The 144,179-nt window shown below is 40.9% G+C and overlaps 9 protein-coding genes across 10 annotated transcripts; 4 read left to right on the top strand and 5 right to left on the bottom strand.

Annotated features, from left to right (window-relative positions):
* The first annotated feature begins 5,088 nt into the window (after positions 1-5,088).
* LOC145433869 (xanthine dehydrogenase/oxidase-like) lies at positions 5,089-29,221 on the top strand. Its single transcript, XM_080311123.1, has 29 exons — positions 5,089-6,754; positions 7,128-7,185; positions 7,256-7,352; positions 7,865-8,142; positions 8,216-8,287; positions 9,806-9,873; positions 10,204-10,438; positions 11,408-11,559; positions 11,618-11,824; positions 13,377-13,561; positions 14,404-14,578; positions 15,007-15,093; positions 15,165-15,279; positions 15,346-15,518; positions 15,587-15,709; positions 15,774-15,877; positions 15,949-16,069; positions 16,131-16,258; positions 17,023-17,110; positions 17,609-17,736; positions 17,796-17,946; positions 18,161-18,315; positions 22,896-23,064; positions 24,280-24,408; positions 25,545-25,672; positions 26,575-26,776; positions 26,834-27,022; positions 27,662-27,829; positions 28,637-29,221. Exons 1-29 carry the CDS (start codon positions 6,710-6,712, stop codon positions 28,691-28,693), a joined length of 3,987 nt encoding a protein of 1,328 aa, XP_080167249.1. The 5' UTR covers positions 5,089-6,709; the 3' UTR covers positions 28,694-29,221.
* Positions 29,222-41,381: 12,160 nt separating this feature from the next.
* LOC145433870 (xanthine dehydrogenase/oxidase-like) lies at positions 41,382-63,665 on the top strand. Of its 2 annotated transcripts, none has more exons than XM_080311124.1 (29): positions 41,382-44,316; positions 46,753-46,810; positions 46,888-46,984; positions 48,721-48,998; positions 49,087-49,152; positions 49,220-49,287; positions 49,365-49,599; positions 52,602-52,753; positions 54,313-54,519; positions 54,823-55,007; positions 55,796-55,970; positions 56,245-56,331; positions 56,402-56,516; positions 56,582-56,751; positions 56,809-56,931; positions 57,323-57,426; positions 57,484-57,604; positions 57,673-57,800; positions 59,092-59,179; positions 59,250-59,377; positions 59,437-59,587; positions 59,883-60,037; positions 60,163-60,331; positions 60,662-60,790; positions 60,866-60,993; positions 61,473-61,665; positions 61,892-62,080; positions 62,846-63,013; positions 63,383-63,665. In XM_080311124.1, the coding sequence occupies exons 1-29, from the start codon at positions 44,272-44,274 to the stop codon at positions 63,437-63,439; spliced, it is 3,969 nt and encodes a 1,322-aa protein (XP_080167250.1). In that variant the 5' UTR covers positions 41,382-44,271; the 3' UTR covers positions 63,440-63,665. The 2 variants fall into 2 exon arrangements, with proteins under 2 accessions (XP_080167250.1, XP_080167251.1); XM_080311125.1 differs by lacking the exon at positions 41,382-44,316 and adding an exon at positions 45,938-46,162.
* A 60-nt stretch (positions 63,666-63,725) lies between these two features.
* LOC145434119 (uncharacterized) lies at positions 63,726-83,884 on the bottom strand. Its single transcript, XM_080311418.1, has 16 exons — positions 83,545-83,884; positions 82,271-82,394; positions 80,614-80,768; positions 80,402-80,549; positions 78,050-78,249; positions 77,897-77,993; positions 77,388-77,645; positions 71,611-71,687; positions 71,321-71,444; positions 69,865-69,975; positions 69,255-69,394; positions 67,477-67,624; positions 67,205-67,404; positions 67,047-67,143; positions 65,509-65,766; positions 63,726-63,924 (listed from the first exon to the last, which is right to left on the bottom strand). Exons 1-16 carry the CDS (start codon positions 83,597-83,599, stop codon positions 63,798-63,800), a joined length of 2,319 nt encoding a protein of 772 aa, XP_080167544.1. The 5' UTR covers positions 83,600-83,884; the 3' UTR covers positions 63,726-63,797.
* A 1,368-nt stretch (positions 83,885-85,252) lies between these two features.
* LOC145433866 (uridylate-specific endoribonuclease A-like) lies at positions 85,253-100,255 on the bottom strand. Its single transcript, XM_080311120.1, has 9 exons — positions 100,108-100,255; positions 96,820-96,943; positions 94,632-94,742; positions 89,356-89,783; positions 88,831-88,978; positions 88,555-88,754; positions 88,394-88,490; positions 87,325-87,582; positions 85,253-85,476 (listed from the first exon to the last, which is right to left on the bottom strand). Exons 1-9 carry the CDS (start codon positions 100,160-100,162, stop codon positions 85,350-85,352), a joined length of 1,548 nt encoding a protein of 515 aa, XP_080167246.1. The 5' UTR covers positions 100,163-100,255; the 3' UTR covers positions 85,253-85,349.
* A 496-nt stretch (positions 100,256-100,751) lies between these two features.
* LOC145433867 (splicing factor 45-like) lies at positions 100,752-107,522 on the bottom strand. Its single transcript, XM_080311121.1, has 7 exons — positions 107,289-107,522; positions 106,102-106,345; positions 105,508-105,681; positions 103,490-103,617; positions 103,292-103,423; positions 101,444-101,541; positions 100,752-101,388 (listed from the first exon to the last, which is right to left on the bottom strand). Exons 1-7 carry the CDS (start codon positions 107,520-107,522, stop codon positions 101,193-101,195), a joined length of 1,206 nt encoding a protein of 401 aa, XP_080167247.1. The 3' UTR covers positions 100,752-101,192.
* Positions 107,523-107,562: 40 nt separating this feature from the next.
* Positions 107,563-108,770, bottom strand: LOC145433868 (cytochrome b-c1 complex subunit Rieske, mitochondrial-like). The gene has a single exon (XM_080311122.1). It carries the CDS (start codon positions 108,652-108,654, stop codon positions 107,851-107,853), a length of 804 nt encoding a protein of 267 aa, XP_080167248.1. The 5' UTR covers positions 108,655-108,770; the 3' UTR covers positions 107,563-107,850.
* A 4,515-nt stretch (positions 108,771-113,285) lies between these two features.
* LOC145433865 (ATP-dependent DNA helicase DDX11-like) lies at positions 113,286-128,464 on the top strand. The gene is made up of 20 exons (XM_080311119.1): positions 113,286-113,528; positions 114,165-114,265; positions 114,882-115,085; positions 115,781-115,853; positions 115,940-116,067; positions 119,364-119,451; positions 119,512-119,649; positions 120,084-120,246; positions 120,355-120,514; positions 120,573-120,741; positions 120,812-120,924; positions 121,219-121,357; positions 121,748-121,983; positions 124,044-124,262; positions 124,945-125,094; positions 125,831-125,930; positions 126,154-126,308; positions 126,856-126,950; positions 127,510-127,645; positions 128,263-128,464. The coding sequence occupies exons 1-20, from the start codon at positions 113,408-113,410 to the stop codon at positions 128,284-128,286; spliced, it is 2,712 nt and encodes a 903-aa protein (XP_080167245.1). The 5' UTR covers positions 113,286-113,407; the 3' UTR covers positions 128,287-128,464.
* LOC145433864 (cilia- and flagella-associated protein 410-like) lies at positions 128,360-133,324 on the bottom strand. Its single transcript, XM_080311118.1, has 8 exons — positions 133,125-133,324; positions 133,028-133,046; positions 132,849-132,895; positions 132,661-132,786; positions 132,500-132,606; positions 130,139-130,352; positions 129,280-129,496; positions 128,360-128,713 (listed from the first exon to the last, which is right to left on the bottom strand). Exons 1-8 carry the CDS (start codon positions 133,202-133,204, stop codon positions 128,630-128,632), a joined length of 894 nt encoding a protein of 297 aa, XP_080167244.1. The 5' UTR covers positions 133,205-133,324; the 3' UTR covers positions 128,360-128,629.
* A 5,728-nt stretch (positions 133,325-139,052) lies between these two features.
* Positions 139,053-143,290, top strand: LOC145433862 (MKI67 FHA domain-interacting nucleolar phosphoprotein-like). Its single transcript, XM_080311117.1, has 8 exons — positions 139,053-139,285; positions 139,506-139,640; positions 139,700-139,808; positions 140,946-141,073; positions 141,131-141,220; positions 141,281-141,365; positions 141,432-141,676; positions 143,052-143,290. Exons 1-8 carry the CDS (start codon positions 139,193-139,195, stop codon positions 143,229-143,231), a joined length of 1,065 nt encoding a protein of 354 aa, XP_080167243.1. The 5' UTR covers positions 139,053-139,192; the 3' UTR covers positions 143,232-143,290.
* Positions 143,291-144,179: the final 889 nt, after the last annotated feature.

Here is a 144,179-nt window from a genome sequence, read left to right as displayed (position 1 = left end):
AAAACCTTGAAGAAAAAAAAAATAACCAAAACGTTCCACATTGTATCAAATGAGACCCACCGAGGAAAATATAATGAGCCCTGTGTCTAAATGCGGATTTGGAATCGTGCTCATCTCACAAAAGTAGATATTATTTTAGTTTCGTCCAATACGTGTAAGTGATTCCAATATATCTGGAGCAACGGCAACCTTTACCGCTTTACCGCGACCTTTGGAGCTTAGCAGTCAAATCTAGTGCCAGACCAACCTCAATGTGACATCAAACTTGTATGGTACACTGCTACAGTGGGCAGGAACATTTTTCATCATTAGGACATATCATCGTAACAACATTGATTGGCCTGTCACTTATAGGATATGGTAGCGAACGCAGTTTGCTTGGAAATGACCAAAGCAACCACAGAATAATTGCGCAACTGAAAACAAAAGGTTCAAATAGTACGTAAAGCGATATGTCTAGTGCGGTAGCAATCAATAATTTAAGAATCACTGTCGTAACCGAGGCCGTTGCCAGGTACAGATAACCGGTTGGTGGGATTCCTTGCTCGAAACGCTAAGTAAGACATATTAAAAATGCTTGGCACGCCAGTTGGTAATAATTTCACATTGTTGACATTTTGGCACGCTGAGTATTGCTACGTTGGTACTGAGTAGAGTGTAAAACGGGTTTCTGTATTTGCTACCAATATTACCCCATTAACAAGTTACACAGCAGTAGCCAACACCCCAATCGCACGGATTTCGTTTTCACGATACAGTAAACATATGAAGTCAAGATTGACAACGTACTCCTGCCAGATTTTTTACATCAGACAACGATATCAATCTCATTGATTGGCTGAACAAGCATCATTCCCTGACTACATGTAGTGTATTTCGCTCTTGATGTTGTGTGATTGCGAGTCAAGCTCACATCAGAGATAGAAGTCACTAAATATTCACAAACGGAAAGTTGGATACTTCGAGCAAACTTTTGTAACGAAGCAAGTAAAATTTTGGAGATTGTCAAGGTGCATGCTCATTTAGTGTTGATTTTTTTACGCTGCCAGCGTCATGCATAGCGTGGCCAGCAGTTGAAATGCAATAAATTTCAACCAAAGATGTTATAATAAAGCGAAAATTGTAACATATGAAAAAGGTTCACAGTGCAGAACCTACCAAGATTCGTTTGTGAACGAGAACCTCTAAATTTCTGAGGTTCACACACAGAACGCGATCGTGAACTTCGCGTTCACAACATCCCTAATGACTAGTAAGTCAACTGAGAAAGTGGTAGAGATATTTGCATGCTTCCTTTGTTACATCGTCTATAGGCCAGGTGGGTGTCTGATCTCCAAGTCGTATCGACACCTTCCTATATATTTCATTGTATCGCATTCTTGTGGTGTATTGAAATGATGAAACTTTTAGCAATACATTGAATTGAAAAAATTGAATTGCTCGCATTGAATTTAGTACTGCACCCAGGTATCAACTTTAACATGAATGTATTCCAAAACAAAGCAACCCACGTTATGTAACGTTCATGTGAGGATGCGTCTCACAACGCGATAAACAGTATCATCCTTTATGATCCGAGGAGGAAATGTTATGAAGATTTAATTTTGTAGCTCTCAAATACAAATATAGTTATTTAATCATTCTGAGCAAAAAGCTTCAAAGCATCTTTAATGTACAAAGGGCTCTCACTCTTAAGTGGTACAGTGCCTCTTTCTTAGATTTCTACACGCTGTTCGCTGTCGGATAAAATACCTAGTTGTGGACAATAACCCTAGCTAGTGTGACGGGAGTGTTTTAACGGGGAATTGGCGGAGTAAAAGTACGCGCAATCAATTTTGAATGAATTATAATAAGCCACTGCATACATGGAAATATGTTGCAAACATAGTCGGCATATATTTCGCGCGTAGTGCGACGAAAAATTTCGACATTTGACAGATTTTGTCGAATATTAATATGCTATGAGAACTCAGGTATGTATAGAACTATTGCTCTACTATATAATCATATGTCCCTACTTCACCCTCTATTGCGACGCCATTTTTCTTCAGCGCCCCCATATCGCCCCCTAAGAGTTTCCGCCCCCTTGGGGGGGGGGGCGCTTGAGACCAGATTAAGAAACACTGTGCTAGTGCCATGTCACTCACCAATCTCTTATGTCGTTCTGTAGCTGTTACGTGTTTGACGACACGAGACTATTTGTCCAAATTACTCAAACAATGGCCCTGTTTTAAACATCTGTGTTGTAAATTTTTTTATTTTAAACACAATGTTATTTAGGGTACGCCAGCGATGCAATATGAATATATGTGGCGTGAATCGTGATGCAGCTGAGTACAGTGTATACACGATGTGGATATATCTAATACAGCGTATAAGAAATATATGAGGTCTATGGCATCTGCTCGAACCGCACTAAAAAGATAGCTTCCTAGCGAGAAGCTGCAACCGGTAGGTGAGTGTATGGAACTAGAGCTCCGCTCATGAAATTAGATAAGTATAGTCGACACAATTGTAGACAATTGTGGAGCGTGATTGTGAATACGATATGGTCTCACGTTAAAGTTGTAAAATTGAAAAATATTTTGGAAGCAGCCATTTTCCGCAAAAAGCCGCTAAATTAGTGTCTAGCCCGTGTCCCTGCTATACGACTTTTGAATCTCATGCAATACCAGCAATTGAAGCAACTTCTATGATAAATATATGGGACTGTTGACGTTGTACAGTACACGACGCCAAGAAACTTCGTTGAAGCTGTCATATCACGTACTAATGCATCTGAACGTTGTTGGAAATCGAAAGCCTATATGATCCACACTCAGTAATACTATGACAGGCAACACACGTAGCCTACATCATGTTATTTATAAATTTCATGATGATTTCCGCAGTGATTAAATAGCGCTTTTTGCCTATATTGAAGTTAAACGAATTATAAACAGGTTCATATGGTAGCAAGGGGAATAATGTTGCTGCAAAGAATGCCGTACTATAAGAATTTGAGGGTGCAACTTCGCTGTTGATTGGTGCAAAGCACTGCAAGTAGACGACATTGTCAATGGTACTTCCTCTTCCAATATTGATAGTCATTCACATTGTCCATTGTTACCAAATCGACAGCAGCTGAAAGGCTTAATTGCATCATTCATGTCAAACTGTTTTGAAAGTCTGCACAATTCATTAACGCAAGTGCTTGCGGTGGATTAGGCTCCTCGATTCGTAGGAAGCATAAAACATATCCGAAAGAGACCGTCCCGATCAAAACTATTGCCATTTCGATGAGCCAATTTGCCCATGTTGCATAATAGTGCACACGGCTTGGTGGTAAGGATGAGCTTCGAAATTTTAAGATGAGTATTGGATATTGAAATGCATTGGCATTCAATTTTCCCATATAGTTGAGACGACGAGCTGGGTTAAGTATGTAATTGTTTCGTTCGCGTTAATAAGCAGACTACCTAACATCCCAGCAGCTCATCTAGCTGTCTTGTTATATATCAAATGGACAAAGTTACAACTACCTTTGTTTCGTGATTCCGCTTTTTATCTATATATTATAATAATTTCTTTAGTGATTTGTTTCATTTCATTCAAATGCATCTATGTGCAATTGTGCATGCCATAAGGCTATATATCAGGGGTCAGGAACCTTTTTCCTGCGAAGAACCATATAGGCCCTATATTTTCCATTTTAACTCCCGGACTGAGCATCAATTAACTGCTACGTCACAATTGAAAATTCGTAATATCATTGTAGCACTAATTCGAACTCACTACATGGGATTCGTCGCGTGCGCTATATTTTATCTGTAAAAACTCGTACTATGATCATGCTGGCTGCCTTATTTGAGCATGCGAAACTTGGGTTACATTTGCAAGGTACATCTTTTTAATTGTATTTCAGAACTATTACAATGACAGCAGACTGGTACAAACTACCTATTTAGTTAGTTGACGGTCAACTAAATAACGGTTTTTTGAATAGTTTTAGTTCCAATTCTAGTTGCGGATTTTGAAAATTGAGGAGTTTTAGTTCTAGTTCTAGTTGCGGATTTTGAAAAGTGAGTAGTTCTAGTTCTAGTTCAGTGGTTCACCAAGTGGGCGCCAGCGCCCCCTGGGAGAGTTCGCGAGCGTGAAGGGGGCGCTGGCCATGAAACGGGCGATTGGTGGGCGTTGGCTATAAGATTGGGCGGTAGGGGGGGGGGGGGGGCGCTGAGAGCAAATGGGGCGGTGTAGGTTTAGAAGGCAACTGCTGTGTAGTGTTGAGACGACTGATAAATAAATCAGCTAAATTCACAGTAAAAATGCAGAATCGATTCTAGTTGAGCTTTAGGAAAATCCAGTATAATTTGTTCTAGTCCAGGGCCGGCCAACCCGTGGCCCGCGGGCCACATGTGGCCCGCGAGAAGGTTTTGAGTGGCCCGCGAGATAATTTCCGAAATTTCTAATATCATCAAAAATGGATTGCACAGATTGCGAACTTTGATTGCGAAAATTTTGATTAGTCTGGCCGCAACACTTGAGATGTGATGACTAAAATATCAGTTCCGACGCATTGACAGATCCATCAGCCATTCACATATTGGTATATCTTCGTACACTACAATAAAGCAGAATAATTTGCGATTGATTTATCAAAGGTAAAAATTTTCTACAAGTTTAGCGCAAAATGTTGTCACTCGATTTCTTGTTTTTAATATTGCTGCCCTTTTGTGAAAATGTAAGAGCACCTAATGTATCAGATTGAGTCTAGCTATATTCGCGATTACGAGACAAAGTGTCGTTCAACATATGCGACCTTGCGTTTGCGCTCGCAGTAAGACCGTCGACTATGAAACCTATAGGCACGAAATGATTTACGCATGTTGGTCGCAGCTTTCGATATCGATATGTCCATGCGCCGAATAGCCAAGTCCTCGCAAACATAGCCCAGCGATATACAGCAGGCCCGCAATATAGTCAGATGACAATATTATTGACCTATGAACTTCAAAAAATTTTCGCGCTTCGCGCGGATAGTGGCCCGCGCAAAAGTTCGTCAATCGAATGTGGCCCTTTGGTCGAAAAGGTTGGCCAGCCCTGTTCTAGTCTGAGTGACAAGCATATGATTTTTCGAGGCCCAAGACAAATAACATATAGAATTCCAACAGATGTAGACAAGAGTAAGGCACGAATCTAATATTTACACGCTCCTTACAGTTATTGCGTCTTTTGGTGTTGCATGGTATTACCGATGGCTGTGTAGTCTGGTTGATAATTGTTTAAATGCGAATACCCATGGTCACATGCGTATAAGTGGAGCCAAACATGATCACTTCAGCAGTACATACCCACTGTAAGGTGTGAAAGTGAGGCAGTGCTTCACCTGTCGCCACGATGAGTGAATTGAATGAAATTGTGTAACCTTCAATGATTATTCGTATTTCTATCGATGTTTATGAATGACTATAGATTCTAAGCATTTTTACTCTCAAAATCACGCAATCGCATGTCGTTTGTTCGAAAAAAACGCGAAAGGAGAGCCAAGGCGTAGGTAAGCTACAGCCGGGCCAAGCCTCTACTATTGTAGCGCAATTCACTGTAAATAGTTTACAATTTCTAACAAATGATATCATTCGAATGTGATTGTCGCACTTACTCCGGAAATCTGCATATTGATCGACTTCTCAATTTTCAAAGTATTCTGCGGTAACATATCGTTGCGTTTTACGCCTACATTTTAACGGCGGTACTACAAAAGCTACTTACCAATCAAGAACGTGGATAGATATAGCGTTTTATGTAATTTGAATTCGTAATTGTGACATTCACTTCCCTGGCAGTTCTTTTCTCGCCGTAGATCAGGAACGCAATGTGTATTTGAAAACTGCATTGTCATACAGGCATCACCTTGTCTGCTATTCTCTTTGATCAATCAACGTATCGTACGATCCAAGATTTCGAGGCGGGTGCATCGAATTCGCGAATGATATTGGTAGCCGGCGCGTCAGCAACTTGAATTTGAGGATTTTGCAAAGGGCGTGGTGCGACCCGTAACCTGTATACGCCACTGTATTGACCTCGCACAGACAGGTTTATACTGGCACGAGAATGAAAATTTACCACCAAGTTATTGATAAATTAAGTAAACAAATGACGATTTGGCGAAGAGCAATATCTTTTACCCAAAAGAGCCATAGGTTCCCGACCCCTGCTATGTATATGTATAAATATGACTATGCTGGAGTATACACGGACCCTAGGTGGAGACCCTCATGCCCTTTGTAATGCATGTTCTAATATACCTAAACATAAACATAAAATGTGTAATTTGCGTAGGATTCTGGAATCGATGTACTGTATATGTACCAGGGATTTCATCGGCTTTTTCATATTCGAATTGGATTGTTTTGAATGTGATAGGGGTCCTGGTTCCTGCAATATCCACTAGTGATAACAGGGTTATTTTCCCGCAGGGCCATTTATATATATAACTTCCGGATTCTTATATAGAATTCCACGGGAAAGATCAATTATTACTTTATGTTAGATATTGAAGCGCTTGTTCTATATTACCACTAGCCATTCTATATACAAGTCTGTGCAGGCGACTTATATATTCACCATGGACATGGTATAATATTATTTTCATTATAGGTCACTCCGGGAAAGTAACTTTACTGTAGGGCTATTGCGGTTCCAGTTGGCGATTAGGCAACCTGCTGCAAAGATGAAAGATCGTGTGGCTCTTACATTTTTCATCAATGGACGAAAGGTTAGTAAGGACAAATTGTCGAAGATTTTGCTATGAAGGAACAGTCCATTTAACAAAAACAGACCCATAACTATCGCTCCAAGTTATTACTCGCTTCCCAAATTCAAGAATTCGTCTGAAAGTCTGAGTTCTTCGCTGAAGCCTTTGCCCGCATATTTGACGCGTATGCATTCTCACATTTGACGCGTCGCGCACACTCTCGCATACACTTGCGCTCGCAAACGCCCACCTGGTGCTAATCCCGGTAATTGGATACGTGTCTACTGTAGTCTTCCCTGTGTTGCGCCACAATACATGCGGCATCGCTTCTGAATCTCGAGTACGTTCCACATACGAAGTATTTACCGTCAATCTATGTGTATTCTGGCAACAGGTGGTTGAAGAAAGCCCAGACCCAGAAACTACTCTTCTGACTTATATTCGAAAGAAACGTAAGTTGCTGATTGAGAGCCTGTGTTCTATCGAGATTTGACATTGTTGCGTTCACGTTGTCATGTTTAGTAAGACTAACTGGAAGCAAACTCGGCTGTGGCGAAGGAGGATGCGGAGCATGTACGGTCATGGTTTCGAAATGGGACAAAAACGCAAAGTCTGTGAGGTTGGGTTTGTGGTCGAACGTCATCTATAGATACAAAAGCGTGTTACTGCGAGCAATCCCATGAATCAATTTGATTTCATACTCGGCTAGTTTGCACTGCATTGCTGCAATATTACTCGGAAATCTGCAACAAGTCTCGCGTATTTAATCCCATAAAATTCAGCGTAACGACCTCGCGAATTTCAAATTTGCATAATGTGCAGAATAGCGCGCAATGAACATAGATATGTGGAAATCTGCGTCAGTTCTAGAAATACCTGTAAACGAATATACCTGTATGACTTTTGAACTGGCATCAAATCGTGCAGTTGTAGAATGCGACAGAAAATAAAGCAATGGTGAATTTATGAAAACAAAGATTATGATGCTTTGTTGGTGGCCGAAATTATATATTGAATAAAACCAGCATTTATATTGCCTTCGCCTATGACAGTAAATAAAATCTCCCTGTTCATTGACGCTATTTACTGGCTTACACCATGACTTTATCTCAAACATTTACACTTCAAAAGGCACTTTGCTGTAAATGCATGCCTCGCGTCCGTCGTGTCGGTCCACAAGTGCGCTGTCACAACAGTAGAAGGAATCGGAAGCACAAAGACAAAGTTGCACCAAGTTCAAGAACGCCTCGCCGCTCACCACGGGTCGCAGTGCGGTTTTTGCACTCCAGGATTCGTGATGTCAATGTACACCCTTTTGCGCAATAACATGGCCCCAACATTCAAAGAAATGGAGACTTGCTTGCAAGGGAATTTGTGCCGGTGCACTGGATATAGGTCGATAATATCAGGTTTGTAGGCTCTGCGCATGTCTGCTGGGTATTGTCAAATTGCAATCGATCGTTACTTTTTGACTTACTGCAGCCTTCCAGACATTCACGTGTGATAGGGGGGAGCAGTGTTGCAAGAACCAGCAGTCCAAGGAAATCAGTAACGGTGAGTTGTTGTGAGTTGTTCGAATCGTAGATTTACTTGTCGCCTTTGTAGCCTTGTGCCTAGGGTTGCATTCAAAACTAATTGCATTAATGTTTTAGAGGTGTTTTGAACAATGTTTTAAACCAGTGTTTCTCAAAATGTTATCCAAAGTCACTGTGCTGGGTTCTATAATAATCAATGAGTCCGAAAACTGGTTACGACAATATGGCTTGATCACGAAAATGTGCATCATAACCTTGTATTGCACAAATTGGTTTGATCCCACTAGATCGCTTTTCCGCCCTGGGACACCTGAAGACATGAATGTTTGGCCAACATACGGCTGGGTCGTTGCCCAAAAGATCGTGGGCGATGAAACCTTGGCACATACCGACCGTCGCTGGTTGGCCAGGCCAGGTTCTCGAAATGGTCGGCACCAAATAGCCCCGTCCTCCAAATATGCGTGCAAATGTGCACATCGATCCGCAGAGGAAAATAATTCATCAACCTGATTTGAAATCCCCTGCTTCACACATGTTCCATAAAACTTCGTTGCGTTCACCAGTTGTCCGCAGCTTCTCTTATGTTTCATACATGCCCTTAAAACGTAGCATGCTAGCAGACAAAATGCTTTCATTTCGATGTGTGAGGCTCGGGTCGCGAGATGCCAATGATACTCATACTTGGGTCGCGGTCAAAGGTTCATAATAACCACTGCTATGAAGTTACACCGTCAAGTCTAAAGCGAGGAAAAACAACGATGAAAAAATCTTCATACCGATCCAAATTGTCTTTAAATTAGTTCTGTTCCCAGCAGGAGTATGACGAGGTGTAAATATCTTCGGCGGTTTTAAATTAGAAATGCTTTGTCGTGTTATCAGCTTCTCAAGAAATATCTCGAAGACATCTAATTCAAATGCAGCGTAATCGAACCGTTATGTCTTTGAGAACGTCTTACGTCTTGAAGATGATTTTTGTTGTATATTAGAGAATGCGAGCGATGCCAAAACTGCCAAAAATAAAATCCGACAAATATCAAAAATATGCTACTTTTAGTAGTGTAGGCGTATGCCAAAAATAATCCTGCTTCTCGATAACTAAAACCAGCGAAGCGTACCTATTTTCGATACCAGTTCATGGAATTACCCTCACCGCATGCTGATGCACCTTCGTTCTCATAAAATCGTCCACACGACAAATTTTGAATAGAGCCTACACTATTATTGATTTTGTAAATCCGGTCAAGTTGTAAGATAACGTGTTTATGGATAGCAGTGAAGGGTCTGTACGGAAGTCAAACAATTGCTGTTCAACGCAGCTCAGTCTGCCGAGCATAGATAGCTCTTGGTAAATCTTTCAAGTGTAAATATTTCTTAAATACAAGCATATATTATCATTTTATGTTTTTTGGTATATATAGGAGGTCACTGATAAAATAAAAACAACGAAAAATTACATGCTTTAAATAGAGGCACTGTTTTAAACATCCGTGTTTTAAATGCATTTCAAACACTTCCTTACTGGTATCACACTTCGCAGGGAACTGCTCGCCGACATTGAACCCGTACGATACTACTCAGGAGCCAATTTTTCCGCCGACGCTGCGGGTAGGTTTATCGGAACGGACTGCCAGTGGAATCGAGCATTCCAGCACAGATTTCGTTACAACTATAATTAAGCACGCAATTGTAGAAGATGATTAATATGAAGTAGAATTTTGGAATAGTCCATGTCTTCATTTTCAAGAGTGAAGCGCCTTACCAACTAAATAGTCGCTCGTTTATATTATTTTCAGTAAATGGTCAGAAAAAAAATCGAAAATGTAATTTCGAACAAATCGAGAGTCATTCTCTGGCTATTTTGGAAATGGACACTATTCTGGACAAAACGTCGTTTACAATGTGTAAATTTAAATTTTGAAAGAGTGATATTCGCAGGTTGATCACGATGGAATTCCCGACTCTGTAACATTCGCGGGAAAAAATGTCACGTGGTATCAGCCCGCAGATCTTCGCGAGTTACTATTTCTGAAGACAAGCAAGCCAGATGCAAAAATCGTTGTTGGTAACACGGAGATTGGGATTGAGATGAATGTGATTGGAAGATCTTACGCACACCTAATCCATCCTGTCAACGTTCGAGAGCTATTTGAGATAACGGAAACAGCTATCGGTATACATTGAATGAAGCTCTTTAGCAAATTCGCACGAATTCGATAAATAATGATAAATCTGATGCAACTGAATTATTGAGTAATGAAATATCACGAGTCCACTCTGCCGTTGTTAGAATAACGACCCTGAAAGGATCGACTATATCTAAGTGGTAGGAATGAATCGCATGTTAGCCACTTTGGTGTTATTATGGTTACTATACACGGCAGTGGTGACCAGCACTTATCTTACCATACGCATCAAAATTGATAACAATTATGTCATGAAAACTCAGTGTGCATACATGTCCTAGCCGCGCGAAGCGCGAAAATTTCAACTCGAATGAATCTGCCATGAAATATTCTACTTTATTGTCGTATAAGATGATCTACGAAAATGTGGTTGGCCCCTGGCTACGTAAATGCGTCGGGGCGTATATCGTAGTCACCAACATCCCAAATTTCGCGGTCAGGCTAATCAAATTTTTGGTTGGCCTTGCAAGTTCATAATAATTACCTGGGTAATTTAATTTTTGATAATATACCTGATTTCGAGAATGACCGCACGGGCCACTCAAAACGTTCTCGCTCGCTAAAACTCTGCTATAACAATCGATCATTTATACCAGAACCAAAAGAATAGGGTATATCTCATATAGGAAATGGCTTCTCAACTGTAGGTCTCAATACCACCAAAAAAATTTATCGGTTTCAAATGAGGCTAATGGTATGAGGAGTGCTCTAAAACATGTATAATGTTCATGAGATATTGTCATATGTCGACATGGTTACATTAAACTGTACACCTGCACGATATTTGGCCAGTTGAAACTAACCCTCATGACTATGCATTCCGCGGTCAACTTCAGTGTGACGCTACTGCATTGAGAAGAGTCTCAGTGCCTGTTACAAATGTGCTGTGACACCCCGCTCAGGATTTAGCGTTCTATTGGAAATCTTTAAACAGCAGGGATAATTTATTTATGCAGGCATTATGATCGGCGCATCATGCAGTTTATCCAAACTAGAGAATTGCCTTCTGAAACTTTGTGCGAAGAAGTCACAAGAGTCGGTACAGACTTTTGAGGCCATTTTGAAGATGCTCAAGGTGTTTGCTGGAGCTCAAATCCGAAATGTCGCAGTAAATGATATGTACTATGTATGACTTTGGCTACTGCTTAGAAACACCATTCTTTCAGTGTCTTGGTGGAAATATAATGACTGGAAGTCCAATTTCCGATTTGAATCCGATACTAATGGCTTGTGGAGCGAAGCTGACCTTTGAATCCCTAAACGGCGGGCGTCGAGAAATTGTGATGGACGATACGTTCTTCAGCGGATATAGAAGGACGATCGCCAAACCGGAAGAAGTGTTGATCAGTATCTCCCTTCCCTTTCTATCGCAGGTCAGTTGATGGCTCTGATCTGCATACGAAGTATTGTTGTCAGAGTTGTCTGACCACAAAACAAATTATTGGCGATGGTGAAAGATCTCGGCACGGCGATGGAGTGACGCCATTTTTTCAATGAATTGTTGATACGAACAAAATTTCATAATTCGTAACAATCTGCACAAGAATATATCACCCTATACGGCAGTGATCGGGAACCTTTTTTGTCCGAAGAGCCATAATGGCCCTATATTTTCCACCTCAACTCCCAAAGAGTCATACATGCCAATCAACTGTTACGTCACAATTGAAAATTCGTGACGTCATGGTAGCACTTATTCGAACTCACTACATGGGATTCCTCGTGTGCGACATATTTTCTGAGTAAAATCTGGTATTTATTGTTCGGAAATAAAGGTCAAAACGAGAGATATAGAAAAGACGGGCCAAGTCTCACCCTTGATAACGCAATTCATATGTAGATTAGAATTTATTTCAACTGATATTAATCGAATGTGACTGTCACACTGATTACGAAAATCTATATATTTATCGACTTCTTAAAGTATTCGGCGGTAACATAACGTTGAGAAACACGCCTACATTTTATCGCCGGTACTACACAGAGCTATACTTACCGATCAAGAACGTGGATAGCTATGACGTTGTGTGTAATTCGAGTTTGTAATTGTCACATTCACAACAGTTCATTTTGCGACTTAGATCAGGAAGACAATGCGTATTTGAAAACTGCGTTTTGAAATGGGCGCTGCCGTGTCTGCTATGCTCCTTGATTAATCAACGTATCGCACAATTCAAGAGTTCGAGTCGGGTACATAGAATTCGCGAGTGATATTGGTCGCCGGCGTGACAGTAACTTAAATTTGATGATTTTGAAAAGAGAGGGTCCTAAAGAGAGCCCCTAAACTTGAAGACAACATTGTCTTTACCTCTCAAAGACATGTTTGTACTGCCACGAGAATAATTATTTTGGCCGAGATTAACATTTACCAACTACTCTTTGCAATATTGATCAATTCAACACAAAAATATATATTTGGCAAAGAGCCATATCTTATACCCAAAAGAGCCATATATGGCTCGCGAGCCATAGGTTCCCGACCACTGCTATACGGAGTTATAGGTGATAAATCGTGTATCGTTACAATGTAGTCCCGGGGCCTACGATACTTAGTATCGTAGGCCCCGGTAGTCCTATTAATAATTAATGAAACAGTCTCAATCTATTTGATGAGTGTTTCCGGTAACATTTCGAAATATGAAGCCTATAAAACAGATCATATATCGATATCCTCAATTGCACTTGACGACTATCGCAGTTGCAGTATTTATGCAACTAGCATCACCCACTTCAACTCTTTCAACTGTATGAGATATTTTAAAAAGTATTGGATTGATTGTAAAAGAAAATTGCCCTGTCCCGTCTCCTCTCCAAAAGTATTGACTTTGACAATCAAGTCTTCAAATTGATTGCCAATAGTTTACCTCAAATTTGAGCAGATTAGAAGATATAGTTGGCCTGATGATCTGATCTCCCTGTCACCAGGATGACATCATGGAGGCGTACAAACAATCTAAGCGGAAAGAAGACGACATTGCCATCGTCAATTCCGCCATGCTGGTCACGTTCAATCCGGGAACCAGCGTTGTGAAGAAAATGTCAATGGCGTTCGGGGGAATGGCCGCTGTAACGAAAATGGCAAAGAAGACGATGGACAAAGCAGTGGGCAGGTATACCGTCACTGAATTTGCATAGTTAGTGAGTATGATCATCGCATATATAGCAGGCTTACTCGAATAGATATTTCGTGTCATCAACAATATGGATGTGTGAAACATGCTGGCTGTAACCAAGTCAAGAGGTTTAGCGTCATAAGTCGTTCGATAAATTCAACTTCTGACTGGGTCAAGTCGAGTCATTTTGGTTTTGTCATCAAGTAACTGTGCGAGTCGAAGTCATAATATGAGAGGTCAATTTCGAGCCCGAGTCCAAGTGATTTTCGATAGCACTTTGAAATATGAAGCTGCTTAGAAACAGGTGTCCGTATATGACCCGTTTTCCGCTCATGTACCCATGCCATCAATTGTACTGGAAGACGATATCCTCTAGTGCGAAGTGAACAGTAAACTCCGTAGTCGGACTCCATAGTAGTCATTTACGTTCTGATTCGATAGTTATCAGGGATATCATGTGATATTCGATGAGCTACGGGTTAATTATTATCAAATCAGTGAATCATCATTCAACAACGTTGCACCCAGCGACTTGATTTAAATCGATAAAACTGTGGACCATACTGTGTCGCGGCTGCGGCTTGCACAATGGCACTATAGTGGCACAGTGTTCAACTGGTCGTGGCGTGGGTTAGTATCCCGGAACTGGAATTGCCGTGCAATACATGGTGACTGCCGATATCAACAACAAGTCACTTTCCATATTCAAGGATATAACTGGAGTCAAATCGAGTCATTACAACCACGGTAACAGTACAAAAGTATACAGATCCGTCATATAGCAATTTCTTGCATCGGGGCCATTTGGCATAAACCCAGGCAATATAATTTTTCTTCAGAATGTGGGATAAGACATTGCTCAACAACGTGTGTCAATGGCTAAACGACGAGATGGAATTAGCACTTTCTGCTCCGGGAGGCATGGTGGAGTATAGAAGAACCTTGGTGACTAGCTTCTTCTTCAAATTCTATCACCATACTTTTGCTCGCCTGGTGGAGCGCAATGTGGTTGGGGTAAGTATAACTGGAGGTTATACCAATCAGTTAATAACTGTAGTAAACAGTAGCAACATATTTGTGGCGTTTTACTGATTCATTACCTCAAATATTCTGTCTATCGATAATCAGAAACTCGGTTCTGTAAAATCGCATATGCTCAAATTGTCTTCTGTTCAAAGTATCTCAGAACCGCGATATTTTTGACACCTCACAGGTGCATAGAGACTAAATAGAGGATTGCAAAATGGTTTTTTTTTTCATCAAATTTTGTCAATTTCTGTGTACTGCACAGACCCAATCATAGTCATTGTCAGTACAGTGGGTCATGATCATGAATCAATTAAACTTAGCTTTGCTTCCTTCAAAGCTGTGCCCCTGAAAATTTATCCGACAGCTGTTAATGTCAATGAAATATATGTAACTAACATCACAATACTGTACAGGAAAACAACGTTATCCTCAGTAAAGCCATCTGTCAACATCTTTCAGTCGAAGATCAGCCATTTACGAGTGAACGGACGTGGCAAGAGGTTTAGATCAGCGTTCATTTGCTGTACGTTGCTTTTCAACAGTGATGGTTCGACGAAATCCTTTATTACAGCCTCAGCCGGACCACGCAGGAACCGATACAGTCGGTCACAGCGTACCGCATACATCGGGACTGAAGCAAGTAACTGGCGAAGCAGAGTATCTAGATGACATTACACCAATTGAAGGTAGGCTATTTGCCGAAATCGCCTGTGCTTGCTGAATACATATTATCAAGATCGCCACCGTTGTAGGCGAGCTGAACATGGTGTTGGTATATAGTACGAGAGCGCATGCCAAAATTATATCCGTGGACGCGAAAGCTGCTTTACAGTTACCGGGAGTGGTTGATTTCATAAGTGTCAACGACGTGATGGGGGAAAACGTGATGGATGGTGAAGACGAGAACACTTTTGCCGATGGCATTGTAAATAGACTTCTTTCTCAGCATCTAAACATACATATACTGGTTGCTGGCAAATTATGTGCTCATAGGTCACGTGCTATGGTCATGTGATCGGGGGAATCGTTGCGGATACGCAAGAAAATGCATTCAAGGCGACTGGGCTGGTGTCAATTGAATATGAAGATTTGGAACCGGCAATTATTACCATCGAGGTTGCTCATCTTTGAATTACTTTGGATCATTAGTTCTAAACATATACTTATATTTATATTGCAGGACGCAATCGAACATGATTCCTACTATGCTATTATGAAACTTGCCAAGGGTGACATCGGCGACGGATTCAAGCATTGTGATCACGTGACAGACGGAGAAGTAAGGTATTCGGAATTTGGCCCTATACCAGAATTGCGAAATGTTTAATACTTTCTCTGTGACGAATTATACACAGGGTTGGCGGGCAGGATCATTTTTATTTGGAGACCCATTGCTGCATTGCCATACCGAGAGATGGCGAGAGCGAAATGGAGGTGTGGAGCTCAACGCAAGACGTCACGGCATTGCAGAAAACGGTAACAAACGGGTTGCTGGTATAGCTCCATGCCGTAAATGATTCCTACTTCTTTCCATTAGATTTCCACCTGTCTTGGTGTGCCGAGAAACCGGGTATTGGTGAAAGTGAAGCGAATTGGAGGCGGATTCGGCGGAAAGGAGTCGAGGGCGTCGAAAGTAGCGTGTCCGGCTGCGATTGCCGCTAAAAAGTAACATGTTATGGCAATTTTAACGAGAAATTGAGAGGATATTAGCTAATTTCACATTCGTGTGCACAGTCGTAAACAGATGTTTCACCTTCGCATATAAATAATGAGCGCAAATTTCATGTTTCTTATGCTAAGGGATATCCTCATTGATGACCTCATCGTTAACGACGGTGCTTGTGCCACTTCTAATGGTGTAATCGTATCCGCTCTACTACGGAGGCTTGTTACGTAGTCAGTTAGCTATAGTTAATACAAACAAATTGGTCACAAATTGGTCAATTGTGGGAAGGTTAGCGTTATAGTAAAATCCACTGCCATCGACGCCAGAATCCCCGGTTCGATTCTTGGCAGTAACGCAGCACGCAATGAAGTGTCGTAGATTTATGTTGACTCCTGTTACATCTGTTACGCTGCTGTATAGGACATAAAGTTGGAAATGATGGCATATTGAGAGGCATTACTGGTGCATTACCTCGCATTGTGGATTGTGTGTTGCATTGTACAGTGTGTGTAGTGGCGCATCAACATGACAGCACCTCCAATTTTTTTCTCGCTACGTCACTTTCTACGTCCCGGATGTTGTGATGCAGGGAGAATAGATATGGCCTGGGTATATGTCACATGGTTCTATGACATGCAAATGCGGTAGGGAAACACGAAACGCAAATATACTCTGGGTAAATCATACATACAAATAAAGGAGGATACGTAAATATATAGAGGGATAGATCAGCTTGTTGCTGTAGTGTTTTATACCATTGCAGGCTTGGCAGACCTGTGCGCTGTGTGCTGACGCGACAGCATGACATGCTGAGTACTGGAGGAAGGCATCCATTTTTAGGGCGTTACAAGGTTGGTGGATTCGTATTTCTTAATGTATGCATGGTATTTGTTTGTGGGTGTGTGTTGTATGCATGTGTTGTGTGTATACAATATACATGTGTTGTGTGTATACAATATACAGATCCGTGGTTCTTAACCAGGCTTCAAACGAAGACGCGCCTAAAGTCACACTGATTTGCAGTGAATATCCATTCTAATCTTCGTTGGTGTATGAAAATCATGTTCTAATGGTGGTGTCCCTGGAACACTGTTGTTGGTGCACACTGCACAGTTCATTCTGTGCTCCAGTATTCGATAGTAATGTATTAGATGTGTAATTTGGTAGGTTTTTGTGATTCTGAAGGCTTGCAGATTATAGCATAAGTGTTCGCCATGTTCGTAAAGGTCAAGAACCACTGATCTATATCTATGTAAAAGTGTGCTCTGTTCTTCAGTTTTACATGGCACTCCACAAATACACAACTTCAATGGCGAATATGACTTATGATTCCGACTATATACACGCAGATAGGTTACAACAACGATGGACGTATCAAGGCTTTGGAAATTCGGTACTACAACAATGCAGGAAACACGTTAGATCTCTCAGAATCAGTAATGGAAAAGGCCGTATTGCAGTCCGACAACAGCTACGAGTAAGAAATACAAAAGTACATTTAGCTACATCTCATCAACGTGGCCTTCTGCGGTTCAGAATCCCAAACATGGAAATTACCGGACACGTCTGTCGAACGCACATAGTCTCGAACACCGCATTCCGTGGATTTGGATCTCCACAATCCAACGTTATTGTTGAAGATTGGATTACACGCGTTGCTTATCACTTGGACATGTCACCTGAAAAGGTATCTTGTTGCACCCTACAGGTTATTTCCACGAACCACTAGACTTACAATTTACAATCCATCAGGTTGAATTTCTTCACAGTCAATCATTTTACAACCAATTATATACTATATACCCGATGACGTTGCATTTCCACACCGTCGGAAAGCTCGCTTTTAACGCTTTTTCTTCGCTGTGCCGCAATCCAGTCCAGTGGCTATCTTCAATTTCCAGATCCGTTACCAAAACATGCTTAAAAACGGTGACACAGTCATCTATGGCGCTGCTATGTTCGGCATAACTCTGAGAGACTGCTGGGAAGAATGCGTCAGACGGAGCGACTTCGAACGACACAGACGGGAGGTCAATGAATTCAATGCAATCAACAGGTGCGTTACAGAATCTGCACAGAATACCATGTACCAGTGTTGGGATGACTCGAGTCATGACTTGACTCGAGTCAGACTCGAGTCACCTTTTTCGTATGACTTGACTTGACTCGGGTCACTTTGCTAACATGACTTGACTTGACTTGACTCGGCGTATCAGAAACGTGGATTGACTCGTGACTCGGAGCAAAATTCACGAGTCAATTTCAAGTCATCAAGTAAAAATCACCTTATCTTGCATATGTTCGGATTGTTCGCCAAACACTTGTGTAACACATGAGAGCGATCGATCATTCAATGATCGTGCGTTTTACTGAGCCTCCAATATTTTCTATGACCACAAACGAAGTGATCGAAGCTACAGCTTACGTTGTCGTAAACTAGTAGTGAAGTAATTTAATAGCAAAATATATATTTCTGTTCTCTGTTCTTACCTTAACTGAACCTATTGTTTTACTGAAATTGAAATCGAATATAGTTTATATACTACTCAACCATTGGCGCATATCATATCAATATGTATACATGGGTACTGTATTGCATTTTATCAATTCGTTTCTCGATTCTCTATCTTGGCTGGTAACTATAAAATGAGGCTATGCAATTACATACGTAGTTTAACAGTTCTACGTATAAGTGAGTGCTATAGCCCCTTATTGCATGTATATTTAACTCTATATTCGTTCATCGGTTCAGAATCAATGACCAATCAATCTGTTATTCAGACACATAGCGAAATGCAATGACGTAATCATGCTTCATACTTCAAAAAAGCAACTTGACTTGAATTTTGACTTGACTCGTGACTTGACTTGACTCGAGTCACCTTCGAAAATCGATTGACTTGACTTGACTCGAGTCAAAATGTGCAATGACTCGGAATGACTCGTGACTCGAAGGTAGTGACTTGATCCCAACATTGCCATGTACCTAGATCGCCTATAATTACGAGCATTTAGCGATGTAGAAACAGATAGCCTCATTCCAAATGTGAGCGTTTTTACACAATTTGGCCTATGCTTCAAAGCAGTGTTGGCACTCAAGGTCAGTGAAAAATGAAACACTAGATTTACCAACTAAAAACACTGGATCGACAAAAAATACACTAGTTTTGAAATTTAGGTCAAATCTATTGCATAAATCATAAAAATATGACGGGGTGCATTGATTAACACCAATGAATTTACAAGAAGACTTGAATGATAAATTCATCAGGTTTTCTAAAATCTTTTTCACATACAATATTGATAACTTTTTATTTCCTGACAGTAAAGTTACAATTTTTTCGGCTCTAAACAGATTCTCACGAATATAAATAATATCCACGACATTCGATCCAATCAGAGTGAGCGATATAAAAATTGGTGAGCCGTCATCACAAACCACATATCAATGAGTCGTTTTCTAGTTTTCCACAGTCAAAGGATCGAAGAAAGCCGACATTTTAGTCAAATAAAATTATCGAAGCCAAATCACTGTAGGCTGTCCCATGCAAAATTATTTCAGCGTTATGATGTCATGCCCGTTTTTAATTCAAATATTGCAACTTAAAGTAATTTATATTCTTGGCAACACCAGGGATATAAAACTGAGTGTATATCGCAGGGCTACTCATAATATTTATTCATTCACGAATGGGCCCGGGCAAATCGAGCAAGGTATCATATTCGCTTCTATCATCGGTTCGCTTTTGGGAGTTAGAAACCGGTCTCAGGCTTGGATAAAAACAATGGTCAGGTTGCCGGTTAATCCGCTTTGTCTCAGTCGTTGTCAAGTTGTCATACAAACTTTACCTGTACTAGGACATGACGATTAGATAAACAAACTGCCAGTCATGGCTTGGTAAAATCTTCAACATGAACTCGCGAACATGATATAGTCCGGACGTATCCGCATCGCCATTGTATATTTATAAAAGGTGTCAAAAATCCTGTATTTAATCTCAAGATCTTCACACCGTCAGTAGTAGAAATGAGCTCCATAGCAAAGCAATTTACCTTCTGGGTTTGTTCTTGTGCTAAATGAGCAAGTGTTGGACAGATACCATATGTTATGCAAAGCTCATCAGAATGACGTCTTCATTTAATCTATTTTTTCATGAAAAAATACTAGATTTGCAAAATTTTGATAAAAAATACAGCTGAACACTAGGTCAAGTCAAAATACATTAAATTTAGTGTAAAAACACTAGGAGTGGCACCACTGCTTCAAATCACCCGGAAATACCAAGTTATTTCAGCTGTGTAACCTCACAATTGTTGGTGCCACCCCGACAGCTCGTGAAACATTACTGAAATACCATCACAGGTTGCACTACACACGGAAGCTTTGATGCTATCAGCTCGCTGTGATACTGATGCTGTTTAAAAGATAAGATTAAGCTTATGTTAGTTATTGCACACAATTTACAGTAATCACTTGTGCCGGATGAACGTTACTGCGACTTTCGTTTGCTGCTCGAGTGTTGTTCCGAGATAAAAATACATTGACTCATGCCACGAGATTCCCAACCCGGGGCCATGGGCCTTTTTCAGGGGGGTATGAAAAATATATCATCATCTCAAGGCTACTGCACTATAACAAAATAAATAAATAAGATATTGTCGGCACAAAAACAAACCCAACCATAACATTAACGGAATATGCAATAATCTAATGAATGTACCTATCAGTGTTGAGATCAAGTCACTACCTTCGAGACACGGGTCGTCTCGAGTCATTGCAAATTTTGACTCGAGTCAAGTTAAGTCAATCTATTTTCCAAGGTGACTCGAGTCAAGTCAAGTCACATCGAACTTTCGAAGTATGAGTGATGACCCGAAGTCATTACATTTTGCTAGCTGCGTGAATGAATCAAATAACGAATATAAAGTTAAATATACACGAAAAAAAGACCTTCCATCGCTCACGAACATGCTGAAATGCGTGAGTAACTGTATAGCTACGTGTTACAGACTATTATTACACTGGACAACAACAAAAAAATTCATCATGGTAGGTGAGAACGATTTTAGGGTAAATCGAGGGCACTGAGATCGAAAATGGCATTGGTTTTTGCAGATTGGCTCTATTTTTGAAGATATGACCGAATTTGGACATTTTTATTTTATTTTTATTATTTTATTCAACCTAGTTTACATTTTATCCTAACAGCCGATATTAAATGTTATAGTAGTAGTAGTTTTAGTAGTGGTGTGAACCTCTGAAAGGTTCAGGATCGTGTGAACGTGAAACTTTTTTGAAAGGTTCTGTGGGAACGCGAACGTCAACCTCATGACGTCACGTGACGTCATATTGCTAATTCCCACCCTACATTTCAGTGAAGTGATAGCCAACATTATTGTACACGATAACGAGCGACGACTCGGGCCACATAATGCCACAATACTGCAGTACATATTGACGATTTAAACGTCGCCAAATGCATCAACTGGGGTAACCAAATCATAGAATAATCCCATAGAATCAATATCTTCCGTCGCTTTGCCAACAATTTCGACGAGGACTTGCAAGGGAATATAAACTTACGCCTTAACGGTCTAGGCCAGACCGGACAATGTATTCGGCGTCGGCGTCTGAGTACTGCTACGTTGATATTGAGCAGAGTGTGAAACGGGTTTCTATGCTTGCTACCGATATTACCCCATTTACAAATGATACAGCAGTAGCCAACACCCCAATCACACGGATTCGGGTTTTATGATACAATAAGCATATGAAGTCAAGATTGACCCCATACGCCTGCTAGATTTTTTTTTACATTAAACAACGATATCAATTTCATTGATTAGTTGAATAAGCATCATTCGATGACTACATGTTGTGTATTTCGCTCTTGATGTTGTGTGATTGCGGGTCAAGCTCACAGCAGAGAGTCACTAGATGTTCACAGACGGAAAGCTGGATATTTCGAGCAAACTTTTGCAACAAAGCAAGTAAAGTTTTTGAGAAAGTCAAGGTGCATGCTCGTTTATTGTGGATTTTGTTATGCTGTCAACGCCATGCATAGAGTGGCCCACAGTTGAAATGCAATAAATTTCAGCCAAAGATGTTATAATGAAGTGAAAATTGTAATATATGAAAAAGGTTTACAGTGCAGAACCTACCGAGGTTCGTTTGTGAACGTGAACCTCTAAATTTCTGAGGTTCACACACAGAACGCGAACGTGAACCTCACTTTCGCACCCTCTCTACTATCTACCTATCGCCATGCAACACTAAATTTCCGGTCAGACTCCGTCCCTCAAACTTTATAGTTGTAAGCACAAGAAGTACGGACGGAGGTGATGTCAGCGAAGATGCAAAATGTTCTCGTTGATATTTAGTGGGGAGAGAGAAATATTTATTGATTTGTCCGACAGAAAAGAAAATAACATTGGCGAATGAAATGATAACAAGAAACTTAACGGTGCAGGTCAGGCTGTGATCGATATGAAACAATCAATGAAGTAAAATGAAAATGAAAGCCGGAATAGTACTCCTGTGCTATCTGTTTGATTGTTTGGCAATGACTAGATACAGTGCAGTACTCAGATGGAAGACGTTGCAAAATATTTTAACATCGAAACCATTGACGACAGGTGGAAGAAGCGTGGAATATCCTGCGTTGCTTCGAAATTCACTGTCGGTTTTGGTTTGCCGCAACTAGAACAAAGTGGAGCACTAGTACTGGTCTACACAGATGGATCCGTCTTACTGTCTCATGGTGGCATGGAAATGGGTCAAGGACTGTACACAAAAACGATACAGGTATACATTTATGAATTAATATCGCGAAAACCGATTCGTGTGAACAAATGTATTCATAGACACATATGTGGTCTTGTGCATTCTGTCCAGACATGCCACTGCTGAGGTTTTCCACCCAGATCTGTTTTTTTTAGCATCACCTGGGATTTTGGGTTTTTGTCCTTGAAATTTGTGTTTATTTCAACATCATGTTCGTCGGGTCAGTTTTACCATCGAACATTTCTTATTAGAATAGTACGATCACAATGTCGTAAAATGCACGCACTTGTATTCGCCATTGTCGATGGATTTCGCTTTTATTGTAACAGCCGAGTATTGAGAGACTGTTTCATTACTAAAATGAGGGGCCTCAGCGTGATGCGGTGGAGTTTCATTGAATCGAAACCTTCAGGTTGCAGAAAGTCATGTTCATAGGGCGACTCATTGGAAACGTTGTCTTACAATTTGTCTAACAATTTGTAAATTTGTAAGACTTGGATGCTAGTATCACTCACACACTCACGAATTCGTTGTGTATTGTAAACAGTATGTAACTGTATAGTATGCACATTGCACATTGCACATGGGTAGACCCGGTGATGATCTGACTAATATATCATATTGTTAATATATTTAGTTCCAACATGGATACTCGGAGAGACAGTTGGACACCCCCAGCAATTTCGTCAGAGGCTTTGGTTATCAGCGCATTCGAATATACCCTGAATTTCATGATTTGGCAGTTATTTTTTCGACGAAACATGGGTCTGTGTAATTATCCCAGATCAAAGTGATTGTCTCTTGATTGATCCATTGAAAGCTATTACTTTCAATCTGGCCAGGTCAATGAAAATGCACGAAAATCAGCCCCAGAAATAGGGAATGGATGGCACTGTTACGAACGTTCGCAGTGTGATGATATATTTGATACACCAACAGGTATCGACGCCCCGCACCAATTGCTTCATAGCAATGAGTCGAGAGGAAAACAACATATTGCAGTGTTAACCGAGCAAAATGCATAGTATGAACTGTTAGAGATTCAATATCAAAGGCTTCTACGACATTATTACTGTAATTGATGACTGTCGGGTTCCAGTTTTACAGCTATCTTATCGATATTTGAGTGAAATATAGGTTACGGGTTTTTCTTGGTTTATTTGACCTCCACATCTGGGTTTTTCCGAGATATCCCAGTGGCATCCCTGATTCTGTCAAGTTGTCATCCTGTTGCAGATAGCGAGTAAGGTTCTGGGCATTCCAACAGACTCGATACACATCATGGAGACGTCAACCGCAACAGTTCCAAACACCAGTGCGACTGCTGCAAGTCTTGGTACGGATTTGAACGGAATGGCTGTCAAGGTAATTTGATAACATGACATTTTAGCGATTCGCGCAATTTACCTCTATGCGTATAATACGTCGTATGTGTAGTACGTTATCGAATTGTTAGTCTCGCGTCACCAATTCCATCGGAGATGATTGACGTGGAACTTATTAGAAAGATCCGGGGTCTCATCGCCTTATTTAAATGTGGCCTGCCTGTCGAAATGATGGCTGATGTACCGAACGTCTTTATACTCAGGCTTCTTTTGTTTAGCAAATATTCCGACCTAAACAACTTGGGATTAATTAACTCGAAACTCCTTTTTATCAAGACTCCCTATCGCATATGAAATAACTCGAGTAAATGATACATACGACGCATTATAAGTACCCCTGCCCCTTCCCCGTTTTTTCCAACTCAACACTGAAATTTGTGTTAGATACCTGTATGTAAGGTTACACTTGAAACAAAATGAATTTAAAACAAAAATGTTTAACCATGGACCTTGTTTAAAACATGTTTTTTATCGTTTTTTATGTTTTTTTTTATTCACGAGGTCACAATTAAAGATTGATATTGAAAATTGAAAAAGTAGGGTAAATATGGCTCCTTCGACGAAAAAGGCTTCCGACCCCTGTCATAATCGGATCAAAAATATCTTTAAGCAGGACTACATCGTTATGCAGAATTTTTACGGTCGGTGATCATATCATCAGAACACCCATACCCTATAATAATCCATATCTACGTGCTACAACTATTGAACCGACGACTATTTCGAGGGTTCCAATATCGAATGTTAACATGGAATGGCAACGACCGATTTTGCAGCTCCGTTCCGCTACGCTGAGGCTTAATTCAGAATTGTTTTGCGGCAGCGACGGTAGGATTTCTGGCAACCCAAAAGTTATGTTCCAGAGCGCAGAATTTATTGCATCTGCTCTTGATTGATAGTTCGAACCATTTGATATCATATACGCCGACTATATCTGCTGTAAATCGTCCGTAGGATCATACTACATGTTTTTTCGAAAGAATTTACACAATAACGGCATAATTATACAGCGTTAGAAAAAAACAATTTTTTTAGATGCATTTTTTACAACAATATTTGTTTAAAATGCAACCCTATACCTGTAACGTTGCGATGAAGGGAGCTTGTACTTTTCAGAATGCGTGCGAAATAATCGTGGAACGCTTGAAACCACTGAGAATAGCGAATCCAAATATCACCTGGCGCTGCCTCGTGGAGAAAGCGTACGAAAATCGTATCAATTTATCAGCGTTCGGGCATTACAAGTAAGTCACTCGGTTACCTCATCCAAAGAGGTGAGCGCCAGTCGCCAATGCCTCTTCAAATGTTTGACTTGTATAGTGTTATGTCATCAGTATTCATTAGGTCAAGAACTCACGATGAATATTGATGATCTCATGAGGCCTTTTGCCAGTATCAAAAAAATCATCCCCCTGCAATTTTCATCCTTCTATATACGCATATGAATATATTGATGACAATAAATCTCAATATGCCGCTTCGACTTCGTGTTTATGAATGAATCCACAATCTCTTGGAGCCGAAGCCATCAAGCATATAGATGGTGTTGAGACAGTGGTTCTTAACCATTAATAACCGGGGGAATACCTAACACCTGGGGAACCCAGGTCATATAAACAAAAAACTACCACCTTTCGCATCTAACTTCACATCGATTACATTGCTATAGATCACCGGTGCACAAAATAAAATGTGCATCAACAGAATTTTAAAAGGATAGAGCCATTAATATATGATTTTCAGACTAAGCGACACCATTATAGTCGATATTTATCGCAAATCAGTGCTTCTGCTGTGTTCTTTCATATACTAGTTCAGAAATGCGAGGCCTACAAAGTGGCAAAGTGATACCAATTTCTTAATTGCTACTGAGCCAATAAATATTGGAGATATAGAATTGACATTTCGGAAGGACGGGGTTTCGATTTCGAACTCTAACCTCCCCTGCGTACGTCACTGCACATGACGTACCGCCACAGCAGTCATAACTCGAATACTGATGGGGCATAACTCTCTGCAACCAATGATGGCCATGACGTGGGAGTCATCAAAAATCATGTGTATGAGTTGAGTGTGTGTGTGACCTCCAGAGAACTCCTGAGATGAGATGTGATGCTTACTACTTCAACTATTGTTTTATGAATAGGTCACCAGAGACAGCACATTTAGGAACGACATGGGATCGTAAAACCGGTAAAAACTACGGTGAATGGAGCATGTACCAGACGTGTGCGTCTGCGGCGGCTATCGTGGAAATAGATGTCCTCACCGGACACCATGCAATTCTCAGAGCAGATATCGTAATCGACGTTGGTAGAAGTATCAACCCAGCATTGGATATTGGTCAGGTACTTAGGTCGACGCCATGCGAAATGAGAACGAAACAAATTGACCGAAATTTCAAGGTTGAAGGTGCTTTCACCCAAGGCGTTGGTTTGATGACGATGGAAGAGCCATTACATTCGGGATCGGGTCGGTTGTTGACAGTGGGGCCTGGTTCCTACAAAATCCCGGCACTCAGTGACACTCCCCGCCAGTTCAATATACATTTCTTTCGAGACTCACCAAACGAAGTCGGAGTGTACTCAGCTCGGGTAGGTTCAATAACTATGTAGTGCAGTGGTTCTCAGACATTTTAGACACGCCCCCCTTTATGATACTGAAATATTTCGCGCGCCCCTTATCGTCATATCACAAAAGGCAACCAGAATGCTAGCAATTCCAACGGATAGTTTGATGGCATGGAAGGTTATGACTGTTGATGAGAGAATTCTCAAATATGAAATTCGGACTATACACCGAGCAATAGCTATGAATTAGAGGTAAATCGCGCAGGGAGGGAATTTTTTTTCAGTTGACCGCAGCTTCACGCCCCCTATGCTCTCACTCCCCCGAAGGTGGGCGCCCACCAGTTTGAGAACCACTGACGTAGTGGGCTCGACTGAAATTGAATACTTTCATGCATATTTACTGTAGCGTTGTGTGTATATGTATGTGTGTAGAGGAGGTGGTGCGTGGAGAGGTCATTTCATTTGGGGTCGGACTTTCAAACCCACGTTGCGTCACATGTTGTGCAAAACTTGATATGTCTCGGTTTGTGATTTCCCAGAAACGGATAGTCCATTATCCGGGGGCAGTAGGGGATGAGAAAACTGAAATAATTGCTGATGTGGCCTCTGTTACTGGGTTTTCGATGAGGGACATCATCAACCTGACAACTTTGTTTGCTGCAGGCCGTTGGAGAGCCGCCTTTACTACTCGGAACTTCCGTATTTTGTGCCATTAAAGATGGTATAAAATCGGCAAGGGAGGAATCGGGAATCAGCGGACCTTACCGATTGGACAGCCCAGCGACGTGTGAGAGAATTCGAAACGCCTGCCAAGATAATTTCACAAAATTGGTAAGAAAGTCACAGACGGCGTAAGCATAAGCATTGCGCACGAGCGAGTAACTCCATATGGGGATATGATCCCTTTCTTATATTATTGTCTGTTTCACCAACTGATCGTTCCCCGTTGGTCGAAGAAGCAGGGACATTTGGAATAAGCTCGCGTGATTATCTCATTTAGTCATTTACCACCACCTTTGAGAAATGGGTTATTTCATTACAATAATGGTCGCTTGTGTTTTTTATATTCATGGTACATTCATGGACATTCATATTACGCCAGGCCGGTATTCTTTACTAATACTCCTGATCTGACTACTTGTAGCACGTCCCACTTTCGATCTATAGGCTTCGGTAAGACACCGCTTTCGCGAATCAGATTGCGAGGAGGTACCTGATAAGTCTACGACACTTCGGTAGGAATTTTGGGTCGACCGTGGTCGGACTAGAACTTGAAACCCATTGGTGTCGAAGTTGTGGAACTTCACGTTGTCTCACCGCCACCCTAATGGCCGTATTCTACACGGGAAAATTGAATATTGAATTGAATATTGCCTGCTGCGTGCCAGGAAAGGATCGAGGTCTTCATCGGTGCTCGATAAAGTACCTCGCGACTTCCTGGCCTTGCAGCCAGTAGATTATATTGCAGGTGTTACACTCCAGAAGCCTTGATTTGTTTGAAATTTCCGGTGTAAATATTTCATAAAAATGAACTTAGCGTAATGGACCACAATAGCGGATAAACCGATGACATCGTTATCATCGTGTTTACCATGATTATTTCGTAGCGCATTGTAACTAGGCTCTTATTCTTTCAAGGCTGGGATAACAAATGAGCAGACACAAGGGAGAGGATCGTGGTCAGTGCGGACTTGAATACGTGACTCTGGAGCTTGAAATAGTCAGAAGGTCGATCGATTGTGTGCAGTGTAAACGTATGCTTCATTGTGGAATGATCAGATCTCTTCCAAATATTATTGCCGTTTCACTGGCAGTGTTAGCGTCTTGTAATTTATTGTGTAGTGTCTACCTGTACCGCATTGGGAGCTATGATGATTAGCGTCAAAATGAATCGTCTGATTTACATTGGCCTTTGTAGATCTAATCTATAGACAGTTTTGACTGACTGATGTAACTATGTACTATACTCATCTGAAGAATATGTTGGCCCCAAATGCCAATACCATTGTGTTATGTAGGCCTACATTATGCAGTACGTCAGTCATACATGATGTAGAACGGAATGTCACATACAGTTCCAGGGGTAACTTCTGTAGGGTCATCCCTGATGACGCCACAAAAAAGATAACTAATGTGTATAGCAATACTCCACCAGAATAATCGCATTGTTAGACATCACGTTTATTTGTTGTTGAAAAATAAAATTTATCATTGCTCATCTTATGCTTGAAATATACTGGAATTTGTTAATTGTGCAGAGAGATCGGAATGTATTTATAACTGTTGGACTAGTTACTTGCTCATCGAGCAGCGTGGTATGCAACCTGGGGGTCGTTCGCATTTTTTCCGGGCTTCGAGAAGGTGCTGTCCAGCCTCCGTATGTTTGTCGAAGGAGCTGACCGTTCTATTTTCAGTAATCGGCTTCATAAATAAGGTCTTGACGAGGGTGTTTGCCAAATTTAGAGGTGGGTCGCGGAACATATTGAAATCGGAGATTGCGGCACGACTGCAAATAAAAGGTTGGGAACCATTGACATAGAAAAATGAATGGTAGCAATGCAAGATTCTCTCAGTTCTTGTTACAACAGAGATGCGGCGAATGATAGCAAGTTGAAATCTATGGGTAAAACATTTTTCGTTTGCGAATGCGAACCTCTGAGTTATTTAGGTTGGCATACGAATAGCGAAAGTGAATCGAACGTTCACATCATCACTTCACTACCCAGTTGACTGTTCACCGTCCACCAAAACCCTGTCAAAATTACCGTAACTGGTTGACCAAAACTTTCGATATTGAAATGCTCGGTCGTCGAAATGGTCGGCAGTCGACACCGAATAGTCCCGTCCTCACAATCTGAGTGGGCAGTGGTACAAATGCGACGCGCAGAGGGAAATAATTTATCCGAATTTGAAATCGCGTGTGTCAGACATGTTACGTAGAGCTATGTTGCGTACAATTGTTGTCTGCCCGTTCTCTATATGTCATACATGCTCGTAAAATCGTAGCATACTATACTTATTTCTCAATTCATCCGAGATAGTGATGGTAGTGATGACTCACGAGGTCGAGCAAAAGTGGCAGCGAAATCATACGCCGTAGCAGGACGAAGTAGCCATACAAGACCCGGGAATGAAGTTGCGGGGAGTATAGATTAGGGTTACCGTATTTTGGAAATCTGGAAAGAGGACACTTTTTCAGAATTTTCAGACTGCAAAACCGGAGGATAATCGTGAAAAATGGCAAATTTTTCCTACTTCGTGGTCGGTTGACTAAAAAAAAGGTCAACTTTCTCGCTCAACGACCAAAGTACAGTTTTTTCCTTCACATTATCAGGTGGTTGCCTAAAAAAATGACAATCTCCGGCTCAGCTCCCGAAATACCCACCAGGGCGTTTCTTCGGTGCTGATTTACGGCATCTCTATCGAGTTTGGCCGTAAATTTGCCCAAAATTCTCAAAAAAGAGGAGAAGAGGGCGTCCTCCGAGGACACTTTCAAAAAAGTCGAAAGAGAGGACAAATACTCTTAGAATAGGACGCATGGTAATCCTATAGTATATAATATAGATGCAAATACTCAACCGCAATGTCGTGGGCTAAATCCCCCTACCGTCCCTGTCGCGCACCACATATTCGTGAACTTACATGATCGGTGGCGCTCGCTCCCCGAACGATCAGAGTGCCAGCAGCTCCAGTGACCCGCGTAAGGTTGCCTCGTTGCAGGTAGTACTATTCGCAAATAGCTGAAGTAGGAAACTCGAACACAACCGTCCAAATGTGATAAATTATTGGCTTCGTAAGACAATTGGGCCTACAAGGCTACGACCGTCTATTATTTTGTCTGAGGACGGGTCTTTATAGCTTGAACTCACATTTATACCGTATCAAATGCTCGGAGACTCCCAATTGTCGAACAAACGACACCCCCGAAACAAGATCGCATTTTATATTACGTTGTTCTCGATTTGATTTCACCGTCGGTTTCTAGTTGAATCGTGCACATATAAGACATCGTATTTTGACTAGAAAATGTTCTCACGTCTCCCCAATTGGTAACCCCGCTTGTGGAATTTTATCGTGTGAGAAAACCTGTGTATGTTAATCATTACGCACGTGGTGCAAAAGACCTAATCGATCATAAGCGCCACTATCCAAATAAGAATAATAATACTCGCGAGTCCTGCCTGCAAGCATTTTTCACCCCGGGAAAATACGCTATATTTTGGATAGGACTGTTGGATGGTTCTTATAAAGACTTTGCTATCCAAGCACCAGAAGTTCTTGTACATAACTTAACACTTATTTGGCCGAAAAGAGTTTTAGTGCAGTATAGTTAAAATCAAAACGAGGGAAAACAGTTGTCTTTTTAATGGGACACTTGATGGCTTAAACCGGTAGCCTACTAGTTGCACATATGAAAAGATATTGTTAGGTGTCTCAATGTTCTCTTTGTAAAACAATATTCGGTTGGTTTGTGCGGATGAATTTTCTGCAAAAAAAAAGTATGGATGGTGCTTAGAAAGATCGAAAAGCGCTGATTTAGTCGTTTGGAACGTATATTTTTCTCCATGGTGCCGTAATGGTGAATTCATCATCTACTTTAGGCGTTCGTCACAATGGTGCAAGTGTTGTGCGAAAATATTTAAAAGTCGCCTACAACTCGTTTCGGACAAGTTTTATGCGAACGCTGCGGAGACTTTTAACAAGCTTCGTTAAATTCTGACTCCCGACAGCATAACAGAGGCTACAGGAAACCGCAAAATCGCATTAATTTGAAAGGATACCGAACTGTCTTAATCAAGTTAGTAGTTTTCAACTGGACTTCGCTAGTTCCACCTTGCAGAACTTCAGTAGAATCACGTATAAATATCTAATATCAAAATGGCAGCGTTAAATGAAGTTTACCATAACTTCTCTTCTACTGGTTGGAATTGAGCCAAATGTGGTGTGTATCGTCTCTACTGACAGCCTAACAATTTTACGGGATTGGCAGAAAGAATTTGAAATGATGAATTTAAAACTTTCTACAGTAAGAATCTCGCTTCTAATGGTTGGAATAGGGCAAAATTTGGTGTGCAGCGTTGTTTCAGCCAACATAATAATTTTACCACGTAGCCAGTGAAATTTGAAAAAACAAAGTTTTTGAACAGCCCTATTGGGCTTATTGCCGTCGACGTATATACAATGGCTCAAACACTACCAAGACCGAGACGCAAAGAAAACGGCCTAGGTCTTCACGATAAAATCAAGCTTTACGTGAAGATGGTCTTTCAGCTACAGCTACGTCTCTCGCTAGCCCCAATATCGATTCTTTAGTCGCGGAAAATCGTTGCCATGTATCGTACACAGCTCAGAGGGCAGAATAAAATTAAATCGATGATCTTGATTTTTTGTTGCATTTGTATTCCTTTGATAAAACATTACTTCTTTTGTGGTAACTATGCCTATCGCCTATGTTAGATAACACACCGTGGTACTGACATGAAGTTTTAAAACGTGGTTGCTAAGCAGCATGGCCTATTTTATATCGATTTTGAATTCATGCGGACCGCGGCCGCTACGACATTTGAAAAGTGGCCCACGACCCGTTTTGAGTTGGCGACCCCTGTTTTAATCAAAATGTTTTAAAACACCGTTTGTTTCAAATGCAACCCTAGTAGTATATCGATATACCGGCATATCGCGAATGTGCTTCCGGTAAATAGCAAGTTAGACTCGCGAGATCGGGAAGTATAGCCAGATCTACACACTACACTCTACACACTAGTGCGGAGCATGGACCGGAGCCGGATTGGATATCCGGCCGGATTTTTAAATTTTGGCCGGACCGGATCGGAGCCGGATCAGTATTTTTTCAGTTACGGCCGGAGCCGGATTGGAGCCGGATCACTACTTTTTTGATAAGGCCAGAATCTTTATGGATAAGCATGACTTTTATAACTAAATAACTACCAACCAACCACACACAAGTAACCGCCAAGCCAGTGCGAAAATAAATAAGGTATATTTATAAATTCACGCAACCCCCGTACCGTGTAGGGCCGGATTTCTGGCCGGACTTTTACATTTTTGGCCTGAGCCGGATTGGAGCCGGATCAGTACTTTTTCCTGATACGTCCGGAGCCGGATCGGAGCCGGACCAGATAACTGAACAACCGGATCGGAGCCGGACCAGAAAATTTGTCGATCCGCTCCGCACTACTACACACACACTAGAAATTGCCAGCGATCAGCGCAATATTGATCAGAATTGAAATATTTACAGCAACCATGACGCTATATGGCGATGGCAGCGTGATTGTGTTGACCTTTTTCCATTCTTTAGTCAGCAGTTAGTCAGCGGTATTCATCGTGATGGTGGATTACCGAATCTTCAGCGTTTGAGAGGAAGATTGTGCCCTGCTACTGTGTGAGCGCATCTGGACTGGCGGTGAACTGAGAACATGCAGCACAGTCGCGCACACATGCAGGTTTGATCAATGACAAATCCGAATCAAGACCTGACTAGGATTTCGACTATACGCGACTGTGCAATTTGAGATAGTATCACGAGGATTGTCAAGGTGGCAATCATACAGTTGCGAAAACCTACAGTATTATATTGGTGCTGCGATTGCGGCAACAATTAAGTCTACATAACCCCGGTACTAAAACGGCCGAGAAATCTATTTAGCCCGAGAGCAATTATGCACCAAGGTCGTAACGATGTACAGATAACAGACGTCTGACATAGGTTGGCGAACGGCCAGATAATCCACACTTCATTATTTCAAGTGCACCTAGTGTCCATCAGAACTGCTGAAGAATTGGTGACCGAAGTCTATAAACATAATCAAATTAGTATACCAGTGGTTCTCAATCTTTTTGACCAATTTTGGAATTAGATATTTAAATGTGGTTTTATTGAAGTTTCTGCAAGGCGGAACTAGCGAAGTCCTGTTGAAAACCACTAACTTGATTGTGATTGTTCGGTATCCTTGACCGCGGTATGAGCCGTGATCGATATGTGACCGTCGCGTTCTTTCCCGCGCTTGGCGCTTGCGCAATCCGTGATCACGTGATCTGATCACGCCGTGACTGCGTGATCTGATCACGCCGTGACTGCGTGATCTACGCATGCCCTGACCTCCTTACAAGATTGACAAATCAGTTGATAATAACATTCTTAGTGTAATAATTCATATTAATACTTGTTAATACACTTAATTACAAAATTTCCCGAGGGCGGAATTCACCGAGGGCCGAGTTCACTGAGGGCCGAGTTCACCGAGGGCCGAGTTTGTAAGGCCGGGTTCACCGAGGTCCGAGTTCACCGGCAACCATAAAAATAAATGATAAAAAATTTGAGAATTTTCTGTTCACCCCATGAAGGTGTTAGGCTGTCTATGGAAATGATGCTCATTTTCTTTTTTTTTTTAAAGGGTAACCTGGAGGAACCGCAGTAAGACCTCCACCCTGCTACGCTTGTTACAGACTATGTTTTACACATAGTGCAAAGTCCCAAGCGCCGTTATAGGGCCCTTTTGTGTCCAAAGTACACAAAAGCACCCATCTCGGTGTCTTTACTGCGTGGCAAGATAATAGTGGTAACCTGTAAACAGGCTTCCGTGTTGCAAAGCTCATCACGACACCATTCTACCATTTTACTTCCCTTTTATTTTGCGTCTGGTTAAGGGGTTCAAACGGCTGTCACAAGCAGGCTTTGGCTGGGGGCGTCTGCGGAGGCTTGTCCCGCCGCCACCATACTTGTGACTGGGATTTGGTTCAATTCCAACCAGTGGAAGCTTATTTATTGCCGTCGAAAAATTTGGATTTGAATAAAATAGTATTTACGGCAATGATGAGCGGATAGTGCTTTTCGAGACTGCGAATCCCTCCGACAACTTTAGTGTCTGAGGAAAACTCCCTCCGACTCCGAAGAGCTCAATCACAGACTCCGAGATACTCCGAAGAATCTCGTCAAGTATCCGAAACATTGGCAAGCATGGTACATGGTACACATGGTACACATGGCCTCATAGTATTGTTTACTCTCCAGTCCCCAATTGCAGTGCAGATGGCTGATTTTTACGCACTTGGCCATCATTTTTGCGTGTTACCCGTCATATTACAACTTTATAAGGTGTCAACTGTCTGTGTTTTGGTTCGCAATCATAATCAATAATGTATTCTGGTCAGAGCTATCCAAAGATATCAGAGACAAAAGTTACAATACTCCGAAAAAATATCTGTAGTAAACTCCGACTCCGCTCCGACTGTCACAAAATCGGCAAAACTCCGCTCCGAATCCACTCCGACTCCGCTCCGATGCTCATCACTGATTTACGGTGAGCACAACTATAATAAATAAACAAAGAATCAGTCACCGTAAATACTATTTTACTCAAATCCCAATTTTTCGACGGCAATAACTCCGCTTCTACTGGTTGGAATTGAACCAAATTTGGTGAGCATCGTTTCTATAGACAGCCTAACACTTTCATGGGGTGAACAGAAAATGTTCGTAAATTGTTTATTATGTATTTTTATATAATAAATAGAAACTTTCTTCTCTTGTAGCAAAGCGGTTACTGGCTGGAATTGAACTAAATTTTGTGCGTAGGCTTAAATTAGGTAACCTAACAATTTTGTCAAGTAGCCAGTACGATTTGAGAAAAAAAGTCATTTTTGAAGAGCCCTATTGCCGGTGTGTTCGTTAGTCACTAACGGCATGTGACGCAATCGTGATCATACAGGACATGTACAACATATGACAAGTACGACATTTGATATGATGATTGTAATATTTTATTGCTGTTGTGCGGGTTTCGGGTTGATATTTACGAATTTCGGCTCGAAATAACCAGCTTGCTGTCGTGTTTCCCGTGACCCTCAGTCGATGCTTTTCGTGACAATGACTATGGCCGGAGCATGGGTGTCCCAACTTCTTTATATGCGAGCCAAATAACGCAAATACAATAAGGCTGGACCACACACTATCCAGTGGTTCTCAATCTTTTTGACCCGCGGGCAAGCACTTTTTTCACTCAACACACATTCAAAGAGAGCCTTGTTCTTGAACTTGCTTGACAAGTTTATCGAATTCCGGAATTATGGTTGTCAAGGCCTACATCTGATGTCATCTTACGGTTGAAGTCTATTGCAATACATCTTTTGGTTATCGTCAGAGTTTAAAAGCCAGATTCTCACAGGTATGTGGTTGGAAATGGCAAAAGAGCTGTTGCAGCTTGCTCGAAAAGATCTGATAAACTATGCTTCATCGACTGCACATTTGCCCAAAATTGTCAAAGAAGTTTTTAAACTTGTCTTTCCACATTTGTCGGCTTTTCAATTCAAGCAACGTCTAAATAACGTCTACAAGTCGCAATAAATACCATAATACTCAGCGTATATCGCGCCGAAAACGTGCGCATACATGTGCATGAAGAGCTATCATAGGGGTTTATATCTGGCATCATCGGTAGGGGGTGAATAGGGTGAATACTAAGCGCAAAATTCCCCGTCCATGCGTACCAAATTCAAGTCAATCCGACCAAAATTGTAGTTTATGACCAGGATAGAATTGCTTATGGCAATTTTAACAATAGGCTGCCTCGGACATAAATGTAGAGTATTTTGAAAAATTCCAGTTGGCGATAATAGGGGTTCATACCTGACATGTTTGATATCAAACCAGGAAGATGCTACAGATGTGAAAAGCAGAGGCGGTCAAAGTAGTCAAGAAAGCTACTCAAGTAGAAGTAGAAGTAGTGACGAAAAAATCTACTCAAGTGCGAGTAGAAGTACTTCTTACATGAGCAACCTAGAACTACTTGAAGTAGAAGTAGAATTGACTGGCTTTAAATCTACTCAAGTAAGTAAGTAGTTGTGAAAACGATCGTAATTCGTTCGCATGGACTGTCAAAAGCTGCAAATTGAGCTATGCGGAAAGTGCAGAGAGCTTGCTTCATATTGATGCATCCCAGGAGGTGTCAATTTTTGACAGAATAAGCAATCGTCCACATCATGGGATGTAAATGTTAGTATTGATATGGAAATGCGATACTCATGCTTTGTTTACTCGAACACTCAACCTAGAGAATATCATGGTATGGCACCCTCCCCCATATTATAAGGCCCCCAGTTCAGTCGAAAAGCATTACGGAGAAGTTGTGTTGGATGCTGGTTTGCGCGATTAGTAAACGTTTGTAGCGTCCCTGATATGGCATGCAAAAACCTATCAGGAACTTCGTCGTGTTCGTGGGCTCGGGATCTCGCCTTTCCGTGATCGCACGCACCAGTAACACAAATCCTCATTGCTTCATACGCATATATTCACATAAAGACATTACACCGCAAAACATACACTGGCACAAAATCCCACCAACTACGTTACACACATAAATCACTGCACAAACCCCAGTAGCCTTATCAACCCTAGACACTTCCTACTGTACTACTCTACTTGAACTACTACTTCAACTTCAGACCCCGGCATACTCGCTCACAACCAGCACCTCCAGCCACACTCCCAGCCAGACCAAAGTTCTTGCACTTCCCCAAGACTCCCACGTGGAACTCCTACCGAACCTTCTAGAAAACAGGTCAATGACAACATAATGTGATTACCAGAGCGTTACACGTTAATTAAAAATATGGCAGACCGTAAAAATGTCATACACTGTATAGCTTTATTTTCGGGAAATATAAGGCATTACTACACTTGCTTTTATACTTCAACATGTATGTTCTCGAGACAAAAGAACTGAAACTATAATTAGAACTCAACGTATCATACTCGTAATTGAAAGAAAAATACAAATACTACTTCTAAAAAGCGGAAAATATATTTCCTGCCTTTTATCCAGAAAGTTTCAATGATGTTCTGCTAAAACAGGTTTAACGTTCCAAAGTCCACTTTTCCAGATTAGGACACGTCATAGGCTGCTAGGTATCAGAGATGAGCGGATTTGAAATTTCTATGTCCTAATCCAATCCAAATCCGAACCTTCAAATCCAAATCCTAATCCATGACTCTTTCATATTCAAGTCCATGTCCAATCCTAATCCGATTCTAACTGGAAATTCAGAAAAAATACTAGTTTATGCAATGGAGGGATTCGAAAATTTTCTTTCACAACCAACGATTCACTTGATTCAAGATAACCTAGTAACCATAAGTACATTAATAACTGATCTGAATAAATTTTGTCGCCATTCGCCACACGACATTTCAATCTCCCAGAAAATATGTAAATCCAATCCAAATCCTAATCTGTTCTGAAAAAAATGTCTAATCCAAATCCAATCCAAATCAGACAAAATTTCACAAATCCTGTTTTTTTCAAAACCTAATCCTAATCCATGCTCATCTCTGCTAGGTATAATAGGTAATTGCTAGATGGCGAAACGGTAGTTTCTAACGTTATGGGGGCCATGCTTACTGTGATGAAATATTTGGTATAGGTGACAATGCGGTGTCAACGAACCACGCAACCCGTTATCTAAATTATATTCAGCGATACTTTCGTTAAAACATATTTTCCACTCCATATCTACTGTACGCGAAGCACAACGGAAACTCAGTGTATTACATGACTTTTATGAAAATTAAATGTTCTTAACGAGACTCTTTGGGGTACAGAACTTCAGTATACATTTTAATAATATATTCATTGTAAAATATAATAAAACCCGAAGCTTTTTAAGCTGACACTTTTCAAGGGCAATCGTCAGCAAATGGAGAATTTCAAAAACATGCATCTAGCTACATTGCTTACAACCAATTATGGCGTCATAGAAACAAACAACATGAAATACAGGCAAACCGCGAGCGCAGCTAGTGGCCAATTTTTAGATTCGCTAAAAATTCCTTGAAAAGTGTCAGCTCGAAAAGCTTCGGGTTTTAATATATTTTACAATGAATATACAATGTTGATATACGCTGTTCTTTCGAATTCTCTACTAGTTGCTGACGATTACCCCTGACGAGTGTCAGCCGAAAATATTCGGGTTCATTTTAATATGAATATGCTATTCAATTGTATATTGAAGTTCTGTACCTCAAAGAAGCTGTTCAATGAATATAATATTAAAATGTATATTAAATGTTGGTACTACGTGAAAACAACCCCGAAATTCCTTCGGCTATCTTTCTTATTGGGGGATTAAACTACTTCTTCTTGACAAACTGAAAGTAGCGAGAAGTAAGTAAGTAGTTCGCAAAATATTCCGAAGTAGAAGTAGAAGTAGAAATTTTGCCTGTGACACTCCCTACCAACCGGTTTGCCCAAAACACAGAACACTTCAGAAGAACGAATATTGTCTGGAATGCTGAATAATTAGTTGTAGTGCTCTGTGTTTCATTGTTCTTGCGTTTGAAATATACGTGGCGAAACATTGAAGTATCTCCAATTTTGCTTTCAAAACTACATTCATTGCAGTATAATATATTAAATTTAAGACATTTCGTATGCCCCTTATCAAGAGTTAACGGCACAAGAAGCATACGGAAAGAGATTCAAACGAAAACCAAATTAGCAAAATATGACGTGCAATGCAATAATAAAAAGGAACGTTAGTTGGCCAAAGTCAGCTGTACCGGTACTCCGGTAGTCATAACAAAGAGACAACAGAAAACAAATTATACAATACACGGAAGACGTTACACACATACAATTAGCGGTATATATTAATATAATATTTAAAGATTGTATAGAAACTCTTTCTTCTTATTGTACCGTTAACTCTTGAGGTCTTCGAGGTAATAAATTCGACTGCAATGAATGTAATTCTTAAAGCACTATTTAAGTTCAATACCGCCAGTCACATATTTGAGGTATCTTTGCATTTTATATGACAGCTATTAAGGTGACTTTCATTTCACATTTCAGAAGTGGTATTTTATAAATCACGCATCACGGCCGAAGCCTAATTCTCAAATCTGAATTTAACGAAACCGGACCAGAACGGGGCTCATGCACTTTCGGACCAAAACACATTTTCTCCGTAAGGCTGTACTGAGTTTGGTCCGAAAGTGCACGAGCCCCGCAGGTCTGTAAATTACATGTTCAAGAATCATCATCCGAAAGTGGAAGATATTTTGACATTTTTGTGGATTTTCAACTATGCCCGCGAACCTCCAAATTAGGATCTATGGTCGTTCCTAAAGGTTTTATGAATATCAAATCACCAAATGTAACAAAGTCACAATGAGACTAGCGTCTTTCCACAATTGAAAAACACGAGGAAATACCAGGTTGACAATTTCTCAACGTGCGGTGTGTCGATTAATTTACCAAAAATCCCTGCGCTCGCGGAATTATCCAGGCCTTTCCTGAGAAACAGGTTGAGAAACACTGCACTTATACAGATGCCATATTTGCGCTGTATGGGGTGAGGCGAATCAATTAAAAAATTACATGACGTTACATAAGTAAAATATGACGTCACACTGTGCGAGTGCATAGAGAGGAGCATGCCATAGTGTAGCTCCATTCCGTTGTGGCTCCATTCCATATAGCTCAGTGGTGGGCAAACTGCGGCTCTTTATTGATTGCCCAATGCACATGCACATGCGTTTCACCATTTTGCTAGAAGGTTTAACCTGATTATAAATTGATGCATTTTATCGCGTATCAACAATATGCGTGATGTTTTCGTGTTGTATCTTTCCTTATGGTTTACGCAAGACATTTGTCACATTGTGACATTGTGGCATTTAGGGGAGGGTAGCACTAGCGGGTTAGAAACTTGCAATTGAACTCACCAATCGAGTTCACATAAACGTTTCACCCGCAACAACGGATGGCTGGTTTCTATGGTCATCAATAAATGAAAAATCATTGTGCCCAAAACTGATCTTGATAATGAATTTCGCCAGCGCATGTCACAATCATTTCCGGGCTATCATTTCCATTTGTATTGTAAATACTGGCAATAACTGCAGAGTTTGGGCAAGAAAATGTCGTCGAGATTACCGAGCTGAAATATCCCTTAGATTCTCATCAGCACTTGAAGGAACTGCTGCATGCGCTGCGCACTGCTTCGACGTCATACCAGCCTGATTTCAAAACACTTTGCAGTGCAGCCCAAGTGGAGACGTACCGTATCACCACACCATAAAAAAACTTCATTCGATGGCTTACATTTCATTTTGACGTGATAAATTCGTATATTTCAATTTTTGTGTTGCGGCTCGCACATGAAGCAGGTAAGCCCACCCATGATATAGCTGGTTTCGCAAACGCTTTTCATTGCGACGAATATATTGATTATCGTGTACACCGTGTCATTTATTTTACGTTTCCGGTAATATCGGCCTACACAATGTACGATCACCTTCGAAATTACTCATTTCTTTCTTTGAAACTTCCCATTAACATGCCGTTTACCAGCACTTTAGTCAACGGTATTCCATTCTACGTGGTGACATTGATTCAGGCTGTAGTTCGACTTTCCAGTACTGTTTTCGACTGTGTAGCTGGTGATCCCAAACTTTTCGCACGATTGTGAATCAATGGAAGACAGACAAACGCTAGTCGAAGGGTACAGGTCGACATACGGGCCTATGGCGTAGACCTAAGTACCCAAGTACACTGTACTTGTACAGCCCGTAGGCTATATATATTCATGAAAAGGAGATCAAATATCATCCAATAGTCGTTCTACGAGAAAAAGCAAAGATATGCTTGCTTCAGGGGTTGCGTGGCACGATGCCGCATACGTTAAAGCGAGGGCGAGGTGATAACGAGTATGAAAGAGCAAGATCAGGAAGTGAAAATATCTGAAATTTTTAAAGCTCAAATAACTTGCATTAACAGAATTGATTGTCGCGCAAAGAGTTTATAGATGTAATAGGGTCGGCAACCTTTTTTGCTCTACGGAACGGTTTCAAACTGATTTTTTTCGCCCACTTGTCTTTTAATATTCGCACGTTTTTAAATTATTCACGTAAAATCCCAATTCAATCCCTTTCGTAACAATTTTTCATTCCGTTATATAAACTTTTGAGCGTGTGCGATCCAATCTTCAATAACAGTAGCAATCGAAAAAAGCATTCCTTAATGAAATTGCGGCGCAGAAGTGATACTTGCGCATTGTCCAGAACTATAACTAGGGTTGCATTTAAAATAAACGGTGTTTTAAAACACTTTATATGAAACATGTTTTAAACAGTGTTTTAAACAAATATCTTTTTTTAAAACAACATTTTTTTTAGTTTTTAATTATGCTATAATCGTGAAAATACTTTTGAAAAATATGTAGTATGAGCCTACGGACGATTTGCACCCGATATAGTCGACGTATACAATGTGGGGTGTATGGAACCCTCGAAATCGTCGTAGGTTCAGCAGTTACAGCGTGTAGATATAGATCATTGGTACGGAATGGGTGTTCTGTGGATGTAAACAGTCGGCCACAAAAATGCTGCATAACGATGTAGTCTTGGTTAAAGATATTTTTGATCTGTTTATGACAGTGATCGGAAGCCTTTTTCGTCGAAATAGCCATATTGACCTATATTTTCATTTGTCAATGCAAATCCACTGTGAAGTCCCAATTAAAGATTCATGACGTCATGACTAAAAAAACAAAAACATGTTTTAAACAAGGGTCATGCTTTAAACATGTTTATTTTAGGTGTATTTTTGCTTTAAATGCAACCCTAACTATTACGCATCATAATCGTCGCATTACATTGAACAGGGATAGTGCTTGCGTCGCGGGCCATCCGATATTCACGTCACGGGCGTCAACGGCGGGCAAATAACTCTCGTTTTCACTGACAAAAATATAGGAGAAAAAGAGCAACGTCGCATTGTTCGGTGGATACACTCATCTGCATCTGCTTGAGATGGACGATATTCTAAGAAGTATCGGAGCCGGATATAGCTGGCACGGCCTAATATTGTCGATTGGTAATGCATTGATCGTCACTCTTCCACCATAATCACTTATAAGGTGTGGAAATTAAAGATGTACTGTTTATCGTGACATAGCCTAACGATAGGAATTGCGAGTCTGTGTCCAGATTAAGTGAATAATTGTTCAAATTAACGGGAGTTTTTTTACGTGCAATTGATACTATTGTTCCGTTACCGAGCATTTAGTCAGAATAAAGTGGTTGTCCGGGTTTATGTGGTGTCTGAAATAATCGGATCCGACTGTATTCGTAAATGATCTCCACATGGTTTGGCTAAATCAGAAAATATTCCGGCGTTTGTTTCATCGACATGTCTATTGCACCAGTGGCATTGCATATTCAATTACGGACACCATTTATCGAATTTTACATGCATCCTATAACCCAGTGATTCCCAAACTGTTTAATGTGGTACAATAGTGTGCCGCCACAGATCTTTTCAGAGGTATTAAATGAGGCGTATACAATATACAATACATACTAGCTTATGCGATTTGAAGTCGCTCCAACTGCTCATCAGCTGATGAATAAGCACATGTGACCTGACCACTACAATGGAACCGATCTCCGATGAGTTGAGTGATTGTCACGTCGTAATTGGGATTTTACGTAACGAAAATAGTCTTTAATTCGTTTCACGCTCCTGATGACTCAACTCATGAACAAACAAAAAAAGTACTTTGCAAAACATGAGCACATCTGCCTGGACTCCAACTTGCGTTGAAATATTACTTCTCAGGATTTGTTGCAAGCAATGAATCAAAAAGTCTTTTTGCAGAAGAACAGCTCATTGATTGGTTTACGAAACGCACCATCTTTTTAAAACGATATTTCTGTGAGCCGTGAACGCGGGTAGCCTGTGCTATATGTGTGGGTCACGGTCAGGTCATAAAGGAAGTACAATTTCGGCTCTCGAAAATCTGCACTTTCTCTCTCTCTCTCTCTCTCTCTCTCTACTGAACTTGAATCATTACAGTCAATAGCCCCGATTCGTAATGCTTATACTCATGCTTATACTCCTCATCATGTCACAATAAGAACACGTAATCAACGCCGCCGATTGAATGCTATAACTCCGTTACAGTAGTTACACCCACAACCCACTGTTTATCTCATCCGCGAATGTTAGCTAAGAGCGTATCTCAGTGGGCTGACGTCATAAAATGACGAACTCTTAAACCAACCTCCATGAATCTTAACTGAATATTCCAGTGTGCATTAGGCCAAGCTAACCAACGTCGTGACTGTATTCATCATAATTGCGGAAATGGGTACACCGGCACAGTACCTATGAAAGGCGGTTATGATCTATTTCTTTCAGACTTCCGTTGGTTAGACGTCCTTATATCAGTTGTTCATACTGCGAAGTACGATGGCGGCAAGGGCTCCTCTAACATTTTTTGTCAACGGAAGAAAGGTATGTTCAAAGAAATCTCACAATAAAATCGTATCGTTAGTCGTTGCCTTATTTCATCGAAGTCCCACCATGCTATACTCTGCATTAAGTAAGTTTTGTTGATGATAGCCAGGTGGATGGATGGATTGGATATATTTACTGACGAAAAGGTCAGGTCAGGCATTGTTGTTGTTGTTTATTAAACATAAATAATGGCGCTTATCGCCTGACGGCCTTTTGCGCCACGGCCAATAACATTGTACATGCCTCAGGCCAGGTATGAATAATAATCAAGAGTCTATTAGTACACAGACAGTACTTCCATATGCTCATCTGTCTAAGCATCACGTTAGCGAAGGTTTGAATAGGCCCATCGAGACAGTCGATACGTATAATATCACTTTTGATCGGTGAATCCAGTGTCCGAACTCATCTAACGAAATTTGAAGAAAGGGTAGGAACCAAAGGACAGCTATAATCGTATATTTGGAACGCAAGCGAGGTTTCGATATCACCGTATGCTTGTATTTTCGTGATAGAAATACTTCAATTCGTTTCACACGTCCGGTGCCGCATACTGCGCCTAACGTAGAGTAGCTATGCAGGTCTGATGGATCTCATGACAACAATGACGCAATGTCTTTATTTGAGACAAGGTCGAAGCATAGATATACCCGGTCATATGACCAGGGCGGTAAAACGAATCACAACTTCAAAGCTTCACTGCGCTTATGGTTCAGACTTAAGAGACAGCCATCGGCCTTCAGTTATAATTTTGACAACATATGTGACATCACAATAACAATGATCTTATGTAAAAAAAATGATGTTTGTTAAACGTTTATAACGCGAAACAATAGCTTCATATTGTTAATTTATTCGCTAAAAGCTTTTCGATTGACCCTCGTCAGTAGCGAAACGTCAGTGATAGGGTGAATCAAATTCGAAATGTAAGAACTATTTTGTCTGTATGACGTAATAATAACAAAAAACAAACAGCTAGTAGACGGGCAAGATACGGTAGTAACGGTACAAAACAAACGTTAACGAGTACATATTCTGTTATTAATAACCGAAAACACAACACATAACATTAATGAAATATTCCAAGAGTGTAGAGGCGTTCCTTCTGGCGACAGAGAATCGGCTTTCGTAGCTTTATGACCGTAGATTCCAGGACCTTTAAATGAAAAGGAGAACGGCCACGAGCAAGTATAGAAAAATTGACTGTCATTGTAATGATCAGCACATTCTGGATGGGATAAGAGATGCTGTCCAATAGCCGAATTACAAGCAGTAACTTGATCATAATCATAACTTGATTATAATCACGCATTGTGTTATTCTAATTTATCTATTATTATTTATCTATTCTTATTATTTATTATTATTATATTGTTATTCTAATTTATCTAATTTATTCTAATTTACCGTATCTTGCCCGTCTACTAGTTGTTTGTTTTTGTTATTATTACGTCATACGGACAAAACAGCTCTTACATTTCGAATTTGATTCACCCTATCACTGACGTTTCGCTACTGATGAGGGTCAATCGAAAAGCTTTTAGCGAATAAATTAACAATATGAAGTTATTGTTTCGCGTTATTCTGAAGTTCTGTACCACAAATCACTTGTTTAAATGTTTATATGCCATCCTATCCGCTATGAGATTGTTACATTGTTGTCATCACCCAACACCATTACTGGATATCCGTTCGTTTCATTGTTCGCAAGGTTTATAATGAAACCAAAGACTCTACTTATAAAAACATCACTATAGCTATCGTACATGCGTCATAAGCAGTACCTGTGTGTCCCTCAGAAATCAGTCTATTTATGCATCATGGCAATGGACGCATAGGACAAGTATGTAGGATCTTCTATACTATATTCATAACTAGCGTGTGACGTCTCTGTTGTTATCCGACACCAAAAGCTTTATCATCAATGTTTATTTACATTTATATGGTAACGGTGGGCCTACTGGACGTATGCTGTGTGCATGAGATGTAGGACATATACAATATATATGCATGCATCACAAGACAGAAGGTTTAGCTGACACACATACAGAATCTTTGTTATTCGTGTATTTGCGAGACAAAATTTATGCATATCTTGCGCGACATAGGTGAATCGTAAAATGAATCTCACCAATACCTGGATACATTTGTTGCGTGAATTTTAAATACCGGTTCCTAATACTACCAAAGTGGAGACGCTGTTCGAATTTGGACATGAAAGTATAGCTGGTTGTCAACGAATAAGGACGGTTTGCTTTTCCTGTGCAATATTTCAGAAGTTGTTACTTCTATTTCATATCTCCGACTAACTAATCAATGGGCTTTGCAAAATCTTGTTTGAAATAATTTCAGTTGTGCGTGTAGGTAACTTTCCAGACGATGGCAATTAAGCGCTGCATGCGTAAGACTGATATATTTTGCCTTGAATGACAGGTGACAGACGACAATGCCGACCCCGAGACAACTCTCCTGACCTATATTCGTAACAAACGTAAGAACAAGTAGGCCTACCTGATTTCTTATCGGTATTTCGCACCCTTTTCTATCATTTTGCGTTTGTACGAACAGTGCGACTGACTGGCAGCAAGCTTGGTTGTGGAGAAGGAGGATGCGGCGCTTGTACGGTAATGATCTCAAAATGGGACAGAACGACGCAATCTGTTAGGTAAGTCAAAAGGAAACGCAATGGCATTGAGCAACTCAACCTGCAATAATGTTAAAAGCGTATAGGAATGTTTATAATATCAATCCATTAATTTCGGTGTAGGATCTTTTGTGGTAGCAACTCGAATGAAGTTCTGTTAAAAATAGCGTATTGAAGAATTATCGGTCTGAAGGGGATTGATTTTATAGTAATTCCTAGGGATAGTGTGAACCTCTGAAAGGTTCAGGTTCGTGTGAACGCGAACCTATTTGAAAGGTTCTGTGTGAACGCGAACGTGAACCTCATGACGTCACGTGGCGTCATATTGCTCATTCCAACCCTACATTTCTCTGAACTGATAGCCTACATTGATGTACGGGTACACGATGCCTAGCGTCGACGACTCGATTCACATAATGCCACTATACTGAAGTACATATTGACGTTCTAAACGTCGCCAACTGTATCAACTGGGGCAATCATATGATATAATAATCTCATCAAATCAATATCTTCCTTCGTTTTGCCTACAATTTTGATAAGGACTTGCAAGGGAATATAACCTTACGCATTAACGGTCTAGGCCAGACCGGACAATGTATTCGGCGTCTGAGTATTGCGATGTTGATGTTGATGTAGATATTGAGCAGAGTGTAAAACGGGTTTCTTTACCTGCTACCGATATTACCCTATAACAAGTTATACAGCAGTAGCCAACACCCCAATCGCACGGATTTTGTTTTTATGATACAATAAGCATATGAAGTCAAGATTGACCCCGAACACATGTTAGATTTTGCACATCATACAACGAAATCAATTCCATTGATTGGTTGAATTAGGGTTACCATACGTCCTCTTTTAAGAGGATTTGTCCCCTTTTTTGACTTTTTTGAAAGTGTCCTCGGAGGACGCCTAAATGTCCTCTTTTTTGAGATTTTGTCTTCTGTTTAGAGATTTTTGGTTAAATATAGGGCAAAATTCGACTGAGATAGAGTAATTCAGCACTGAAGTAACGCTCCGGCGGGTAGGTGAAGCTGAGCCGGAAAGTTGGCCTTTTTTTAGTCACTCGGCCACGAAGTGTAAAACCTTTACCATTTTTTCAGGATTTTCTTCCGGTATTGCAAGTCTGAAAATTTTGTAAAAGTGTCCTCTTTTCAGATTTCCAAAATATGGTAACCCTAGGTTGAATCAGCCTCCTGCGTTCACCACATGTAGTGTATTGCGCTCTTGTTGTGTGATTGCGGGTCAAGCTCAGAGCAGAGAGTCGCTAAATATTCACAAACGGAAAGCTGAATATTTCGAGCAAACTTTTGTAACAGAGCAAGTAAAATTTTCGAGATTGTCAAGGTGCATGCTCGATTGCTCGTTTAGTGTTGATTTTTTATGCTGCCAGCACCATGTAAAGAGTGGCCCGCAGTTAAAATGCTATAAATTTCAATCAAAGATGTTGCAATGAAGTGAAAATTGTAATATATGAAAAAGGTTTACAGTCCAGAACCTTCCAAGTTTTGTTTGTGAACGTGAACCTCAAAATTTCTGAGGTCCACACACAGAACGCGAACGTGAACCTGACGTTCACCTTCACACCATCCCTAGTAATTCTCCTTCAAGCTACTCAGACTTCAAGACTTCAGTTACCACTTTGTATGATCGGATACGATGGTGCATGTTTTAATACCGGCCGGTTATGTTGAAGTCGATAAAACAGGCGTTTCGGATTACACAGTTGGATATAATTGCTCCATTTCTTCCAGGCATTTTGCCGTAAACGCATGCCTTGCCCCTGTCACCTCTGCCCATATGTGCGCGGTGACAACCGTGGAAGGCATCGGCAACACCAAAACCAAGTTGCATCAAGTACAGGAGCGTTTGGCTGCTTATCACGGATCGCAGTGCGGATTCTGCACGCCTGGATTCGTAATGTCCATGTACGCGCTTCTTCGCAACAACAAATGTCCGTCTTTCAAAGAAGTGGAAACATGCCTTCAAGGAAATCTGTGCCGCTGTACTGGATATAGGTCGATCATATCCGGTACGACAATTAATTTTCAAAGAGTGATCACCTCGTTAACTCTCTAACTAATATATCAACGGACATTAATCCGACCTATTTGTTAAAGCCTTCGAAACCTTCACCTGCGACAAGGGGGATCAGTGTTGCAAAAAGCAGAATGGCAGTCGTGATGGTGAGAAACCAAACCTGCAGCTGCAGTTCGTATTAAGTTAGAAATAATCAATCGACCTTCCATTCAGTCAAATCGGCAACAGCATGGAATCCATACGAGCCCACCCAAGAACCGATATTTCCACCCGAGCTCAAGGTATTGCTGCACAGAAGTCATTTATTGCGCGTTGTCAAGTTTGCGATGACCGATGCACCGTATGCGCGTTATTTCAGTTGGAGTGCCAAAAAGCCCCTGAGTCTTTAACTTTCGTCGGGGAGAACGTGGCCTGGCACGAACCAGCAGACCTGAAGGAACTGTTGGATTTGAAGTCGCGCTTTCCGGAGTCGAAAATAGTTGTGGGCAATACGGAAGTCGGAGTCGAAATGAACGTAAAAGGTTATTGCTATGGGAACCTGATATATCCGGTAAATGTAACGGAACTATGGGAGATTGAAGAAAGAGCTACAGGTAGCGTATGCCTCTTTGAATGCAAGATTGTATCGATCTATGTTTCAACGTCAATGCAAGTTACGACGCTGCTTTATCCGTCTTGTCACTTATGTAGGCCTACCCTCCTTCTGTGGCTTCCAATGTGAGTTTTCATTGACCGAGCTGCAAAGGGCTGTCAGGCCATATGCACTAAATTTTTTTGTTAATTATACAAAAACTACTGTAATAAAAGTAAACGCGGAATTCGCCGTATTACAGATATATTTTCGATTTCATCTGCGAAACGTATTTTCTCCATCCATTAGTGTCCAATACCGTAACGCAAGGGTCGGCAACCTACGGCCCGCGGGCCGGATCCGGCCCGCCAAGCGAAATCGTCCGGCCCGCGACATAATAATTAGTTATCACAAGAATACGGCCAGCCGTTTCATAATGAGTTTCAATCTGCAGTGCAGCACTGCATGAAAAAAATGCGGCATTGCTACGATATAATAGTAGCCTATATCGTATTAGTCTATTTTTACGCCATAAAACGAAGGTGGTTGAAGTAGGAGAGGAAGATAGACTAGACTGGATCAGTACTTATCAATCGGGTGTATCTCGCAACCGAAGGTGTTCCATACTTTTTAAAGGGTTTACCACTCTAATGGGGTGTGACGATAAAGGTGTCCTTCCTTTGCTTCAAAAACGCTTGGAACATCTCAGACGCAATGACAGAATCTGAAACTGTTCAATTATAGATAACTAGCCTCCGTATGTTAGTTAGCCTATCTATAGTTTAATTCTCCAGAAGGCATTGTGTGAATAGTGTTTTGGCCACAATGGTGAAAACTGTTAATATGATTTTTGTCTCATTATCTGAATCAGTTACGCCAGATATTACTAGAAGCGGAGAATCAATATGGCGATATCATGTAGGCCTATATCTGTCATGTTCGCGCATTAAGTCGAGCAGCTATGCTTACACGAGTGTATGAACTGAGAAATGAAATAGCAACTTTCCTCGAAAATAAAAATATCGCTGACTCATAATCTTGTAATCGAAAATGGGTATCTCATCTTCCTTTCCTGGTACATTTAACGTCACATCTGAACAAATTGAATTTGCAACTTCAGGGGGAAAACAACTAAATACATGAGATGTTGAGGCGCATTCAAAACAAATCTGTGACTCTGGAAATGTCAAGAGTACTAAGAAAATTATGCTCACTTTCCTATACTGGAGGAGAGAAAACCTAGTACCAACACTACATTTGTAACTGTGATACGAAATTTAACTACTGAATATTCACCCGCTTTTCCGACATTCCTTCTCTACAAAATGAATTCTGACTATTCAGTACTCCGTTTAATGTGGAACCATTGCCCGAAAATTTCAAATGGGCTTTTCTGAAATGCGATGCAGTTGAATTGAATGACAAATTTCATACAAAGAGCATATGCTGCATGACTTTGACAAAGAGTACGTTCTTGAAATTGGTCTTTATCCCAGCTTGACCAACAATGCAAAAGAAATTGCATCGATTTTTGGAAGCACGTACGCATGTGAACAATAGTTTTGAACAATGAAATTCACGAAGAGCAAGCTACGATCACGTATTTCGGACGTCCATTTTGAATAGGGTCTGATTTTTGTTTCGTCTGACTTGTTACCAGAAGTTGAAAACCTTTCACAAAGCAAGCTACGTCAATTGTCACATTTATTCTGTGTTGTGGAAGTGTAAATACATGTGTCTGATTAGTATGATTGAGATTGCAGCAATGTAGGATAATATACCGAAGTGAGCGTAAAATATAGTACTAAGAAAAATTCCGGCCCGCCAAAAAGTTGCACACCCGAAATTTGGCCCGCGACTAGTAAAAGGTTGCCGACCCCTGCGCGTAACGGTTCGGATGTTTTAGCTGTGTAATGAAGCTGTTTAGGTAATAAGTAGGGCAAGTTTTTGTTGCACTAAAATGGTGAGAAAGTTGCACTTAATTTTAACAGAAGTTGCAGTTAAAAGTTGCATTTATGCATAAGTTGCGAATTACCAACGGCCAATCAACACTGCACTATACAAACAAGCGTCCTAACTGGCAACTAGCACTCTAGCCCCATTCAGTCAGTCTCCGAGGCATTATTGCGCATCAATCTCTCTTCATTTTCACTCATGCACGAGAAAGAAAAAGGAGAACGGAGATGGTAACATTCCCCATACTATACTATTACCGCGCCCCTAGAAGCGGACTGGTAAATCTTAATTAGGCCCAGGTTCAAAGTTCAAAATACTACTTGAAGTGAAAATGAGTAGCGGGTAGCACAAAAAACCTCCGTCGGACCGCAGGTTGACCTCGCGAACGACCAGGCACAACCTCTTTTCATTAGTGCGATCTTTGGTTAGAAGCGAAGTCATACATCCATTTCTAACTAGGTTCGGGAGCTGTCGTGCTGAGCTGGGGTTGTTTAACTTCGAGCTTGCAAGACGACTGCTGCATCATAGATAACATTGAGTTGCAGCTAATCCATCACACAGCTCTTTGTTATGCAAATCAAAGAGAATAGAATAATACTGGAACTTGTTTTATAGCCTGTCTTTTAAATCACTCCTTTACATTTTGCGCAATACTTGATAACATTTGCAGTAAAAGTTGCATGAAATATATAAAAAAGCTGCGATATAAAATTTTGAGAAACAGCTTATAACACCAGCAAACTACATAAATTCTGAGTATTTAAGAAACTGCCGAAAGCTGTAAAAAGTAGCAAACACTTTCCCTAGTAATAAGGTGATTAAACTATGCGCCTTGCGGATAAGAATAAATAGTTCCGATTCACGATTGTTGCACCATCAGCAGATACGCATAATGTTATTATTTCTTATTACTATTAATATAGTGAATTTAGCGTGGCGCGTGGCGCCGTTCGAGTCATGTGATGCCGTCCTCACGTAGTGTATGACCACGTCGATTAGGATAGTATACACATCTCTACAAATATATACTGCAGTTATATCACCATGTAATATATTTGTGTTATTCAGGTGTACGAATCGGCGCGTCGTGTAATTTGGCGCATGTCGAATATTTTCTTCGCAAGGTCTGTACTGAGAAGTCGAAAGCCGAGGGACAAGTCTTCAACGCGTTTTTAAATATGCTCCAGCTGTTTGCCGGATCCCAAATCAGGAATGTAGCTGTAAGTCACTTCGTTATCAACCAATCGATGCATCATTGTTCCGTGTTACGCAATTACACCGTCGATTTATCTTAAACCAGTGGTTCCCAACGTGGGTGATTTTGAGAAAAACGGGGGCGAATATGTTATAACGTCCAGTACTTAATTACCACGATAAAAATGCACGTAAAGACGGCTTATTCTCAAAATGACGCGAAAAGCTGGTCAACTCAACAGAAAGTAGACGCGGAAACCGGTTTTCCGAGCACCTACCACATCGAAAAAATGACCTTTTTGGTAAATTCACCAGCGACCTCAGTTAGGTGAATCAATTTCCCGATTATATGTCCTTTTTTTCGGATACTTAAATATGAAGGTGAAAATTCGTGTGGAAGTTGATAAGGGCGCGATGAGTCGGAAAAGGTTGGGAACCACTATTTTAAACCCTTGGTTGGCACGCGTTCAAAATAACGACTATCATAATTGAGAGGCATTCAGAATACCGAGTGTCATGATAGCCAGACACTCTAAATATGTTTATTTACATATATCCCAACCCTACCGACAAAATGACTTGACACGAGTCACGTTTTTACAATATCCGGACTCGCCTTATGAGAAATATGGAATGACTATCAGTTTCGGAAGTCTGTCGTTGAATTTGAATCCACACTGAACATCTCCATGCAATTTTGGAGATACGGGTACAATGGTACATACAGATCAGGGTTGCATCGAGTCATGACTGATTCATTTTTTATCATGACAAATGATTCGACTCGACTTTGGTCACCTTTCAGATTGTCTCGACATGTACTTCAGTCATTGTTTATGGCACTGCCAAGTCACACAACTGGTACGTTCGAATGATTCGATTATAGTCCTATGACCTATATTATGCTGGCCTCTATCTTTCCTCATACTGATTTAGAGATGCTATAATCTCACCATTGTTGCATAACAATCTGAGTTTCCGGGATACTAACGAACACCATCAGCAGCTGAGCAATTTAGCTCATGCACTCGTGGCCACGAATCCGATGAACTCGATATATACTGCACATCGACCCTGCGACATCTTCCTATCTGTTCATTACATCGAATTGCGTCTGTATATCAATTTGTAGATTGTCTGTCTTGAGATGGTGAACACAATAATCGCCGATTGTAAAGTGTTAAGTGTAAAGTGGCCATGTGAAAAGTGTAGAGTGTAAAGTGACCCTGTGTCAGTGCGAAACTGCGACGCAATGTGCTTCATAGTTTTCAATTTAAATTAGAGTCTCCGGAATAATCAATGTAATTTGGTCTGATTTGGTTTGATGTTCGATTACCAATTCGTAATGAGCAATGGAAAGAAGGTCATAACTTGAAAAGCTCTGTTCATTGGTAATGCATTTCATAGTTTCACGGTTATGCATTTTCAGTCGATCCCGACGTTTTGATTTCAAAATGAGGGAAATATTTTAGTGAGGTGGGCCTTGTTGCCTTATTATAAAGTTTCTGGCTAACTAAGATACCGGTGGAATGCTGATTAGGCCAGTTCATAGCCCAATACGCATAGCACATCCTCTTTTTGGCAGTGCTTGGGTGGAAATATCATGACCGGCAGTCCAATCTCGGACTTGAATCCCATACTTATGACATGCGGAGCAAAACTGGTCTTCGAATCAACAAAAGGCGGACGGCGAGAAGTTATCATGGATGACAGCTTTTTCACCGGATACAGAAGAACAAACACGACGCCTGACGAAGTGTTGATCAGCATCGACATTCCCTTTCTCTCAGAGGTGAGAATAATGCCCGAAGATCGAGGAAGAGTCGAGCCTCGACAATGTCTTTACCTCAAGTTTGACATTAATTCCGCTTTTAGACTTCACCCCACCTTTAAAACTGCCAGTATTTGTAATCATGTCCATTTGCAGATATTTACTGGAGCATATCCTATTTCTAACTTTGTTTCTATATTGCTCTGAGGAACCGCAGTGTTTGCTACTACACTGGTGGACGGGTCATATAATTATAATTCTACGAAATCACGACCGCGCTAAGATGATCAAAAATGCATACACGCTATGGTAATGTCGATTCAGAATGATGTCATGGAAGCATACAAGCAATCCAAACGAAAAGATGACGATATCGCGATCGTGAATGCCGCGATGGCCGTCACTTTCGAACCTAACACGAGCACCGTCAGTAAACTGTCGATGGCTTTCGGAGGAATGGCAGCAGTCACCAAAATGGCGACGAAAACAATGCAAAGAGCCGTCGGCAGGTGATGTGAATGAAGTGATACGTAGCGGCAACCTATACTTGACAATTCAAATTAAACGTACCTACTTCATTAGTGACTACATATTATACGCCGGAGCTTCTTAACCTTTATTAACCTGCGGGACAGTTATGCTAATCAGAAAGCCTTCGCGGAACCGCAAATATTCGCGGAGTCCGTGATCCAAAATATACCACAATACACATCAACTACACATCTAATGAACAAAACCATTAAAATATAATTTCTACACGAAACAAAAACGTTATGATGAATATGTATCGCAAATCAGTGTTACTTCTGCTGTTCCGTTTCGGATACCAGTTCAGAAATGCGAGGCTACAATATAGTTCATTTTCACAAAATTTCAACTTCTTTCAAAATCCATTTAAAAACTAGACCGATTCGAAAGTATGTGCAAAGGGAAGAATAACATCATGTCTTGACTTTGTTAGAGAAGGGAGGATCTAATATATACATAAGCCCATTGATATATAGAATAAGCACTTCAAGAGGACGGGGCATCGATTTTGAAACCCAAACCCCTGCGTACGCCACTATCCTAACTACCTGCAACCAATGATTGCCAGGACGCGCGTATCATATTCATAACAAGTCATACGTATGAGTTGAGTATGTGTCTACTCCTCCAGAGAACTCCTGAGACTATACAGCTCAGGGAGCCTCTGGTGTTCCTTGGAACACCAGGTAAGAACCACTGTTATACGCTATTCCTTGTTACCGTATACAAATTAAGAGCATCCAACACGGAGCCGTATCTCAATATACAGGCGTTGGGATAACGCATTACTCGAAGATACTTGCCAGTGGCTCAGCGAAGAAATGCAGTTATCTCTCGATGCACCCGGTGGTATGGCGGAATACAGACGCGCTTTGGTGACGAGCTTCTTCTTCAAGTTCTATCACCGTACATTTGCGTCCCTCGTCGAAAGAAATGTACTTGAGGTCAGCACGAATATAGCATATTTATGAACGAAGGGCCTGAATGTGAATTTTGAATCACCATCATTCTTTTCTCACATTTATAAGGTTGATTATGAGAAGGTCATCTTGGCTATAAATGCACGGATCAACAGAGAGTCTTAATATATGAATAATCCCTGGTTAAAATCGCATTTGATTTATTTTGGATTTTGCACCGCTATATTGCAATCGAAGATTAAATTGTGGATTTATGATACCGATTACATTTAACTTGTAAACCACCATTTCGTTTCAGGAAAACAACGTAAAACTCAGCAGACAGATCTTTCAACATATTTCAGCGGAAGATCAACCGTTTGAAAGCGAACAAACCTGGGAAAATGTTAGTAGCGTATCAGTTCAACAAGGGACGTTCCATTTCCCGACATTTATTTTGATTTTTACACGTTTAGGTGCTGTCAGACCAGCATCCTGACGATATGGTGGGACGTCCCATGCCACACGTTTCTAGTTTGAAACAAGTCACTGGAGAAGCGCAGTACTTGGATGACATACCGCCATTCCGAGGCATGCATATAGCGCGGTGTTTAATAAATATGGATACAGCTCGTAACACTGATCGTTTCTTTCAGACGAACTGAACATGGTGTTGGTGTACAGCACTAGAGCCCATGCGAAAATATTATCAGTAGACACAACCGCCGCCTTGCAGTCGCCTGGAGTTGTTGACTATGTTGATGTTGGAGATGTCATGGGAAAAAATATTACACATTTTGACGAAGACGTGTTCGCGGATGGCGAAGTATAACTTTGGCAGCCAAGCCTAGCGGTCACGTGTAACATTGAAATGTCATCGTAGGTAACATGTTTTGGCCACGTGATTGGAAGCATTTTAGCAGACACCCATGAGCACGCAATGAAAGCGGCAAGGCTCGTGAAGATAGAATACGAAGATTTGCAACCGAAGATTATTACGATAGAGGTTCGTAGCACGGGCGTAGGCGCCATGTGTATAATATTTACGCTCTCCTATACTTAAGAAGCCATAATTTTTTCGTATTCGATAAGCCACAAGGACAAGATTCGTGAATTAATAAGCAATCTTGGTAGCTTTCTCGCCATCAACGCCCACCTACAAATTAATAACTTTATTCGTTACATGAGCTTCCGCAGCGCAGCTACTTCATCATGTGCTAAAGCTTTAATTTAGAATTGGCTGTTAAATAGAGTGCGAAAGCTACCAAGATCCTAATTTTATCTACATCTTCTGCAATCGGCCCAACGAAGTAATCTTCATATAAGTTAGTAACATGGTCCGTGAGGACAATATGGAATATCGCGTGGATTGTGGGTGACTTTCTTATGCAATATAGGATGCCATCGAACATGAATCGTACTACGAAATTATGAAATTGGCCAAGGGTAACCTTCGCGAAGGGTTCAAAGATTGCGATCATGTGCTAGAAGGAGAAGTCAGGTAAACTTTTTTTCTTTCAATATCTCGCCGTTGATGGTGATCGGAAACCTGTTCCAGGGTTGGAGGGCAGGAACATTTCTATTTGGAGACTCACGGCTGCATCGCGATTCCGAGAAACGGAGAGAACGAAATGGAGATATGGTGCTCATCTCAGGATCCTACGGCACTCCAAAATATGGTATCCGCGAATGAAAAATTGTCGCAGTACTGGAAATAGGCTTTAATCCAGAGTTATCTCTTTTACAGACAGCCGCGTGTCTTGGCGTCTCAAGGAACAAAGTTATGGCGAGGGTTAAGAGAATCGGGGGAGGATTCGGGGGGAAAGAAACCAGGTTCTGCAAAGTATCCAGCCCAGCCGCGGTGGCGGCCAAAAAGTAAGTGAATAATTCTATAGTTATGATGATGAGGGGTATATAGTTTCATGGTCGCGGTAAACTATACGGTTTACACTGTTATACAAATTTGGATGAAGAAACGACATTCACGAAAGAAGCACACGCAATGACTCCATAACTTCTGCGCCAACGCGTCACGTCGTACCTTTATGATTTCGAAATGGGAAACAACAGCAGCGTTTTTCAATTTAACATTTTAAGCCCACTCGTCCTTAGACTCGAGTGCACTATTTTGATACAGATATGATCCTGTCCGGATGTAGATCATAAGATTAGTGTGTGTTAGCAGTAGGGATGGTGTGAACGTGAGGTTCACGTTCGCGTTCTGTGCGTGAACCTCGAAAATTTAGAGGTTCACGTTCACAAACGAACCTTGGAAGGTTCTGCACTGTGAACCTTTTTAATATATAACATTTTTTGCCTCATTATAACATCTTTGGTTGAAATTTATTGTATTTCAACTGCAGCCACTCTATGCATGGCGCTAGCAGCATAAAAAAATCAACACTAAACGAACATGCACCTGACAATCTCAGCGAATGATGCTGATTCAACCAATCAATGAAATTGTTATCGTTGTCATATTTTAAAAAATCTAGCAGGCATACGGGGCCACGGTCAATATTGACTTCATATGTTTATTGTATCATAAAAACCAAATCCGTGCAATTGGGGAGTTGGCTACTGCTGTATAACTCGTTAATGGGGTAATATCGGTAGCAAGTGCAGAAACCCGTTTTACACTCTGATGCTCAATATCAACGTAGCAATACTCAGACTCCGAATGCATTGTTCGGTCTTGGATAGACCAGGCGTAAGCTTATATCCCCTTGCAAGTCCTCGTCGAAATTTTTAACAAAGCGACAGAAGATACTGATTTTATGGGATTATTATATCATTTCATAGCCCCAGCTGATACATTTGGCGAAGTTTAAAAGGTCAGCATTGTGGCATTATGTGGCCCGAGTCGCCGCTAGGCATCGTGCACATTAATACAGGCTATCACTTCTCTGAAATGTAGGGTTGGACTTAGCAATATGACGTCACATGACGCCATGAGGTTCACGTTCGCGTTCACACAGAACCTTTCAAAAATGTTCGCGTTCACACGAACCTGAACGTTTCAGAGGTTCACACCATCCCTAGTACCACCCTTTATATTCGATACAACCATGATGACGAAGTTCGAAAATCCGTGGTAGTCAAGTCTAATTAACGTGTATTGATTGAAATACATACATTTACTCAAGACTATCACCCATTTGCTTAGACACGGCAAGCCAGTCCGATGTGTCCTGACACGACAGCACGACATGCAAATAACGGGCGGAAGGCATCCTTTCCTGGCGCGGTACAAGGTAGTTCCCAATCACACAATTCCTAAACTTATGTCATTCCGTGCTGGTGATAAAATAACTACATTTTTAGATCGGCTGCAGAGACGATGGGCGGATTCTAGCTTTGGATATCCAATATTATTGCAACGGCGGAAACACCAGCGATTTGTCGAGCCCAGTGATGGAGAAAGCGGTGCGCCAGGCGGATAACAGTTTCGAGTATGCTTCTCCAAACGTTGCATATTAGCAACCTGTACTACCCGTCAGTTTTCACGCAGAATACCTCATATGGAAGTCACCGGTTACGTTTGCCAGACGCATATCGCTTCAAACACGGCTTTTCGTGGATTCGGATCCCCGCAATCCAATGTTATCGTCGAGGATTGGATCACTCGGGTGGCTTATCACCTGAACATAGCTCCTGAAAAGGTGAGGGACTAGCATTGAAATACAAGTAAGTGTCGGGCGGATACGCGGGTCTCATGTAATGAATCTTTACGATTCCGAAGAGCCGTTAGACCTACGTTTTGCACCAACATCTCGCATATAGCGCACCTACAGTTTAAGTTATCGGCCCTCAACCAATATAAATTTGAGTAGGCGTGGGATTCAAACACTGACACAGTGATCAAGTTCGATCCAAGATCAGATTGACTTGGTTGATGCTTGATAGTTATGTATTTCGACATTTAAACGTTACAGCGAGTTGCTAACTAATCCGCAGGTGCGGTCTGTAAACATGCTTAAAGATGGCGACATCGTTATCTATGGGTGTCCAATGGAAGGATTGAAACTACGCGAGTGCTGGGGCGAATGTTATCGGAAAAGCTTATTCGACATGCACAGGGAGCAAGTTGATGAGTTCAACAAAGCGAACAGGTGTGGATAAACTGAATGACATGTAGGATTGACATGCGTTGAACTGAGGTTTTTTCAAATTCACCGATCGGTGTTTACCCGCTTGAATAACCATTTTTGTGACTCGGATATTAACACTAATACAGATGGAAGAAGCGTGGGATATCATGCGTGTCGTCTAAATTTACCGTTGCCTTCGGTTTGAAATTTTTGAACCAAGGCGGTGCCCTGGTGCTTGTCTATGCCGACGGATCGGTGCTACTATCACATGGAGGCACGGAGATGGGACAAGGTCTTCACACCAAAACCATTCAGGTGATTTATAAACGATCCGTATTGTTTAAGTTGATATTGCTGATTTACTGCATATTAATGCGGCGGATCTTTGGGAGATTGGAATGCTCTGATACTTTCATTGAAATTTGAGGTTAATCACGGAAAATCGCATGTTGTTCACGAGACTAGAGCTGGATAATGTCAAAGAATATTCAAAGCGCAAAAGGGTTCTTTTGACCTACGTCAATTTCCCTGCATCTCTGTAGCACGTCATGTGTTCGATGTGAGGACAATGTCGGTTAATTTGTGACTAACTCGAGGTTCAAATCTTCACGGTGATTGAAACTCAGCATGAACTTTGTTGTTCAGATTGCCAGTAAAGTCCTTGGAATTTCGACCGACTTGATTCACGTAGCGGAAACGTCCACGGCGTCTGTTCCAAATGCATCAGCAACTGCTGCGAGTGTCGGGAGTGATTTGAATGGCATGGCAGTGAAGGTATATATACTTATATATGTTTGATGGCGCAAATCATTTATGTGTGCGGATATGTAAATTATGTGGTACTTTTAGATAGCATGCGAAAAGATTGTTAAGCGATTAAAACCATTGAAACAAGAGAATCCTGACCTTGTGTGGACATCATTGGTGGATAAGGCATACAAGGAAAGAATAAGCCTTGCTGCAACTGGCTTCTACAGGTAAATGTGTATTTTCTTCTACTCCTCACCCTCACAGTATATCTGCTTTCATCCAAATCAGTAATATGTTCGTCATTTACATACCAGACCAATTGAAATCCGTATTAACTCGGATTGCATTAGTTCTGTATTTTTGCCTTACTCTTGCGGTACAATAGTTAGGGGTCAATTGTATTTGGAGGTGTTGGGTACATACGAAACTTGATCGTAGGTTTTTCCACTTCTTATATAATTCAGCCCCTTCACACTGTGTTCAGCCGAAATTCAGTGCATGTAATTCTTGACCGACTCTCTTCCGCTACCCGGATAGAACCAGGCCACTAACTTGGCAAAAAAGCTAATGGTCATGTATTGGGTGTTACCTTATATTTACTCAGAATAATCAACATTATTTCCATGGTAAGGTACAAAGAAACACTGTAGAATATACTCACAGTGTCGCGATAGGCCAATCCGATTTAAACCTTCTTTACAACCAGGGTACCCAACCTCGTTAACGAATGGGATCGCAAAACCGGCACATCCATCGGCGAATGGAGCAGCTACCAAGCGAGCGGAGCGGCGACAAGTATGGTGGAGATCGATGTATTAACAGGACACCATGCAATTTTGAGGACCGACATAGTAGTCGATCTTGGTAGAAGTCTCAATCCAGCAATCGATATCGGACAGGTGGTCTATATTTCACACGAGCATTTATATGATGCAATTACAATAAGGAACCGTGATGCTGACTATGAATTGTCGAAATATTTTGTTATTTGAGAAGTGTGTCGCCAAAAGATTTTTTATTGAGAAAATATGGTATTTGCTTTTTCCGACTTACACTAATCATTATATGTATCGTTTCCAATATGATCTGTTTCGCTGGGTTCATTCACCATTCAAAAATTGTTAGGTCGAAGGAGCATTCACTCAAGGTTACGGAATGATGACTATGGAAGAGCCGTTACACTCATCGTCCGGACAGCTATGGACCGTGGGACCGGGATCTTACAAAATACCCGGGTTGAGTGACACACCGCGACAATTCAACATACATTTCCTGCGTAACTCACCAAACGATAAGGCCGTTTACTCGTCCCGCGTAAGCTAAATGCATGTCTCATGAACGGTCGTGTACCAGAATGTATTCAGTGCCACTGACAATGCGGCTCGATATTAATTGTTTTCAAGTTATTTCGCGGAAATTGTAGTCAAAACATTTAATGCATCTACCGAATTACAGCGGTAATCTTTTACCCAAAGTACATGGAGTTGACTATTAGAATGTGTCTTAAATTGGAATTAGTGAAGAGTGCATGGCGTCATGATTACCCATTGTGATTTGCGTGGGCATATGTATACCCTGCATTCGCGGCGAGGAGCCTCGACACCAGTGTTTTTTTAACGTTTATAGCCAATGTGACACTGCTGTTCCCTTTCGGAGATCAGTTCCAGAATGCGAGGCTTCAACTCGAAAGTACCATCTTATTGTTTGTGCGAAACACAATAGCGAGATATACCAATTGGCTAATTCCAAATGAACTATAATAGATATGGGAGATTGAATCGGCATTTCAAAATTACGTGGTCTCAATTTCGAACTCCTTGCACACCCCACACACGACCCCTGAGCGCTAGACAAACTTGAACGCACCGCAGTCATACTACAGAACTGATACCTGAGTCCTAGACAATTTTGAACATACCCTAGACTCAAATACATACTAACCCAGTGGTGAGATCAAGACACATGTTTGAACCTGAACCTATCGACGTGAGACTCAGTTGCAACTGCACCAATATAGTTTCAAATGATACAAATCAGGGTCATGAAATCAGAATCGATCTAATTGGACAATACTTTCAGGCTGTTGGAGAGCCTCCACTACTACTTGGAACCGCCGTGCTTTGCGCGATTAAAGATGGAATCAAAAGCGCCCGATTGGACGCCGGTGTGACCGGACCATTCCGACTGGACAGTCCCGCGACCGCGGAACGTATTCGAGTTGCGTGCCAAGATAAATTCACGAACTTGGTAAGCATTATTGTTATGCAGATTGGACACGGATGACATGATCCCACTGATTAATTTAATCCCTTGGCTTACACATTCGGTGCTACACAACCGTGTCTCTGCTCCGCAATGATGAGATGACAGGAGTGAGGTACACAACTCCAAATGAAAACTGATAAAAACCGTTACTTTCCCTTTTTGTCACGACAGGATGCTGTTTGGGTCTTACTAATTTCAATGTTCCGTTTACTTTATTGACATTTCCGACTGTTGGCTATAGCGTAAGGCCCCTTTCTGTGAACAATACCAACAATGTGAATGTGGTTAAGTGAGAATGATTGCGTATAGTTTTAATTAAAAACTAAGCATATCGGATCACAATTTTTTCAGGCCACAATAAAGCAGAAACTCGATGACGGAAAAACGCCCTGGTCGGTGCGCACTTGATTCGAAACTGCCTAGAGTTGCATCAAATACAACGATGTGAAGTTCGAAAATGAGCGGATGTATCGATGTTATTCCACTCAGTATCACCGCGCCTTTCATGGAAATACCTGAATATCAGTCTTATGTCCTCAGAAACTTGTCCTGTCAACTCCGCTAACGCTTATGTTGTGGTGACCGTACTTGCTAGCATTGTCATTGTTGCCAAATATATCATTTATGTATAATAGCAACGTTTCTTCCTTTCGATTTATAAATTGAATCACACCATTTCCAGGACACTTGAGAATTGGATAATGCACAATCGTGGTGTATTTCAGCGATACTAGCTGTGTAGTTACCACTATAGCCTACGCTATATTTAGCTCAAAAAGAAGGCTGAAGCTATGTAGGATTGTCCGTTAGGCGCGGATTGGGAAGTCCAGCTATAAGTCTGAATGTCTCTGTACAAGGTGTTGCCGTAGGAGTCAGACAATTTGATCGGGCATCTGCAACAAAAGATAGAAATCATCATTAACCTAATTAACTTTTCCACCCCTCTCATGTATTGAGTTGGTTGGCAGAAATTCGTATCACCCCGTATATGAGGGGCAGGCAAGATGTGGTGTAGATAAGGGCAGGAGACGAAATGTTTTGCAATGACATGATGTCATTGATTCATTGCGAAGTAGTGAGCACTCATAAGTAGCGCAAGTTTTGGCAACCTTTTTACAGCTTCCTAGATACTCAGAATTTACGTAGTAAGATGTTTTAAGCTGCGTTTGGAGGAATTTTATGTTGTAACCTTTCACTATTATTCATGCAAATTTTTACTGCAACCTTTATCAACTATTGCGCAAAAATGTAAAGAAATGATTTAAAAAACATGCTATAAAACTATTTCTGGTATGATTCTACTCTATTTGATTTACATAACAAAGAGCTATGTGATGGATTGGCTGCATCTCAATGTTATCTATGACGCAATTGCTTGCAAGCCAAAAGTTCAACTATACCCATCCAAGCACGACCGTGCCCGATAGACACGAAATAGATTGCTTGAATAATTCTCGGTCGTTTCAATTTGAGGTAGTTTCCCATTTCACGGACTCCAGTGCGAGACAGTCCTACATTACATTTTCACTGGGTCTAATTTTTAAGGATATTGATTTTGTTAAAGTCGCCAACACTATGTTTTGCTGCAATGCCTTAGGTCAAGTTTGTAGACCTCGGGGATTTGGTGTGGCGGGTGGTATTTGACTTGTTTTTGGGGGAGGAGGGGGTGCATGGGTTATCGCTATGCTGTTTGTCTTTTTTGGGGGAAAATTATTTCCGCATTGCGTTATCTCCTTGCTGCGTACTGGTAATAAATGTTATTTTCTGCGGTTTCGTCAGACCGTCCGTGAATAGGAAAGAGACAAATTTGGCAGCTTTGTAGGAGGTGACAGCGAAATGCTATCACGTGGGTTTCAAACCGAGGAAGCAGACACCCTGCAAATCTCAAACTGTTTGGTTGTACAACGGATTCTTTGGAGTATACCATACCCTAATAATTTAAAAATATTATAAATGCAACTTTTTACTTCAACTTTAGTTAAAATTAAGTAGGCTACAACTTTCTCGGGATTTTAGTGCAATATAAACTTTCCCTGTACCTATAAGCTTGTCATATATATGGACTTATATAAATAAACGGAGATATTCTTTTATATCGTCCAACTCAGGGGTTCGTAATCTTTATTCAGTCTCATACTCCTAAATTTCCACGACGTACAACTAACTGACTGAAAATATTTAAAATATTAATTAAACCGCCGAGCCTGTCACCTGGAAAACTATTAAAATCACTATGGCTATAGTAAAATATGGAAATAATAGAATGCGATACAATTGGTGATACCTATATGAGTTGCTGCTTAGGGTTATACCCACGTGAAATTATTTTGATCCCGTCAATTTCTAATATTCTCCCTGTCACTGTATTATGGTCTGGACACCCAAGGGGTTCGAGAATACTGGTTCATGAAACACTGCACCAATTGCAATGCATGACGCGTCTACTGAAAACGCTACAGTCACTGGGCTATACTTACACAGAGTTGGGCCTTGAAAGATGACAGAGTGAATACAATGCCAGCTCGATTTCGGGACTTGTACCGATCGTGAATCCATTCATCTTCTTGTTGGCGCCATACCAAGTGTGTCTCATTCCTACCATACGCGGTTCTTGCTGGCTAATATATCCCTGATAGTTGAAAGTGCCCGCGAGCTCTTGGTGGTAAAAGTATACCCAGTTGTGAAAACCGGAAACACCGCTACCTTTTATTTCACCGACGAAGGAATGCTCAAATCTGGAAACGAAATCAGTATTTTCTACTACCGTTGAATCTTGGTCCAACCCGAGCTATTAGCCCCTGTGGCTGAATTCGTGATATCATCTCGTAGAATCCTTTAATCTTTGATCGGTATATAGCCGAGGATTAATTACATTTCAAAGTAACTTATTACACCAGAAGATAATTGCAGACCGTGGCGCACCAGACCATTACGGGAGATCAGCGCCACTACTACTTTTTACCATACTAATAATAATAACAATAATAATTACCGTTGAATGAGATTTACTGACACAACTGTCTGGCTAACTATAGCGTTTCCTTTCTGAAGAATGGCTCTTTATTTGCAATCTTCTGCCCTACAACGTTACTACTACGTTAGGGAATGCAGGGCTCACATCTAAATCGACCGATGTAACTCTGTAAATTTTCGAATAATGTAGTTATCAGGCGATTCCGTGAAATCAAATATATTTATTATTTCATCAGAACTGAGATCTGCTATTGTGGCAAACTAGCCGTTGGGTAAACTGATCCAGGATTTGCATTCCCCCCTTGAATATCGGTGATAATCAGTACTTTCGATAGTAGGCCTACAAGTCAACTCGTTATTCAAATCAAGAATAACTAACGAGAAGACAGTTATGAGAGCACAGGGATCGAAATTTTAACTGTTTAGTATGTCGTGCATGGATTTGTGATAGTCAAGTATTCAGGTAACGGTCAAACCGCGACACCACGAAGTCCGACTTTACACATGACTTGATTAATTTGGGTTTTATAAAGTCGCGTCCGTTTTTAACACCGACAATATGGCGTACACGACGAATCCCGTGACACGATGACGTCATGACTCTTCAAATGTGACATCACACTTGATTGCAATTGTTTTTTGGTTACCTGCGAATTACAATTGAAAATATCGGGACAATATGTATGCTTTGATGAAAAAGGTTCCCGACCATTGGATAGATGTTGCATTTTGCAGATGATAGTCAATGCACTTCACAGATATTTAGCTGTCCATGGTATATGTATGTATAATGTATATACCCGCAAGAGATATGCTGATTTAGGCATATTTCAAGAAGATATCTCTGAATATCAGAGATATGCGTTAGTTGCTTATTGGATAAATAGTCGGATGTTTAAAGTTGATAGCCAAACATATTGACCCCGCACCTCTCTCGTCATCCAAGCGTACGTTGCAGAAACCATACAATCGTCGTATTCATCGCAACTACGTATACACAGATATGCAAATGTAATGCATTATAGATACATTACATACATACCCGCTAGTATCGCGCGTTGCTTGTCTGTCGTACATTCCGAACCAAATGTCATTGAGGATGACTTTGAATCCGTTGATACCGGCACATCCTGCTAAGTCTGATTATATACAGAATGAATAGCCAACGGTATCACAGTTTTAAAGTATAGAGCAAGATACTTTTGCTATCCAAAAATTGGTAAAGGCTCTGTCCAACTGAAGTCGACAAAACGGCGTCCAGAAAAGCTGAGTTTTCATCCAATTCCTCGTCTGGGACCACTTCGGTATATCCTTGAGTCCGGATGTAGTTGTCTTGCAAAGCGATGAGTTTTTGATAGGTATCGCCGGAAAAACGACTTGAATCCACGTACGTAAAAAATCTGAGAGTCGTTCGTTAAGTCTTGACAGATCAGCAGATTACATTAAATAGTTTGCAGTAGACAAATACTCACGGACCAGGAGCAGCGTCATTTGTCGCTGAAGTTGTTGTCGATCCTTGCGTGTCATATTGGACGGCATAGCTCGGGAACGAGTTGCTGTCGAGATTCCACAGCTCATATGAGATTGCCTCCAACTCGTTGTCGGTAACAGAAATCGCGTCTGTCAAATTTGGGATATCACCATAACAGTAGGCTATCTAGCTCTGGGCCACGGCACGTGGGAGGTTTCCTATGTGGAAAATCATCCTAACATGACTTTGGACATGAATTCATAAGCACTACTCCCAACACTTTCGGGTCGTACGCTACAGGAGTAGCGTATGCTCATTAATTACATTGATTCAAAATCATTTCACGGCTAGGCTATATAAAATACATCGTCGCCTCAAATTCGGAAGTCTTTCACAACGGCGTGACTGATGATAAAAATGTGCATACCTAACATTTAATCCAATTATGAAGGTATCGAGCTTTATACTTCTTTTAGGTACTCACTATTACTGATGTACAATGATCAAGAACACCAGGACTATGAAGATGGTAACCTTAACCACTGTATATCATCATCATCCCTGCTATATTCCCAATTTAAGCAAGCCTTAACCGTATAAATAACAGTGCTATCCTCATCATCATCAGTCCATGTTACATCCACGGATTTCTAGAAATCTAAAAATTCCTGATGGTTATATCTCGCTGAAGTCCCAATCCAATAATGACTCAAACTCAAATGCCACAAAGAATACCAAGATTATTGGAAATTCCATTGCTACCTATAAGCCTAGACCCAAATCCTGTTTAGTAAATATCCCAAATGCAATAAATTAACATCCAATTTCATGCTCATCTCCGAGAATGATAGTATACATCAGGGACGGGCAACATACGGCCGGCGGGCCGGATCCGACCCGCAACTGGATTTTGTGCGGCCCGCCGACAGTTTTCGGTCTTACGTGATGATGAGGCCCGCGTCACCGTCTACAGGCATTAATGCGCAAACATTATCGAGCATGAACATGAGCAAGACAAAGCGAAGATCCAATACAACTGATGTTCACTGCATTGACGTAGCCAGGGGCGAATGGGACCATGCCATTACCAAATTTTTCGAGAATAATCGTAATATTTATAAGTAGTGGAATATTTTCGGGTAGATGGATTCAAACTAAAAAAAAATCCCGCGCATGGCGCGATTTAGTGTCTCTACGTACGTGACTTGATTGTGAGAATACAGTATCATAGATACACTAGAATAGTCCGGGTCTCCAACAAAGTAATCAATAACAAAGAACCCGCCCGAAGTGAATATTCTGCGATAAGCTCATGAATATTCTTATGCCATGGTCAATGTTCAAAATTATAATTATACGTGCTGTAAATTTTCGAAGAAACCACTTGCTCATACACTCACCAATATCATTGATCAAATTCATTCATTTACGCAAAAAATTTTCGCGCTTTGCGCGACTAGAAGCAATATATTCTCTGATTTTTGATCACATTTATATCTGTAATTTGAACTCGCCCGTGAACCGGTCGCCCAATCCAGATATACTACGCAACTGCAGAAATGTGTGCGTCTCTGAATTGTATGTACAAAGGGTAATGCATGGTAGATGGACGGATCTGTGGCGAGTTCTCAAAGGGGGAGTTCCCGTAAACTCATAAAAAAAATCAGGAATCTGGCCCGCCTCATATTCATGTTTCCCTATCCGGCCCGCAGGATGGAGAAGTTGCCCGCCCCTGCTATACATACTCATTTCGTACCACTGTAAGCCGAGTCAACATACCGCAGTTGCCACCTCCACTGTTACACTGAGTCACATAGTCCGGGCAGCAATCTCCGTAGCTCGCACATTGTTCGTTACACTGGCAACTCTTGGTGCTATCGACTGACTGACCGCAGCGACCACTGCAGGTATCGGCAGAACTGAACGGGCGAATAGTTGTGATTGGTTACAATACCCTACGATTTGTGAAAATCCCCCAATCTATGTACATATGAATGACTTGGAAACAACTTACAAAGGCTATACATTCGCTATGGACGCTTTTGATGCTGGTGGTAATTGTTGGCTGATTCCATGTCAGCTGCGTCCGGATCTTCATCAGGAGTGCGTGTAAGATTGTATTGTATTGTATAGGCAATTATCCATATGTTTAAGTTCATGTTAGTGTGTCTATGTATGTATGTATGTAAGTGTGTGTATGTGTGTGTATGTGTGTATGTGTGTGTGTGTGTGTGTATGTGTGTGTGTGTGTGTGTGTGTGTGTGTGTGTGTGTGTGTGTGTGTGTGTGCGTGCGTATATGCGTGCGTACAACTAACTCTGATGAGAATTTATGCTGACTTCGAGACACCTGGAGGACTGGAGAAATTGCCTACCTATATATCTACTCACCATACTGCATAGCGATCAGGGCAGCAGTTCCCATAGTTTTCACACTCGTCATTGCATTGGCAAGGCAGAGATGATATGTATTGAGTACAGTCTCTGCCAACACATGTCTCCCTGAACAAACATAAGTCAATGTCCGCATGGTCAAAATCATCCATACTTTAGAAACAGTCGAAACTTGAAGCCAACAAGATGATACAGAATTACTTTTGGAATAAATCATATGTCATTGCAATTTTATTTGTATCATGGTTTAGTTGCGACTTGACTTGCTAACATCGCCGTGTCCCTTGGCATCCTGTCCACGTGCTAGACTAATATCTAGGCCAGTGGTTCTCAACCTTTTTTTCTTCGTGGACCCCTTTTGGACCGCCACGGACCCCCGCGACCCCCACAAGTTCAAGTTGAGATATAACTCAATTACCGTGCAACCGCCATCTGTCTTGTGCTGATATTAACTGTAGGCTAGTGATAAACAGCAAAAAATGAGTTATCCTGAAAATAACATCATACTAAATGCAGAAATTGGTTAGACTTTTATTATTCCAAAGCGAATTCTACAGCTGTGTTTCTTGGAGTAACAGTGAAAACCCATTTGATATGGGCGAGTGCCGAAAATACATCCCCGCAATGATAGGTGGTGGTGAGCGTAATATAACGCTTTGAACGACACCATCGGTTATGATCACAACATGAATGCCACCAAATTGAGAAACTGATTTGTTACTGAATATATCACGTAGCCGAGCCATTTCCATCAACCAGCTCATCGTGAAGTTATTCTGGAATAGAGGATATGTATATCACAAGAGAAAATGGATTACGCGGCGAGGTTTTAATTTCTATTTAAAACGACTGTCACTAATCTGCTGAGTTGATAACGTCGAATCCAAAATTCTATGCAAACATTTCGAAGTCTGACTGACTGCAACTTTTATTTTTCACCCACAGACCCCCATGAAACATGTTTAACCAGCAATATGTTTGTATCAGTATCAGTAGACTATTGGCAATTAGGAAATTGAAATTAATTTACAGAGTAGAATATTTCATCCTAGACGGCAATTCTATTGCTGTGAGTCCTGAAGTTTTAACAGTTATGAAGCAGAACTGCCTCGTGACTTCCCTTGTTTAAAAAAAACACTTGTAAATGAGGTTAACAATCACTTTTCAAATTTAGAGGCTTCGAGGACCCCCGGTTGAGAACCACTGATCTGGGCTGATCGATGCTCATGCTCACTGCTCAAAGCCATCATCGTAGCGGAATCTCACAAGAGCCTACAATGAAAGTGGGCCATGCTACAAGTTGGCAGTTCAGGAATAACAAGTATGAATATCATCCAGCTGTGTAAGGACCTCTGAATCTGATCTCGAAACACCATGATGACCAATAAGAACGACAATGGTACGATCGCTCAAAATCTTATTAGTAATTCATTCACGTGTAGGCTATACTTACTGATTATTGCAGTACAAATCATAGTCAGAGCAGCAGTCATTATTAGTAGTGCACGCGTCGTTGCATTGACAACTCAGACTGTTGTCGAAGGGATCGGAACATCTTCCTTGACAACTATCCGAGCCTGGGAAGGCGATTTCAAAAGAAAGAACATCCTATAGCGCTCGTCTACATTAGTCGAATATTCAATTTATGTTTTATCACCATACATGAGACCACCGTGCTCGATCACGCGATTAAACTCACAGGAAATCCATTTTGCTCACAATACAAGAGTAACGAGTACTTACGGACAGCCGATATGCTCAATGCAATGCAGAGAACGGTAACAAAAATCATCACGTGACTCGCGTATATAGTGCTCGTACTGAGATATCGCTACTAAGATATCAGGCCAAGCTAGTTCCTTTTAAATTCCGCTAGATGTAGACTGCTCGCAAATATATACGGCTGAATGATGACGCAATTGCGGATAACGAGCGATAACAACGATTTCCACCAGTTACCGAATAAGACCACAAGGTCATCACGACTACATCACGATCCTGTTGGCGAAACCAAGTAACTCTCAGTGACGGAGATAGTTTCAGGGTGTATCTGACATCACAATATCGATGGTGAGGCCTATTTCTATAAAATTGGGAAATTTCGATCGGGCACCGAACCGCTTCTGCACCTGTAACAACTAAGGGTTTGGACACCGGGAAAGCATGGTAGGGCCTTACACGACCGTCTATTGAATTCTTAGCTGAGTTTTTTTTTCGTGCTACGCCCTACGCCATTGTCATTCTATACATATGAAGATCGAAAAATAAACACCTGTCAACTGTACAGTCCGCTGATTGTATGTATGCATTGTGCGAGTGGGTGATGGTCTCATCGCTGAATTTAAGGCCTTGCCACTTTTCACCATATTCGCAAATGCGATAGCCAGATCCGTTCGTACATTGAAATTGATTAGAGACGTAATTGGGTTGTTGAAAATGCCTCTGAATACCATGTGGGTGAAGTAATTTATTACGCAGAAGAACATTCTTTCATCGTTCACCACCAAAACATAATATCAGTATAATCGTTTATTCAGTATAGGCTACTCAAATCGCGCCACTAAATTCTTGTCCCCGAACAGTAGTGAAGAATTTGTAGGTTGCAAGACAATAATATAGTAATGTATTAATGATATATTAATAATACAATCAAATTCGATAGCTCATAATTTTGCTGCTGCGTCTGTTTGCATTTGCAAATGTGTGATCATTAATAAGTAGTACATAATATCGTTTCGTTGAAGCGGTGAAATGCCATAGCGTGAGAATCGACGAAGGCGTCGAGTGTTTGTGTTCTCGATTGCCAATTGATCTGAAGAAACTTCGTCATTTTGACCTATTGGTTAAACTTATCTCGCCCTAAATATACGATGACAATCACTGGACTCATATGTCACCGGTGATCTGTAACTTCAAGAACGGTGCGGAAAACGCTATAAGGTCATTGTCACGTCATAAATAGGGAAATTTATATTTAACTCATGGTCGAATTTCAATCTGTAATATCGAATTAATTACAAATAATATGAAACTGGTGATTAAAGAATACGTACTTTATGCATTTTCGAACCGAACGAACAGTCGTACATCCAGTTATAGCTATTCACTCAAAGAAAAATTCTTTCAGTATGCAACATCAACCGAAATAGCCTATATATACCAGTGTTGGGATCAAGTCACCACCTTCGAGTCACGAGTCATTTCGAGTCATTGCATATTTTGACTCGAGTCAAGTCAAGTCAATCGATTTTCGAAGGTGACTCGAGTCAAGTCAAGTCACTCGATTTTTGAAGGTGACTCGAGTCAAGTCGAGTCAAGTCAAGTCAAGTCACGAGTCAAGTCACAATTCAAGTCAAGTTGCATTTTCGAAGTATGAGGCATAATAACGCCATTGCATTTTTCTAGCTGTCTGATATACAGATTGAGTGGTCATTGATTCTGAGCCGATGAACGAATATACAGTTGAATATACACCTAATAAGGCGCTGTATAGCTCACATATGCGTATAGAACTGTTAAACTACGTAAGTAATTGCTTAGCCTCAGTTTATAATTATCAGCCAAATAGAGAATAGATAAATGAATTGACAAGATGCAATACATTACTCATTTACATATTGATATGATACAATTCGAACCTGCGCCAATGGTTGATGGGTATATAAACTATATTCAAATTCAATTTCAATAAAACAATAGGTTTGGTTAAGGTAAGAACATAGAACAGAAATTTGCTATTAAATTACTTTACTACTAGTTTACGACAACGTAAGCTGTAAGCTTCGACCACTTAGTTTGCGGTCAATTTATTTGTGAGAGAACAATGGAGGCTCAGTCAAACGCACGATCATTGAATGGTTGGTCGCTCTCACGGGTTACGCCAGCGTTTCGCGAGCAATCCGAACATATGCAAGATACAGTGATTTTTATCGACACCGATTACTTGATGACTTGAAATTGACTCGTGGATTTTGCTCCGAGTCACGAGTCAATCCACATTTTTGATACGCCGAGTCAAGTCAAGTCAAGTCATTTTAGCAAAGTGACTCGAGTCAAGTCAAGTCATACAAAAAAGGTGACTCGAGTCTGACTCGAGTCAAGTCATGACTCGAGTCATCCCAACACCTATATATACATGAAAGAAATTTGACAAACATTTCAAATTGTCTGACCACTCTATGCTCAGCAGGAGAAAGATGTCAATACAATATTCTAGGCTTACCATACGTCCTCTTTTAAGAGGATTTGTCCTCTTTTTTGACTTTTTTGAAAGTGTCCTCGAGGACGCCCTTTTGTCCTCTTTTTTGAGATTTTGTCCTCTTTTTTGAAAATTTAGGTCAGATTTAGAGGAAATTGCGAGTGATATGCCGCAAATTAGCACAGAAGTTAAGCACCGGCGGGTATTTCGGAGTGAAAAACGGTGATTTTAGCTCTGAGCGAAAGATGACCTTTTTTTTAGTCATCCACCTGGCAATGTGGAGAAAAAAACGGTATTTTGAGCTCTGAGCGGAAGTGATGACCTTTTTTTTTTAGTCAACCGATCACGAAGTGGGAAAAATTTACCAGTTTTTGAGAATTCTTCTCCGATTTTGCATGTCTGAACTTTCTGAAAAAGTGTCCTCTTTTTAGATTTCCAGAATATGGTAAGCCTACAATATTCTCACAGATGAAACGTCACCCTTGGCATATATTGTAAAACTATTATGGTCTTCAACATAAAGTGTCTGTCATCAGACGTGCTGATTTTGTCCTGAAGCTTTGATCACTTGAAAAGATGAAATCTTTTCTATGTAGGCCTAGCTATTATTTCGGTGATGAGACCATGAATATATAGGTAATATTAGATTGTACATTTGATGCCCCGAAAGCCTATGGATGACAAATTAATTGCGCTATACCTACTTATTATTTATTTCAAGAAATCATACGATATCATAGGTTTGTGAGATCACTAGTGTTCAGGGAATAACTGCACAATTACGTTGGTTGAAATCACGATTATGATTTCTAATTTCCAAGCATCAGAAATTGAGCATCAATAAAGAGAACGGGGGATGTATTGTGGCCCACCATACATCGATAGATGCAATTTAATGAACAAATTGCAGTCACAACTACAATTTTGCAAAGGCTATCTAGTTTGACAAACGAGCCGCCGTGAATCATGTGTTTATTTTTTTTTATAAATATGACGCATCGTTGGACACGATAGAACATGGAAAAATTAATGAGATAAGACTCATTTGAATATGAAACAGAAACGTCTCGACTAATCCTGTTACTTGATTTCCTTTCTCGCTCAGCTATCTTTCGGTTGAAATAGATGCAGTCGTTTTCTGTTTTACAGTCTCGTAAATAACCATTCTGTCAATACCCGGATGTCCAATGTAATGTTAACCTTAGCGGCTCCGTGGGCCTGGGCAAGTAAATATCCGCATCTGCGCCCTTGGCTAAGAATTGGGAACAAACATAAAACAAAGCTGATTTGTGTTTCGATATATTACAATTATTTCAGGGGTAGGTGTTGCAGAATCGTAGGCTGCAATTCTCCTAATCATTTTACACCATTGATTGGCAGGTCAATGCCAACCCCAAATTAGGTGTGCTCCCCGTTTTGCGCCGGCGATTTGTATGTCCACATGTACAATAATTATGTTAACTATGTTAAGTATGTTAATATAAAGTCAAAGGGAGCGGCATATTAGTAGGGTTACCACCATAGTCCTTTCTTAAGAGGATTTGTCCTCTTTTTTGACATTTTTTGAAAGTGTCCTCGGAGGACGCCCAAATGTCCACTTTTTTAGAATATGTCCTCTTTTTCGGGAATTTAGGTTAAATGTATGTAAACATTCAACTGAGATATAGGAAATCAGTACTCAAGTAACGGTCCGACGGGTCTTTCGGGAGTTGAGCCGGAAAGCTGACCTTTATTTTTCAGTCAATCAACTTAACACTTGATGAAAGTGTGTAATTTCAGGGATCGAGTCGGAAAATGCCCTTTTTTAGTCAACCAACCCCAAACTCGCAATAAATTTACGATTTTTCCGGATTTTACTCCGGTATTGTAGGTTTGGAAATTTGTAAAAAGTGTCCTCTTTTCAGATCCCCGAAATATGGTAACCCTAATATTACGAGCCTACAAGATTTACAAACGACGCTAAGTACATAGCGAAGCAGTTTACCAGATGGATTGGGTGACGGCCATATGCACCACAGGAGATATTAGTGTAATTTTACTATACACCGTATGATGGATACGTAGACAGACAATGATGTACTCGTGCACAAAACGGCAGCGCGGCGCATGACCAATGACCAATGACCATGCAAGAAGGTACCAACTCGTACCAACTGGTATTAACTAGTACAACCTGATGCACTCGCAAATATGTATTCTAGATGTGAGAATATCCATCTGCTACCGTGGCATACATTATGAAGACAAAATAGATATAGATATGACGCGCGGATGGTTGCCGCAATTCCAGAAATATAACTACATTGTTTGACTTTGGTTGCATATGCATACTATTCCCTTTGACGTAAATGAAGCTAGTTAAAACGCATCAATAGTTTTTAGCCTTGTTTAGTGAGTTCCAGCTGATCTCAGGGCCAAAGGAAGACACAAAAACGCAACAACATGCATATGCTGAATTGCCACATTTAATTTCAGATATGGGTCACGAGAGGTAAAATAATATGCAAGGTAACAAGTAACAACGGGACACACGATTGGGAGCCACTAACCTGTAGAAATTTCATTTGAGGAATGAGCGACGCGACGCACGTCGTAGGTTTGTGCTCACTAAAACCTTCATTATATATAAGTTGTAAGCTCATGCTGTCACGAACCGGAACCTTTCGAGGGTTCACACGACCCCAACAATATCGCATAATTCATTGTCTTCTAAGGGTGTGTAGGCTTACGTTTCTTCGTGGATAGGTGTAAGGTTCACACACATATCACACACAAATTAGACATAAAAGTTAAGCCTTCAAATTTAGCATGCATGGGGTCGTAAAGGCAAAATTTATAGGCATCTGCGCCAATTAAGATTCAGTTTACAGGATATATAAATACTAGACAACTATACAAGAGATATATAGGCCAAATGATTCCCAGTCATGATCTGATAGTGGTTGGGAGTTCGAGGTCAGGGTTAGCCGACAAAGTATGCAGATGCAACGTAGGATTGTCCGTACCGTGCCCTCCACATATACGTCTGAATACCTCTCATCACGGAATTTCCCCGTTGATTGGTCACCTTGATTGGACAACTGAAATAAATCGACGACGTAATGTGATTTCTGCGGCTGTGGACTGCGAGAATGAATGAAATTTACCATGAATTCCTCTATGATGGCAAGAGAGAGAGAGAGAGAGAGAGAGAAGGAGGAGGAAAGACACATAGAATACGCTGTACCGAATCAAACATAGTCACACTAGCATGCTGTAAGTATACTAATCAGCCCAAAACCTTCGTCGATACTGTTTGACGGAAGGAGGCGTACATACTCACAACGAATTTGGTCTCGAGAGGAAACAAAGCGTGTACAAAGCGAACTCGATTTCCGGACTTGTTCCGATGGTAAATCCCCCCATCGGTTTCTTAGCTCCAAACCACGTGTGTTTTATTGCCACAAAGCGAGGATTCTTCTTGTAGACGTATCCGAGATAGTTAACGTTGCCTAAACCTTCTTGCTTGTAAAATGCCACCCAGTTATGGAAACCCGAAACTTCGTTACGTTTCGTTTCTCCAACGAATGAGTGTTCGAAGCTACAAATGTTGATGGAAACAACGTGATGAGTATAATGTATATACGCACAAATACACAACCTATATCTACGTAGAGTGAGTGGGTACAACGAGCGCATAATTGTACAACGTCCTGATACTCGCTATTTTAAATGCGTAGCTGATTTGAATCCCTAGTTATTTTTCCCGGATGCCGGATATCCTATTGTTTCAGGGAGCAAGAGCAAGTGCTATCTTATTCACCTATATCGCCGTAGCAAGTAAGAACTTACCCGCTCGTATCATGCCGTGCTTTTCTATTGTACATTTCAAACCATATGTTTTTTAGCAGTGCCTTAAAACCATGTAGCCCAGAGCAACCCGCCAAATCTGAATCCAATATTTATTTCCTGTAAACAGCTCGCGAATAGAACCCCACTTGTTACTTTTTCCATCCAGAAACTCGAAAAGACGTTTCCCAACCGATGTCGCTATTACAGCGGTTAGAAACGCGTCGTTTTCTTCTAGTTCGTCGCGTGTGACTCTCTCGGTGCGTCCTTGAGCGTAGATGTAGTTGTCTTGTAAAGCTATCAGTTTCTGATACGTCTCAGCGGCGAAAAAACTTTCGTTGACACTCGTAAAAAATCTGTGACATCATACATGGCATTAGCCTCGGTGAAATATGGTCTGCAGGCCAGTGTTTTTGTAAGCATGGCCATAAGGTTAAGGCGCGGTCGCACGAAACGATCGGAGAATTCAGGACCAAAGGCCACATGCAGTTAGTAAGTGCTAATTTGTAAACTTAGAACTCGTTGTTTTACAATTATTTTTAATTCAAGCACTCACACCAACATTCTATAAATGCCAACTGGCGTAATGCCTCATTGTATTATTTTGTTGCGTATCTCTCTGGAAAACAAACAATATATGTCAATTCTTAAAATTGTAAATTCGTCATAAATTAGGGCGATTAAGTTGATAATATAATTCTTTTCTAAAAACCTTTTGGGTCTCTCAGAACATCCCAGAAAGTCACATGGTGTGCCCCACAGGTTGGACGCCCGTGGTTCATTGTATGCAATATTCGCAAAGTTTCTTGAGAAATACATTTCGTCACGCTTTCGTCGGTTTCTTCCATGGATATTTGGTACATGTCAAGTCCGCTGTGATGCGAACTAGCCAATAAGTGGCTTGTGAAGATAACTTGCCACGACAATATTGCCTAATCACAAAAAGTGACCTCATGCACCCCTGTATTATAAGTCGGTTTGATGTCATAGTGCGATTTGTTTGACATGTGGTTTCTGGCTAGCTTGTGCCGGCAATAGACAGGCAGACGATAGCTAGCTATAGCAACTAACCTGTCACAGATTACTGCGATAGTAAATAACATGAGGTCGAAGAATAAAAGTAGTCCTCGACCTTTCGCATGCTAACTGCGGATTGCTGTTCAATATGTGGTTTTGTAAAATCACGAAGGGGTTTCTAATCTTGCAAATGTATTGCTAGGTATAACTATTCGAGTACTCAAATCGGGATCGAGTATCAATTTGTTGATTCAGATCGAGTAGTGAAAGTCGATGTTTTGGATAACCGAATTTATTCACCTATTGTCACTATAGCAGTGGTTCCCAACCTTATTTTCATTCATTCACCTCTTTTGAATTATTTTTTGGGGGGTCTTCATTCCCCACAACCTAAAATCCCTCTATTTAACCCTTAAACACGCTTCCCCAATAAAATTTGGTAATACCTTGTTTCATAAAGACTTTCTATTGGTGAAAGTTAAGACGACCCAGGATTCATAGTGACGACCCTGTACTGTAGAGAATGATTGTGGCAGATGCTCGTCATTTTTTCTGAACAAACGTGAATCCGGAGTCGAGTCACATTCTCTTCTACCTTTTGTCATTATACGTTTTATCAAACTGTAAACTCACCAGAGTGATTTGCCGGATATCACGGACAAACTATTGGCTTATTTGAGTACATCCGGTATCGATATGACGTCTGACAGTAGACATATACAATTGCATTTTACTGCAACATGAAACTTCTTGTGTACAAAAATCGCCAAATTATGCAAAAGCTTTATTGTACGTCATGCTGCTCGTGTTTCTGACCACTATATTGGTTATCCATAATCAAAAAATTGGTTTTTATGAACAAAACGTGATAAAGTTAGCGACTGTTACAGTCTTGGACAGTGAACTGGTAACCGCGTAATCGTGTTGGCAGTATGCCTCCCTATATAAGTTCATAATGTATGTATTTATTTTGCAACTGCGTCTGTTCCCGCCAGAAACCCCTGAATTCGCCACAAGTGATTGGGAAACACTGCACTATGACAATCTGATATATTTAATGGACGACAATAATCGTTTCGATATTTCTTATGGCCATATGGGCCTCGATTGACCTTATTACATCATATAATATCTATCGCTCAAAGCATGTAGCACGATGCGTTCATGGAAACGACATCCCCAATGATTGAATGATGAAGTAATGATTGCCCTGTCGCATTGTTAAAAATCATAGGTAGTGAATATATCAATTACATACGTATTTAATTTACCTATAAGGTTAGTATTCATAAAATTAGAATTTTACAATTTCGATTGACACTTGTTATGATAATATACCTACACACATCAACTCATGACGTAATAAGGAGAAGTACTCGAATAATCGGTACGATTCGAATATTAATACTCGATGCGACATCGCATGACCCGGGTACTCGATTTTGTTCAACCCCAGTTGCCACTGCTGTGTACGCGATTTAAATACTCAACCGATTTGGAGTGACGTCATTCCACGTTGATCGAGACGCCCGATTCTGTACGTTGTACCGAAGAGCGGACTCTGTGAACGAATTGGTGTCAAGACGCCACAACTCATATGAAATATTCTCGAGATCGTTGTCAGTAACATATCTTGCACCTATAGAACACATGAACGTGAGTGCGAATTATCATTTTCACAAATGGTTCGACTATATACTCACGGCAATTATTAGAATCTCTTCTTGTCCTTCTTTCGCATTCTATCTCGAAGTCGGGACAGCAATTGCCATAACTGGAACAGTGGCTATTACATTGACAGGGTCTTGTCCGATCCACTCGCGTTTGGGCACATCTTCCGCTACAGCTTCCGGAGACGCTAAATCAAGTAAATGTGGTAAAACACGGTTCCCTCATGCAACTGATATATCCTAACTGAGAGCCATTAGTATTAGGTCTACTCCAGTGGTTCCCAACCTGTGGTACGCGTACCACTAGTGGTACGCGAAGGTCTTCCAAGTGGTACGCGAGTGGATTCTGTTTTTTTTTGACCGAATGGAGTTATTAGTTCAGGTGGGGTGGGACACAAAGAATGTTCTCCAATAAACTTCAGGCTTAGCATGGCCTCCGCGTGCTCGACTGTAGCTTCTCACGTTATCTCTCAGCTGCTAATTTTCCGTTCTACGTAGGAGTGTGACCAACGATTTTCATCTCTGATGACTATCAAGTCGAAGAATCGAAACCGACTTGTTGCGCCCATGCCTGACTTTCGATGCGCTGTGAGAAAACATATGCCACGCATCGATCAGCTAGTGCAGTGGTTCTAAGAGTGGAAGGCGCGAAGCTGCAGCCAACTGAAAAAAATTTTCTCGCTCCGCGCGATTTACCTCCATTTCATTGTTTTTTGCTAGTCCTAATTGCATATTTGAGAATTCTCTTATCAACTGTCATAACCGATGTTCCCTCTAATTTTTGATGGGTCTGCGCGCACTCACCAACTCACTGCGCAGGCCCTTGAAAAACAGTGCGTAACGACTAAAAAACGGTCATCACTTCTGATTTTTTGTGCGCAACTTGGATTTTCTGTGCGCAGAGACCGTGAAAGTACTGCGCATTGGCGCACGTGCGCAGCTTAGAGGGAACATTGGTCATAACGTCCCCTGCCATCATATTATTCGCGGGCATTGCTAGTATTTTGGTTGCATTTTGTGATATGACGATAAGGGGGCGCGAAATTTTTCACTATCATAAAAGGGGGCGTGTCTAAATCAGTTTGAGAACCGCTGAGCTGGGGGAAAATAAACAAATGCAGCCATCGCATTAAAATAAATTAACGTTTGTTGTTTGCTGTTATTTCATTATGTTATTCTTCGTGTGACTGGTGGTGAAAAATCAATTCCATGCATCCCATCAACCCTGGCTGATAATGCCTAGTTTAATAGCATATGCTATTACGCCTCGCATAGGTCAAATATGTGATTATGACGTCATAAATGACGGGAACATTTTTGACCGCCTTCGGCGCGCGTAACTTATGTAGGTGGTACGCGAGCACTGCATAAAACCTCGAAATGGTACGTGGGTGATAAAAGGTTGGGAACCACTGGTCTACTCGCTATGATTCTGAATATTTCTTTGATATACATATATATGGGCGTCTCAGTATCACAATAGGAGTCACTACATAACAGTAGAGGTTGTAAAGCAAAGAAATTTGAGGAATCGAAAGGACGTGTTATGTCCAATATCTTGGAGGAGGGAGCATCTACACGTGCTTCGCAGTTTCCCATACCCGCACATTTAAAACCATAGATTTTAACACCTTCTAGCTACGCTTCTGGATCAACTACAATAGTATAACGTATGTAGTTATTTACTCACTTTCCATTGCACTGAGTATTGTAATCCGAACAGCAATCATTTTTTCTAACGCAAGCATAGTTGCAATGACAACTATAGCTTTTTGAGAATGGCATGAAGCACCTTCCGAGACAACTTTCCGAGTCTGACAAGTACACACATATTTCAGGGTTGAGACACAATTTATGTGAAGTAGCACAGACTCATAGAGATGTATAGGCTAACAGTGGTAAGCCTGTCAAGCAAATCATAGTCTGCCCGAATTTACGCGGGCTCATAAATACTCGCTATATTTATGCAAGTCCGAAAACTGTATAGTAGGCTTTTATTACCTATAATTTCGTCCGCCTCAATTAAGCTAACAGGCATGGTAGGTCTGTTGGTAATAACTTGGGGTGTTGGGATAACTACAGTATTAGCCATCTTGTCATGGCGATAGCCTCGCGACAGCTACGTACGTACATAGGTCGTGTAGGTATATCATGACATCCCCAAATATAGATCTAGATTCACGCATGATTGAGAACATCCGTTTTCCAGCCTTATTCGAAGCACATGTTAGAATAAAGTCTTGAAATACGCGTTCGAGAGTGAGAAAAACGTAGTATATTATTATGAATCCGAGGCCTTTCATATATCCCCCAAGAGTTTTACAGAGGTGAGTTGAGCCTGACTTGAACTCGGTACTGAACAGTAAACACTATGACTTGGACTCGACCCGCCGCTCCCTGCCTTGGACTCGGACTTGACTCGCTGGTGAATTGAAAATGACCATAAATATCAAATTGACTTGTGAATCGGAACCTTGTGACTCGGTTACAACCCTTGTACAGGCAATTAATATGAGTTCGCACAGAATGATATTTATTCTCAAACGTCATTCTGCTGATGTGAGCCTGAAGTGCGGTCAGCAGTAATGAAAGCTGACTTAGAAAATCAAAAATTAGGTTAACAATGATATTCCAAATTTTGAGGATTGCGGGCGTCTTTAAAATGTTTCGCGGGCCCTCGGTTGAGAAACTCTGCTATAGAATGTGCACTGTGCTGTGCACTTTTCAGAATGGAGCCGGGCGGATGTAAGTGTTGATGAATATTCGACGAGACTACTAATATGTCTACTATATTCCGTACCATGAGCAAAGACGAACGTGTATTCGCATAATTTACCACTCAAATTTTATTTGTAGTTACACGAAATGAATGTCCTCTAGGCACGCGACTTAGTATATTTTCCAAGCCTGACAAGGCTACCGCTAGCAATTGCAGCATACTTTAGCTCGTAAAGTTGCACTTACTGACATGATGTATCCCGAACACCACAATAAGCAACCAGCAGCTAGTCTTCTCCATAGTTGCGAAAGTTTTTAGCGCTGAAGAAGCTGGCTCTCTTTTGGCTCACCATAAATCCATTATACTTTTGCTCGTAATTACACGCAATATTGCACAACACTCGGTTGAAACAAATGCATCGTGCAGGACATCATTCCAATCCAATTGCAGTGACGCACAGCGGTTGGTCTTGCGCAGTCGCGCGTCGCTTGCCAACAAATATGTTATCGATTACAAAATATAATTGGAAAGCTAAGCATCTAGTGACTCTGGAAACATGGAAGGGACCCATGGTGATCGCAGCATTATATCGAATATAGCTCCGTCGATTGCGATTACATGAAAAAGTAACCAGCACATTTAGACTTATTTTGCTTCCTTGAACATTTATTGACTGACAATATAATCACGATTGCGACATGAATGCCTCAGAGAGAACAATTCTATTTTAAAATAGGACAGCGTTCGATTGTTCACTAAAAACATTGCCAAACTGCACAGATGACGATTGCTCGCCCCTAAGCTTTTTATCCACGTCGTTCTTTTACAACAACAAAATTTACTCCAGAGTCACGATTATACATCAGATCAGTCGAATGTAATCGATTGCTTGACAATACTGAAATCGTAATCGACGAGGATTCCAAATAACGGGGAACTCATGTTTGGTTCTAACCACGTCTGCTTTACCTATATTCTGTAGTTCATAGTTGTTGTGTAAATCTCATGGTGTTTCGGCATCTATGGCCATTTTACACCAAGCGGTTGATTTTTTATGATTCCAGAGCTCTCGAACCATTCTCGTTATTGGATTTCGTAAGACACCGCTTATGCCATGGGTGGGCTTCGCTAGCAGGTCTTCGACATAAGCCAGCTGTATATGTATTTCACTGCGTGATTTTTCACATGATGCCGTCAATATAATGCTGACTCGAATTATAGTCTAAACGCCGCTATTGCTACTTGCTCGCTATGATCACAATCAAAAGATACCGCACTTTCATTGCTTGACATATCGTCGTTTAAGAATAAGGATGACCACTAATCACGTGCACTGATGGCATTATTTTGCGAATTAGATTGGGAAACGTAACAGTTTAAAGTACAGATCTTGTAATTCGTCATGTAACAATTTCCAGAAACAAGATCTGATAGAAACAATGACTTGTTACTTTAACTTTGATTGTTACGGCACACTTTGGTATATTGGCTTTATTTTGAATTAGGATTACTCAATACTCATGGCAAGACACACGTAGGCTCAGTTTATACAGCCTATAGTTGTAGTCCACGCATTAACATTATTAAAAAAATTGCCGTCTAAATTCCAATGAGCTCTTTACGGGCCAGCCAGAATCGTGTCGCGGGCCGTACAATGCCCAGGTCTGGATTAAGCGAATGGGATTGCGATGAATAGGCTGTACTGTATAGCGATCGATACGATCTTCCCAGCGGATGGACATGGACATGCAGCTGACGCCGAGACATTTTACATGAAGGAAAACAATCACGTTTCCAATCACCGTGATGTAATCCTGATTGTGCGACTCGTTGCGAGTCCAACTATATATTCCGATCGCGAATAGAGTTGGTGGCACAACTCAACACTGATTAATACTTGAGAAAACGCAATTCCTAGCTAGGTGTGCCTCTAAAGTTAAATGAAACGACGAATTGCAGATTCAATTATAATGAGAGAAAATCACCAAAATATACCTCTCGATCAGAACAAGTCATATAAAGCATTCGTTTTATGGTATATTGCGATTATTTATGTCAAGAAATAAGCGGATGCGATATAAGATTGTCCGTTGGGTGCCGATTGACCACTCCAGGTGTACGTTTGGATCTCTCTGTACACGGTATTTCCAGCAGAGTCCACCAAACTGATTGGGCATCTATATAAAATTGAAAAACCGAGTTAGTCATATGAAATCGTTGTATGCGATTTTGCAATTTCATAATTGATCTAATTGCATAACCATATGCTCGCCCAAATTTCATGCCGTATAGATGAAACCTACATCAATGGCTTGTACACACGTTACACGTTACACGTTATTTATGTAGCCTAATTAGCTAGAACGCATTGCTTTTTAGCCTGTGGGATGTTATAAGCACTTCTGCGGATGGATTTTTTTCTTAGTGCGGATAATTAACGTGGTGCTGATGAGTGCAGATGAACATCGTACATATTTGTTACTTTTTCAGACGTGGAATGATTTTAATAAAATTAATTGATGGTTTACGTGCATAACTTTTGTCGTTGTGACTCATTTGTAAGAAATCTTTTGACTTACGACGCACTACCAATCATAGCTTTTACAATAACTTCATCTCGCACCAGCCGAAGTGAATTAATATGTTACGCACTATTATTATTCCGTAATCATAAGTCTTAATCGAAGCGAGTGTTAAGGCATGCACCATGTATACACTGAATTAGCACGCTAGAACGTACGACACGCGGGGAAAGCGACGTAAATTTTACTTTTTGCTTTCTTTCAGCAATCATCTTAATTTCATGATAACGGTTCGAATGGCACGAGGCATGAAGATAGTAGTAAATACCAACATTACAGACTCATATTTGCAACAAGTTACTGTAATGCAAATTTTGGGTCACGGCTGCATGAGAGCGATCTTTTAATATGTGTGTAATATTTGTTGAATTTCTTGCAACGGGAAAATTTCATCGCGCGCGAGCGCTATATTCTTTGGATGGTTCGTACGTATCCGAGGTCAGCGTATTCTTTTTGATGTGTGGGGCTTAGGTCGCGAGTAGGGCTGGGCAAAATCGAGTACCTGAGTGATTCGATTCTGAATCACGTAATTTGCTTCGAGTCGAGTCGAGTAATCGAGTATCACTCATTATGACGTCACAACAAAATGTACTATGTTGAAGTCCAAACATGTACCTTTTATGCCACCACAAAGAACGTAATGCCTGTTATCTGTCGCATTAAAGATATTTGGTATTTTCTCGACCATATCGATTTCATGGCACTGTTGTGGGATGATCATGACTTCGGAAATGTGTTATTTCCAGTAACGTTCGCAGCTTTGTACTGTGTCTGGTATGCTGAGACACGACCTATCAAGGTTTCAACGCTTCCTCCGTGGAAAATAGTATCACAACTATAATTCTCGTCAGTAAATTAACTTTCAGTTGTGAGGACCTTATAATTTCAGTACTCGAAAAAATCGTCTTTTACTACTCGACTCGAATCATTAAAATTACTACTCGATTCAGATTCGAGTACTCGAATCATTGTGCCCAGCCCTAGTCGCGAGATGCCATTAAAACTGATAGTTGGGTCACAACAGTATAACAATATAAGAACCAGCACTGCTTTACGGTTATTTATCTGCTATCTGTACTTTTAAGTTAACAGTTTTTGATTATTTTTTTGCGGATGAATCTTATTTGCACGAAAAGTGCGGATGGTATGCCCAAGATGTTGACAGCACCGATGTAGAGTATTAACAGGTATGCCTCGCGAACATAGGCGAACAAACGAATCACATATTACCAGGTGCTTCTGAGTATCGTGTCAGACAGAAATAAGAAGTCGTATGTCATGTCATTAATTAATCGAATTTTCTACATCGGCCATAGTGTTTGACTTCGGCGTCGTATACTGGACTGACGCACTTACCAGTAACTCACAACCGAGATCGATCATCGATGCATTTGAGACGTGGGCGAATTATATATTTTGTATAAACAGAGAGTATTTACTCGCCTGGAGTTGGGTCTGGACAGATGGCAGAGTGAGAACAAAGCGAACTCAATCTCGGGGCTTGTTCCTATCGTGAACCCGTTGATTGGCTTCGTAGCGCCGTACCAAGTGTGCCTCATTCCCACCATCCGCGGCTCCTGGTTGCTCAGGTATCCTTGATAATTGAACTCGCCAATCAGTTCTTGCTCGTAGAAATACACCCAGTTGTGGAATCCGGAGACGCCACTGCCTTTGATTTCACCGACAAATGCGTGTTCGAAACTAAAATGGCAATGTGAGTTGAACGATAGCATATACCCAGGCCATGCGCGCAGTGTGTTCCAGATTTAAGTCTTGTACTTGGTCTATTGTTTGCTGTTGATTAATTGGCCTATTTAGTAATTGTTTACCTTTCTGCAGTCGTAATTAGTAATTAAGATCAATGATATTAGTGTAGGGTTGTTGCCGGGATAAATTGGTAAGATTTGCATCGTTAGATAGGACGAAGTATGTTAGTATATTTGGTGGTATTTAATGACCTTTCACCATATCACTTCCGTATTTCCACTACTACAAAAAGATTCATGCGCATTGGCTTTGGTCAACGAATATATTGAAGGATATAAAGTGTGTGTTTTTGGCTGTGGTTTGTGTTGACAACTGGGAGACTCACTACGTAATTGAAGTTAGTCGTAATAGTGAGATTATAAGCACGTTGCCTACTATCATGAAATCTTCCATGACAGAGGTAAGTTAGTGTTGTAGAGTCCCAAATAAAATCAGTTGATCCCAATCTGACATGAATTGACCACATTAGCGTACATGGCACCGGTTGGATTTGACGCCATAAGTATTAATATGATTATTCAATAAACTTGACATGGAAGCGATAGGCATAAAGATCTTGTGGGGTTGTCAAACACAGTACGTATGATGTTGATAGTTGCAATTTTTGTGATTCTGATCCGTGGTGTGCTACTCCATTGCGCAAAGTGACCAACGGTGCATTTTGTGTTCTTGAACTTGCAGGCGCAACAGACACACATATTCTCGCACGAATCGCTTATTTGGAAATATATTATGCATAAAATACCCGCTTGTATCATCCGGGGCTTTACGGTCATACATCCCGAACCAGATATCGTTCAGAATCACCTTGAATCCTTCGATCCCGCTGCAGCCGGCCAGGTCTAGTTGATTCGATATCATCGTTACATTAATCCAAGATACTTAATGCCAAAGATCATATTTTACTTTTGCTGTCCAGATATTCGTACAGTTTCTGTCCGACGGATGTCGACAACACGGCATCGAGGAAATCAGAATTCTCTTGCAGTTCTTGTTCCGTCACAACTTCGGTGTATCCTTGAGTTCTGATGTAGTTATCCTGCAGGTCTCGGAGCAGCTTGTAAGTGCCATAATCGAAACGGCTTTGGTTGACGTAAACAAAGAATCTGCAGCAGATTTAGAACTAGGGTTTGTACACATGTAACATATAAAATTTTTCGAATAAAAACATAAGCTGCTTACGGGTTGGGGGCGACATCATTAGTGGCTGACTGCGTGGTCTGGCTTTGTATGTCGTATTGAACTTCGGATTCGGGAACAAAATTATCGTCAAGAAGCCACATGTCCCTTGAAACGGTCTCCAACTCGGCGTTCGTCGATGAAATCCAGGCTAAAATCGCAATGCCATAACATATGTTGTGATGAGAAATTTAGAGCTGTAGACAGGGAGAAGAATCGAGTACGTATATAGGTGGTCTCATAACGCTGTGATGCGGCAAAATTGTTCAAGTGCTGATGCTGAGCGATACGTTTCGAGTGATATACGTCACCAATTATTTGAACAACTTCTTTTGTAATTCGTTTGCTTCAGGATTCGATACTGTCGGTGTTCAAGTGCGTCACAGTAACTATACGCATAACCTAATTTCGATGATGTATGGAATTCACTATACCACTTTTCCCAAGACAGGCGTTGCAGAAACTGATCTCATTTGCTTTTTCTACATGTATGGCGTAGGCCTACGTACTGACTACTGATTCTCTTACCACAATCCCCAGTTCCACCGGTACCTCCGGTTCCACCAGATGAACATACCGATGAATAGTCATCGCAACAATCCCCATAGTTTACACATGCATCATTGCATTGGCAGCTTTGCGATGAATCGTGCGTTTGACCGCATCGTCCAGTACAAGAAGGCGCAGCAGTGCTTCCACACAAATCTGTGTAGTCTGAGCAACAATCGCCGTTGTTGCTACAGTCGGCGTCACATTGACAACTTTGAGTCGCATCATAAACTTGATCGCATCGTCCGCTGCATGTGGTAGATCCACCTGTTCCACCGGATCCGCACACAGTTGCGAAGTCGGAACAGCAATTTCCATAATTTGGGCATTCTGTATTACACTGGCAAGCCAGCGACGCGTCGTAGTTAGAATCGCAACGCCCGCTGCAGCTTTCAAATGGTGAAACGCTGAATGATTGAGAGAAAGAGATTAAGTGGATATCTTCCTTCATTATTTTTTCATTTGATCTACCACCTGATACTCTGCATGTTCGAGGTAAGTGAAAATCAAGCAGAATCGGCCAGTAAACAAACAGCATACGTCTACTTTTTCCCGAGTGATCAAGTACGTTTTACATATTTGCACTACATAATTTCTACTTTGAAAAACCTACATTTGTATAGCAGAAAGTAGTGTTGGGATATGCTTGTGATACTTTCATGAGTGAAACTGTCATAGCGATTGGGCGGAAGAGCCCTTGTATGACGCTAATTGAATGTATTTCTGATAATTTCACCTACACGTAGGGTTACCATATTTTGAGATTGGGAAAGAAGGACACTTTTCAAGGGATCCAAAAATGACTGAAGCGCAGTAGAAAACCATATTTATACAACCAATTTCCTTGGGTTGTCTAAAAATAGGTCATTTTTTTAGATTTAACTCTCGCATAACCCATCGTCTATCCTTTAGGTAAAAATTTAAAGTCTTCCGTGGTCTATTTGAGCATTTTAGGCTAAAAAGGAGGACAAATCCCTCTAAAGGAGATCGTATGGTGAGGCTGCCTATTTGTATATTAGTAATTTAGAGTTGGTCGAGATAACGCACCCTCAAATTTCGACAGTGCATGACCAGGTGGCTACCTCCAATCAACTGCTAAAAGTATGCAACCCATTGATCAAATCTACGTTTTGAAATTTCTTACATCAGTAGGCTACTTTTCAGGTCCTCATTTTCTACCTCTACTTGAAGTAGTTTTGACATTTTCTTGAAGTTTCTACTGCAACTTGTATATGAATAGTAACGCTGACTAGTTTGATCACTTCAGAAATTAAGGAAAGTGAAGGTCATTTCACGTTCATTATTGAAGTGAAAAATCTGACCATGCGATGTCCACCGCTGTTACTATAGTTTCAGGCAAATACAACAGACAAACCATAGCAGACTTTCGCATTCATTCGTTACGCAGAGCCTACAACAGAACGATTGCTAAAAAAGCAAACAATCATCGTAATGGTTTAAAAACTATACTTGACGATAGTGTATTTAGACTCCTAGAGATATTGAGGACGGTGCTGAACTCTATAAGCATTCAATGGCTGGGAAAACATTTGTAAACGGCCGCAAATACCCAGTGTAAAAGCTTTTGGAATCCGGTCCCCGTTGTCTACCGGTATGGAATAACCTATCCTAACAGCCTATATTAAATGTTTTAGTAGGTCCGTTCGTACTGAAACCACGAGAATGTGAGAAATGTAAAACACAATTAGACCGGCGGAACGAAACTGCGTTGCATAAATCTATTCATTTCCACATAACGAACACAAAAATATCCCATTTATTCGTATTTTCATCGGAAAATAGTCTCCAAATGATAATTTTTAGGATAAAACCAACTGTTGCCCATCAGTGCACTACAACGCACATGTTAGTACTAGATGGGATATGATATAAACTAATCTACTTAAGTACGAGTTCACCTATATATCCAGGGTTGCCATACCGTCCTTATTTCTAAGATTTGTCCTTATTTTGAAGGGCCACGACTTAGAAAACTCAGCTGTCCTTATTTCTAAGAAATGTACTTATTTTGTCTTATTTTCAACCACTACAGAACTTCGATTTCCTCTGGTATCTGTGTTGCATAATATTCTAAAATTATGGTTTTGCGTCGAGATGTTATGACATCATAAAGGAAAGGAACTCTCGTGACGTACACGTACACACCAGAGATGAGCATGGATTAGGATTAGGTTTTGAAAAAACAGGATTTGTGACATTTTGTCGGATTTGGATTGGATTTGGATTAGACATTTTTTTCGGAACGGATTAGGATTTGGATTGGATTTACCTATTTTCTGGGAGATTAAAATGTCGTGTGGCGAATGGCGACAAACTTTATTCGGATCAGTTAATAATGTACTTATGGTTACTAAGTTGTCTTGGATCAAGTGAATCAAGACAATTTTCGAATCCCTCCATTGCATAAATTAGTATTTTTTCAGAATTTCCAGTTGGAATCGGATTAGGATTGGACATGGACTTGAATATGAATGAGTGATGGATTCGGATTTGGATTTGGATTTGATAGTTCGGATTTGGATTGGATTAGAACATAGAAATTTCAAATCCGCTCATCTCTGGTACACACCATAAGATTTGACTTCCAAGTGGTGAGATAGCTAGGGCAGTGAGTTGTTTCGTCTGTACCAAGCTACCACGGCGGACGTCATTTTAGCAGTAAACAGCAGTACCAGGTTCCTGCTATTTGGTCTACAGCAGAATAAGCTCAAGCTGTGGGGAAGGCAGCATTCATTGCGTAATGAAAAAAGGCGCAGTGCAGTCGACACATTGGTTAAAAAGTAGTAAAGCTATTACTCATTGATAAATTTTTCTAAATTATTTTCCACTTGCGAACATAGTTTTAGCTACTAATAAGGTCAAATCTGATTAGGTAAAATGAGCAGGCGTAAAAACGGTATTGCAGGCAAAAAACGGCATTCCAAGGTATCCAACGAAGCTTGAAGAGCGAGTGTTTCGCACATTGCAATATCTGAAATTGTGACATTAACCTGGAGGCCATAGAAAACACCGCTATTTCATCTCACATTGATACCCCAAAACACGAGAAATGTGTCATAATGATTAATTTGAGCCAGTCGATGAATAATTTTTCCACTAGTCGATCAGCACCAACGACCACAAGGCAGCTGCTGCAGAGGGAACCTGGGCATTCCATACTGTCAAACACCAGCAATGATTCCTCACCAAGGATTGCACGTCGCAATTGTTCAAAGCAATATTCCCCGATTCAAACATCGCAAATAAGTTTTCTACGGCCAGGACCAATACTACAAGCATGTTACTGGAGTTCTTGCTCAATACGCTCAAAAATGATTTTGTCTAAACTTGGTGTACGGCCTTTTTTCATCTTGGTTGACGCTTCTATAATCACAAAGAGGTGAAGAGGTTTGGTTCATCACCGTATGGGGCGGGGGGGGGGGCTGATGAAGTGGTGTGGGCTGACGAAGTGCTGTTTCGGCCCAGAGTGAAGGTAAACCTAGACCTGAGCTGTCGTGAGATCCATGAAGCACATTCTAATAACAACGAGTTGCTTGAGCGATTGTTTCTGGCGACAGGTATGGAATGTGATATGCCACGGCTCGTATAAATACAAAGTATGTTCAAAAACGCTTTTTCATGCTAATCTAATTTTCGACTGTCCTTATTTTAGGGTCCGTGTCGATGGTAACCCTGTATATCAGACCTGGGCAAAGTGCGGCCCGCGGGCCACATGCGGCCCGCGAAGCCATTCTGTGCGGCCCGCGAAGTGTTACTTGGAATTGAAGACATAAAACATGCTTTTTGAATGACTAAAACCCTAGGCTGTATCAACTTAACAGGAAATTAGTTTACTTTGAAGCCTGTTCATTAATATGCCACGATTACGCTGCCTATACGTAGGCTACCTCGCATGCGTAATCCAAATTCCAAATAAAGGCATTATGGCAAAATACGAGTAGCGATTGGAGTTGCAAGAAATCACTCTTTTCCTGTAGTTATAAGGCATGTGTTTCAAATTGTTACGTGATACGTTTCCAAATCCCTAATTCGTGAAACAAGTCAATTAGTGCTCGCGATTACTATATGACTCATTATATCTATCGCCCATAATGGATTAACGAGCATGCCAAAAAAGAAACTCGCAAACTGACATTCAAAGAAGGTTTAGACTTCGAAGGACTAAATATTTGTTTGTTGAAGGCAGGGGTACGACCTCCCTTCTAGTGCTTGCAGAGCATGTTGCCGCGATTAGAGATTTTCATTATTGTCGGTCTTATGATAAAAAAAAAGACGAAGCACTCGGTCAATGGAGGGCAGAGTTCAGAAATACTGCAAGCTTCGCTCAACATCAAGGCTACTAAAGCAGCACAGTGCACACTGCTAGGAAGGCAGCGACCAAGAAAACAAGCTTCGTACTCTATTGCATATACCATTCAGTGCAGGGGTTGTCGAACTGGGGGGGCGTGAAAGCGTCAGTAGTAGGCGCGAAGCCGAAGTTTAAGAATTTTTTTTTCGCGCTTCGCGCGATTTATCCCCAGCTTACGGTTATATTGCTCTGTGTAATTGTCCGACTTTGATAATTAAGAATTATCTCATCAACAGCCATAAACTTCCATGTCATCAAACTATCCGTTGGGATTGCTAGCATTCTTATAGCACTTTTTTAAATTTAGTAATATCATGATAAGGGGCACGCAATTTTCACTATCATAAAGGTAGGCGTGCCTAAAAAAGTTTGAGAACCTCTGTTTTAGAATTTTAATAGAGGAACGTGGATAGGGGTATAAAGAGTTAAAATGTATCATGTTTAACATTATTTCGAATCATGACGGCAAATATATATTTTTTAAATTTACCGTCCCCTTCTCGTTACCTGACCTGAACACATTCACTGAGCAGCTTATATTAACAATGTAATTTAGAACTAAAATTAAAATACGCTGGAGAATATAGCTAAAAAATTTCACTCGGCCCGCCAACGTATTTTCTATTTCTCATTTGGCCCGCGGAGGAAAATAATTGCCCACCCCTGCTGTATATACTGTATCACACAGACATAATATTTTTCATGGCATATGTAGGAAGAGGCAATATCTCAAAAAATAGAGCCAATTCGGTGAAAGTGATGCCATTGTCGGACTCAGCGCCTCCATTATAACCCTAGTTCGATCTCACATATCATGTTTTTTGGAGAAAAAAATTGTTGCCCTGTGTAATATTCAGTATCTGTTTATCTTGGCTTATGCGCTTACCAAATATCGTAACGATCGCTGCAGCAGTTACCGTATTGCAGACATTCGTCGTTGCATTGGCATGGGTATCCAGGGTAATAGGTGTCACAGCTTCTTCCGACGCAAGTATTCCTGAGAATGAATTCGTACAGATCAACCACGCATAAATTAGTAACAAACGAAAGTCCAGGTTCGTAGCGTTGATCACCCTCCAGTCAGAGGTGTAATCGACCTTACACATGGGGTAAATTGCATCCCGAACCAGCCATTGATTAGTCGAGTGATCCTTTCGAGCACGAACACGACCCGGGCCGACTTTCAGCGTTGTATGCAGGCCTAACTTTTTACTGTGCTATGCAAGTATAACGCGTTTTTCTCGTAAAATTAGACGCAAGCTATACACATTGTTGCGGTTTTCATGGTAGGGATTTAGGATAGTGGTGTGAATGTGGGATTCACGTATGTGAGCCTTGAAATGTTGGAGGTTCGCGTTCGCAAACGAACCTTGGTAGGTTCTGCACTGAGAACCTTTTTCCATATATTACAATTTTCACGTCATTATAACATATTTGGTTGAAATTCTTCGCATTTCAACTTCGGACCACTATGCACATGGCGCTGGCAGCGTGAAAGGAACACACAGAACTAAACGAGCAAGTGCCTTGCCAATTTCAAAAAATTATCTTCTTTGTTAGAAGTTTGCATTAAATATGCAGTTTTCCGTTTACGAATATTTAGTGACTACTGTGAGCTTTATCCACAATCGCACAATAGCAAGAACGAAATACGCTGCATGTGGTTAGTCAGTTATAATTGGGCGTAATCAACCAATCTTCAATCAAACTGTTATAAAGAATGCATCGTTGTTTAATGTGAAAAATCTATCTTGATTTGTTATGCTCATGTATCATAAAAATCTAAATCCGCCAGATTGGCATGTTTTCTACAGCATAACTTTTTTGACTTAGTTAATAGCCTATGTCACAAGCAAGGGAAACGGTTTTTCACTGTGATCAATATCATCAATATCATCACTCTGATCTTAAAAATACATTGTCCTATCTAGCCGAGACCGTTAAGTCGTAATTGTTAGCAAAGCGATGGAAGATATTGATTTCATGGAAGTATTATAGCATGTGATTGTTCCAGCTGATGCATTTGGTGACGCTTAAAAGTATGCACTTCAGCATTGTTGAATGATGTGACCGGAGTTGTCGCGAGGTATCGTGTATATTACTATAGAAATATTACTCTATTAATAAGTTCATAATTAACATTATGACGTCATAAATTCGTGTTCATGTTCGCGTTCAACCCGCGGACAGACGCGCCGCACGTGACTCACGGTTGAATGCGCAGACACGCATGGCACTGAGCCGGCTAAAGCAGCATAATTGATAGTATAGCTGGCGATCCAAATTTGACATGTATGGTCTTAATCGCAAGCTAATGTCGCACTGATGTCCTCCTTTTTCAGTTTTTTAAAAATGCCCACCGAGGACGCCTAAATATAAATGTCCCCCTTCTTGACAATTCGTCCTCCTTTACAGCTTTTACAGCTACGATATTAGAGAGATTCGAGTGAAAATGAGCATAAATGACGCTAAATAGAAAAGACGAACGTTCGAGCGGGAAATTCGTGGTTAGATCGACAGTGACGACTTTTTTTAGTCAACTCACCAAGTTTTACTGCAAAAATAGTGAAATCGGCCAGTTTTCGGTCTGATAAAGTGTCCTCCTTTCCCGATTCCAAAATATGGTAATCGTATTAAATTGTGCGTAAGTTGCCTCCGCCATTGGGTATGATGATCCTCTGATCAGGAATTTAACAACTGTTGGTCGGCAACGAATTTATAGCAATTATTGTAAAATATATACCCCATTTTCCAATGTTTACTCCATCCTTATTAGGTCCTTAGCGGAGTATATGTACTCAGCCAGTAAAACTGTTAGAGCATACCGCCTGATAACGGACACTATGAGCGATATCCGTGTGATTGTTTAATATTTGTGCAATACGATATAACTTCTCTGTTCGCAACGTACATAATCAGGATTTTCGATTAACAATCCGGATGTCAATCTAGCTAGTTTAGCTGACAGGATAGGATCCACCCCGCCCTTATCCAATGTGTACCGAGTGCAGGCAGCTCCGGGTTTCTCAAATTCTACGCTTTTCGTCTCTCGGACCCAGCCTACTTGTACTTACATAAAGTCACAATGATCTTCGATATCACCACAACAGTCCCCATAAAGATAACAGTCATCATTGCATTGGCAAGTGTAGCTGGTATCGAGTTTGTCCAGGCATCTTCCTAGGCAACTGTCGGACACTGAAATGCGTAATTATTCGTTCATAAGTCGAATACATCGCGGCTCTCGAGGTATTCTGCGGTTCACCAGGCAGCATCTGGAGGACTCCGTCACATGAACCGAGCAGACGCCAGACCCTCCGTCAAGATATGCCAAATGAATTCTATCGTACCCAAAACTGAAAATAGCTCAGCCTTGCATTTAAAGCTACCAAATTGAGTCAAACCCACAGCCAAAATTGACAGGAAAAGGAAAACCAAAGAGAATTCTCAAGTTAGAATCGCAACGACATTTACATGAATAAAGTCGGGGATTTTGGGTCATGAAATCATGTTTTAAACTGCAATTTGCTATCTTATCCAGCAGCACCGATACACTGCTCGAGCGAGCAGTGGCAGAACCGGTTTGTAGCACTGGTAGCCTATATGTGACGTAGGGAAGTTTATACCGTTGATTACACGAGGATTCGTATATTGGAATGGAATCCCGCGACGAGAAATAGCCCGGATAAATAAATAGGAACTAAAATCAGGGGTGGCCAATCTTTTCGGTCAAATGGCCACATGCAATTAACGAACCATTGCGCGGACCACTAGCCGCGTGAGGCGCGAAAATTTTGGGCTCAGTTTACAAGGACAGGACTACTCGGCGTCTGGAAATATCGAAAGCTTGGGCCGAAATGCGTCAAATCATTTTGTGCCTAGGTTTCATCGTCGACGGTTTTTCTGTGAGCGCAAATGCAAGCTTAGTAGCATGTTGGGCGAAAATTTCTCTCGTAATTGCGAATATAGTTAAACTTAATCTGGTACACCAGGCGTTTTTTTCTTCATTTTCAGGAGGGGTACCAAAGCAAGAAATCTAGTGACAACATATTGCGCGAATCATGAAGAAGATTTTTACTCTAGATAAATCTACCGCAAAACTTCTACTTTATTGGAATGTACGTAGATCTACCAAAATGTGACTGGCCGATGCATCAGACAATGTGTCGGAATCAGAGTTGAATCAATTGTAATTTGTAATTGAGCTGAATGTAATTATTACATTTTTTCATGTAATTGTAATTGAAGCATTTCTATTTTGTGTAATATTAATTTGATCAAAATTTTTCTCAATTACAATCTCAATTACATTTTCATGGAAACCTGACAATCATAACATAAAATAATCATTTAATCAATCATTTATTCGTCGCACCAGTGAAAATCCGGTACGAACCAGGATGACGATGATGGGCCTTAAGGCCTTGGTAAACAGTCACCAGATGTAATAATTAGCCTATTTACATCGGCGTCCTATGCGTGCTGCGTTATAACTGTATAATTCAGTCACGCTAAACTGTTTCCCATACTTCAGTAGCAACAGAAAACTTTGTGAATTACAATATAGGCTAAACCAGTGGTTCTCAAACTGGAGCGTGTCCCCTTGGGCGGCGTGAAAGCATCTGAACGGGGCGCGACGCTCCAGTGAACTAAAATCTTTTCCGCGCTTGGCCCGATTCATCTCCGTTTTATGGTTGTTGCTCGGTGTATAGTCTGAATTTCGTATTTTAGAAGTCTCCCATCAACAGCCATACTCTTCCATACCATCAAACTATATGTAAGGATCGCTAACTTTCTGGTTTCATTGTGTGCTATGACGATAAGGAGGGCACGAAATATTTACTGTCATATAAGGGGGTGTTTCTAAAAAAAGTTAGAGAACCAGTGTGCTAAACTAAATATTTCAAAAATGGACGAACAGCAAATAAACTCTTCTGAAACCTGTGCTGAACCGTTTCCTACACCACGGTCAAAGTTTTTTAAATCTCTGACCAGTACCGAGGCTTGTTGCAACAATACCAAAAAAAATCAAGTTTTCAACCAAGCCTTCATCAAACTTGATCACGCATTGCCGATTTTCAGACTTTTGAGGTGTATTTCAAGGGGGTTCCATTGCCCTGATTAGATTTTAATGTATATTTTCGGAATCAGTGCGACAGTAGCTTTCAAATAAGATCAACTTTGTTGAATTTGAGCACGCGGGTCGTCAGATATGGGATTAGCAATTATGTTGCGTGCAGACTGCTGAGCAGTAATTTCCTTCGGGCAAGCAAGCGTGACGACCGGTGTCGCGTATCTATCCGTAGGTTAGTTATCTATAATTAAGGCAAGTTCCTGGATAGGCCGTTGCACCGCGACAACTTGTGTAACCGACCCACCAAATGTATTTTAATAGCAAAATCTAATTTGAAGGCTTGTTCATCAATTGGAAAAATAGCACATCATATTTCAAACGATCTAGATTTCTAGAACGCAATTAGACTTCGTGTAGTTAATGGTCTACTTTCCACTTCTACGTCACGTAACAAACTCGTTAAAAGTAGTCATCTCTTTGGAATGAAACTAATCAGTCAAAATGGAGCAGGCGGTTATGACAGGAATTTGCCTTGCAGGACCTTCAATGCAAACACGCGTAACAGGTGTAACGCATAATTCTATCCTACCGAGCAAGATAGTGTAATGGTTATGCGTCCGGCTTCTCGAGCGGTAGGTCGTGGGTTCGATCCCCGGCCGGGTCATACCAAAGACTCGAAAATGGTATCCGCAGCTATCCTGCTAGGCGCTCAGCAATCACGGATAGCATGGAGGAGAAAAAAAACGGGGGCGCAGACTAGATGACCTCATGGGGCCGTATCGCAACTCCGTCGCCAAAGCATCTCGATGGTGCAGGCGAGAAAGAATATCATATCTCTCTCTCTCTCTCTATCCTGGGAAGAATCAGGAAGCTCACGGTGAGCAAGGAAGGAGAAGGACGTAGTATATTTTTGTCCTTGATGTTTTTTGCGGCATTTATACACCGATTCATGATACGCATGCAGCACGATCTGTGCATAGGCTATGTATACCATGAGTGCATACGCCGCCGGACAAGGCAGTGCAGATATAGCCTTACGGCTTTCTAAGTCATGCACCACCCCTCCACTCCATGCTATCCCAGTAACGCATGAGCGCCAATCAGGGAAGTCATGGATACCAGTGTTACTAATCAGGTCTTTGGTCTAACCCGGCCGGGGATCACGACCTACCGATCAAGAAGCCGGACGCTTCACCATTACGCTATCTTGTCGGTTTTCTTCCAAACCCTGTCCGTCTGCACAGGCTGAAAACGTTCAGAACTACTAGTATAACAGTACAATACTCACCGGCGGAATGCACTCCCAAAGCCAAGACAAGCAACACTGCATTCATTCGCATCATGATGGCAACAGACTGTTACGGCACCCAATACAGATATGGGCCCAAGACTCCATTCCAGCCAAATATAAACGCGCGTCACTACAAGCAACTGCCTATTCCCACGCACAATGAATCGTGCATCTGACGTAACTAACACAGGGTCAACACTAATAGATTACTTCGTCAGGCAAAGTGCCTGAACAAACTGTGCCCGCAGAGAAAACGAACTCGTGGAAAACTAAACTGTAAGTGTGTTGAGCGATATGCCTCTCAAATCATGTCCAATAGACGCGCTTGGACTGTTCACAATGCAACGTTAGATTCATTTTTAGAACAGAGGGGACGTAAAGGTCTTATTGTTACTAAATAGGTTGATGTTTCGACTTCTTTCCAGATGTACGGCCACTCGCCATTTTACTTTGATTAGAACTCATTTTTGATAGAAGTAATAGTTTCCGAGAGTTGCATATAACTCATTCTCCGTCGATTTAGTTGATATGAAGCTCCGCAGGAGCTGCTATAAAGATCGCACCGATTCAAAAAGTAACTCGATTGCAAACCTTGTTGAATGAACAGTCCGTCCGTGGCAACGTCGGAAACTCGAGAGCGACAAGAGTGCATAATAATTATTATTTTCACAAGCGGTAGAGTAAGCAGCAGAGGTATGAACCGTTGGCGAGTTGCTGACCGATGATTAGAAGGTTCGAAATAGAATTAAATACCTCGAAGGTCCGGCCTCCATCAACCATATTTACGTAACGATAAGCGATAACGATTATCGTCATCCGACCCGCGACTAACATCACGGGAACGCGCACCTTTCCACAATCGTGCTGCCAGCGCGATAACAAAACGCGCGATGCGAACAAAACGCAGAAAACAAGACAGAAATAGAAAACGCATAAATGCGGCTGACGCAATCACAACCTATCGCCACACGCCAACAAATGCGGTCGACATCTTGTCACTTTCCGGAACTCGTCGCGCGATCGGCGCATTGCACATTCCAGGCTAACGAACGGCCGACGCCGCCGACCTTCGCCTCGCGTTATCAGAGCGGATCCCCGAGAAGGAAATCGTGAAATTTGCTGGGCTCGTAGAAGCAGGCGCGCACTGTACGACCGCCAAAGTAGCGGCCGTTGAGGTCCACCACTGCTTTGATCGCAGACTCCATCCGTTCGAATTCGATGAAGATGCGTACAGCTTCTTCCTCTTCCCGTTGCCCGACCATCTCGTAGATCAAACACCTGAGAAGACAACATGTTACGAAACGTGTTGCGAACGGTGTCGGGGCTGTCGTACTTTTTCACTTCGCCGTATTTCCGGCATTCTTCCGAAGTCTCCACCTGCAGCTCCTCGTCCACCTCGCCCGGACCGACCATATTGCGCAGAACCACTACCTGTGGCCATAAAAACGCTTTGTCAAGGTGACGGCCTATAAAATTTGTTGATACAATCCTATGGGCATTGTCTTCGTGCACACACTGAAACCGTGAACCTGTCATTTCTTCGAAATCTATTGTGATGTTTGGTCGACTGAGGTGATCAGTGATCACTGACGAACAGATGGTGGTCAAAGTATTCAGCTTTGCTACTCGATTAAAAGTAATGTCTGAATTTCAACTCCATCATAAGTAGTGGCTACCGAGACATGCCAAAACTAAATCCAGTAGAACGGTGGTTCCCAACATGAACGATATCGCACCCCAACCGATTTTGAGAAACAAGGGGGCGAAAATGTTTAAACTGCCATTACCAAAAAATGCATGTGAAGATGGCTTATTCTGCATATAGCGAGAAAAAAAGGTCAACTCAAAGGAAAGTGGGCATGCAAACCGGTTTCCCGAGCACACAACACTTCGAAAAAATGGCCCGTTTTTAGTAAATTCACCAGCGATCAGAGTTAGGTCAATAAATTTCCCGTCTAAACGTCTTCTTTTTCGGATCCATAAATATGGGGGGGGGGGGCGAAAACTTGTGTCGAGATAGGTGAGGGCGTGACGAGTCGAAAAAGGTTGGAAACCACTGAAGTAGAAGTAGAATACGAAGTCTTGAAAATTAATCGAGTAGGTGTTTAAATGTGTAGTTGTCGCATGTTGCAGTCACGTCGTCTCATCCTTGTAGCGGTTCATCGGTGGTTGCTCTATTCGAGATTGCAAGACGCACAGTTGCGACTAGCACTAAATGACTAATAACTACTATCGCTAATAGGTACAATCTTCGAAAAACATGATTGAAACAAATAATCAGACATGAGAAATAAATATTCAGAGCCTATTTCACGCAGCCGTCCACTCAAAAAGGTGATAAAAACGTATGCAAAAATATCTTTATATTTTTCGAATTGCCAAGTGTAAACATTTGGTTACTGGCAACCTCTTATCCAGGCGTCACACTGAATACTGAATTGGTAATGAGGACGCACATTTTCAGAGAAAGGAAGTACAATTTTTCCACTATGGCGCACCATTTGATGACAAACTACTCAGGGCCATCTTTTACATGTCAAAACACATCTGTTCGCACATAGTTCTCATATTTGTGAAAGAGTAACGGACAGCAGGTCCTTAATCACAAGCCGAACATAGCTTCAGAATAGAACGTAAAAAACGCATGCAATAGTTCGTCACGGGGATAGAGCCTAGAATTTTTCAACTTATCGCAAGCCAATTTAAACTAATCAGACCACGAGACGTATTTTCCACCGTATACTTTTTAACAGTACTCGCTACTCAGTGCACTTTGAGCAACCCCGCTTGCTTTCGAGAGATTTGAACAGCATCCTGTCCTGTGCATCACAGAAACATCGGCAATGCTTAAATCGCTTAAGCGTTTGTCAAATTGCGCATTCCCTGTTTGGCTAGCAGCCGCAATTAACGCCAAGATTACTAGAGAATCCAGCATTTGCTGAATTAGACACTTGTCGACCCCTAATCCTAATCCCCACCTACTCCTACCTACCCGTACCCGAATACATTGATATATAAACACCAAGTGCTGGCCACCAAAATTCACGGTCACACTCGGTGAAACATTCATTTTCTGATTTAATAATAATATTTATGCATCACTTTCATATAATTATAGTCATTCATTTCTAATGCCAAATTCACCAAGTGCTGAATGCACTGACAACCAATGGCACAGTACCTTGGTCGGATTCTTCAACAGGTTGGCGACGCTCTCCCGTTCCTCCTGCTCCTTCCTCTTCTCGTCCTCGATCTGCTTCTCGATTTGCGCGCTCGATATGATCTTCCCGCCACGCTTGCTAGTCTTCTCCACCTGAATCGCACGCCAACACCGACATCAGGGCTGCACCCTCGAGCACTGCGCGATCCTTCGAAATACCTGCAGCGCATGGCTGATGCCTCTGTTGCCCTTGCCAAGCCCTTGACCTTCCTTGAAGCCGTAGCGAGACATGATTTTGTGGGCGACGGAACCGGCGAGGTTGTGAGCAAACTGGGTGCCTGCGCCGCCTGAACGAACAGTCAGAGTCAAAACGAATGCGTGGGGCAAATATATATGTCTCGATCACGAAAAATTGACATCACGACAAATACACGCAGACGCGTACTCAGTGATTCTAACTAACCGGCAGAACTGACACCCGTCGCAAAAGAAATGCCGTAATTTTCCATGTATAATACGCACCCTTCAAATGTACAATTGAATAGTATATTCATATTGAAATATACCTGAATATTTTCGGCTGACACTCGTCAGGGGTAATCGTCAGCAACTAGTCAGCCCCTCTCAACGACGCGATGACAGATCGATTGAGATGACAGATTTCGCGTCGTTGGGACGGGCTGTTCACACTTCCATTTGTGTGCCTAGGAGTCAACTCTTATCAAAATACACCAATCCAAACTCTGTCAATAAAATGAGTTCGTGTACCCCCTAAAAATAGTAAATTGAACGCTCTCTCTTTCATGCTGGTGACGTCATATTTTGTGATACAATGTTCTTTCCAATTCTCTACTAGTTGCTGACGATTACCCCTGACGAGTGTCAGCCGAAAATATTCGGGTTTATTTCAATATGAATATACTATTCAATTGTATATTGAAGTTCTGTACCTCCAAGAAGCTGTACCATTAAAATGGCATGATAAACGGGAAAAAACTCCTGTACCCATGTATGTATATTACGCACCCCCTGTACGAGCACTCGAGCAGGTGATAGAGAAAGCGTCTGATGCGAGAGCATTGTGTTCGTATGGAGTGTGTTCGAAGCAGCAGAGAAGAAAGATGTACAACTGGAAATCTATGTGTATTAACTATATTTCCACGTCCACCATAGCGTGGGTTGTAAATAGGGCTGGGCACAATGATTCGAGTACTCGAATCTGAATCGAGTATTAATTTTAATGATTCGAGTCGAGTAGTAAAAGACGATTTTTTCGAGTACTGAAAATATACGCTCCTCGCAACTGAAAGTTAATTAACTAACGAGAATTCTATTTTTGATAATATTTTCCACTGAGGAAGCCTTGAAACCTTGATTGGCCGTGTCGTAGCATAATAGACATAGTACAAAGCTACGATCATGACTGGAAATAACACATTTCCGAAGTCATGATCGTTCCACGACATTGTCAAGAAGGGCAATGAAGTCGGTATGGTTGAAAAATTACCAAAGTATATTTAATGTGACGGGTAGCAGGCATTATGTTCTGCGTGGTGGCATAAAAGGTAGATATTTGAACTTTGGCATAGTACATTCTGTTGTGACATCATAATGAGTGATACTCGAATACTCGACTCGACTCGAAGCATTTTACGTGATTCAGAATCGAATCACTCAGGTACTCGATTTTGCCCAGCCCTAGTTGTAAACCAGGCAAACGATACTTCAACACCCTTTTAATGGGTGAAAACAAGTCAATTATACCTATCAGATGTGGAAAATAGGTGCGGTAATCAGATTGCCATCCATTGCCATCCGAGTCAAGGCACGATGTGATGCGCGATTGACAACAAACAAGGGGAAAGGTGTAATTGCAAGTTTTATGTCGGGGGAAATCTTTTTAAAACTCTTGTACCCATGTATAATACGCAACCCTGATTTTAGGACAAAAAATTGAGCAAAATGTGCGTATTAGCCGATACATGGAAATTGATTACACCGCATCCCATTTTATTATGAACGAAACGCACCAGCGTGCTACAAATCGATGAATTGTAAATGAGCTATTAAATATTGAAGATAGAATCAGCATTTAAATATATGAGTAGTGTCAATTTTAAAGGACCGTGTTTTCCCCACTGCGTACAGGAATACCAGCTAATAGCGCGAATTGCCGACCATGCACAGCGTTCAACGGTAAAATTTGCAAGATCTCACAAAGACATCGAGAGACAGACCTGATAATTGAGGCGCGGGCATCTCCGCTTTTTTGTCTTCCTCGATGAGATTCGTAGGCGGGGCGATCGCCGCTTTATTAGCGGCAGACATGCGCATCCTTTTCTGCCTCTCGTAATCGTCTTCTTCTTCGTCGTCGGAAGGAGGGCGTCTTGAGAAGCCACTGCCTGGCCCCCCTGCAAGCATGCAAGTTTTAAGTAGACTGTTGGCGAACAAATGAAACGACTTCAACTGTGATACGTCGATGTAAGAATGATATACTTCGATAGGTTCTTGGTGACATACTTTGATCGATTAAAATAGAGTTACAAGACATTAGATGAGACGGAAGAGATCGTGAATACTTCTCGGACGAGATATTTTCCGACAATAAATTTGAGATGAACAGGCAAACAATTTTGCAAAAGTCTAGTCTAGCCGGCTGCGATCGCAAAATACAGTGCACTCAACTTTGACGTACGTACAAATTTGTTGTGACAATTTTGATTCTTCCATAAGATCCATCTTAAGAGCATGAATATATTTCAAACATAGTTCCAGTCCCATGGCTTCCAATTTCCGAACAAATATATGAGATTTTGTAAATAACTACAAACCGAAAGATTTCCGATCTTCCCTCCCTCTCCGGTCCCTTTCACGGTCTCTCTCGGCGTGTCTCGATTCTCTCCTTTTCCGCCGTTCCTCCTCCTCCTTTTCCTTCTCTACCCTGTCCTTCTCCCGCTGCTTTTCCGCCATTTTCTTGAGCACTTTTTCGTACTCGTTCGGATAGCGAGGGTCGTACTCGTCTTCGAAAAGATCTAAATTCTCGCCGGCGATGTACTGAGTCGTTGGGGGCTCGGCCTGGATCACAAAAAATATAACGATAGTAACTTTCAACATCACAGCCCTGTAAAGTGGAGAGTCTAGTATTCTCACACAGCGAGACGTCGTTCGTTATGTTATAATTACCAAGTTCGGACTGAAGGAGCAAGTGATGACCAACTTTTATGAACAGATTTAAATTTAAAGAACTCCTCTGTTTCAATTCCAAGAAAACCTACAGATCCAGGTTTTAGATTGCCTGTTTTGACGAGAAAATAAATGCAAGCCAACGTGTCATCAACAGTAACCGTCAAGCGATCGAAAACGAGCGTACCGGCACACAGCAGTCGCTACATTCCGAAATCGAGAATGAAGCTTCTTAGCCGAGCAGAACAATAGCATAACAATGATAGGTTGCAAGCAACAACATCATCACTGCACCCTTCTATTTCATGTCACACTTGAAAAACACGAGTACACGACTATTCGGTACCAGAATCAATGTGCTATTTTTTCAATTAATTGCTCAAGAGAACTTTGATCAAGTGCCAGGTTTGATTTTACGATGTGGCAGGACTAGCACCCGGGACAGATCGGGTTTTGCTGTATGCATTTCGCCGTTATTGGCAAACTGCTGTGCAAGGATGTGAGTGCTAGTGCTATTTCATTAGCAATGCAAGTAAACCTAGAGCCTCAACAGACGAACCAAAGACTCTTGGCAGTAGCCTACAGCACCAATGCATAGTGACTGAGACGACTGAAATATATCAACAATATATACAACCACAAGTAACTATACAATATAAGTGAATTGTGGGGGCCAGACGACATTATCTTTTTCAATTGGGCTGTCTGCCCACTGCACGTAATTGTTGACAACATGCTTGTGATACCACGAGCCAGGATTCCATATGGTTGATTCAGTAGCTCGGCAATTAGTCATGGGTCGAATAATAGTATTACATTCAAACTCATTGCTAACCGGTGCGGTGTCTGTCTTGGTGCTGTCAGTTTTGTCTTCCAACTTAATCGCCGAGTTCAAATTAATCACAGGAGCAATGACAGGATTGCTTTGACGATGCTTTGCGTGTTTCGCTTTGGTCAAAGCAGCTTTCTTTGCTTCCAGCTGCGATTTCAGCATGGTAAAACTGGAGGACCATCCAGAAGCCTTTGCATTTTGATTTCCATCCAGTCCAATACCGTCGTAAAGAGACATGACACACGCCTATCTACGGTAAAAAAGACCTAAGACTATATCTGCAATGTATACATATATATTTCAACATCACAAAATTGTTATCGGTCAATCGCAATATAACAATGCGAATGGACATTGAATTTCGCCAGTGTTTTTTAACAAGAGAGGGAGATCATAGCGTAAAATGCATGAAAATCAACTGTGTAAATGAATTCAAACCATATCCAAACATGAAATATTTCATGTCAATGAAATCGATGGCCAAATTTTTCAGACCGACATAAATACCAATTTCAGTCATGCCAATTAAACATTTTTCTAAACAGCACTATTAAACAGGCAAACATTAACCGACTTTGAGGATTTCATCGTTCATAATGCTGTATTCCGGGACTTCTAAATTTAAGGGGGCCGGACCTTTTCGAATTCGGCCAGACGCGTCATAATGCGACCCATGACACGGACAATAATAACCACCAAAATCTCCAGCATTCGCAATAGGCACGCATCCCAAATGCGTACAAACACCGATAACTACGAGAAAGTTAGGCAATTGAACTCTTTCCGAATCGTGCTGTGGATCTCTCAATTCGCCAAGAGCGACCGATCTCTCCTGTTCGATTTCCTCCGGTGTCCTGTGCCGCACAAACAACGGTTTTCCTCTCCATTTGAAAGTAACGCTTTTTCCTTCTGGGACATCAGACATCGGGATTTCGATCGACGCCAGAGCTAAGACATCCGCGGATGCACTCATAGACTTCAAGAAGGTGGTGACAATATTTTTGGCAGCATACGCGCCTCCCATCCATAGTCCGGCGGAAACAGCGTAATTAAACGTCTTCGTTCTGAGCTTCCTTTCGTCTTCTTGCTGACGGAAATTTTTGCCAGTCTCCTGTTTCGCCACTCTGTAAGCGCTGTAATCGGGCACGGTGATATCGGAATGGGCGTATCTTACAGAGGAAGATCCGAACATCGAAACGGTTGCGCTTGGTATTCCTGTCGGCATTGATGACTTGGGTTTTACCGGGACGACATCGGGGATATTTGCCTTCAAGACCGCCGGTGCAGCTAAGGGCTTACGGGCGATTACTTGAACGGTATGCGACAGACCTGAGTTGGTGGCGACCACCCTGCTGATGTGAGGAAGCATTTTTTATCGGTAGTTTGCTATATTGTACTGAGGAAACACTTTACATCTGCGGCCAACTAACGAACCCTGTTCGACGACACCGGTCAAGAGATCAGCAAGCAGAACGTAGGTTCTGTCAGCCACCTAGTGATGACCTCTTTGGTGTATTTGAAGGTATCATAGAATCAGTATGGCGACTGTGGTCAATAGATATTCAATACTATTACTATTACTATTCAATAAAATATCGAATAACGCAGGGTTACCACATGTCCTTATGTAGTAGGATTTGTCCTCCTTTTTCAGGAAATGTAAAATGTCCTGTGTTCATCATCATAATCATTGGTCTATTAGCAATTTTATCAGTTCAATACACCACAAAATGCGATACAATGAAAGGATAGGGAAGGTGTCGAAGCGACTTGGAGTAGTTTATGGAATCAGACACCCACCTTGGCCTAGGCAATGTAAAGAGGAGGCATGCACACTGAATGAAACGTAAAAGATGATAGTAGAGAAAAGGCAAGCGACAAAAATGGGGTTGAATGTCATGGAAGGCGAGTTCGATAGGTCAGGTCGTGGTCCGGTAATCTTGAGGATGGACTAGTATTCATGTAGTAGTAATTGTTTGTATTTTGACTTGAATGTGGACAAGCTCGTCGACTGACGGATGGCCTGCGGGATACTGTTCCAAACGTCAGGATCGGCATATTTGATAGTGCGATGATTTTTTTCTGTCTATCATATGATATTTGGACGACGTGGACGCGCGTGTATTGTACTTGTGCGCTTTTGATCCCGAGGTAAAGAAGTCATTGAACTATTCGGGGCAATGACCGCAGTGGAACTGATACATAAACTTGGCGATTTCAAGTTTCCGCACATCTTCTATGTTTAGAACACCGAATATCTTCAGCAGCGACTTTACAGCTTCGAGAGCCAGGCGATCGTACAGAAACAACTAAAAATGGCGAAATCTAAATGGAAAACCGGATTTGGATAGCAAGGTTGACTAAAAAATTCGCCAACGGGTAGGGTTACCATATTTCGGAAATCTGAAAAGAGGACACTTTTCCGGAATTTTGAGACTCGAAAAACCGGAGGAACATCCTGAAAGAATGGTAATTTTTTCCCACTTCGTGGTCGGTTGACTAAGAAAAAGGTTTTCTTTCCGGCTTAACTCCCTAAATACCCGTCGCAGCGTACTTCGGTGCTGATTTACGGTATATAAGTCGATTTCAAAAAAGTCAAAAAGAGGACCAATCCTCTTAAAAGATGACGTATGGTAGCCTAACCCTACCAACGGGTCGTTCCGGAGTGTAATCGCAAGAATCAATCAATCAACGGGTCATTCGGAAGTGTAATCGCAAAAATCGCAAGAATCAATTGATGTGTAGATTCTTGCAATTCTACTCCCGAATGACCGCGAGCTTAAGAATTCAAGTATCGAGATTTACCTGTAGCCTATGTCTTGTAACTGATTTATTGTTTTATATTGCAATTTCGTCTTTCATTTATTCTCGTGGAAGTCATATTTTGAATACTTTGAGCATTTTTGAGTCGTTTACAGCACTGCTGTAAACTGCTTCGGGCCCTATACATGAAATTTCGACGTGTCTAAGTAGGTAGGCTTATGTAGGGTTATCATATTTTGATATTCGAAAAAGACGGCAATTACAAATCACACAAGGTAAGTAGCATTTATTATACGGGGGATTTGGAAATTTCACTGCTATGCTCTCATCATTCATTGATCACCACCAAGCTAAATTTCTTGCACAAATAATTCGAAAATCCAATGACAGTGTCGTGAAGTCAATAACCTTTCAAGATGAAACGAGAACGAAGAGGAAGACCGTATGCAACGCTGATATGTCTTTAAGAGGAACGACATAGACATCAGGACCAGTGATGAGCGGATATTGCTTTCTGAGAATCCGAATCCGTGCGACATCGCGAGTTCCTGAGAAACTATCCGTCCGAATTCGAACAATCTCAACCAAAAATCCATGCGAATCCGAATAATCTGCATCGATTAACTTTTCCGATGATTCATGTATTTGTACATCTGGGCAGAGTCGTCATTACAAAGGCTAAGGTTAGGGTAAGCTGATTTATATTTACTTGGCCATTGACAGAACAAATTTATAGTGCTAGCAGTCTTAATAGAATGAGTTTACTGTCCGTGCTTGGTTGTTGAGCGGAAGAATATTTCTTTTGACTTGAAATTAAAATCAAAATTACGTCTGGTAATCCAAAAATATCCGAAGCAGAAGTTACAACTATCCGAAAAAAAGTATGTAATAGAATCCGAATCCGATCCGACTGTCTCAAAATTGTCTCAAAATCCAGACCCAAAACTCTATCCGAGTCCGTCAAATGCTCATCACTGATCAGAATAATCTCGAACACAGCACTTTCACGCGTTAGAAATTGAAATCTGCAATGATCTCTGTTTTCGATGGATATAGGCCTACTTCCATCATCTCGGTGATGGTGCTCTTAGTCTGAACGCAGACAGAGCTAGACCTATATATATGTCCAGAGGCGGTCAAAGTAGTCAAAAAAGCTACTCAAGTAGAAGTAGATGTAGCGGAGAAAAAATCTACTCAAGTACCAGTAGGAGTACTTCTTCCATAAGCAACCTAAAACTACTTGACGTAGTAGTAGAATTGACTGACTTTAAATCTACTCAAGTTAGGAAGTAGTTTTGAAAACACTCTTAATTCGTTCGCATGGACTGTCAATAGCTGCAAATTGAGATATACGGAAGGTGCAGATAGCTTGATTCGTATTGATGCATCCCAGAAGGTATCAATTTTCGACAGAATAAGCATTCTTTCGCATCGTGGGATGCAAACTATAGTATTGATATGAAAATGCGTTACCTATAAACCCTTTGTTCACTAGAATACCCCGTTTTAGAGAATATCATGGCATGGTATGCCCTGTCCCATATTATAATGCCCCACGTTTAGGCGAAGAGCAATACGGAGAAGTTGTATCGGATACGGTTTCAACTCTTTGCGCGATTAGTATACGTTGATAACAAATATTGTGGATCGTAAAATTTATATTTAGTGTAGATTTATTTTCTGAAAATAGAGGCATTACTGCACTTGTTTTTATGTTTCAACATGTATGTTCTGCAGAAGAAAGAACTGAAAGTAATTAGAACTCAAAGTATGATACTCGGAATTGAAAGTGAAATATAAATACCACTTCTAAAAAGCGGAAAATATATTTCATGTCTTTCGTCACTAAAGCTTCCAAGGTGATCTGCTAAAACAAGTGTAACGCTAAAAAAATCCGGATTCTCCAGATTAGCAGGACGCATCATGGCTGCTAGATTACGATATGATAGGTATAATTGCTAGATAGCGAAACAGTAGTTTCATATCCCATGGTGGGCCATATTTACTGTGATGAAAAATTTGACATGGGCGACAATGCGGTGTGAGCGTAATCAAGCAATCCAGTACCTAAATGATATTCACTGATACTTACGTGAAAACATATTTGCCACTCCATAACTACAGTGCGCGAAGCGCAACAAAATTTCTGGGCTACTTGACTTTTACGAATATTAAATGTTGGTACTCCGTGAAAACAGTCCCGAAATTTCTCAGGCTATCTTTCGTATTGGGGGATAAAACTACTTCTACTTGAGAAACTGAAAATAGCGAAAAGTATAAGTAATAAGTATAGATCACAAAATATTACGCAGTGGAAGTAGAAGTAGAGAAAATCAGATCTACTCGAATAAGTACCAGAAGTAGAGGAAAACTAGTTGAGTACTTCCAAAAAGTAGAAGTATACTTCGTTACTGACCACCTCTGTATGCTCCTCATATTTACGTGCTTTAAGTCAGGGGTTGAATACGGCCCGCGAGAACGTTTTGTTGTGCGAAAGCATAAGTACAACAATAATTTTATTCAAAGATTTTGAAATAAGATTTTTTTTCGTGCCAAGCGTAATTCAAATTTTGACGATGGTGTTGGTAAATGTCATTCTGTAAGGTACCGTCAAATAAGGCCTGCCTACTTGGAAAGACATTGAATACCCCTATTAGCGATGCTGTGGCCCGCGACGTCATCAAAACTAGGAGTTTTGCTCGCGGGCAAATTTGAGTTTGAGACCCCTGCTCTAGGCCAAGTGAGTAGTATCAGTTTATTAATATTTTCATCGTTTCAAAACACCACAAAACTGCGATACAATGAAAAGATAGGAAGGTGTCGAAACGATTTGGAGTAGTCTTTGAAATCAGACACCCACCTTGGCCTAGGCGAAGTAGAGAAGAGGCATTCATACTGAATCAGAAAGTAAAGCAGATAATATAAAAGACAAGCGACAAAACGAGGTGACATGTGGCGGACGGCGAGATCGATATGTTAGGTCGCGGTCCGGTAATCCTGAAGGCTGACTAGTAGTGTTCTATAAAAAGACGACTTCAAGTCGTTTCGAAACCCTTTTATATTTTTAATCCGTCACAAACTTCTGATATTGTGATTTGATGATAACTTCAATAAAATGACCCTAACTCTGACCAATGATATCATTGCTCTGACCCCTGATCCCTAAAATCCACTGAGTGACAGTTGTCGCGCGGGAAATTTCAAAGTCTCACAAAGGGGGATTCCCATATATTTGCAAATAGCACTCCATGTATCCCACAGATTGTGAGTTGTGCGAAAAGGTAAGACAGCGAAGCGAATCGTGTTTGTCTTCGCTGTTGTATAGTACGCGTTGTGCTCACTATACCTAGTTATAGGCCATGGAGTCTCCGGAGGAGTTTCCTTTTCCATTCGTTCCATATAAAATACAAATAGATTTCATGAAAAATCTTTATCAAGCTCTGGAGAATGGAAAGATTGGTATATTTGAAAGTCCCACAGGTATGAAACTTGAAACTACCATATTCCTCACTTTCCTGAAGCGAGTAAGTTTGCATGTTCCAGCTGTTCACAATTTACAGATATGCAGTAGTGATGATGCTGACATCTTCAACGTTATATAATTTGTCTGGTATCAGGTTTTGTTATTTTACGGTACGATGTTGCGGTATTTGGCACCGTTTTACAATATACAGTATCAGGGATATCTAGAACTTCTAGATATCCCTGTACAGTATACTGTTGTTTCGTTTTTCATAGCGTATGATCCATTCATGACGGATGCATCTGTATCGCTGCTTGAATTTGAGCTGCTAATGATACAAATTGAAGCATAATCTTAATCATAACTGAGGCAAAATTCAAGTGTTTTGAATCCCCTTTGAAATCTTTAGAATGATCAGCTAACTATAGGCTACCATGATTAATGTGCCGGTGTGAACCTTACAGTGTGTATGCAGACAGAGTATTTGTCATCTTGCTGGAATAAAATATGAAACATGATTGATTGCTATGAGTATTTTATTTTCAGAAACATGATTGATAAAAATTTGGAAATTGTTCAACTGTTGTAATTGATTTATATTATTGCCTGATTTATGAGTATTTCTATAGAACTACTCTAAGCCTGTATTTCAGGTACGGGGAAGTCCATGAGTCTTATCTGTGGAACACTTACGTGGCTACGAGATTATGAGAGAAATCGCAAAGAACGATTGAAGCAGCAAACCACTGCCGAGGTATTTATGGAAAATTTCATTAGCGGGCTAGTTTTGAATCACAGCTATCGACTGAAATTGCTGACAGCTTGTTATAATAGGGTACGGGAGAAACAGAACCACAAATCATATTACCTACACTTTATTAAGTTACAACCGACCTTTCCAAGTGAGGCTTCAATACTAGTTTATGTCTAGTTGATAAGGCTATCTGTGCAAGTCTAGCTTTTATATAACGGTATATTATACAATTCAATGAGCTCCACAAAAGACTTGCATGCATGTTGTAATTTGACCAGCAACATTTAATGTTGGACATCTGAAATAGCACATAGATTTCAGAGGTTCCGAATACGTCGTGATTTATTTATAATTTTTAGTTGGCAGACTACTGCTTCGTCGCTCTTATTATATTGCAGTTCCACATGATTGTATCAAGGACTTCTGGCGACTTGAACAGTGGGCATGTCTGTCACGCAATTGTAAAATTGTTCACACAGTTGTAGACTACTCAATGCAGGAATATATGCAGTGATGAAGACTTGAATTAAGATTTCAGATGCGTCTTTGCTTGCTGTCTAATAGTTAAATAGAATTAGACCAGCAAAAAAGTATTAATTAAATTTTGCTGTTCAAGATGGAAGTGAAATCGGAACAAACGGAAACCGATTGGATGTCAGAGTTCTTTCAGAAACGAGACAATCAAGACGAACAATTAAAAGCGAAAAAACTTCTTGAAGATATTGCTCGCCGAGAAGAAAAACTGAAAAAGATCATCGAAAAGTCGAGTGTGGATTCTCTTGAGCCGTCAAGAAAACGCGCCAAATATTCTGATTTGCGGGTAGATATTTGCTCTTGTCCATAGATATTACGTCGTCTTCAGTATATTGTTTGTAATTTCCAGCTCGTAGTGATACTCTTCTCAAGTGTTGCTACCAGAAGTGGTCAGTAACAAAGTACTTTTACTTTTCCGAGGACTCAAGTACCTTTTGAAAACTTGAATCACTTACTCAATGGTCTTGTGGTTATGTTTTTGGACTACATCCACTTCTATGTGGAGCAATTGTTTGGGCAAAACTTACTTACCTTTTACAACTTGGAGTTTGAAAAGTTGAAATACTTTATCTTTAGTATTAGCCGTTACCCTGAGTTTTAGCGTAAGCAACTCCTGTATCGAGGTGACTAAATATATATTTGAATATTGTACCTTTGTGTAGAGTGTAGTGTCATTAGGCGTTTTGCATTAGTCACAAAGAATCATATTTGATTTGTTACTTCCACTTGAAGTAGGCTTAGTTTTCACTAAAGTAAAAACTTGAGACATTACTGTTAGTTCAGTAGCAACGCTGACTAGTTTGACTGCCTCTGCTCGCCACTGTAGTAGCAGATGTGATAGCGTCCAAGGCCAACAAAATGAATGTAATTCAAGAAAATGAGTGGATTTTTGAAGAAGATGAGCATTTCAAATATTTGCATCTGGCAGTCCGACTTCTGGAAAAAGTTGTCTGAAAGTCTTTACCTTTTCATTGCATTTAGAAGGAAGACAGAACATTATTGCTTCTTGAACAAGCAAAACGCGAGCTTGATCGACGGGACAACGATCCATCAGGTAACATTGGTATGCAGCCTTACAGAAAGTACCGAAGATGTTGTCCTACGTGTTTGAATTCTGTTTTAATTCTGTTGCTCACGTAGGGTGTTGCGACAATGAAGCGGACCTCGATTTGTTGCTGGCAGATTATGAAAGTGACGATGAAAGTAGTGCCACGTCTCGTCATGCATGTGTCGACAACGAAGAAGATGCAGATGATACAGTCATTCGAGTTAGTAAAAATATCGATGGAAAGTCGCAACGTAATTTTGTCACTCCGGTGATTTTATATGCACACTGAGCGCTGTTTTTACGCTGCAGTGTGGGCCTACGCCCTACGTACATCCGTAAATTTTCTTGTTTTAAATGCGGACCTCCATGGATTATATGGTAACTCATTGTTGAGTGTTTACGTTATTGCCTGCCCGATTTGGATTCGATAAAACTGGATTTGAAGATTTTGGCCAGACTTGGATAGAATTTGGAATTACGATACTCTAAGCCGGGTTTGGAATTGACATTTTGCAGGCATTTTATTAAAATTTACAGTTTTCGTGTGACTTCTTAGTAGTAATAATAATAATAATGGTGTGGTGAACTGGCGCACAAAGATGAAATTAAAAAATTGGACACAAAGACAAGAAAACTGATGACAATGCACCACATGCATCACCCAAAATCTGATACACAAAGACTGTACATCCCCAGAAAAAAAGGTGGTCGAGGACTACAAGAAATTGAACAAACTTTCAAAACAGAAATCATCGGCTTGTCACAGTACATCAACAACAGCGATAACATTTACTGCAAACTCATTGCACAGGAAGACAAACAGCGCAAAACAAAATCTCTGAGCTATCGTCACGACAAGTATGTCAGAGAAGTCAACATGGAAACAGCTAACCTGTACACTGCTGAAAACACCGTTGCCAAACCCACAACAATAGCAAAAGCAGCACGAGTTCAATACAAAAATGCTACGCTCAAAATGAGAGAAACGATATGGGAGTCGATGCCTCTTCATGGACAGCACAAGAAGTTAACTTCACAGCCCCATGTAGACGAGCTTTCATGGACCTGGCTATCCAGCTCTGGCCTGAAACCGGCAAGCGAAGGATTCATTTTCGCAGCACAAGACCAATCGTTTCCTACAAAATACTATCGCAAAAGAATTCTGAAGCAAAACACGGACGGCAAATGCAGAATGTGCCACAACTAAAATGAAACTGTAGCACATCTCATGTCCGGTTGTGGTGCACTTGCAGCTACCGAATACACATGGAGACACAATAGGATTGGTCACTACAGTCATCTTGAATTATGCAAACATTTTAACATCAACACTTCGACAAAAATTGGTATGACTACAACCCAGCACCAGTGACAGAAAACGACCAAGTAAAAATTCTGTGGGATGTACCAGTTACAATTGACCGCGAAATCAGGAGCAACCGCCCGGATATGATAATCAAACTAAAAAAGACTAGAGAATGCTTGTTCATTGAACTGGCTGTCCCAGCTGATCACAATATAATGCAAAAAGGATCAGAAAAACAGCCGAAATATGCAGACCTCAAAAGGGAATGCGAGAAAATGTGGAGATGCAAAATAAACATTGTACCGATAGTCATTGGGGCTACAGGGGTCGTAAGCAAAAAACTCATGAGACATATCCAACAGATTCCGGGTAACGTTCGATTTGACATGATCCAAAAGATCACGCTATTGGGCACTGTGCATATTCTTCGGAAGGCCTTGAATGCACCACTGGACTAAAATTACACTTGTGAATCACAGCATAATTTCTGTAATTTCGATTCTTCATTTTCAATCATCTCTACCTCTGCTCTGTAACCCTTGCCAATTCTTCATCTACTGCAGAGGTCTCAAACTCAAATGTGCTCGCGGGCCAGTTTTCCAGTTTTGATGAGGCCGCGGGCCGCAGCATTTATAGGGGTATTCTATGTCTTTCCAAGTAGGCCTTATTTGGCGTGAATGAATTGTCCTATTGAAAGTGAGCCGATTAAGCAGACTGACAGTAAACACACATCGTCAAAATGTGATTTACTCTTGTATCAATTTAGGCCTGGCACGAAAAGAATCATCACATTTATAACTATTTGAATAGAATTATTGTTGTACTTGATATATAACAATTATAAGATATAGACACCATATGGGCGGACAAATGTATGATGCCATCATAAAAGCTATCGGGTTATAATTTTGCAGCTACTATGAATATTTTGAATTTAACAGATTGATAATAGAGATTGATCTGAAATCAAAACATTTTTAGGTTGGGCATTGTAATTCCAATCCAGGATTCGGGTATACTTCTGATAAGTAGACTATTAATCTCATGGCCAAATATCTTCAAATATAGGAGCAGAAAAAATATAAATATAACTATGTTAATGAATGTGTCCTAATGATTGAAATGTCGGAACGCCGAACGGCCCATTGTTGTTACATCGTTGGAGCGTACCACTACGGTACTCGGTACCTTTAAGTGGCCTTAATAACATGGTTTAGCGACCAAAGATGTAACTAACAAGATTGCCAATGGTTGCCATAACTACTTGCTTAGTTAGCGAAATACCAAGCTGCGACGTTCTGATCTATTACTTTTTCCCTGATACGCGATTAGTTCGTTACGTCCATGGTTATAACAAATTCACTGCATTCCGAGTTACTCCCAGACCACTCGAGTCATTTTCATTTTGTATCGAGTTAGCCCGAATCTGAGTAATTCTAAGAAAGGTCGCGTCCAAGTCCAACTCACAAATTTCAGTCACGAATCGTCTAAGGGTCAGGTTTTGTCATCATGAATTGGAACTGTGGCGAAATAGTGAATCTTCCACCGCATGGTAGCGTTTCAGGCTTTCGGAGCAATTTAAGAGGGAATTTTCACTTTATAACCTGAAAAGATATATGTGACACTTATATATTGTCAAATTAATACAAATCTAAAATGACGTCGCGGGCCGCACAAAATGCTCTGGCGGGCCGCGTGTTTGAGACCTCTGATCTACTGCAATACTGTAATCTGACTTCTTCATGTATTGCATAGGAATAACAATTTGACTGTATTACTGAAATTTTAAAAATTTACTCCAATCTTGCCATTTGCCTTTGGGGGCAGGTTGCTTCCCGGATTATGTGTGTATTTACCAGTTCTACTGTGAATAAAGAATATAATAAAAAACTTAATTCAACAACTTGATAAAAATCTCAGTTTTTGCCGGATAAGGACTTGGATTTGAATCTGAAATCTAGAACATGATTTTGAGGTATAGTATCAAATCTGCTCATCTCTGGTCCACGCCTAATTTATGAATCTGAACTCTCGATGTTGTGTTGAATCTTGGAAATTTATGCACTTGAAGCTCTCTTACGATCGAATAATTATTTTTGTGTTCGCATCTTACTTAGTTTTATCACTTGCGTACCGGTTCCTAAAATGGGAGTTTGATATCTTTTTGCTGTATTTCTACTGTATCGAAGTTGGTTTGTTTTGTTTTGCAGGTATATTACTGCAGTCGGACGCATTCCCAATTGACTCAATTTATAAAGGAAATCCAAAAATCATCGTTCAATAACTCCGTGGCTGACGGTATGGATAACGCTAATAAAAAACAGTTGTGACGAGATATGAGCGCGATGTATTTCACAGAATTCTTTGTGACCGTCGCCGCACTTGCCTCGCGTCAGAGCCTTTGCATCAACGAATCTGTCAGGAGGCTAGCGTCCGTGCAACAAATGAACGATAGATGTTTGGATTTGCAGAAGAGCAATGAAGAGACAAAGACAGGCACGCTGCTCACTTATATCCATTGTTTAATTCAGCACTTTTGTTCAGCTATGAAACAACGTTAGCATTGAAGTCTACCTCGGATTTCTGAAATGTGTTTCAGTCATGGTGTCAGTGAACCCTGATGACCACATTCTGCGTTCTTCATATGTGCAGTTGAAATTATTTCTGTAAAATGTTTGACAATATTACTTTATGTTTATATCCTCTGTCTAAACATCTAAACACTGGATCTCACAATTACATTTCCTGTACCAAAATCAATCTTCATCTATGATCCAGATAGCAATAGTGCTTGAATAGATGATGGAATTTTTCATCACAGCCACCTTCGCTTCACAATCATGATCAACCATTAAGCTACTGAAAAAATCTTGTGATCTTTGTTTTCCATGTAATAATCATTGGTATATGACGATCTGCTTTCGCTGCAGTCAAAAGCAAGAAAATTAGTAAGAAGAAACAATCGTCATGTTGCTTCAAAAGCGCGAGTGCTATCGAGAATCTTAGCGATCAAATCATCGGTAAAATACAGGACATCGAAGAACTGGTCGGTCATGGAAAAGAAAGTAAAGCTTGTCCGTATTACGCAGCCAGGTAAACGCGAACTTGTAATAATTAATCTTTCTATTAGGTGCTGGCACTTACGTGGCTTGACTTTTCTGTTCTAATTGATGTAATTTGAATTAACGTTCGTTTTAACAGGCGCGCTGCCGCATTCGCGCAAATAATTGTAGTGCCTTATCAAATTCTGATGCATAGCGCCACAAGAAAGGCGTCCGGAATAAAATTAAAAGATTCCGTCGTTATCATCGATGAAGCGCACAACCTCGTTGACACGATCGCTAATATTCACAGCGTGGAGGTAACTAAAAATCAGTTCCTGACCGGCTTCAAGTTTGGATCGCTGGCTCCATTTTTAGGTCACTTTCTCCCAAGTTCAAAAAGCACACAACCAGCTGGAGCAGTACGTTCGCAAGTTCAGCAAAAGGTTGAAAGCGGAAAATTTGATGTACGTCAAAAGGATATTGTATATTTTGCGGAAATTTTTAGCGGCGATGGGGCTTGAGAAACGACACGCGCAGACTGCAGGTTGGTATGGTTCACGCTTGAAATATCTTGTAGTTTCTGTCTGGAAGTTTTGATCTCTTATGTTGCTTAGAAATTCAATGTTCAAAAGAACGCCTCCCCGGAACCACGGTAACGGAGACCTGTTTGATGAAGATCAATGATTTCCTCTTCAAAACCAATTTGGATAATTTGAACTTGTTCAAGGTAGGAATTTATGCAACTCGTCGGAATCTAATAACTAGACGGCCTACAGTGATCCAAGTGGATTGAAGACCATCGCACTTCACTGGTTGGGAGTAGGATCATCAGACTTGTGTTTCATAACATGATCCCGAAATTTGTACATTGCTGAAAACAAAATTCGTCTCTATACTTCTCTGTGGGTAAAAGTGTGAGACAATTTATTATTTATTATTGCTGTCAACGTTAAATGGAAAGGTATTCGTAGGAACTGTTGAGAAGTCAGCCCTATTGAAATATTTCTCATTCTGATGTTAGGTACTGCGCTATTGCGAAAGAAGTCTTATTTCCAAGAAATTGAATGGCTTCGTCGAGAGATACGCTGAGACGGGTGTTGTCAACTCCAAGAAAGAAAACACGTTGGTGTCCAACTTCTTGGCAAGTGCCAACGAAACAGGTGTGCATACATTAACTGAAAAATACCGCCCGGCGATATTTTCAGAGAATTTCCAATGAATTTTAACTGGTTGCTATTATTTCTAATATTGCCTTGTTTCTGTGAATGTATTTGTTGGGGATTGTGTATCGTAGATATATCATGACTATAACAATTAAAATAAAGGTTGCATTGCCTTCCATTATGACAGGTCTTTGTGCTCATTGTGTACAAACTCAATATTGGCATTATAATTGTAGCCTTGTACTCAAATCATAGGAACTATAGTACAGTTCTGTCGCGCAAAGAAATGCGTAAATGCTATACCAGGTGAAAATTGATGTGTCGTTGAAGTTTTTTGAAGTTGTCCAAGCTTGTTATCGAAGCCTTTCACAACAATGTTATTCACAGCAGATATCAAATCGCTTCCGGCAATGGCCGACGTTACTTCACAGTCGACAATGAGATCGCCTTTGATGCACATCGAAAGCTTTTTATTATCGCTGACGTCCGCCAATGATGACGGCAGAATTGCGGTAACCAGCGTAAAAAATTCGTCGGACGTTTCGCCTTCTCAGCTTCGAGGCGCCGCATCAATCAAGTTTTTGCTTCTGAATCCCGCCCAACATTTTAAAGATATAGTCGAGGTAAAGTGAGTTTACTGCTAGTTGCCGCGTAAGCATTGAATGTCTACCGACTCCTGTAGCGTGTTACATAGCAGTTACACCTTCAGATTTTGATATATCTGACAGTATTCTCTGAAGAGCTCGTCATTAATGACGCCTGTTACCCCATACTCCTCGATCAAATCTGCTTTTGGTTTTTCAAACTTCTTACCAAGGTTGTAACCAAATCACAAGGCTCCGAGTCACAAGTCAATCTCACATTTATAGTTTTGAGTCGAGTCATTTTCGATTCGCCACCGAGTCAAGTCCGAGTCCAAGTCAGAAATGAGGGTCGAGTCCGAGTCATTGTGTTGACTGCTCAGTAGGGCTCTTCAAAAATGACTTTTTTTCTCAAATCGTACTGGTTACTTGATAAAATTGTTAGGTTACCTAATTTAAGCCTACACACAAAATTTGGTTCAATTCCAGCTAGTAACCGCTTTGCTATAGGAGAAGAAAGTTCATATTTATTATATAAAAATAAACAATAAAAAATTTGAAAATTTTCTGTTCACCCCATGAAAGTGTTGGGCTGTCTATACAAACCATGCTCACCAAATTTGGTTCAATTCCAACCAGTGGAAGCGGAGATATTGCCGTCGAAAAATTTGGATTTGAATAAAATAGTATTTACGGTGACCGATTCTTTGTTTATTTATTATAGTCGTGCTCACCGTAAATACTATTTTATTCGAATCCAAAGTTTTCGACGGCAATAACTCCGCATCCACTGGTTGGAATTGAACCAAATTTGGTGAGGATCGTTTCTATAGACAGCCTAACACTTTCATGGGGTGAGCAGAAAATTTTCAAATTTTTTATTATTTATTTTTATATAATAATTAGAAACTTTCTTCTCCTATAGCAAAGCGGTTACTGGCTGGAATTGAACCAAATTTTGTGTGTAGGCTTAAATTAGGTAACCTAACAATTTTATCAAGTAGCCAGTACGATTTGAGAAAAAAAGTCATTTTTGAAGAGCCCTACTGCTCAGTTTTCAGTCGAAGTATTGTTCGACCCACTTTTTAGAACTCTGTTTGGTGATATTGAATAGTTCGCATTTATAATATACTAATTTTACTCACTTATGGTGTAGTTTATGGTCGCATTTCCAAGTACAAGTACCAATAGACGAAATCCCAACAGTGTGGTTATAATTTACTATTCTTCGAAATTACAATGAAATGTCGGTCTTGGCCGTCCGTGTCTCGAGTCATATGACTTGGTTCGAGTCGTGCGCAATGGCTCGAGTCCAAGTCGAATCAATCATTCAATGCACAGGTTGACTCGAGTCAAGTCATTTCCGTATTTTGAGAGAATGAATCTAGTCAGGGCAAGTCATTACAACCCTGCTTCTTACTTCAATATTTTTCAGGCCTCCATTTTCTGTTTCTTCTTCAAGTGGTTTGACATGTCTCGGAAATCACTAATACTTTGGGTTTCCATACGTCCTCTTTTAAGAGGATTAGTCCTCTTTTTTGACTTTTTTGAAAGCGTCCCCGGAGGACGCCCAAATGTCCTCTTTTTTGAGATTTTGTCCTCATTTTTGAGAATTTTGGTTAAATATAAGCTAAAACTGGACTGAGATGCAGGATATCACTACTCAAGTAACGTTCCAGCGGGCATTTCGGGAGTGGAGCTGGAGAGTTGACCTACTTTTTCTTAGTCAACCAACCACAACTTTTTCTTAGTCAACCAACCACAAAGTCGGGCAAAATTTTTACCATTTTTTCCGGATTTTACTCGGTTATGTATGCCTGAAAATTTTGAAAAAGTGTCCTCTTTTCAGATTTCCAAAATTTGGTAACCTTACATAACTTCATGTAATTGACTATAAAATTACAGTATTACTTTCACACAACATTCATAATTTACATCCTGAATTTGCTCTTAACACTTCCCAGCTTGCAGTAAGTAAATGCATCGTATTGGTCAGTCTCGTCCGTTTTTTCTCGCAGTCACACGAGGAATAAGGCATATTCTGGACACGAAGACCTGTTAGCAAAATACAGAGTTTAAATTGATTATGTTTGCAACTTCAGGATTGCAGGGCTGTGATCGTCGCGGGTGGAACCATGCAACCCTGTTCCAGTTTCATCAACCAGTTGCTAACTCCTCTTGCGGTGCGGGACGATAGAATATTTCAATTCTCGTGCGGTCACGTTATCGATAAAGATCAGTTGTTGCCGGTTACCCTGTCGCAGGGTCCGGCAGGTACGGAATTCGAATTCACGTTCGCGCAGAGGAAGAGCACAAAATTGGTGGGTAACGTCTGTTTGCTTTCTCAATAAATATGTGGCTGTTTCAAAGCTGGATCATGGGTGCATAACTGGAAGATTGGTTTCATCTCGACATCCATCCATTGCGAGAATGCATTTATCATAACTTTTCGGGTGTCTCTCATTGAGAGTTATCGGGACACGAAAGGCATTGAAACAGATTCAAAAGTGAAACCGACATTATGAGATATGATATAACAACTGAAATTACAAACCAGGAAATTAGCATTTGAAGAATGGAAACAACAAACTTTTATACAATATACCAGATACGAGCGGGTTCAATGTTTTCAAATATAGTACCTGGTCCGGGTTTGAAGTTCAAATCCTAGTGTCGGGTCGTGGGTAAGTCCGGTAACAACAGAAATTTTATTCTTAAGTCTCGTATAAATTGTAAATTGCTAATAAATTTATGTCATATGCCAAATCCAACTTGAAAAAAGTCCAAATTCGATCTAGCTACAGTTTTCTCAAATCCTAATTAATGCCATCCTTGCATACTTGTATGTTTGTCGTGCAAGACCAATTTCATGGTCCGTAATTATGCTTGTTATGTTGTACTGTACCCGTTAGTGTGCCTATAACTCTCGAAAAGAGGCACTCAAGTAATAAAGGTAATGGCTGTCGCGATGAAAGAAATATGTATAAAATATATTTGTCGTAGATCGACGAACTCGGACGGTCTCTGTGCAACTTGTGCAACGTAATCCCGGGCGGCATCGTTTGTTTCTTTCCGTCTTACGATTACGAGAGCGTGGTCTACGCTCGATGGGGTGCGACTGGAATTTTGAAGCAAATCGAGATGAAGAAAAAGGTATGTCTTGCACGGACTTGCCAAACTGGCATCGTTGTGGTGTTGTGGCAGATTCCTATCTCGCTTACTGGAGTATGCTCAATTGCTCATGTAGGGATGGCTCTCGTGGTTCTTGTACGTGTGAACACAAACTTTTGTAAGAGTTTGAGTACTAACATGAACATTTCAAACTCAAATTGCTTTTTGCCTTCATGGTTCGAGTATCGGTACAATTCTTGGCGATGATACTTGATTTAATTTGGATTTCTGTTCTCCTTTCTTGGTTCCATCATGATGTAGATCAGTAGTTTCCAACCTTTATGACTCATCGTCCCCTTATCAATCTCGACACAAATCCCCCCCTCCCCATATTTACGGATCCGAAAAAAAGAAAATATAAACGGGAAATATATTCTCTTAACTCTGATTGCTGGTGAATTGACTGAAAAAGGGTCATTTTTTTGACGTTAGGAAGAGTGATTTATGACACATGATATGGCTTTTCTGTTTCAACTCTCCAACTTTTATTGGAATCTATTCAAGGGCTCTCAGCCTGCCGCGTATGTTTACGATAATGACAACACAGCCCACAAGAAGTAATATTTTCCTGCTAGATTTAGTTGAAGAGGATAGAGTGAAAAGATATCTCGCAAAGGGCATTGCGCATTCCTTCAATACTTCCAAAAATAGATGTGCAGTTCACCTTTCAGATACAGGGATTTCACTATTCCGATAACTACATGCTTGAATTTTACAGATATTTCGAGAATCAAGGAAAAGTGGTCACGCTGACCGTGTTCTCGCGGAGTATTCCACTTCAATTCAAAGGACCAAAGCTATGAAATCTGGCTTAACTGGCAAGTGATTGGGCACGTGGAATCAAAACTCTTTTTTTAGAAAATCTTTCTGGCACACGTTGTTTCTAACTAGTGTAGAAAATATGTATGAATGCACTGTTTTGTGACGTGAAAATGACAAGGTCATGTCTGCTACTAAAGTATACGGAAGAATTGATTCTCTGAAGCGTATGGCTTTCCCCTGATCTAGGTGCGTTTCAAACACTGTAACTTTAATTTTCAGGAGCATTGCTGCTCAGCGTTGTCGGTGGCAAGATGAGCGAAGGCATAAACTTCTCTGACGATTTAGGCAGATGTATTGTTATGGTCGGTCTGCCTTATCCAAACTTGTACTCTGCGGAATTGAAAGAAAAAATGGCCTATTTAGACGCAAACATGGTGACTAACTTTTGATTTACTGTTACTAACGGTATTCAGCCCCTTGCATTTGAGAGGCTTCATCGGGATGATAGTCACTGGCAATGTTCCCTCTAAGCTGCGTACGTGCGCAAATGCGCAGTCCTGAAACGGTCTCTGCGCACAGAAGATCTAAGTTGCGCACAAAAAATCATATGTGATGACCGTTTTTTAGTCGTTACGCACTGTTGTCCAAGAGTTTGCGCAGTGAGTTGGTGAGTGTGCGCGGACCCGTAAAAAATTAGAGGGAACATTGGTCACTGGTCAGAATTGGACAGTATTGTCTTAAACAACGTCCGACTTTAGTTTTTTTACGTTGTCATGTATACTTCAGTATCATGTCGATTAATTTAAAGTTTAAAGCCATACACCTCGTGGAATTGTCGCTTTGTTCCGTACCTAGCTTGAATTCACAGAAATTACTTTGGTATCTATAAATTATCCGACGGAAATAGATTTTCCTTCGGTTCCCTGGAATATTTACGACAGGCACGTGTAAAGTTTCAACGAGTAGCCTACTTTTTCATAGCCCAACGTTGGTGCGAAGACCGCCGGGCAATCGTATTATGAGAACCTCTGCATGAAAGCCGTGAATCAATCCATCGGAAGAGCGATACGTCATAGGTAGGTATTGGCTTATATAACCATTAACCATGAGTTCATCATGGGGTGCTAAGTCTTAATATAACCAGAGGTCGTTGAACGAAGTACTCCTCTAGGTTTTGCTCACTTGCGCTACTTATTGAAGGGGTTATGTTTTAGACTACCGTACTTCTACTTATCGGTGTTCCAGGCTTACTTCTTGCAATTTTAATTAGGGAAGAAAGTAGTTGGGGGTATGGGTATGTGTAATTGTGTATACGTCATCTTTATGTGTGTCAATGTGCATTAGTCGTTACGATGCACTTGATTATTTTGGAAGTAGAAACCTCCGTTAACTGTTAAAAGTATCACTCTACCACATGTACTTTTTGAAATTACTTAATCAAGTTATTTTCTACTTACACACATAGTAGTTTTGACATGTCTTGTAAATTGCTACTTCTACTTGCGTACCAACACCAAGTAGTTTGACCACCTGTGGTTATCATTTTATCCTATCATAATGCAATACGTATCAGTATTACATAACACAAAACGGCCAACGGATTATTTAGCGAACAACCGATTATGAACATTTCAGACACGACTACGCTGCTATTGTTCTGGTGGACAAGAGGTATAATCGGTCTGACGTAAAGTCACAATTGCCAGGGTGGATATCTGACAAATTTAAACCGACAAAGGGATTTGGCGAAGTGTTTGGTGCAATTAGACAGGTATGCGCTGTTAATTCAAGACGCATATATGCTTGTCGATTATTTTCATAGTGGACTTGTTTTGCTTGAACAATATCATGAAGAGATTACGGAAAGGTCCCAAAACACCTCTAGTGCTTTGTTCACTGAAACCGCGAAATTGAAAAGGAACTTGGGGCTGGCAGAGGTGGCCAATTGATATTTCGGATAATTTGTTGACGTAATCGTCAAGAACAACTTTCAAAATTTCAGGACTTGGTACAACTTACCAAATTATATTCTGTCACCGTGATACAGGGGCCATACTGTGCAGTTTTTATCATCATTTCAGTTATAATCTATGCAACCACTACTTTCTACTTGACAAAATCTAAATCCGAGTAGTAGTTTGACTTCGAAAACTAAAAATCTTGAAGAAATAGTCATCACCTGCTGGAGTGCTTCAAACAAGAAGTTCTACCAAGTCTGGTATTACAATTGCGGGTGCTCTAGTTATGTAGTTTCATACTTTCTTAATTATGTTGATTAGTCTTCCGCTGTTGCTTCACTAAAAAGATAGGTAGTTGAAGGCTTATCAAACTCTAGTTCTGTCAGACACAAGTTACATGTACAGAAACCCTCATGCCGTTACTTTTCAGTTTTTTAAGACCAAGAAACCTTGACCGACGGAATCTTTCCCTAAAGCCCGAAGCAATTTGGACGGAATTCGAAAGTTGCGTGATGAACAAGCGTGTACAAGTTTGGTGTGGCCTTTATTAAGGAACTGGAAAAAATAAACAGTAACATCACAATGTTTCAAGCTACTTAAAAGATGCAAAATAAATATTTCATAGGCTATAACCCTCGTGGTACCGTAGACAGTAGAATACGTGTATTATCCAGTGTCGTAGCAGCGAATAGATGCAGATGTCATTGGTTTACAGCGCAGACATTTTATGTCTTTAACGTCGATGTCGCGTGGACATCAGACAGGCAGTTCGTGTTTGTAACAAGAATGTTGCGGCGTCAGGCCAGTTCAGAGGTCGATCGTTTGCATGGACTTGACTCATCTGTAGAGTTGGTATGTTTTGACGACGCTGATTGTGGTCTCTGTAAATTGAGAGATGACAGCTTTTTGAGCAAGAAGACTGAGGCAAGTGAGGCATTGTACAAAGAATAGTGCAAGTCCCTAGCGAAGCAATAGCATTTCTATTTAAAACACACCACAAGATACAATGAAAGGGTCGAAATGGTTTTTATGGTGTCAATATAACAGTTGTACCAGCTCGGCCATGTTTGGTCGCTTTTTTGACAATGGAACCCTGAGGGTAATTTCATCACTACCCTTCGTATATCCGATTCACCAACAGTGTTACGCGATCTGAAATAGCTATCAACCACTGTTTCGAAATATCAGTACGCAGTTATATTGTAGTCGTGTGAACCGTGAAATTTGTTAAGAGTATAGCGTTCAATTGCGTCAATATTATCGGTTTTGCATGAATCATAGATCCCTTCTCGGCACACTAGGTCATATATACCGGTACCTCCACACTGTCCTTGGTTCTAGAATCTAATGAGGTGTCACATTTCTGAGAATCACTCGAAACAAAATCGCCATTACATACTTTAACATTCTGATTCGATTTGGCAAAAATACAAGATGTTATACACACCGCTTCTTGTTCCAAAACGTAAAGCCGGCTGTTGATCGCATCGCGCAATGTCATGAGCGCCTCCTCGTCCATATCTCGGATTAAAGCGAGCGAGGCGGTCAACACGTGGATGCTGGTGGTCGTCTGTCCCATTGTACGTGACTCTGACAACGTCCTTTTGCCAGTCGATAACGTGACCGGAGGCAACGGCTTGAACCCAAGCTGTTTCCGTAATTCACTGTCAAAGAACAGTGATGTGTTGCCACGATGGTGTAACAAGCGATAACAATATCATTGGGAATGATAATATCCCGTTCGGATCATGACGGTACTGTTTTCCTTGAAACACTCGGCTAAGTACACACCGGATCAAGGTTCAAATCAAATAGAAGAGTTCAGACTAGCCCGGGCACGCCTTGAAAACATTGTAGTAAAGCGTCACAATGGACCACACACATAAAGTCCTGAATAAACATGTGACGATTAATAGTAAATACCCTGCACTTGAAAAAGCATATTCCCATCCACTTACGATGTAATAGAGCAACCAAAACAAAATAGCCCTGCCACTATAACACAAGTAGATAGCACGAAGACCTGCCTCATTACCGGCTGTACTAAAAAATCTGAAATCCGTATCGAGTACCGCGTAGGGCAATAATCCGAGGACAATGGCTTATAGTGGTTAAGATATTAGTGAAGGCGGGCTTTGTTTCAAAACAAAGAAACCAGGTGTCTGGTATCGGCACCAGTTTTACTGTTAGCAGATTTAAAGTTTAGTAAATATTACGACTTCGTGCCGTGGGACACTATTAAATTTACATACAAAAGTAACAGTAATGTTAATAGAAACTGCTATAGTAATTCCACCAGTACATACTTCGTTTCCTGTATGACTGAGCCAGGTAAACTGGCATTAACATCGGTGTCGGCCTCTGCTTTTTCGCAACTCTCGGTTTCGTCTTTCTCAATGTGATCGCCTTCACCGAGACTTATTTCACCGTCACATTCCTTGGTTACCTCCGGCGAATTATCTGACGTCTTAAGATCGTCTCCTTCAATTCTTGATCTTTTGAACTCTTCTTGTGTAATGACTTGATGAAAATAAAGAGTATGCAATAGTCCGGGAAAAGAAAATCGTGCCGGTCTAAGGGGATTCACTTCCGTGACATTGGCATAGTGAGACAAGGCTTCAATAAACCAACATCCTGTAGTAGTCATAAATTACTAGAGGGCCATGCCTGGTAATAGTTACAGCCCCGAGTAAAGGTTACCATTTTTCCTATGAATCAAAATAACCAAGACACGTGTGAAGCCTAGTATGTTTGGTTGAATCATGATTTGGAAGTCATGATTATATCTTCACATGTAAAATACTGTACGTAGAGCAGTAAATTGTACATTTATGGCCAAGTGGTGATATTGCTTGAAGATTAGTACAATCAGGTACCAAAAATCGATCATAGAATTCCTGCCAACTGAGTATAAGGTATTGATATTAATATTATTGCACAGTTTCTAGGCGATTTTCTGTGTAACATGGTGTTAATACTGGCAAAAGGATACTTTTGAAGAGATACTGTAAAAGGCCTTGAAATCTTTTAATCATTAATGAAGCAACAGTACTCAAATACATGGTGAAATTTATCACTAATGTTACCATGTGGTGATGTAGACTCGTGTTTCCCAAATGTTTTTCAGGTTGTGGCACATTGAAAAAATTATAAAACACTCATGTCACACTCACAAGGGAAGAAATGTTGCTTTAAATAATTATTTCACGTGTTAATGCGATGGAATGTTAATGCCGAACATATACCACTGAAACGAGGTTGCATTGCCGACAAACATGACTGCATTTTGTCAATTCCAAGCAGTCACCATGTTCACATTCATAGAGAAGTTGAGTTCAGTTAAGAGATACAGATGGCGCTATAATCTCGATTGAGGGATTTCACGATTTTGATGTCTTACAGCCAAACCTCGTTCATTTTTTTGCAGAAACAGCGTTTCGTAAATCAATGAGCAGTTCTTCCTCTACAGCAGTGGTTCTCAACCTTTTTTTAGACACGCCCCCCTTTTTGATATTGAAAAATTTCGCGCCCCCTTATCGTCATATCACAAAATTGAACTGGGATGCTAGCAACCCCAACAGATTGTTTGGTGGTATGGTCGGTTATGAATGTTGATGAGAGAATAAAAAATATGAAATTGGGTCTATATAGAGAGAAACACGCGTGTAATGGAGGTAAATCGTGCCAGGCGCGCAATTTTTTTTTCAGGTGACTGCTTCTTCGCGCCCCCCTTCAGATGTTTCACGCCCCCCAGGTTGAGAACCCCGGCTCTACAGAAAGATTGCTTCATTCATTGCTTCCGAATAGATGAACTTCCAATCTAACGTTCCCAACGTGAAATACTGGGAAGTAACGTTGCAGTGAAGCTGAAGTCCAAACAATGTGCACATGATTTACGGAATGAGTTCATGTTTCATGTATATGAGTTGATACATTACGAGTCGGAAACCCGTCAAAGACTTTCTTCGGGGCCTTGGCTTTCCACAACTTCAACCGTTGGTCTCTTAACATATTCATATGGACCTTCGAGGCTAGAATTCAGACTGTCCAATTGGTCAAACATTTCAGAAAGAAACTTTTACCCAGCTAGAACGCTTTCAAGTCGTATACAGTACGCTTGTCCGGATTTTTTATTTTAAATATTAATACGGTTCCTTTCAAAAAGATTTGTGGCACTCCTGATAATCTGTGGCGGTTCACAGTTTGGTAATCACTGCTGTAGACGATTATGTCTGTATGATCACAACATTAACGAAAATCTACTGAAAAGGACAACACATACCATATACCCAAAGTTTATGTAATCCTACAACATGAAACATTAGTTGGCCATAACTTATCTCCATATCTGATCAGTAACTTAGTAAATTTCAAAGTCTCAATCAAATATAATGGGAGTAATATTGCACCGTATCCATGTTCTGCTAAACTTTGAAGAGCACAAGCCTCTTCAGAACGAAACTGGGTACCGGTATAGACTCCATATAGTTAGTGAGAATTCATATTCGGACATATCAGACTATATTTGAAACAGAGAGCATAATGGATTGCAACATTTGAGATGAATGCTTGAAATGAATTTATCCGTGTTTATGATCAAGCATACACGAAATAGATTAATTGAAACAAGAATACAGAGGTGACTGATTTACGGATTGCAGACATACCGACATTGTCAAGTTTCGTTAGTGACGGTAGGGCTTTGATAACAGTCATGCGATATTTATCTTCGGAGACCTCTTTGCAGCATGGATTCCCAGAGAGCCATAGAACCCTGTGAACACGGTTAGCAATATTTCAACGAGCTCCAACGAAAATATCACTTTACCTCAAGTTTGGCAAGCTTCTCAAGTGTAGCACTTCTTCAAGACTTTTAATGGAATTTCGACGAAGGTAAAGCTCTCTCAGACTGGAGCATTTTGCAAATGCTTCCAAGCTGTCTATACAGTTTGTACTAGAGATGAAAAGATTGATAATTACATTGACATTCATGTTCACGACATAAGTATAACCTACCTGGCACTGATGACTTCCACATTTTCCAATTCGGACACCATAGACACCTGGAAGTTCGGAAATTAATCAATTCTGGAAAATTATGTCTTACAAAGAAAGTATTCAATACTATGGTACTAAAACTACAAACAACACTATAAAGTTTTATAGGATTTATATATCAGGAGACAAATACTCACATCAGTCAGCTTTGAATTCCTGAAATTGGTAAAATAAAGTTTACTGTTCGAATTATTAACGGCGAATGATTGTGATAAAAATTTACCAATAACTTACCAACAATTCAACTTTTTAACAGATTCGAGGCTATGAGAGCGTGCTCGTCGAAGTACAACTTCTTTCGTTAACTTCACCATGATTAGACTGCAATTTATTTAGTGCATGAATAGCTAACGGTAACTCCGCTCATACACCACGGTAACAACAATGTTAATGCGGACAACTTCAAAATATCGGAATCTGAACGAAGCCCAATATTTTTGTTTATCCTGGCTACGGATCGCCGAATAGATACGCACTCGAAATTGTAGTAACGCACATGAGGCGGTTATTAGAAACGAGAAGAAGGAAAGGACGTACTTCATTTTTTGTCCTTGATGTTTTTTGCGGCATAAACACCACTCATTATACAGATACACACGATCTGCGCATATGCATATCACGAGTGCATGACGTGCATATGCCGCTAGACAAGGAAGATGCAGATACAGCCTTGTACGGCTTTCTAAAGTCTTGCTCCACCCCTCCATGCTATCCCAGTAATGCATGAGCGCCAAGCAGGGAAGTCATGGATACCAGTGTTACTAATCAGATCTTTGGTCTGACCCGGCCGGGGATCGAACCCACGACCTACCGATCAAGAACCCGGACGCTTAACCATTAGGCTATCTTGTCGGATAGCGGGACATATTCTTTCTTTTTATGCAGTTAGTTTCAGAATACCGAATTATTATTATCACGAAAACTATTACATAAAAAGATGTCTATTGAATGACACTAACAAGCCGTGTGCTAGCGTGTATCAAAAAAGAATTATCTTCCCCGTTACAGGCGCTACTAGTGGTTCTCAACCTTTTCGTCTTCGCGGACTCCTTTTGCACGTTCAGCTTAACTATCACGCAATCGTCATCTGTCTGAAGTTCGGGTTACCATATTTTGGAAATCTAAAAAGAGGACCCTTTTTCAGAATTTTCAGACTTGCAAAACCGGAGTAGAATTCTCAAACAATGCTAAATTTTTCCCACTTTATGGTCGGTTGACTAAAAAAAAGGTCAACTTCCTCGCTCGGTGCCCAAAATAGTTTTTTGCTTCACGTTGTCGGGTGGTCGACTAGAAAAAAAAGGTCAACTTTCCACTCGGCTCCCGAAATACCCGCCGGAGCGTCACTTCGGTGCTAATTTACGGCATCTCAGTCGAATTTCGTTATAAATATGACCAAAATTCTCAAAAAAGAGGACAAAATCTCAAAAAAGAGGACAAAAGGGCGTCCTCCGAGGACACTTTCAAAAAAAAGTCAAAACAGAGGACAAATCCTCTTAAAAGAGGACGTATGGTAACGCTATCTTACGTGTAAGTTAGTGATAAACAGCCATAAAATCACTTTTCTCGGATATAACGCCATACTATTTATGTAGAAACTGGGGAAACTTATATGTAGCTGCGTTTCTTGATATACGCGGTCGTGTATGGAAATCCGCATCGTCGATTTGATATGAATGAGTACCAAAAATAAATTTCCACGAAGGTGGTTGTGAAGGTGTATAATTGTAATAATAACTCGTAACGCTTCCGACTGATACATTAACTTGGCTATTTCCATAGTTTCTTCCAACTGTCTTGCTAGGCTCTCAGCTACCACGGATAGGATGGAGGAGAAAAAACGGCGGTGCAGACTATAGGTGACCATACGCTCGTATCGCATCTCCGTCGTCAAAGCATCTCGATGGTGCAGGTGAAAAAGAATATCGTCTCTCTCTTTCTTTCTCTCTCTCTCTCTCTCTCTCTCTCTCTCTCTCTCTCTCTCATATCTTCACTGTTTAGAACAACAAATCTTTTGAGTAGCGATTCATCAGTAGCACATCCAGGTCCCCGTGGGGCTTTAACAATGATGACCCGGATGACCCGATATTGTAGTTGCTGCATTTGATCAAGTGTATTATTGCAGGTCGCACCCAGCAAAGAATTCCGTATTGTAACTTCGCTAGGAATAGAGTGTTGAAGAGGAGGACCCTAGCTGGTAGAGAGTAGGCTAACAATAAGGCGGCGGAACAGACTACATACCTGAGAGAGAGAGAGAGAGAGAGAGATTTATTTCGTCAACCGATAACGGTAAAATTAAAGTATCAATATGCAACAAACAAACAGTGCTTCGGTATCGGTATTATGATCATAATGATCTTCTAGTCAACCGGTACCAGAGACACAATTGATATCGATAATATCGATTAATAATTTCATTTTGAAATGAGCCGGAATATTTCTGGCTGACACTCGTCAGGGGTAATCGTCAGCAACGGCGGGACTTGAACTCGGGCTGCCTAAGCGATTGGAGCCGACGTTCACCACAACGCTGTCTCGACCTATTCAAAATGCCAGAAGAAATACCAAACATTGAAGATAATGGGAGACGGGTGATAGGTTCGTTGGGGGAGAGAGAGAGAGAGAGAGAAGTATGTGCACCATTTGCGGCCAGACATGATTCGAACTGTGATATCTGCCCACGAAAAGGCTCCAGACATGCCTCAGACCTGATATTTGCACAGCACACACTATTATATCCGGACATGCTACGAATCTAATATATGAGCACTAAATGAGTTCAGATATTATCGCGATGTGATATCATAATGCTCCTATGGTGATATCTGCCTGCGTACTAAATGAGCCTATTGACTTGACAGCGTCGGGATCTAATATCTGCGCACTGAATGGTCCCAGACATACGATATGTGATGCGTGATCCGAGATTATCTTATATGACCAAGATGTCAGCGTTTATTTTTATTGATGTATGTAGGATATAGGGTAGAGGGTTGTTCAAAAAAAACTTTTTTTTCCAAATCTCACTCGCCTAGTGACTAAATCGTCAGGTTGCCTAAGAAAACGATGCACACCAAATTTGACTCAATTCCAACCAGTAGAGGCCGTGCAATCTTGAATTGAAATTTTTAATTTATTATTAAAAATTAAAAAAGAAATTTCAAATTTTTTCTGTCAACCCCATGAAATTGTTGAGCTCTCTTCAAAGACGATGCAAAACAAATTTGAGTCAATTCCGACTTGTAGAAGCGGAGTTATTTGAGTTTTTCGTTTATAATTCTAGGATTATCCTTAGGATTACATTGTAGGGTTGTAACCAAGTCACAAAGCTCCGAGTCACAAATCAATCTCACTTTGATTGGTTTGACTCGAGTCAAGTCGAGTCATTTTCAATCCACCACCGCGTCAAGTCCGAGTCCAAGTCATCGAGCAGAGGTTCGAGTCCAAGTCAAGGTATTATGATTCAAGTCCGAGTCCAGCGAGATAGTGTAATGGTTATGCGTCCGGCTTCTCGAGCGGTAGGTCGTGGGTTCGATCCCCGACCGGGTCATACCAATGACTCGAAAATTGGTATCCGCAGCTATCCTGCTAAGCGCTCAGCAATCACGGATAGCATGGAGGAGAAAAAAAACGGGGGCGCAGACTAGATGACCTCATGGGGCCGTATCGCAACTCCGTCGTCAAAGCATCTCGATGGTGCAGGCGAAAAAGAATACCATATATATCTCTCTCTCTCAAGTCATTGTGTTGACTGCTCGGTTTCCAGTTAAAGTCTTGGTAAACCCACATTGTAACTCTGTTTGGTGATATCGAATGGTTCGCATTTATATTCTACTAATGTCCCTGACTTTTGACAATTTCTTGTCGCATTTTTAAGTACCAGTACCAATAGACGATATCCCAATAGGGTGGTTACTTTACTATATTCTTCGAAATTACAATAATATGTCGCTCTTGGCCGGCTGAGTCTCGAGTCATATGACTTGGTTCGAGTCATGTGCAATGACTCGAGTCCAAGTCGAGTCATGTGCAATGACTCGAGTCCAAGTCATTTCCGTATTTTGAGAAAATGACTCGAGTCAAGTCGAGTCATCAGAAGAATTGTGACTCGAGTCTGACTCGAGTCGAGTCATGACTCGAGTCATTACAACCCTGGTAGAGGTAGGATGACCATACTTTGGAATCGGAGAAAGTCAGTTTAACGAAATTGAAAACAGCTCATTTTTAAATATTGACTGGAAATCTTGTTGTGTTGACTAAAACAAGGTCATCGCTCTTACTAGACTCCCGAATTATCCACTTTTGAGCGATAGCCTACTTCTCTGGTACTGACTAAAAAAAGTTCATCTCTCAGACTCGACTCCCGTATGATCCGCTCGAACGTCCGCATTTCAAGATTTTCAGTTGACTCTAGCTATCAAAGCTGTAAAGAAGGACGAATTTCCAAAAAACGACGACATTTAGGCTTTCTCAGAGGACATTTTGGATTTCCTGAAACAGGAGAACTTATGGTAACCCTTGATATCTGCTATAGTTTAATAGTACACAATGATATCCACGATACAATAACCGAGTATACCCAATCCACGGTGGTCATTAAACACCACACTGTTCGCTGATGATTCTCCCTCCTCTCTTCCGCATCTTCGACGACAGAGCTGGATTCCCTGACTAGTGACCAAATGCCCAAGGTGCATGACTGGACGGCCCAAAATAACTTTTGCATAACGCCTCGAAATCCCAAATGCTGTCAGTAAATTCAAAAAATGACCTAACCGTTAACATCGCTGGTCAGCCCGTTTCCAACACAGATAAAGCCAAATATCTCAGGGTTTTATTGGACTCGGACATATCCTGGAAGAGTCATATTCAGTCCCTAGACTCTAAATTATCACCGAAGTGCTGCCTGTTGAACAGCCTTAGACGCTTCATGCTAGCCTGGGTTCTTCTGATAGTCTTTAAATCCTTAATCCAATCGAAGTTACAATATGGCATCTTCTATTGGGGGGCTGCCAGCAAAACTGCACTCCGGCCACTGCAAAAATACAGTACAATACAGTCCATCCTCAAGATTACCGGACCACGACTGACCTATTGATCTCGCTTTCCATGACATGCCGCCCGATTTCTTGTCGTTTTTTTTTCTATACTATCTTCTTTACTTTCATTCAATGTGCATGCCTCCTCTTTATATCGCCTAGGCCAGTGGTTCCCAACGTGGGCGATTTGATGGCCTAGGGGGGGCGAAAATGACGAAGGGGGCGATAGGGGGGCGAAAATGGACAAAGGGGGCGACAGGGGGCGAAAATAGCGAAAGGGGCGATAGGGGGGCGATGACGCGTTAAAACGGCTATATAGGAGTCAAGTCGGAGAAATGACCTTTTTTTTCACCCACGAAAATTTAGTTGCAAAAGTGTAAAATTCGACAGCGAGCCGTAAAGTTGACCTTTTTTTTTAGTCAAATTGTATACCGATTTTTCGGTTCACAAAATCTGGGGGGCGATGATCAGCGTTGAGCTTGAAAAGGGGGCTATGAGTCGAAAAAGGTTGGGAACCACTGGCCTAGGTCAAAGTGGGTGTCTGATTCCATAGGCTACTCCAAGTCGCTTCGACATCTTCCTGTCTTTTCATTGTATCGCATTTTTTGTGGTGTATTGAACTGATCAACTTTGCTAACAAACCAATGATGATGATGATGATGATGATGAAAACTACAACATAATGTACTCCGTATCATAGCTAGGGCCCCACAGGGGCCTGGTTGACCATCCAACAAGTCGCTGCTGAAGAGATTCCGTGTCCTAAACATAGAAGATATGCGGAAACTAGAAATGACTGACCTATCGATCTCGCCTTCCATGACATGCCACCCCATTTCATGCTGCTTGCTTTTATCCTATACTATCTTCTTTACTTTTCATTCAGTGTGCATGCCTCCTCTTTACATCGCCTAGGCCAAGGTGTGTGTGTGATTCCATAGACTACTCCAAGTCGCTTCGACACCTTCCCATCTTTTCATTGTATCGCATTTTGTGGTGTATTGAACTGATAAAAATTGCTAATAAACCAATGATGATGATGATGATGATGATATGTGCGACATCTGAGTACATCTGAGGGGCCGTTTTGATAACAGACCGCTGTAGCTAATTCGGGAAGGTATTTTGACACATGGGTTTTGGACTTTTGGTAAACCGTACTTTTGCAACCAGAACTTGAGATTTTCATAATTTCCTCTGTTGAGGTTGTACTGGCCATTCGTAATAATTGCTCCGACAAGCAGCATTCGGTTACCTTCTGGAATAATGCCGCTCAAGAGCGCCAAATCTTTGTCGGACGGAAAGACTGCCCCTATTCGAAAGAAGAAATTTCGAATGCGTTCGAAGTCTGGTCAAAAGGTACCGTATGAATAGAGTATATATGTTTTCGTGTCGTCGTTGTTCGTGTCTGAACTAGACTAATTGAATAAATTTACTCACAAGCTCGTTACTTTCTATGTTTCTTCCATCCGCGATGTTTGAATTGTGGATAAATACTTTATAAAATTTGCACACTGCTCGCTCTTGGTTTGTCACTGTGGGTCTGTGGTTAACATCTTGACTTGGTTCTCCTAACCAGAAACAAGATGAGAAGCCCAAACGAGGTGTTATACTGCTTACTCACATACCAAGAGGATTCTACGAACAACAAATGTTGCCGTTTTTCTCACAATTCGGAGAGGTCACAGCCTTGAGATTAGTTCGCAGCAAAAAGGTATGATTAGGACTAACTGCCTATTTGCTGTTGACAGATTGAAAATTTACTGTTTGCAGACTGGTGGATCCAAACATTTTGCGTTCATTGAATTTCGGTATGAAGATGTTGCCAAAATTGCTGCCGAAACTATGAATTTTTATTTAATGTTTCGTAAAGTTCTAAGATGTAAGTACATACGTAATATATGGTTTCTTTTGTTATATAGAATAGCTCCCATTCATAATATCGTAATTTTCAATCCTTACAGTTTCTGGCCCTATTTTCCAAGACTGATAGAACAAATACCAATAATGTGGTGACTTTACTATTCTTCGAAGTTATTATGAAATGTTTTTCTTGAACGTCCTAGTATCGAATGTTAACATGGAATGGCAACGACCGATTTTGCAGCTTAGTTCCGCTTCGCTGAGGCTTTATTCAGAATTATTTGGCAGCAGCGACTGTAGGATTTCTGGCAATCCAAAAATTAACTTCCAGAGTGCAAAATTTACTGAAGCTGGTCTTGATCGAAAGCTACTGTCGCACGGAGTACAAAAATATAAATTAAAATATGATCAGGCACTGAACCACCTAGAATTCGCCCTCCAAGTCCGAGTTATCAGTATTGTCCGAACAATCGGAGAACCGCAACTACCAGAAATCCTACAGTCGCAGTCGCAAAACATTTCTGAATAAAGCCTCGGTGAAGCAGAACGAAGCTGTAAAATCTGTCGTTGCCATTCCATATTTCCATTCGATAGCCCTAGTTTCGAGTCATATGACTTGGTTCCAGTCATGCACGTCATTACTCGAGTAAAATACAAAAATTGACTCGAGTCATTACAACCATGCATAGAACTACTAAACCACGTTGGTGGTAACTGTCCGCCAGATAGACGATGAAATATGAAACCTCAGAAAGGTGAAACAGATTGATACGAGGCAGTACACAATCCACCAACACATAGACACGATACAATTTAAACCTGTACCAATTGTTGACGAGTAATATGAATACGTATAAACTAGTATATCAGGCCGATTTAAATTTAGCAATAAGATCAGCGTTACGCAGAAAGTCACTGCTATAATACTAGTCTACGACAACGTAAGCTCTAATTGCTTTATTTGCTGTCAATTCATTAGTGTCTTTCCGATGGAGGCTTGGTAAAAAATAGAGATTTTTAAATATTTGAATGAAATTGTTTTTGTACTTGCGTTCGGCAAGGGCTGCATGTTTGAGACCTCTGTTTCGAGTGACTTACGCCTACTAGGCGCTATAACCTACGTTGTCCTCATCATGCAATCGGATTGTTGTTTTAGGCAAGTTCATTCCAAGTGAAGAGATAGCAAAGGGTACTTTTGTCAGATGGAGAGATACTTTCGTACCAACGAACAACACACGGAAAGAAGTTGGAAAATACAACAGACGCATTATCGATCCGGAAAAGGTTGAATTTGTGTGCACGGTCTATTTACCTGTCCCTAACCAAAGCTGAAACTTACAGATTGCCAAGCGGACGAAACGAATCACCGACAAGAGAATGAAACTTCAAAAGAAACTGCAAGAGTTGGGAATCGAGTACGACGTCATCAATGTTAGATGCAGTGAGATTTGATTTTTAATGGAGTCTTGACGACGCTCAACGTTTTTGCAGGTCAAGAAAAACGAGTCGTTCATTCCTCCGCGAAGGTCCAGAGCCTCTGTGGAGGATGTACAGGAATTGTGGAAACTTTCCAAGGGTTAGCAAGCTTCTTACGGGTCACGACGGTAGCTTATTTGTCTTTTGACACGATCGTTCTTCCTAGTGGCGCAAAATGCTGGTCGTTGTGGAGACTTCGATTATTCTGATGATGAAAAAGAAGACAGTGATGAAGCGCGAGAGGATGATATTGCTGTGGAAGAGAATGTCAAACTAAAGGCAAAGCAGCAAACCGCTCACTCGTTGCTCGGTAAAGAAGGGGAATTGAAAGATACTGAAATAGTCATTCCAGCATCTCAAAATAATGTGCAGTCAGAATCTGTTTTGGACGACACAAAATTTTCAGATCCGGTATGTAATATTTTTGTCTCGAGATACGGCATGTGTATCCTACATGACATATTTCTGTCTAAGAGTTTGGTTGTTTATCATATCCCAATAGTATTTCCATCTGCATGCAGATTGATACTTTGAATATATTGTAATTTGAATATTTTCTGCTGCAACATCTTTATAAACTACTAGTTCGCGGATGTGATTCAAATCTGTGTATGAAGCCGGGTTGTAACCAAGTCGCTAGGTTCTGAGTCAATCTCACTTTTGTAGTTTTGACTTGATTCATGTCGAGTCATTTTCAATTCACCGAGTCCAGTTCAATTTCAAGTCAGTGACTAAAGCGTCGAGTCCAAGTCATAGTGTTGTAACTCAGTCTGAGTCCAAGTCGTTGTGTTCACTGTTCAGTTTTCAGTTCAATCCGGTTCAACCCACTTTTTAAACTCTGCTCGAGTGATATAGAATGGCTGGCTTTTATAATATCGATGTTTTCCTCAGTCCTAACAGTTTCTGGTCGTATCTTCCAAGTGTCAGGACTGATAGACGAAATACCACTAGTGTGGTGACTTTATTTTTCTTCGAAGTGACAATGAAATGTCTGTCTTGGATGTCCTAATGTCATTGGCCGCCAACCAGGATACGAACACCCCCTACTCCCAACATAAAGTTGCCTGTTTCGTTGCAGAGCAGTGTTGTGACTTATGGATCAAATTCGTAATTTTTACTCCCTGATCCCGGGCAAAGTAGTGAAATACACATAACCTGCGTGACAAATAACATTTATTCCTTGTATTATTGAAGAGAAAAAACATATGCTGAATTGACAATAAGGTGGTCACTGACGCTCTGATTGGGAACTACTGGTTTAGATATTCCTAACCAAGTTACTTGAGGTTCGTGATTGACGAGGCAATGACTCCTGGCTCGTAGTAGCGCTACAGCTCGACGCCAACTATAGCCCTTTTCGGACCCAATCGGGAGGATTTTTGAGATGTACTCCGCAATTGTCTGGAACAATTACAATTCTCTTCGGCTTTGGACCAGTATAATACCTTCCGATAAAAAACAGAGTTTAAAAGCTTTCCTATTGCCAGATTATCATCAAACCAAGTTGTAATTACTCGCGGGCATTTGAATGAATGTGATTCTTCACGTGTGCTAAATGTAACTAGTTGCTCCATGTTATTTCATGCCATTATTTGATCTACTGGTAGCCTTTCGTTTATCGTCAACTGTAGTTCACTTTTTCTGAAGCCTGGCAATTTCTACGCATTATGCTGTTTTATCATCATACCTCTTAATTTTCTTGTTTCTATATATTCATTTATCAACTCAGATTGTTATAACTGGTAATTTGCCATGTCTCTTTGACACTGAATGTTTTTTTCCAAAGGGTTCGGACGAATTTGCCGTGATGGTTGTTGACCCTGATGACAGTGAAGTAACGTTCAAAACCCCGCCTGTGGAAGCCAAGATTAAGCGCCGGACTCTGAGAAGGCCTGCCGATGTGCGTGTGAAGCGCCTGAAAATGCTCCAGAAGTTACAGCAGACTCTGAATTCTGATGATGAATAATATTTATCAATTTTAACGGCAACGGTCTCAAATGGCGGAATGGCAGATTATTGCTTCCATCTTTGCTGCCCTATTCTATTAGAATTAATGGTACACAGCTTACCGCCAGGCTTAGTTTGGAAAGGTAAGAGCTCACAGCTGCCAAACATGACTTTATTGGGTTCGGCATTTCTGGTGTGCAATAGGCCTCATCTTATTTGAATTGTCACTGCATCCGACTTTAGATTGAGGCACCCAAGGACAACTGACATTTCTCCGAACTATTTGCTATTGATGAACAAAAATTAGCATGACTGACAGGATTCGTTCGTAAAAAAGATTTTTCTGGCTGGGGACAATATGGCAAAAATTCGAGCTTATCCCTAGGAGGAATAACCATTATTTAGGCTGCTATTGAAATCATCGTAGTCAAAAATTGGTATATGACGCATTATATCTGTGCATTGGGTCTGGTATGAAAACGTATATAAATAGCCAATCGACGATTGCTCTGTACTGTACGGTTGTTCGACAGGGTAGAGGTTGTTGGTAGGGGTGGTACTGAAGTTCGAGTTTTGGTTATCGAACTTGTGTGTACAGAGGTTAGCAATTGCAGATGAACCTTGTAGGCAGAGTATGGTATAAAACGAAATTTCGGTATGGAAGAGAAGAGTGCAAGTATGGCGTGGTATGGAATGTTCTTTCCATACTTTGCCAGAATCATGACAATGATGCTACTTTCGATTTGTCAAATTGACTGCAAACCTCAGAAAATCGCTCACTGTCTATGTTCATATCTCAAATTGCGATTTATCACTCACCCATCCCGGTCGACATCTATTTGGAGACAACAAAGTAGCGCTAAGCGCGTATCGTAGAAAATAATATTAATAATGAATATTCAAATCAAATCTAAATATCGTAAAAGCGAATGATATTCGACCGCTGTCGCGCAGACATGGGGTGATT

The sequence above is a fragment of the Botryllus schlosseri genome, chromosome 2 (genome assembly GCF_051294905.1).
Source record: "Botryllus schlosseri isolate E-star chromosome 2, Bs_hap1, whole genome shotgun sequence".
NCBI lineage: Eukaryota > Metazoa > Chordata > Ascidiacea > Stolidobranchia > Styelidae > Botryllus > Botryllus schlosseri.
Note: the sequence above shows the minus strand (reverse complement) of the source record. Positions and strands in the feature narration are given on the sequence as shown.

Excerpts from the sequence above, each read along its gene's own strand:
- LOC145433869 (XM_080311123.1), top strand. The coding sequence starts at position 6,710 with ATGAAAGATCGTGTGGCTCTTACATTTTTCATCAATGGACGAAAG. Across the intron at positions 13,562-14,403 it reads ATGGACAAAGCAGTGGGCAG|AATGTGGGATAAGACATTGC; the intron begins GTATACCGTCAC and ends ATTTTTCTTCAG. Across the intron at positions 16,070-16,130 it reads TCACGGCATTGCAGAAAACG|ATTTCCACCTGTCTTGGTGT; the intron begins GTAACAAACGGG and ends TCTTTCCATTAG.
- LOC145433870 (XM_080311124.1), top strand. The coding sequence starts at position 44,272 with ATGGCGGCAAGGGCTCCTCTAACATTTTTTGTCAACGGAAGAAAG. Across the intron at positions 54,520-54,822 it reads ACATTCCCTTTCTCTCAGAG|AATGATGTCATGGAAGCATA; the intron begins GTGAGAATAATG and ends ATGTCGATTCAG. Across the intron at positions 57,427-57,483 it reads GTGCTAGAAGGAGAAGTCAG|GGTTGGAGGGCAGGAACATT; the intron begins GTAAACTTTTTT and ends AACCTGTTCCAG.
- LOC145434119 (XM_080311418.1), bottom strand. The coding sequence starts at position 83,599 with ATGGAGAAGACTAGCTGCTGGTTGCTTATTGTGGTGTTCGGGATACAT. Across the intron at positions 71,445-71,610 it reads ATTGAGCATATCGGCTGTCC|GCTCGGATAGTTGTCAAGGA; the intron begins GTAAGTACTCGT and ends TCGCCTTCCCAG. Across the intron at positions 65,767-67,046 it reads GCAACGCGCGATACTAGCGG|ATTTGAGCATTCCTTCGTCG; the intron begins GTATGTATGTAA and ends TTTCGTTTCCAG.
- LOC145433866 (XM_080311120.1), bottom strand. The coding sequence starts at position 100,162 with ATGATGCGAATGAATGCAGTGTTGCTTGTCTTGGCTTTGGGAGTGCAT. Across the intron at positions 89,784-94,631 it reads AGCGATCGTTACGATATTTG|CGTTTCACCATTTGAAAGCT; the intron begins GTAAGCGCATAA and ends TCAATCATTCAG. Across the intron at positions 87,583-88,393 it reads GCCCCGGATGATACAAGCGG|TTTCGAACACGCATTTGTCG; the intron begins GTATTTTATGCA and ends TTGCCATTTTAG.
- LOC145433867 (XM_080311121.1), bottom strand. The coding sequence starts at position 107,522 with ATGTCTCTTTACGACGGTATTGGACTGGATGGAAATCAAAATGCAAAG. Across the intron at positions 105,682-106,101 it reads GGAAGATCGGAAATCTTTCG|GGGGGCCAGGCAGTGGCTTC; the intron begins GTTTGTAGTTAT and ends GCATGCTTGCAG. Across the intron at positions 101,542-103,291 it reads TGTTGAAGAATCCGACCAAG|GTAGTGGTTCTGCGCAATAT; the intron begins GTACTGTGCCAT and ends TTATGGCCACAG.
- LOC145433868 (XM_080311122.1), bottom strand. The coding sequence starts at position 108,654 with ATGCTTCCTCACATCAGCAGGGTGGTCGCCACCAACTCAGGTCTGTCG.
- LOC145433865 (XM_080311119.1), top strand. The coding sequence starts at position 113,408 with ATGGAGTCTCCGGAGGAGTTTCCTTTTCCATTCGTTCCATATAAAATA. Across the intron at positions 115,854-115,939 it reads ACGGGACAACGATCCATCAG|GGTGTTGCGACAATGAAGCG; the intron begins GTAACATTGGTA and ends TTGCTCACGTAG. Across the intron at positions 125,931-126,153 it reads TATGAAATCTGGCTTAACTG|GAGCATTGCTGCTCAGCGTT; the intron begins GCAAGTGATTGG and ends TTTAATTTTCAG.
- LOC145433864 (XM_080311118.1), bottom strand. The coding sequence starts at position 133,204 with ATGGTGAAGTTAACGAAAGAAGTTGTACTTCGACGAGCACGCTCTCAT. Across the intron at positions 130,353-132,499 it reads AACGAAACTTGACAATGTCG|TCATTACACAAGAAGAGTTC; the intron begins GTATGTCTGCAA and ends ATTTTCATCAAG. Across the intron at positions 129,497-130,138 it reads TCAGTCATACAGGAAACGAA|TGAATTACGGAAACAGCTTG; the intron begins GTATGTACTGGT and ends GTTCTTTGACAG.
- LOC145433862 (XM_080311117.1), top strand. The coding sequence starts at position 139,193 with ATGCCGCTCAAGAGCGCCAAATCTTTGTCGGACGGAAAGACTGCCCCT. Across the intron at positions 139,286-139,505 it reads GTTCGAAGTCTGGTCAAAAG|AAACAAGATGAGAAGCCCAA; the intron begins GTACCGTATGAA and ends TCTCCTAACCAG. Across the intron at positions 141,366-141,431 it reads ATTGTGGAAACTTTCCAAGG|TGGCGCAAAATGCTGGTCGT; the intron begins GTTAGCAAGCTT and ends CGTTCTTCCTAG.